Consider the following 144,179-nt stretch of genomic DNA (forward strand, 5'->3'; position numbering starts at 1 on the left):
AGGGTAGTGGGGAAATCCTTTTTTCTTTAAATATACGAGCGTATTGCAAAGGCACACAATACGTATCTGCTTCAGTATTGATTGTGAGCCTGTGTAATGAACTCGCATCCCAGAGTACTATCGAGCGACCAGACACTGGCTGATGTTGCTGTCCGTGGTTCTGAAAATGATCCGTCTGTTTGCTTCTAGCTGGAGGGGAATTAAGAGAAAACAACATGCTTATTTTGTAAGGCTCAGCAAGCGTTTTACTAATCTTGCATTACAAATTCAAATTGGGGCGTTGTGATAAATCAATGTATTATTAGTTTTTTTTTTTTACGGTAAATACTTAACGGTAATAATGACATGGCCATGGTCATCTCGAGGTATGGATTCGCTTGAGGTATATCAGGGATGATCTGTGCATTTATAAATTGCTTTGTTTAAAAAAAAATCAGCAAATTATCATCCTGATGGTTTTACATGTCTTTTCATCACGTATATTGCATGTCTGTTTTATTCTCAGTTGCAGTTTTAGATGAAGCTGATAATAGCTTGTCTAAGGCATGCGGTTAATAAGGTAACAAAAATCAATGCTTGGGGAAGGCAATGAAGGTAGCTGCAATGTTTTACATGGCAGACAACATAAAACAGTTATTATAAGCATGCAGCCTCGGTATTTACAATCACTGTAAAATAGCACGCCCATACAGTAACTTTCAATTAAGCTTAAAAATTGCAAGACTGGCTATTAAGCGGAACATCACTCTAAATAATTGCATCTCTTCATTATGTTTCTAAAACTGCGAAAGTTTATTTGGGGATATCGTAGCTAAAATAGTATTTCTGCAAATTACTTATTTGTCAAGAATAATATTGCGTTCATGTTGTTTTCATGATTTATTGGCAAGCGCACAACCGTGGATATCCTCTCATATAAATTAGCCTGTTATCTGCGACGCCTAATGTGGCTTTTGGCCAATTCGCGCATTCTGGCAGATCCTGCCGTTCTACAATTTACCCACCGATCGGCTTCATGTGAGCTGCACCTTTTCAGATAAGAGGACAGAGGCGTGAGAGAGGGACCTGCGGGTTATATCAACGCTGCAGACGATGAAGCGCGCAATGCATCATATTATGCACGATTATTTGCGAACGACGGAGCAGCTGCTGTTGATAATGGATGACGAAAAAGTACTGTTGCATTTCTTGCGGAAGATACATGTGTAATAGAACTCGAGTTCCACAAACACAAAATATGTGAGACGTGTGTTTATTACACATCGGTCTACAGGGTGTCTTGCTGTTCCCCCAAAAAACCAGTCGCTTAACTATGTCACACGCCGTACAAAAAGTTGCAACAAAAGCCGAAATTACCAATCTCGGTTCTTAAGGTGTTTAAGCCCGATGTGTTTCAGCTGCACTCTGCTGCACAAAGCAGCAATGCAGTTCCATCATCACGGGACGTTTTTTGGGAGGATCATACAGAATATCAATAAAACTCCTATAATGGCTTTTGATAGCCAATGACATTTGATCCCGCGTAAAGAGCTCAGCCCCGGGAATAAGTTCGACACACTGTGCAAGGTCAACTCAACGAAACAGTGTCGCCGACTTTGTCATCGTGGTGGAGTGCTGTCGTTACGCAATTGATGACGACGATGACGACGATCTGGAGCGGCACCCAGCGAAGCTTCGTGCCCGTGTCTCGTCGATGAGAAATGCGCTAAAATGTTTTCCTATTCACCCCGTGATTATTGTTGGTAATAATTGTTTGTATTCATACCCGTAGTGTTTAGTGCGGAATCGTATTTTACGCTTTGTTTTATTCTGCGAATAAGCCACGCGTTGTGAATAACTTGGTCACGAATACATCTAAATTTCTAACATTCAATTCCATTAAATAAGCTGTTCGCGGTTAACGAAAACAAACCACGCGCACATTTAATGACGTTAAATTTTAGGCTCTAAAAAAGCAAATTGTCCATTGTCTTCCACGTAATGGTAAACTCGACTTTAAAACAGTGATGCATGTCTATTGTGCATGCTCAACAAAGCAATTCAACTACAGAAGGCTGGGTAAATATAGGGTCTTCTGACTCAAAGGGTGTGATTCACGCGTTAGCGGAGGGCCATTTAATCCCGGCAGATTACTCCGTCTTGGTGGGGCGAATGGAAAACCACACAGACAAGAGCGCTCTCAAATGTGTGCAACGCTCAACATGTCCCCACTTCTTTAACTCATTTTAGGATGTGATTCTATGAAGGTAATAATTAAGGACGCAATATAGCAGTGACGCTATCAGAGAGGAGACAAACGCATTGCTTTACAGGCGGCAATGATGTGCTAATAATATGAACACGTCACAAATGATGATGTTCTTATCTTTAGGATATTCGTCCTATTCTAGGCCAAGACCAACAGGCAAGAGCATTTCAGTTTAATTTGATCTTAAACGCACACACAAATGGAACTCCGCACATTATATTGAAATGTCTGACGTTCATAAAATACACTTTCAAATTATTATACGCACACATGTATTATTAATTCTGCACAATTATTGTTTCAGTAATTCTCGAGCTGGGAGAACATTACGCTAAAATGCACAGTATGCAATTTTCTCGCAAGCAAGTTTAACTTAGAAGTGCACTGTCCTGGGGCACATAATATTAAATCTCGTGTTGTCCCATGTACAATATACGCAACTCGCATGGATATTTTTCAACTTCTTCACAGTGACTGTATTTGTTTAGTGCTGCTGATGCGTACTGGCTCTGATAGGCCGAGAGAAGCTCACGTCACTTTCCTTCAGATCTTTAAGCCCACTGAAGCATCACCTCTAAATGTACTTGTAATGTGTGCCATGTCGGCCGTATCTTTCGTCTATATTCCGAGGAAAAAGTCGGCTCTCTTACTTAACGAAATCGGTTACTATCAATCCTTTTTGCAAACGTTGCTGTCAGATGACACCAAATTCATATTTTACCTGTAATATTACCGCATTGTATAGCTTATTTTTGGTTAATTGTTTTCAACATTTTTCTTTTAACAAATGCCAAGCCCAGCTTTATCCACTGTATTCTGCACCTATTCATACTTTAATCACTTCGTATCTCCACTGCTGTAGCTCCTAACACACGAGTTGATCTCCTTCTCCACTGTGGACATCTCCCCGGGCACCGTTCTCTCCTTTGGCCGACCACTTCCTCATCAGCCTCAACCACCAGCCCATCATCTCCGTGTAATTCTAAGCACGCATCCATCCATCCATCCCTCCATTCTCTATGCACTTTTCAACTTTTGTTGAAACGTGTTTTTTTTTCCCTTTTCAAACAATGTCATAAGCTGCTAATATGCATACTCTTTGGTTCTTTCGGTAAAGTCACGTAGGTATAAAATAAAGTAATATAACTACGTGACTTTACCGAAAGTATCAAAGAGTATGGCTTCCTGCAGTCACGAAAGCTTCAAATCAAGAATGGTAATATGCACTAATCAAAAGCTTTATTCTCTGAACACATGACGAGATTGATCATGATTATTATGTTTAGCTTTTCAAATGCACTCCAACTTGCCTCTTGTCCTTGAATTACCATTTTGTTTCCACGCCAGCTTGTCTCTGCCTGAGGTATTCAGACTCTGATGGGGCCTCCCACCCCGCGGTTATGTTTCCTCCAACCGATATCTTAATTATTCTGGTAATCTACCCCAATTAACATTTGGGGTACCCCGTTAACATCCAGAAACACGTTAAACGGAGGAAACCGATGCGTTCCTATTTACCTTCGAAAACAATGTAAACGTTCACCTCCAAGATGTATACAGTACTGGACAGGGAAACACCTGTTATCCATCATCCTTTTAATCATGATTACTATAATCCGTGGAAGTCTGGGGAGCCACTATTCTTCCGCTTATCTGTGCAACCCCAAGGATTTGCAGATAAATTAGATGACAGATAATAAATACCGCTCTCCGCTCCTGTCCGCGATTGCAGATGCTGTGAGCAGCTATATATGTAAAAAAAAGAGGATCCATGCCGGCATTATGGTGGCTCTTTTGCAAAGGAAACCTGTCATGTGATGATTGGTATATGAGCTCAAGATCCCCCGGGTCCTGTTAAACAAATACTTGCACTGAACTGGCATTCTACTGCACGACTTAAACTGTAGAACGATGTCGGTGAATTAAATTCCATGTTTCATCATGCCATTTGAATATTTTTCGCTTTATATGGATTCAGTCGTGCAGATCCACTCCAACTCGACTTAAAACGAGACCCCTTCAGCTTTGTTTAGACCAGCCAGTGCATTAGTCCAACTCTGGGCGAATTTCAAAAAATCAAATGTATTGACTTTCTGACATTTTTTGGCATCATGTTTTAAGATTCCTGTCAACACAATCAAATGTCCTCAAGGCATCATATGCACTGCTTATGAGAGTGATCGATTCCGCAATGCCTTGTCAAATCAAATGGGTCATCAACCTTGCAAGTTGCACCCAATAACTACGTTAACTGCTGCAGTGCTTTATTGACCATTAGCGCAAGCTGGTGTTTTCAATTTCCACTCTCACTTCACGTGGTGATGAGTGTAATCAACATTTATTTTTCTCTCGCATTGTAAACCCTTTCAACGTTTTCTGCGAAGTTACGAGGGGGAAACAAAAGTTTGCACACTCACGCATCGAGTGGAAGATGTGCATAAATTAAGTAGCCTAATACAGAAGCACCGCTCCGTTTTAATTTACTGCAGACCATTACGGTATTATAGCCAAACGACTTTTGTTACGGGTGTTATTGAGCCATGAGGTACGGGATTTGTCATTGTAATGCGACAAAATGAAGGCTAAGGATTACCAGCTGTGTGCGGTGTTAATGTAGAAAATAACCCTTTTCAGATGTAATGGTGTCCTAGAGCAGGTGTCTGCAACATGCTCTATTGCCCTGCAGTTTGCAGCTGCCCGCATTAGCGTGACAATTTTTGCGGCACACTCAACGTGACATGCGCACGCACGATGATGAGGTATCATGATGAGTTCACGTCATCGTTCTCAACTTCAGCCATGACATATCCACTGCTGGATGAAGGTTCCCCGCCCCCCCCCCCCCCCCAGTTGTTGCAGTCTTGGGACACGCCACTCAGCTCCTGCACGACAAAAGCTTCTTTCATCGCTCCATCTCCGCGATGAACGTTCTCTCTCCGTCACGTTCCCTTTTTTTCTATGTCCTATACATTATATGATAACTCCTTATCTAGAAAAAACAATCTATGGGGGCCTGAGGATCCGAGATTATTTCCATTATCTGTGGATACCCAAGGTGAAGCAGTAATTGCTCGCCCTCACTACAACATGAGGAAGAGCGATTTTCTGCAATCCCGTGTTATTCTTATCACAGACGACTCCTCCCATAGCCAGGGAAATGGTTTTGGGCACGAGAAGGGCCCCCGTCGCCTTATTGATTTCACACGTGTCCACGAGAGTGGCGAGGTGAAATTAAAATCAAAAATATCATTCAGCCGTGGACGGGTGCGGGCAAATAGGGGTCCACGCTTTCCGGCCGTGATGTCACAACGCGCCTGATGAACCTTTTGGCTCGGATGGCAAGGTCAGATTGTCTCCTTTTTAGCGTTGTCAATCCTCTTTTGTCTTAACCCCCCCCCCCCCCCCCAATAACTTGGCCAGTGTGTTTCTATTTTAAGTGCAATGCTTTCAGAACACCATACAGCATTCGACTCCTTAAAAAAAAACGTGTCTGGCAAAAGCCTTAATTTAAATTCCAACAAGGGGGGGGCGTGGTGTGACAGCCCAACACCCTTCTGTAGTAGGTAAAATGTGCACAATAGGACATTGTGGGAAATAACGTCGTTCCCTGCCATAGGAATATGGAATTGCCACAACTGGCTCAGCGCTAACACCGCGAACAGAGTAAATGTTTTGTTGCTTCGCTGATTATTCTTTCTTGTGTCCGAAAAACAAACAATAGTCGACATTCCTTTCAGCTGTTTGTCAATCCTCTGTTGGATGAAGGCCTTCACCATGCTGTGTCAGCCATGGGGGTTGTTTGACCATACTTCACCATTCTGGTGAGTGAGGGTTTGTGAAGTGGGGGTCGCACCCAGGATTGGTTCAGACATCACTCCCCACTGATGTTAGCCGTGGCCAGTAATCAAACTCATCGTCACTGAGTTGTTCATGCACAAAACCGCTCACGACACCAACCACCGAATAAAAAAAGACAAAGATCCTCCGTATAGCCTTCACAGACTGTTGAGGCAAGTGCTGTTCGCGAGCACCTATTAAGGCCGGAACGGTACACGAGAGGGTGGGTGGCCAGCAACCACGCCCCATTACTACACACCGCACCAGGTACTCATTTGAGGCCGAGTCGACCTAGGAGCTGGTGCTGGCCGTGAGCGGGGAATCGAGAGCCCGGGTTCACCGACCGCCGACGCATTCATTATTTTGCCAGGGCTGCCAATTAACGGCAGAAAAATAAATGGTTTTAATAAACATTCGCAAAGGCTGGCCGCTTGGTTACTGTGGCTGGACATTGTGTGCGGAGCGGTGGTAGAATGCACGAGCAACAACAACAACAACAACCGCAGGGCAATGCTCGAGAAGAGAGAAAAAAACACATTCAAAAGGAGGGGGATGGATTGGCGGTGGTTGGTGGTGGTGGTGGAGGGGGTCGTGGAATGTGATGATTAAAATACGGAGGGGAAAAAAAACCACGTGAAGCAGTGTCACAGGGATTGTAGCAGCCCCCTCTGGCCGAAAGCTAATAACCAGACGAAATGCGCACTGAATACTGCGCGACGTGGCGTTATAAGCTGCGTGTACAAGTCGAATCCCTGGTATTTGAATGCAAGATACCTCCTCCTGCTGCTGTTGCTGCTGCTGTTGCTCGCTCGCTCGCTCGTCCCCTACCCATCCCACTTGACTCCTCCTTTCCTCCCGTCAGCCTTCCCTCTCCGCTTTTCATTCCAACGCCACACTGCACCCCCATCATCCCCGCCACCACAACCACCCCGCACGCTCCAAGCCGCCGCCGTCACCGCCACCGCTCCTCCATCCACACACCGAGCAAAACCCAACCTCGCCCCCACCTCCTCCCCCCCCCCGCCTCTACATCCCACCCACCCCACCACACTCTTCTCCCGCTCCGAGGTCCCAAACCCGGGGCCAAGCCAAAGCAAGCCCTCGGCCACAAACAGCGTCGCTTTAACGGAGGAAGATAAGGCTCACTGCCGTTCACGAAATCGCTGCTGGGATCTCTGTCGAGGGGGTCTCGGGGTTTGGGCGAAGGGGGAGGAAGTGGATATTTGCGAATTGAAAGTCCAGAAGCGCGAACTACGCAGCGATCAGCTGCAAACGACAGAAGAAGGCGGCGGCGGTCAGCTCGGTGAGAAGAGAAGTGCTGTTCAGATTGCATGTACTGTAATGACGGATCGAGGTGGCGCGCTCCTTAAATACCAATAACAATTGATGCAGCCCATGGCTCGCACAGACTCGCAGCAGAGGCGGGCTTTTACAATGGATAAACAAGACGCGGCGAGATAGAGATACGGGGCGTCGCTTCTTCAGCAGCACAGCTCTTGCCACACTGGTTTCTCATCCGGCGCGACACAACTCTGCCGCTATTGCGCGTGCGAGAAGAGAAGCGCGCCTTGCCCAGTTTTCTTTTCAAGTTCGAGCCGCTTCGGATGTACGCTGCGCGTGGACTCCGAGAAGCAGCGGCAAGGAGTGGTGGTGGTGCTGGTGGTGCTGGTGTTTGGTGGAGGAGGCGAGGAGAGAGTCAAGGACCGGTGGCGGTGTTGGCGAGAAGAGATTTTCCTGCGGTCCACTTCTTCGCCGCCTGAGAGGCAGCGGCAGGCACACTTAGGAGCGCCGTGATGAGCGCTACCGGAGTCGCTCCGGGCGCCGCGCAATGTGGTGCCGCGTTGCTGCGAATACATCTGCCCGTACTGCTGCTGCTGCTCCTGAACGGTAAGCATGGTGTGGTGGTGAGAGGAGTGGCGGACAAGCGGTAGCTGTCATGGTTGTATCGCACTGCGCTACGAACCCGGATTGACCCGAGCTCCAGGAGTCTCGCTCGCGGCTGTAACGTCAGCGGCGTGAGAGACTCAGAGTAGTGTCACCAGAGCATCCACTGCTACTTAGGTCGGCTCGGCCTTAAATGAGTACCTGGTGCGCCGTGCGTTAAACATCAGCGCTGGGGAGACAAAAAAGTGGCCGGACCTGGGTTCTGGTCACACCACCCAGCCTCGCGTGTCGTGCCGGCATTCATAGGTGCTCGCTAACAGCAATTGCCCCAACAGTCTGACAAGGCCACACGGGGGGATATTTGTCATTGGATGCCAAACTTTAGACATTAGAACTGATTGTTTTCACTAAAATTACCTCCCCTCGCCGTGTTGCGCTGTTGTGCAGTTAGATGCATCACCGCTTTTGTCGCCATTGGCTCCGCTGGAATTTTTAAAGAAAATTCAAATTTCACCAACGTCGATCCACTGCTGGATAAGGCTTCACCACATTGTGTCTGTCGGTCGTGTTGATTATTTTACGACTTGCTATACTTTACCCCGCTGATCAGTGGCCAGTGCGGGTTGATTTGGGGAGGGTGGTCCTATGAATCGAATTAAATACAACGTGGAAGAACCAACTGTGCCACCACGCCACTCCAGTGAAATATAGCGACATTTGTAAGGCGTTTATATATTTAAGTGGGCATTGTAAAATTCAAAGAGTCAATTCATGAAAGTATCTGAAACTGTTATCTCTTGGGGATGGGTGGGGAGATCAAGCCGGTTCAGATATCACCACCGACTTCATGGCATGCACGCCGTGGCCAGGAATCAAACTTTGGTCACCGCTCCATAATCCGCACTGAAATAAAAGTATTTTTAAAATATCAACCGACGAACAGTGAATCCGGGGTTATGTTTTATAAATCACGTGCAGCCGACAGTGCTGTCTGTGCTCGCAAGCCAGCATGATATGAATGCTCTGTAGATTTGTCAATTATACCGACGACGTAGCGGACTTGGCAAGTGAAATTAGATATGCTTACCAGGGACGTGTGTAGCAGTTGCATTACATAATCGTATTCATGGATGCTTGTTTGATTATCTCTTTTTTTTATTAGTCTCCACATCCAGCGAGGCACAAAGTCACATTTTACGCGTTTATATTAACACCCGCAGAACGCACACTGCGTTATCATGCAACGAATAAACAATTCATCCACTGAGCCGCGGGTGCCGCAATTCCATATGCATGTTTTAAATCAACGCTCAGCTGAGCAATCCACTCGAAACAAATCTTTAAATTGCGTGTGTTTTTTGCTTGAATACAACCGTAGAGGCTGTGCGACAGCGTCCCTAGGAGAACAATAATGATAATAGCTCCACGAAGACGCGTGCGGTTAAACGGATAACAGGTCCTGTTCCCAGCGGTAACTGCAGGCAGTTTCTTTTTTTTTAGGATTTACATTGGGGCGTCAGCGATTGACACTGGTGTTCTGCAACTATTGGTCGGGTTCTTTCACGCATTGGGACGCACGCGGTTGCGTTAGACTCCCTTATGCAAGATGATTTAATCTGGTTGCTCGCTCGCTCTCTCTCTCTTACCCCCCCCCCCCCGCTTAGCTGTTATATAGGGAGTCATTGCACGTGTCCCGGCAATGGTTACCTCGGCAAGTGTGGATGTATGCGTTGCTGGTGTCCCTTCGCCGAACACCGTACACATGCAATGGCTATTTGTTCCTGTCGGTAGGGGTAATACTGTATTCAATTTGTCTTAGCACGACAACAAAAATGTAATCGTTTTGGTTTTCTAAATAATCTATGAATAAATAGGTTAATGCCTGCAAGCCGAAGCAGGACCAAAAGAAATAGTTATTACAATTTTTTTATTACATGTTTCAGATTATGCATATCTTAAATTGAAGCACACTATATTTGCGAACATAACACTGGCATATTTTAACGTGTAGATTACAGTATCTTCTGTCCAACTTGATAAATATTAGTTCTGGTTCATCCACCTGTTAAAATTACTGGTCAGTCACATCAAAGCTATTCCTTGTTTTATGTTTTAATAAATGCCTCTCTGGATACGTTTTAATACACGCGATTATTTTGCATGCGGTCCACATTGCGGCGTGATATTGAGCACATATTTCATTACAACTGGAAACAGAATAATTAACGAGAACATTCATTGTAATGCGTGCATCTTTGAAATAAAAACACTCCGAGTCATCCAACCACTGCTATTCACTGTCAGAATGTTTTCTCTATGTTAAATTGTCTCTAAGTCCAGACAATACAATACCAACAAGTGAAAGAATAGGCATGGCCAATGCAGTGTATTCCATTTTGTTTGTTTAGTATATGATTAAAGTAATATGAAACCCACAATAAATACCGTAGATTTTATATTTTTGATAAAAGCAAATATTGTATAAGCAGAACTCTGCTTCTGCTCTGTCAACACAAACACGTTTGTGGTCTATTGGCTTTTCAGGCCAATATTTGTGATCAATACACACCTACTAGCTAGGTTTGGGTAGTTGGCCAACGACACAGGTTTTATTTATTTATTACATATACATGTTTGATCTTCTTGGTTCTTTCGGTAAAGTCACGTAGAAGGGAAATAATAAAAGAATAAAAATAAAACATAATAAAATAATTCTCACGACGTTTCGGCCACAACGCAAGCAGCCGTCCTCAGGTGAAGGACAGGTCTGTCGGAAAGACAGCGTTTGAATGAACGCCACGTGACTTTACCGAAAGAACCAAGAAGATGAATCCCTGCAGTCATGAAAGCTTTAAATCGAAAATTTTTTTTTTTACTTTAAACTCACAGCCAGGCACTCCTCTGTGGCTAGCACACTCTAGTGACGCCACTGCTGCACTGACGCGTTACACGTGTGGGCGTGACGTCAGCGACGTCCATAGAATGCCACTGACCGCATTAACCATCACTTCAAAGTCTGAATAAAGAGGCTTTAAATACACATTTGCACAGACTACGTCATATACTGTTGCGCTCATGCGAACTCCATGTATTCGCATAGTATACGTCATTTCAGATTGCATGTTTTTGTGATGAATGCACAGCAACCCGGGGAAGCGTGCTAACTTTGGGTTCAACGTTCCATTGGCATGTGGCTGGAACCATGAGGCTAATGTTTGCCCAACGTTCCATTGTTTACCGAGTTATTGCCACAGCATTCACAGACAAAATAATGGGTTGAATGTTTAATATGGGTTGCAGCAATTGACGTACATTTATTTTGGAGAGCAAGACTTGAATGTCCAGATACTGCATTTGAGATATATATTTTTTGCAGTGAAATGTCTCGTTGTAGTTTAGAGGTAAATGATCTGGTAAAAGTGAAGACTAATCAAGACGGTTTTTCATCGTGCTCTCTTTGGTGTACGTCACTGCACTTTGTATGTAAATGAGCACAACCTGCAATTAGAAATATAGAGTACCATATTCGACATTATTACTGTAATTATTTGCATCAGCCAACCTGCATTTTTCCCATTTCCTGTTTCATTTGATAATTTATAAAATACAGTACTCTCAACTGTGCAGTCATTCTCTGTGAATATGCCAGCTTCGGGGGCCATCGGCCACATATTTATTCGCTTATTGAATGGCTCAATCAATTGACCCGGTGGTAGCGTTTAGGTCAAGAAAGCACGGTGTAACAATGGCCCAATGTGACCTCCGGATTAAAGACCGATTGCGTGTTCTTAATACGAGGCGATCTGGCCATTGGATAGACATTGATGACACATTAGTAGTCTCAATGGAACTCTGATTATGTGTGAGGGATACAGTTCTTACCCTTGCCCGAATAAAGAATCATACTTCTGACAGATTAGGCTCAGCGCATAGCTTCCATTTGCATTATTCGTAAGCATGGTTTTTTTTTTCAATTGCAACAAAATCGTACGTACTCGTAAACAATTTTGCATGCAACGTTTCCCTCCAATGTTCTGCAATAAAACAATATAGATAGCAATTGAAAAAAATGAATGCCCTTCCTCGTATGCCAGTACTTCTCAAACGTCTTACCAACGCAGTTGTTGCTAAGGCATGTTTCACTTTGTGCATTCGTGTGTTACGTCGCAACAACGTGGTGCTTAACGTCCACTATGCATTCAAGATTCTTTTTTTCCCCTGCACGGTATCAATGCTGCCTGTGCCCTCACGGGTTGAGACCACTGCCTTGCACTGTTTTACTGCTACTGCTTTAATATAGAATGATCAATATCGCCGTTTACATGCACGCACATGCAACTGGCCGAAGAATCCAGATTGTATGAACAAGTACTATATATATAATGGGTATAGTACGACTACGGATATTACGGTGCACTCATGGGAATTATACGACTATACAATACATTATAAAAAACGAGTGGAATTCATTTGCATGCACTTCATGGGTTCCACATTACCCTTGCAGCTACTGGAGGTGCCATCACTCACTGCAATGTCAATACAATAGACGAGTTTCCCTGTGGCTTCATCTGCAGCACTCAAATGGTGCTGCCTGCCACGCGTGTTTTACTCGACGCTTACTACCCGAATTTCAAACAGGGAGGTTCGTAAGTTTCTAGGCCCCCTGCCTCTTCCTCTTTAGGCCGTACTCACACTAACTCCTTAGACATTATTCCTTCTGGAGCCCCCCCCCCCACCCACATTGTCTCTTTCCTATTTTAGCTCCGTAACTTTCCTTTTTTAGGCCACGCCTCTATGTTTCGCCCCACCCCCCTCACCCTTTCCACAGGATTTGTTTTGCTAGTGGCCGGGGGTTGCGGGAGGGGGTGAGCTGGGGGGCCGGGGTGGGAGTAGGTGGGGGACAGTGTGGGGGGTAAGCGTGGGGGCAGCTTCACGACATCTTTAAACACATCTCAGAGCAATGGAATCATAGATTCTTGAATTGAACTGTCGCCTCGTAATCACGACGATTCATCAACTCACCAGGGGGTGGGGGTGGATCGTTTCATCCCGAGTTGTAATTTTTTTTTACTTCAATAATAAATATGGGTTATAATCATTCTAGACCAAAGTATGTTTTCAAGTTTAAATAGCCTCCGTTAACCATATTAAAAATAGAATTTCAATTATGCAGATCATGCAATATAATCCAGTGAACTGGGAGGTGGAGTTGGTAGATGATGCAACTAGTGTCGCGTGAGTAGGAAAACCTTCCTGGCAGTCAGGACAGAGATAAGTAGCCATTCATCGGCAGTGCACTAAGTGCACCGTTGATGTTCTTCGTGCAGAAATTTAATGTCGTTTTCAGGCGCACCCCACACCCCCTCCACTCCTCAACAAATACTCAATAAAGATTTGGCATTTTAAGCAGGAACCCTCCAGAGTCTTCACATTCAGAGTCGTTTCCTGGATAAGGGACCTCTGCCATTGCATCGATTTCTGTCGATAATTTAAAAGAGGTAAAGGCGCAACCCTGTAATGAATTTCTCACACGTCTGCTGGCGTAACGGGCCTTTACTGGATGAAGCTGTAGTCCAGAGGGTGCTTTGGCCTACTCTCCCACGTTGAACAGACATTCCTGGGAAGAGGTGGGAGTTAGGCACGCTTTGTCTCACCGCGTATCGGCCAACTCCGGTGTGTGCATTTATGGCTGCTGGGTGAGCAGTGGCAGGGTTATGAATAAATGTGCAACGTTATTTCAACTTCAGCACCGCAAGATCGAACCGGCGACCTCGGCGTGACGTCACGGCAGTACCCCGCCTGGGATCCAGTTGCTGATATATACTCTTAGTTTTTCTTTTTGATACAGCAAATTTTTGATACAGCAAATCTGGCTGTGACGGTCCCACCTGATGACGGAGACTTGTGTTGCCTCCGAAACGTCGTGATTTATTATTATATTATTTTTATTCATTTTAATTTCATTTTTTAACCTACGTGACTTTACCGAAAAACACTAAGAGTATGAATCCTTGCAGTCACGAAAGCTTCAAATCTAGAAATAAAGTTGCTGATATATCAAAGCGCAGTGTCCGAAAATTGATCGCGGCCAAATTTGTTGACGCCGCCACATCGCGATGCCACAACTGACGCCCCCCCTCCCCCCCGAGACGTCCCCACCATCTGATTCCCGTCTCGCTAACCCAACCACTGTGTGCCAGACATTTGCCCTAACATCGCAATCTCCTCTCCCTGATTACATCTACAACACTTTCAACTTCGTGTTTGAAAACTTGCAAGTAACTTTCCCTGTCCCTCCGTACATCTCCTTGACGCGCACATGCATTTAAAGGCCAGAAGTTGTCTTTCGTCCCGTTCTTTTGTTAAAGTGCAGCTCTCCAACCCACACAGTAACACGGGCATTATTTCACATTTAACACCCGACTTTTAACACTGCAAGTTGAACTCGACTCCTCCGTCGTGGTTTATATATAGTCCATCAAAAACTAACTGCAAAAACAATACTTCTGAGAACATGTATATTGTTTCCTACAAATGCACATCGCCCTTCTGACGCCTGTGTCGAATGTGCGAAATCCCAAATCGATTTTTTTGGACAGCTCGTTTTTTAATGTGCCAGCACCGGTGCCTAAACATTGGCAATGACCGCAATTCCCTCAGCCGACGTCCGAACTGTCAAGGCGGTACCATCCAGTGCCATCCTCTGCCGTAGCAAAGAGCGGCGCCAATAGGGCTGTCCCAAAGAGGCAATAACCATATGCAGGTTTCAAAGGAACATTGGCATTTACGTGGGTTTTGGTGGTTGTGTCACGGAAATAAAGAAAGAAAAACGTGTTGATGTAAAAGTTGCCTAATTGCTTTCTTTTTATGCGTCCGTTCTTAAACATTTGGTGGGACCTCCCTTTCTTTTTTTAACCAACATATGATTCACGGCCATTGTGTTTACAGATGCCGAAGCAGATGTCTAATTATCATGAGAGTTTGGACAGGATTGAGCATCCAGCTGTTCGGGTGCCGTAACACCCTCTGCTTACCCTTAACTACTGCTTTTACTTTTTTTATACTTTACTGGGCCACCTCATTATCAGTTAGCATCTGAATACAAATGTATAAAAAAAAACACATCAAAATCATCAACTTACAGCGATGGTCAATGCACTGCTGGATACAAGCCTCCTCAAGCCACTCAACACCTCTCGTGATCTCTGTGTAGTAACGCTTATGACTCGTTCACACCGGAGTTGGAGGCACACTTGTTTATTTAACACCACACGTTGTGACATACACACTGAGGGGGTATCGGCCCCCTCACCCGTCTATCTGAGGACACACCTCTAGGCTAACCCTAGCCTGCCTCTGAGTCCTCCTCTAATGGGCTAGGGGAGGCTATCTTGGCCCGACACTGGTCAGTCGGGCCCGGTACCCAGAGTCCAGACCAGCACTGGCTCTGGCTCTGGTACCACGCCACTGGCTCGAGCCTGCGCGGTCCTGATAAGGACGGCGTGCCAGGGGGAGACCAGGGCTCTATCTAGGACGTCTTCCGTCTTCTCTTCTTAGCTAACACAACACTCCCGAGCCCTTCGATACATTCCCCTTTTATACCCAACCCCTCCCTGAGGGGTGGGGCCCCGGGGGATCATAATGACCGAATCGACCCCCCAGGGTGTCTGGCGCGGACGTCGCAGAGGGCACCTGCTCGTGCACACATGTAGCCCCGCCTACTGTGTTTGTTTACCATAGGCTGCCATGCATAACGGGCTCTCTCTCTAACACCCCTACATCACTCCCCCCCGCATAGCATGCAGCCGTCCCGGCTGCCAACATACAAAAATTTGACAATAAAGGTGCCTTCACCCCCTGACCGCGCGTGTGCCTCACTATTTTTGAACAATAACAGGAACCAGAACAAGAACGCAACAGCAAGATGAGAAAACAACCCGTCGCACCCCCCCCGAATAAATACGAATTCCGTAAAAAAAACAGCCTATATACAATCAGCAGGGAACCCACCACGCACACACAACACACGGTGAAGCCAACATATGTACATCCGAGGAGTGGGGAACACACCACCCACACAACATCCAATGAACACAACAGCTATGTACACATTTTCCGGCCTCACAACAGTTTGCGCATTTTAGCGCGCGTCCTTGCAGCGGGCCCCTCACACGGGGTAACCGCGCGTGGCGGACCATCAGGTGGCAATTGTCCGTCTTGGGGTGAGCATTCATCCGACTCCGCGTGACCCTCGGTATCCGCAGGAGGGGTGATTGGGCGTGAGCCCGTCACTCCTGATGCACCTGAAGGTGGCACAGCCGGCAAGGCATTAGGTGAGAGCGACGGAGACGGACCCAGCGAGTCGGCCGACCCCCCACATGCTTGGCCACGCGCGTGTGAAGTGTGATTGTGTACCGCAGAGAAGGGTTTTAACCTAGAGGGGTGCACGAACCATCGCCGCTTCCCCCACTTGATGCGCACGCACTGCGGTCGTAACACCTCCACCACTTCCACAGGGCCCCGCCACGGCCGCACCAGTTTAGAGGAGGTTGCCAGTGGCACCTGGGGGCAGTGCAGCCATGCCTTGTCCCCCGGCTTCCACTGCAGCATGTGCGCTCGACTCAATCTGAGGCGCTCATTCGCCTTCTGACGGAGGTCAGAGTTTTGCATTGCAGCATCCCGTGCCTCGGTCAATTTGTCCAGATTAAATTTAACGTGGTCAGCCAGATTAGTTTTTCCCTGCGGCACGGGGATCTGCAACTGGGCACGAACAGGCGGGTCTGGTTCTCGGCCGTACATGAGGTAAAAGGGAGAAAACCCCGTAGCTGCATGGGGTGCCATCCGGTACGCCGCCAAGACCCCCTGAATTTGTAGGTCCCAATCCGTTTGCGAGTCCGAAACTTGTTGTGATAACATGGACGTGATGGTGCGATGCAACCGTTCGACCATCCCGTCAGTTTGTGGGTGATATGGGGAGGTCCGAATTTTCTTTGTGCCCAGGAGATCACAGACTTGTCTGAGTAGTTTACCGGAAAAATTTCTGCCCTGGTCGGTCAGCAGCCTCTCCGGAGCACCTTTGTCCAGGACATAGCCCTGAACAAAGGCCTCCACGATGGCTGCTGCCGACTGGTTGGCCAGAGGCCAGGCCATAGGCCAGCGTGTAAAATACTCGACACCAGTCAACAAATATCTATTCCCCCTGGGGGTGGCGGGGAATGGTCCCAAAATGTCCAGAGCGACCAGCTCGTTTATCCTGGACACTTTGATCGATTGCAAGGGCGGGTTAGACTCCCGTGCCGGCGGTTTGCGTTGTGCACATCGAGGGCATGATCCCAACAAATCCCCAACATCCCTCGTCATGCCAGGCCAATAAAAATCAAGTTGCAGCAAGGCGAGAGTCTTTTGGGTCCCCAGGTGTAGGAGGCGCTCATGAGCGGCCCATACCACCCTGCCCCGCAACCCAGTAGGGACCACCAGCCGATGTCGACGCGACTTCCCGTCCCAATGCATCAGCAGGCCTTGGCACATTTCCCATGCGTCGGAACCACCTCTTTTTCCCCCCGCCGCACCGCCAACGCGACGTCGCCACCCGAGGAGGGACACATCCTCCATCTGGAGGCGCCCCCAGTCAATGACGGGCAACCCCAACAGGGAATCTTTGCCCTGTTGTTCGATCGAATTAGTAACTACTGTATCGTCGTCGTTGGCGGCCGCCAAAACAGGAACCGATGTGTCCCCTGGAGGTCTGCAACGTCCAGACCCCAGGAGGCATGCACACTCGGAGGTGGTTGGCAAGCGCGACAGAGCGTCCGCGTTGGTGTGGCGAATGCCCTTACGGTATGTGGTTTGGAAATCGTAATCCTGGAGGACCTCCAACCATCGGGACAATTGTCCCGATGGCTGTTGAACCCTCAGGGCGTACTGCAGTGCCGCATGATCTGTGCGGACGGTGAAATGCCGACCGTACAGATATGGGCGATACTGTTGGATGAAATGGACAATTGCCAACAGTTCCCTACGGGTGACACAATATCGTTGCTCCGCTGGAGACAACACCCGACTGCCGTACGCAACCACACGTTCCACGCCGTCAACCACCTGGGAGAGCACGCCCCCAATACCCGTGTTGCTCGCATCGGTGTCGAGCAAGAATGGTTTTGAAAAATCAGGGTAAATCAGGGGAGGAGCGTTTACCAAAGCGTCCCGAAGGGAGCAAAAAGCAGCTTCCTCCTCCTGACCCCAGCAGAACCGAACCCCTTTTGATGTTAAAGCGTGTAGGGGTTTTGCTATAGTCGCAAAATTAGCGACGAAGCGTCTATAATACGACGCAAACCCAATAAAACTCCTAACCTCTCCCACTGAGGTGGGAGTCGGCCAGGAGCTTACACACTGCGTTTTGGCGGGATCGGTAGAAATACCTGAGCGTCCCACGATGTGCCCCAAATAACGCACCGACTCGCGTAACAAATGGCATTTTTGGGGCTTAAATTTCAAATTAGCAGCCCGCATCTTTAGGAAAACCGCCCGCAACCTCTGGAGATGTTCATCAAAAGTTTTGCCAAAGACAATAACGTCATCCAAATAAATCAGGCACGACTCCCATTGCAATCCAGCCAAAACCAATTCCATCAACCGCTGGAAAGTTGCCAGCGCTGAGTGTAAGCCCATCGGCAACCGGTTGAATTGAAACAGGCCGTGCGGAGTACGGAAAGCAGTTTTAGGCTTTGAATCATCGTCCAGAGGAAGCTGCCAGAATCCCGAAAGTAAGTCCAATGTGGAGAAGAATCGCGCTCCCGCCAAGGCGTCAAGCGATTCGTCCATCCGTGGGAGCGGGTATGCGTCGGCAACCGTAATTTTATTAAGGCGCCGAAAGTCAACGCAAAACCGCAACGAACCGTCCTGCTTCTTAACCAGGACGATCGGCGCTCCCCAAGGGCTGTTGGAGGGAGAAATGATGTCGGCGGCTAGCATGTCATCAACAGCCGATTTGACATGGTCCTTTTCGGCGGGACTCAACCGAAAAGGATTCTGGCGTATTGGCGCGCTGTCACCCGTATCAATATGGTGACGCAGCAGATTAGTGCAGCCCAAATCGTATTTATCCCGACTGAAAACGTCGGAAAATTCCCTTAGTAGTGTCTTAAGACGTTGACGCTCTAAATTTGACAGGTCCGTCGATCCCGCACAAAGCGCCTCGAGCCACCCTTCATCGCTGTCCGAACGTGGTCGCGGTGCAGGGACAGCGCCGACATGACTCGCGACGGGTTCCTCACAGGGCACCGGCGTTGCGTGAGCAAGCACGGTCCCCTGTGGGACCACCACCGTCTGCGAGCCCACATTGAGGACCGCGATGAAGGGTTCTCCTTCCCCTCTCACTATGGTCTGGGCCGGGAGTAAATCAGGTCCACTGACCCCGGCCCTAGACGGTCCCAACAGAACCCCTTGAGCCCCAATGCCCTTAGCGAAGGGCCGCCGAAGTTTCAAAGGAATCAACATTTGCGCCCCCGGAGGAACGCGCACCGTTCTATCTACGAACGCCGGCACCGTCGCGAACGCCGTCCGGCTCGTAGCGGGGGATGGCAGAAACGCCATGCGTCGGCCCGATGGGAGCTCAATGCATCCCTGGTCGATTAATATCCTAATCGGCATTTTGGCCAGGAAGTCCGTCCCCAGCAGGCACGGAACCGCCAGCGAGGAGGAAACAAAAATCGGCCCAGACAATTTAATATCCCCGACACAAATTTGGGCACGAATTTGTCCGATGATGCCAAGTGAACCCCCGTTAGCAGCAAAGAATGGCACGTTAACAGGCATCAAAGGACGGCTTTGGGCAGGGAGAATGTTATAAATCAACTCCGAAATAATGGTCGCCGATGCTCCTGTATTGACCAGGATGCGCACCTCGACCCCATCGATGTGGCCCACAACGGCCGACGACCCTGACGACGCGGCTACAACCCGATGGGCCAACACGGACCACTGGCTGGGTTCAATCTGAGTACCCAGAGCGGTGCGTGTTGGTGCCATGGTACGCGATATTGGCCCCCCCTTCGCTGCGGTGTTTGAGTGTGTGACGGGCGTGTGCGTGGGCCAAGCATGAGGGGTGCCGCGACTCGCCGGATTATGATGGTGGAGCTTGTGACGAGGGCCGGCGTCCCGTTGAGGTGTCGTCCTGCGCTGCCCAGGAGAGCGGCACCCCGAGGCGACGTGGCCCCGGATGCCGCAGTTGTAACAGCGTGGAAGCGCTGGTGACGACGATGGATGTTGTAGACGGCTTGAACCGGCCCGGTCCTCCCGTACTCCCGCTCCATGCTGCCGTTGATGGTCGATGGCGCAAACCTCTTCCGCCGGGAGGGTGGCTGCAGCGACGGCACGCCCGCTCGCCGCCTTGCTGGCCTTCCGTCGTTGAGAGGACAGGTTTGCGTGGAGAAGACGGGCCGCTTGGAGGGAGCACATCTCTGCATCGTCCTGTGCGACAATGACGATGTCTAAGTCGTCCGCCAGCAAAAGTATCTTCTCTGTCACCATGGCGTCGACACCCTCGTCATCCATTCGTGGAAAGGCCTCCTTCGCCAGTGCCAGGAGGCTTGTGCGGTACGCCAGGGGCGACTCCTTCGTCCCCCGCTGGCGATCGTAAAAGAGATGGCGACAGTCCGATGGTGGACCATATACCGCCGACAGCACCTGCATCGCCTTCCGCAGCGTGGAGCGCCTCTCCTTCGAAGCCGATGTTAGAGTGGCGAGGGCGTCGCTGTCGAGAAGTGCTGGCAGCGCGCGGAGAGCCTCGGCGTCTGTCCACTGTGCCATCTCCTGGTGAGCGAGGAAGCGCCGCTGGAAGCCGCCCCAGTCGCCATCCTCGCCCACAAATTCCTTGAGTGGAGGTAGCCGCTGATGTAAGGCAGCGGCTGCAGAGGAAGAACGCACTCCCTCGTCCGCCTCACTCAAGTCAGCGTCGGCACGAACCAGCGATGGCATCGCCGGTCGCACCCGTGGTGACGTTCCGCCCGTTGGTGGTGACGCGGCAGGTACTGTACTCCCGCCGTTGGACGCGATGCTTAGAGCGGCCACGCCCTCAACAGCAGCTGCGGCGATGGCGGGAGTTTCAAAATGTTGCTCCGTGGAAATGGCGGGAAGGCGCTGTGATCGTCGGCTGCCGTTGCCCCGTGGCGGTCCCGCAGCCCCCAGCTGCGTGATGGTGTCGAGCATGGCGGCTGCGGCGTACAGCAGCTCGGTCAGCTTCGCGTGCGCCTCCCTCAGCCCCTCCATCGACGGCTCCCCTTCCTCCAGCTGCTGTGGCGTGGATGCGCCCAGCCCCGGCTGGTCGATGGCATCTTCAGCCGTCTCGGGCCCTCCGACTGCAGTGGTGTCTTCTGGCTCTGGTACCCCGACTCGAGTCGTCCGGCGTGTATCCATGTTCGTACTTTGTTTCACTTCTGACGCCAGATGTAGTAACGCTTATGACTCGTTCACACCGGAGTTGGAGGCACACTTGTTTATTTAACACCACACGTTGTGACATACACACTGAGGGGGTATCGGCCCCCTCACCCGTCTATCTGAGGACACACCTCTAGGCTAACCCTAGCCTGCCTCTGAGTCCTCCTCTAATGGGCTAGGGGAGGCTATCTTGGCCCGACACTGGTCAGTCGGGCCCGGTACCCAGAGTCCAGACCAGCACTGGCTCTGGCTCTGGTACCACGCCACTGGCTCGAGCCTGCGCGGTCCTGATAAGGACGGCGTGCCAGGGGGAGACCAGGGCTCTATCTAGGACGTCTTCCGTCTTCTCTTCTTAGCTAACACAACACTCCCGAGCCCTTCGATACATTCCCCTTTTATACCCAACCCCTCCCTGAGGGGTGGGGCCCCGGGGGATCATAATGACCGAATCGACCCCCCAGGGTGTCTGGCGCGGACGTCGCAGAGGGCACCTGCTCGTGCACACATGTAGCCCCGCCTACTGTGTTTGTTTACCATAGGCTGCCATGCATAACGGGCTCTCTCTCTAACACCCCTACATCTGCAACGTTATTATCCACGAGCCGATTTCATCGCTCCATCTACGTTGTAGACCTCGTCTCGGGCACGTTCCTTGCCTTGGCTGCAAACTTCACACTTATTCCTGACCAGCGGTCATCATCTCTTCTAACCTTTATTTTCCCGCACGAGTCCTTTTACCTTTCCAAACTGTTTTTTTTTTCTCATTTATTTCATATCATACGTAGGATAAAATTGTAATATCCACAAATTTAAATACATTTCAAGGCAATAGACAAGTGTTGTATCTCCTGTTGGTTATTTAGCAAATAATTCACTGCAATAGCCACAATATATTGTGGGAATTCTTTACAAATCGGCACAGCTCTGTATTTCAGCCTCATGCTTAATGGTTTTGCCTTCACTCTTGAGATAGCACAGTAATAAAAGCCATGCAATGTTGCCTTGCTTAAGCAGTAATTCCTCACAAATATTCATCTGAATGGCTTAGAGATTAACGAATTACATTTACTTCCTTTTAGAAACATACGAACTACAATACTGTACTGTATAGTTAATCTCATTCTGGAAGTTAAGATGATTTTTGCACATTTAAGCACAAGGCACTTTTTAAATGTCAATGATTACCATAGCCTCACATAAACACATTTTTAAGATATGGCCGATTAATAATTATACCATACATTAGGCAACGCTTCACATACCAATAGGGGTTTTCCCCTTTTTTATGGCAACAAAACTGACACCTTTTGCAAGGAATCGTGTCTACATTAACCGCAATACTTGCAGTCAAATGCAAACAAAAACACAATACTCTGATAATTTATGCATTGACTTTGAAACTGATTGGTCCACACCAGAGACAGCTTTCTTTGGAGCCTCGTCTCATATGGTGTTCGACCAGATGACGCCAAAAGGCGCACAGTTCAAGACAATGCACTACCAGAGTAATAAGGGCTCGCTTCACATGTTTTGAATGGAAGCCATGACATTCACAAAGGTTAATTTTTTTTTACACTATTGGAAAACAATATTTTTCTGCGTACACAAATATTTATTTTATGTAAGCAATGTCTAGAATGTATAGCAGAAATTAAATCTGGGGCCCAAAGAGAGAAATGAGATGGCGTACGTGGAAAACTGCTGCGGTTTAGAATTCTATCTTTGGATAGCATCTAATTGCACGACTTCGTTTAAAATGACTCGGAAAACAAGCGATTGAGGGGAGGATGAATGGCCTACATCCTCAGTGCAGGTTTTTATGTATTCTTAGGTTTTTTCGGTAAAGTCACGTAGGTAATAACATTAAAAAGTAAAATAAAAATAAAAAATCACGACGTTTCGGAGGCAACACAAGCTTTCGTCTTCAGGTGGTACCGTCACAGCCACGACAGCTGTATCAAGTAAATGAGAGATTGCAGGAGTTACCACTGCGTTTATATAATGGTTGGAGAAGGTGGTAACTCCTGCAATCTCTCATTTACTTGATTCAGCTGTCGTGGCTGTGACGGTACCACCTGAAGACGGAAGCTTGTGTTGCCTCCGAAACGTCGTGATTTTTATTTTATTTTACTTTTTAATGTTTTTACCTACGTGACTTTACCGAAAAAACCTAAGAATATGAATCATTGCAGTCACGAAAGCTTCAAATCTAGAATCAGGTTTTGATGGTTTAACCGTTGCTTTAAAAACAAATACATACATTGAACTGAAACAATGCCGTGTTAAAGTAATTTCAAAATTGATATCGCTTATATCCGTCAATGAGAATAATTGATGCTTATCAATGCGAAATATTATAAAATACACATTCATAATAGAGGTGTTTTGGGTTAGATCGCGTAAATATATAAATGTGCCGTTAAAACCCGCCACCACCCGACACAGTCAGCTAGTAAGGGTTGTCACGGAAACAGAACATGCCAATTCGTCGGTGTGTTGGAGAGCCAAGCCACAACATTTACAATCTGAGTACGACGTTTCGCCAGTAATTACAACTAGCTTCATCAGGCGACAGCCAGTTTAGTGGAGAAGTCTACTGTTCCGTTCCTTATATAGAGGCGTCGATGTGTTTACCACGTGCTCTTGCACAATGTGGGGGGGGGGGGGTTACTGAGTCAACGTACATTATGCATTATGCGAGCTCTTTGAACTTGTCCTTCCTGCCTATTGTGTGTATTAAAATAGCCTACCAACGGTTATCCCTATTGAAGTACGCTGCCCTTTGTAGGCATGCATTTAAGTAATGTATTATTTGATGATTTGCTGCCACGCAACACTAAGGCGGTAGCTACCCGAACGATTAAATTAATTTTTATTTATTTCAATTTCGAAAGATTCTCTAATTAGTCTTGGCCATTAATAGCTAGTTTTTGGACAGAACTTCAACATTATCAAAATCAATTGAGTGTCCTTGGGAGAATTTAATTTTTCTCTAATGTTATTTTAGTCTCGTGCTGATCATTCGTCCTGTTTGCCCAACATAACATTTACCACACGTGCAGTTAATCCTGTACACACCTTCTGTTGATAGCTTCGGTAATACATATTTTGTACCAGATATAAATTTCTGTATTTTATGTACCATGCCAAATCTGACTCGGATGTTTTGTTTTTCCAAACATCTGGCTATAAACTAGCCAGATGTTTTGAAAGGGCATGAGAGCTCACACTGGAGAAGCCTAATATACTGTGGTTATTAATATTCCATACATGTTTGCATAATGTTTTCATGTTTTGGGATATTTTGGCAAATAATTCTCACTAAAGTAATATAGCTATGATAACAATGTCATTACATTTTCAAGTGAAGCTTGAACAAGTCTCAAAATATATCCATATATTTTTTCAGGAGGTTCCTGCATTGATATATGTTCAGATTTCTTAATAAGGAGCATTCTCAAATGACACTGAGACATCCATACTTTTAAAAAATACATAAAATTGCAGTTGCTAATTTACAATTCAAGTGCTATTTAAGGGAAACTAAATTCACGAATGTTAGGTATCTGTCATGCTCGTATATTGCAAATTATAACCACATCGGCGTTGCTAATATGGTATGTTAAGACCATATTAGCAATAATCAGTGCGAAACAAATTGGCTCCGTTTGGCATATTAAGAGATGACAAGATTTGCATCTTGTCTATCGAGTACTGCATTTGACCCTCTCTGTTCAGCATTCCCCGACGCTTGGAAAATATTGACGATTGTCCGAGTGCAGTGAGAGATTTTAAAACAGCGCCAGTCTGACTCTTGCTATTAATAAGTGTGTGCATTTACAAAGAGGTTTGAATGAAATATTTCTCCTGGCATATATGGTTTCTTTATGATTGAAACACCAAGCGGGGGAGTGGCGGTGCGGTGTTATCATCGCACTACGCTTTGAATCCGATGACATGAGTTTGATTCAAGGTAATAGCTAACTCTAGAATTGAAGCGTTCGTGACTGCAAGGATTCATACTCTTAGTTACTTCGGTAAAGTCACGTAGGTAAAAAATGAAATTAAAATTAATACAAAATTAAATTATAAAATCACGACGTTTCGGAGGCAACACAAGTCTCCGTCATCAGGTGGGACCGTCACAGCCAGATTTGCTGCATCAAGTGAGGCAGGGATTCAAGATGCAAGCTCTTAAATACAAGTTAAGGGGGAGGAGAGGGGGGGGGGCTTATCAGAATGTGGTAGCCAATGAATGGAAAACTTGTATTAAGAGCTTGCATCTTGAATCCTTGCCTCACTTGATGCAGCAAATCTGGCTGTGACGGTACCACCTGATGACGGAGACTTGTGTTGCCTCCGAAACGTCGTGATTTTTTATTATTTTATTTTTAAAAAATTTTATTTCAATATTTTACCTACACGATGACTTTACCGAAAAAAGCTAAGAGTAATAGCTAGCGTCGGTGGTGCGTCACATTCTGAACTAGTTCAACCCCCCCCCGCACCTTCACCACCCCGCACTGATCATCCCCCACGATTGACACCGCATGGGGAGGGGGTGACCTTCATCCAGCTGCGGTTTTGGCAAAGGGCTGCAAACGATGGAATGTATCATCAATATTCTTAGGTTTTTTCGGTAAAGTCACGTAGGTAAAAAATTAATAAAAGTAAAATAAAATAAAAATCACGACGTTTCGGAGGCAACACAAGCTTCCGTCTTCAGGTGGAACCGTCACAGCCACGACAGCTGTATCAAGTAAATGAGAGATTACAAGAGCTACCACTCCGTATATATAATGGTTGAAGAGGGGAAGGGCCAAGTACGGCACACTTTTTATTAATATGGTAAGGTGAGGCTTAATTTTAATTTTTTACCTACGTGACTTTACCGAAAAAACCTAAGAATATGAATCCTTGCAGTCACGAAAGCTTCAAATCTAGAATGTATCATCAAAACAACACCAAAATTCCATTGCATTTTACTCGATTTGCAATTACATTTCTCACGCACGCCATGGACTAATGTGAGTGCGAGGCTGTTCGTTTGCACGGGCTCGGCCCATCACGTCACAAACTGCCAACGCGGCTTTCGTACAGCTGCCCGTTAATTGGGTAGATACGCACATCGGGGGGGGGGGGCTTAATTGGCGAGTGTGTGTTGATGGAAAATAATTCCTCGTCAAATTCTTGTTGAGAGCTCAGTATGAACCAACACTTACCCCATTGTGCATGCCATCGCAAAGCCCTGAGCAGGTGTAGAGCAAGAGTTAAAGCGCAAAAGTTTAGTCTTTCTTGAAGTTTGGCTAAACCCCACCCTGACATGGCTAACGTCCGAAGTAAACATCAGCTCGTGCGAAAAACACACTTTCCATATGGTTTAAAAAATTAACCCGTAAAATCAAAGTTTTTCACTATAAATCCTTTATATGCGTGGCATCGGTTTTATTTTATTATTCATTTCTGTTTTTCTTGAGTAAGAGTTTCATTTTTATCACATTGGTATTTTAAATTAAATATGACAATTTTTTTTTCCTAAAAAGTGGAAAATTTTTGAAAAAGTTTTTCACGAAAATAAGTTGTCACGCACAACGAGTCTGTGTGCAAAATGTCAGCTCGATTGGACCACGGGAAGTGGGTTAAAAAACGACCGAAAGATTTGCACGGTTGTAAGCGCGCAAGCAAGCAAGCAAGTGAACCTAATATAAAGGATTTAAAAAAAAATAGTTTGGAAACTTTTGAAGTGCTTCTATGGCAGCTTCCTGCTGGTTTTGCCCCCCCCCCCCGATAAAATTGAGTGGGGAGTCTGATGTCACCGACAAGTGATTACATCCCAAGCGCGTTTCATGTGCATCCATGCTGGCATCATTATCTATTGAACCACACATCTTAATCCCCAAACAGCAGTGGCATCAAATATATATTCTCCCTCCAGGTCCAACAAGAAAGTGGTTACAGACCACCTTCACATTGCCAACAAACTGGCCCATGCGAAACATCGTAGTAATAACATGTTATTATTTGGTTCTTTCGGTTAAGTCACGTCTAAAGATAAAATAATAAATTAAATTAAATAATAGAATACGACGTTTCGATTGCAACACAAGCAATCATCATCAGTTATAATGAAATAGCGACATAAAATCTAACCAGAAAACTATAGACAGACATATTAGCAGACAAATATCACCAAGATACATAGCGAGAGCAACACAGGTAACAGAGAGGGGTGATCGTCTCTGTGGGGTGGCCTTAAATAGACAGAGGGGGGGCGGAGGCAGAGCGAGGGAGGGGGGTTAGAGAAAAAATTAGCATATCAATGAGTGGTCAACAGACGTGGTGCTGCAAGTGCGATGACACGGCAAGCAAGCCTGAAAATCAGGAGAAAGACACACTAAAATTAATTAATAACATGTTGTTTAAAAAAAAAATTACGAAGCAAAAAACGTGACGTTTGCTTATTCATGAGCAGTAACTGCATTTGTCGCGTCCCTTTGGCAAGCCTTACAGGCAAGATCGTCACTACACAAGCAGCCAATTTGACAGCACACGCCATAATTCATCGAAAATGTTGTTGGAGGGTTTCACAAAGAAAGATTCGGCGAGATCATTTCCACTGCCCCAAACGGAAGATCGACTATCTACAGCTGTATCATAATAAGTACGGCGATTGAATGCGACTTCAAATTCCAATGTCGTGATGCTCGTAAATCAAGCAGGTACGTGTAAGTGGCATCAGCATATTTTCTGGCTATTTCAGACAAAGGTGTCGCTTGGATGATTGCCTCGGGAGTATTTGTGGGGTTCGCGCAGAAATACATGCGCGCTTATTCTGTGCGTTATGTCAGTGATGCGGTTGGAAGCAGAAAACAGTTTTCTAAATAGACACTTACTTCTTCAGAACTGCTATGAGATGTTAACTATCTCACCTGGTATGCAGGAGATTGTGGGTTCAAACCAGACCCTCGTGTCTGTATATTTGAAGTGTGCATGTTCTCCCCTCGGTCGCGTGGATTTTTCTCCGGGTCCTTCGGTTTTTCCCTCCACATTTAGAAACGATGTATGTTTACAGTATTTGGGTGCTATAAATATCCACGTGATAAGCCACTTCAATGAACTATCGTTTGTGACCAGGTCGTTTCTGAAAAAGAGCTATATGTCTCAGTGGGCCTTACCTGATAATATAAATAAATAAGTTGGTTTATTATGAGTAAATGTTTTCTAATGGTGAGTTGCAGAGATAAGCCACTGATTTATTTTTTGGGAACAGCAGCAAAACTGATTTTATTTGGAATAGTAACAAATGTAATTAATTGATGTCTGTATATGTAAAATTGCACATGTGTACATATTAAATATTGATGATACGTGCTATGCATTGTTACACGTTACCTGAAAAAATCCTTCTATTCGTTTTGACTGACATGCTTTTGTTCTTTGTGCACTTTTAATCTTATTCACAGGCTTATTAGAAGCTGCCAAAGTCTCTTCGGATTCCAGTCGAACGTCCACCAATTCCGTGTTTAACTATGAACTTTTAAATGCGGAGACCTCCTTCTTTCTTAAGCACACGAACGAAGACGTTGAGATCGACCCCACGACATTGCAAGTGCACGTCCAACCCTTCTTTGTCTTCAGTACCAGCATGCAGCCTATCTTCAACGTCACCTACGGACCTTTCTCTACCTGGAAGCCAGTACCTATGTCTATTCAGGGACTCAGAAACCCATCACAGCAGCAGAGTTTATCTGATCTGAATTCCAACTGGAAGCTCAAGTCCTTTCTCACGGAGAACATTATTTTCTCAAACAGGCCAATCATTCAGGTTTTATTTTGTCTTCTGGGGCGAGACTGGGATAAACACAGCGCTTCTGAAAAGATGCCGTGTGTTGACCTGCACGTTTTCTTTGGAGCCCAGGAGCTGAGGACATCCTGCCAGTTGAAAGGAAAGTTGGGAATGTGTTTAGGAGAGATCGATTTACCATCCAGCTGGTTTTTGCCAGATGATATGACCTCCAATGGAGATTCTCCCGAGTCGCTGCCAGTGGATTTGTACTACGCCCTGAGGAGCCCCGAGGAGTCTGGAAATTGTGCACCCGCGGGTAGCCAAGGGCTCACATATGTCCACGTTCTCGGCAAGGAAGAAACCCGGACAGATCTACAATGGGTTGGAAGTGTACAGCTGCTGCAACCTCCAAAGTCACCACCTCGCCATGAGGTCAGGTTGGATGACAATGTGGTGATCTACCTGCCAGCCAGATCTATCAGACATGGGGAGATTATACGCATTCCTGTGGGGCTCCTGAAAAATTCCAGCGTGGAACACTTTGCCCTAAGGTGAGCCACCTGTCTGTTTTCTACTCAGCTGATGGCTTAGGACCGTGAAAGCATTTGACAGCTTGTTCTGTCCCACGAGTGCGTCAATGCAGGCTGTAAAACGTTCAATGTGTTGATGTTCGGCTCGCCAAGCAAATATGGAAATGAACATGTCTTCTTCCCCTTGCTACTTGTCAATTCGTGTGCAAATCTACATCACTCGTTCAAAGCTTCTCACGGAGTAAATAATGATAATAAAGTACATATAGATTGTGACACTTTTTTATATAAATGGTTTTAAAGTGGAGTTTAGAGCTTGGGAAAATTTGATTTTAATAATACCTGCCTCTGCAGTAGAGATTGGTCAAATTACTTTAATGCCATGTAAAGTTTCACGAGTGTGTGGAAATTGTGTAGTTTTAAATATTTTTGTTGCATAAAATAAAATGCTTGTTACCATTGCATTATTAGAGTTAAACGGTTTTGTACGCTACCGTTGAAAATATGCATTGCTTCGTTGAGTGAATGTGAAAATACACTCGCACAATTAAACGGTTCAACATCATTTATAATAACATTTACAATGTTTCATTAATAAATAAAAATGCTCACTTTCAGAATAAAATGCAGTATTAATTGCTTCATGGATAAAAATCGATAAAAATTGAAAACACAATACTTATTTACAGGAAAAAAACATGGATCAATTTAGCCGTTGAAACAAATATAACTTATGATTAAAAATAAATGAAATGGAATGAGCTCATACAAACTGGATATTGACAGACAGTGTATAGGTGTAATGAAATTGCATTGTGCTTCAGCAAATCGATAGAATTCTAATTGTTAAGGCATTGCCTTAAACAAATGAAAATGCGAGATTTTCAGAAGATGCTCAACTTTTTTTACTCTTATCACTTAAGTAACAAACTTGATCTGATATGACAATCTAAACCGCGACGTTATTATCTCTAATTATGCATATGACAGATGTGGTGGCAAAACAACAACTGATTGTGTAAGAGAGAGATGAGGCGTGTCTGACTTTGAATGTTCATCTCAAACCAAGTCTTTGAAATATTGTCGTATCCGTTTTGATTAATCTTCACTGTCAGGTGCAGGTAAACCCAAACATTTAAGGCATGCATAATTACCACGACTACGAAATTAAATATTTTGCAGCTATTTGCCTGGCGGCTTTTATCAGGAAATGTGTATGTGGCCCTTTGATCAGTACCCACTTGAAAGTCAAAGGAAATGCGTAAAAAATGCCGAAGGTAGTTTTTCAGCCGTGGCTGTAAATAAGCTTGCATTGCACACTCACAGATGTTTACCCCTGCCATTCAAACAAATTACCCACCACCTACATTTTAATTATCATGGACATATTCACAATGTCTGCAGAAATGACATGTGCTGAGATACCCCCTGCATCGGCAAAATTACATTTTTAGCAGAAATATGGGAGAATCTAATTAAACTGGTATAGATGCCAAATATTATGGCCTCTCTATTATGTTGATTTGTATTCATGAAAGCTCTTATCCTTGTAATCTATAATACAAGGATGCAGCGCAATATGTATGTTGCACACAAGGTATGATTCATAGCACTCGCAGCTATATGAGCTAAAATGTGATGGGAATAATTATTTTACAAAGAACATCGGTTTTAATTGTTGACGTGATGTAAATACAAAACAGATCAAATACAGTCCGTGCAAAACAGGTGGTATTAGCCACCACATTGGGGTGCTGCCCTAATGTTTTAAAGCTAATTCTGTGAAATTGAATGCTATATTGGAAAAAAAAAAGTTTTGCTGGCTGGCCTGTCTGCTGGCGCGCGGGTGATGTCACTGCGCACATCTGCGTGATGATGTCACCCACATTCCACATTGTTGAGCAGGGTTGTTGCGTACTGACGTCACCCCCCTCCCGCCCATCCTCCACCCTACCGTGTATCCGGCTCAAACGTGCGGGCAGTGCTTGTAAATACCGCATTATTACTTCAACCGAAATTACATTGTTCTGCATGTTATACATAGGTGGCAATATCCTACTTCAAATAACGAATCTAATTGTATGCTTGAATTGTTTTTTTTTCGTAATCTATTTAGAAAGAAAACTTTTTTAAAATGTCTGCAATAAATCTGAAAAATTTACAGAGTGAGAAAGTTGTGAAACCAATACATAAAGAATGAATGTCATCAGTATTTCATGCATATTATGACCAGTCACATAAATAAGCCAAAACAATATTTAACGTATATTGTTGATGGAAATAAAAAAAAACATTTGATTTTTTGTGACTGCAAGGCATTTCAATGAGACATTGCCTTCAAATTATACTGCACTGTGATTCCACTGCTGCACGACAGCATATTTATTTTCGCGAAGAGTTCTAAACAGGAACATTTTTGGCCACTTATCAGTTCATAATACTCATCTATCCTCGGACAATGATCTACCTACTGCTGGGTGAAGGCCCCCATCAGTCGACGTCTGCAGATATTGAGCGTTCAGACGAGTTCAGGCGCCAGATAGATTGTTGTGCTGCACTTACTACAGGTATCCCTAGATTTACGAACGTTCGGTTTTACGAAATTTCGCGTTAACGACAATCGAAAAATTATGGACACTTTTCGATGAACGAAATCGAATTTCCGCGTGAACGAAATTGCACTACGGCACGCACCGTGAGATCAAACAACAACCACCCGGAGTCTGAGTCATCCATCCGCAACGATGTCACGGTTATCTCTACAGTGTAACAGTAATGTATCTACATCACCTTGCCAGGTATTCCAATACGCATATCTTTTTTTTGGTGAGCTCCCTGAAAAGGTTCATTATTTTTGTTTTAAGTTCATTGTTATTTAATCGTTTTAATACTTGTGTTCATTATTTTTATTTTGTTCTGAAAAGTGATATGGGTAAATATTTTTAGGTTAGGAGTAGAGTTGGAATGACTGTCCTAAATACATCAATTTTTTTGTATTACATTAATAGAAAAGCCTTTACAAAATGTAGTGGGTTTTTTTAACGTATGCCTTTCGTAAATCGAGGGATACCTAAATATATATTTAAAAAATTGCATATTCTTTTATAACGTATGTACTGAAATGATAAAGGTACTGCGTTGGAACAAACAATTCATATCATATCTATATTATCATGAACACGGTTTTACTTTTTTTGCTTTATATATTCCAAATGTTGCAACAGCCACCGTCAAAACGTTTAGTCGATCTTTGGTGCAGCCCTTAATTAGAGGCAAATTATTTGGCGATGCTGCTGTGTTGGCAGTTGGTGCACGAGCAAAATGAACACAAAAACACAACTAACACGAGCACAATTAACCAATATAGATCTCTCCATTTCAGGCAGTGTTATTGACAAATGTGTGTTTGTTTAAGCGATTTGTTTGCTGGGAGAAAAAAAACTGATCATGTAAATAACAACAAGTAGTAAAGTCATTACTTGCAGGCTTTTAGCAAAGTAGCAGGCCTTTAGGTGACCACAATGTTTTAACACGTTACTGCGAAACCAAGACAGGACGCTGCCATGATTTCGATTTAAAGCTTTCGTGACTGCAGGGATTCATCTTCTTGGTTCTTTCGGTAAGTCACGTAGAAGGGAAGTAATAAAATAATAAAAATAAAACATAAAATAATTCTCACGACGTTTCGGCTACAACGCAAGCGGCCGTCTTCAGGTGAAGAAACCTGAAGACGGCCGCTTGCGTTGTAGCCGAAATAATTCTCACGACGTTTCGGCTACAACGCAAGCGGCCGTCTTCAGGTTTCTTCACCTGAAGACGGCCGCTTGCGTTGTAGCCGAAACGTCGTGAGAATTATTTTATTATGTTTTATTTTTATTATTTTATTACTTCCCTTCTACGTGACTTTACCGAAAGAACCAAGAAGATGCTGCCATGGTTGAATGATTAGCACACTGGACTCGCAATACAGCTCGATTCGATATCCTGGCGTGGCAGTGGAAACAACGGGGCTCGTTTCTAAGACCCACCCCACCTCTGTCCACGCAACAGAATGAATGGGCACTCCGCAGTTGATCGGCAGGTTGCGTGTGGCCGGTTAAGTGTGGGTCCTGTCACCTCTTCCAAAATGTCTGGCTAGCGTGAAAGAGGGGAACAAGTGCCCTTTAGAGTGTCTCTCTCGAGAGAGAGAGTGGAGGCCCTTCTGCCAGCAGTAGCACAAGCAAACAAATACAGGGCTGCACCTTTATCTTTGCTCCTTAACGAATGCCGATTACAAAATAGTTATTGACGTTTCATCAACAGGCTTCAGTTAATAATTAATGGTGTCTTGTTAGTCAGAGCAATAAATGAAATGTCTTTTTATCATGACCATATTGGGGTTTTAGAAATTATCGACATAAACAATGCACAAAGATCGTACATATTAATAGTTTCTGTGAAACACTTTTCGAACTTTTCGAACGGGCATTTGTCTTCAGAAATTATTGCTTAGAAATTACAAGCGTAACGTTATATTTCAAGCCAGGCAATGAGATGACGTCACACAGCACGTGACGTGCGACGTCGTCAGACAGCATCACAAGGGGAAGGGGGCGTGGTCATCCGTGCGGGGGAGAGGTGTCGTCTCCATTTTAACGCTGGCTTTTGTGTTATCCCTTTAGCGCTGGCATTTGCCATCACGTGTCGGGGAACCACTTGATCGATATGGTCACTTTTCTGTAGGGAAAGTTCCTATTAGCGACAACTCTTCACAAGAATTGTTGGGTCAGCGCCCGTTACAGAGAGACAAATTGACAGAACTAACGCACTTAAGTTTTAAACTTTTGTTGGAATTGCTGTACGTGTGCATTTTCCAGAAATTAATACTGTATTGTGACGTAATGCATCTATTAGAAGAGGGTGCCTGTTGTTAATTATGAGATTTAATGCATACTTTCAGCAATACCAATGACCGGTAAGTTTACTAAATATGTAATTTGACTTCACATTGAAACTCAATGGCCCACTACGGTGTTGCACCATTGACCATGCATTGCCAGGTCCATATTTCTTTGTGACCGTAGCACATTGTCCACATTCATCATAGCGTACATTGTTTCAGCATTTGAAATGAGTTATCGTGACAATGTTTATACGCAGAGCGACAATTCTGTAAAAAAAAATTCATATTTTTTTATCTCTTTGTTTTGAGTCATGGCATGACATGCAATTGTGAAAATGCACTTTATACACCAATTAAAATCACACTGTGACATTTTTCGCTTTCATGTGTCTGGCCACTCATGGCGCTGGGTGTCACTTGTGGTGAACTCTCCCTCGACGTTGGTTACGCCTGGCTTGTGATGTTCATTTTCAAATCACTTTTAGTGTCACATGACACGCGGCTCTCTCGCCACGCTGGGAGCAGACAGGCACATACATTCCTCATCACCTCCTCTGATTGCTCAGACTATAACTTCACAGTTTATTGGCGTTAAGCCTTGAGTAATTCTTAACAGATGGTTCCCCAAATGGTTTTATTCTTATTAATTACTTATTCCATGAGCATTTGTGAGGCGGGGGGGAAAAATATAGCCCACAGTCCTCCCCACGCCGTGTCAGTCCCAAGATTGATATCACCATTCTTCCCCCATGCCGGTCAATACAAGATGGTGTAGGGAGGGGGTGGGCAGGGCCAGGTCAGATATAACTCGCCAGGGATGGCAGGCCGTGGTTGGGAATTGAACTCAGGTGACCTGGTTCCCAGTGCAATGCTCTAGCCACTGCACGACTATGATATATCCAGAGTTGCTGTCCTGGAATTAGACTGGCCCCTGCCATAGGAAGGTGGGACTTTCACCATTGGCAATAATCAATGAAAAAATTACATTATGTTTCCCGTAAATACTCTTCTATAGTGACCACTGTGAAACTTCAGACACAATATGTAGAAGATTGGTCTTTGCTAATTGAATAATAATCATAATCATGGCCTTTATTTACCTAGTAAAGCCTCACCAAGTCTCAAGACCTCTTGAGGAGAATCCAACACTGGCATTTTGTGCCAACACCATTAGTGAGTGTTTGGCATATGGGATAATACTCAAAGCTCTGCTCAGATAAGATTCCAGAATCCATCTCTGAGCTGCCATCTCCAGGCCACCTTGTAATCCTGGCCAACAACACCTCGTATTCCCTGGCAGTCTCCCACCCAATTACTGATGGGTACTCGTGTGCTATTTGGCTGGGTCGCAGTGTGGTGGAACATTTGATGCACAAGCAGAAGGTTGTGAGCTGCAATTCTAGTTGGGAGCTAAATCGGTCTATCATCCATATGGGGGTTGATAACAACATGTGCACCACTGTAGGATGCCAATGCTTGTTGTCCTGGGATGAGACTGGCCGGCCCCCACCACATAGAATGTGGAAGTTTCACCATTGGCTTAGGGGTCACTTTTGGAATTGAGAACCACGCGATGCTCCACAAATTAAAAAAGGCAATTGTGTATAAAGTTAATTCCATGTATGTATTTAATTAAAAATGTAAAGCCCTCTGCCAATCCACTGTTGGATGAATACCTCCCTGTGCCGTGTTTGTCATCGGGGTTGTTTGAGCATACTTCACTTGGCTGGTCAGTGCGGGGTTGGTAAAGTAGGAATTTAGAACCTTTTCTGATATTACTCGCTGCTGATGTTTGCTGTGGCCAAAGGAATAACGAAGTTCAACGGATTCGAAGCACGGAGCGCTAACCAAGCAATTTTGTGATCTTACTATAAACAGTATTTGCATTGGAAATGTTGCACTGTATGATATAAACAATGGAAATCCTTTCTCAGCATCTTCGTGGCCATCTGCTTGATGAGAGCCACAATTGCTGCATTGTCATACAGAAACCTAGCCTTGTGCTGGGCTACTCTGTGCAGATGCCCCAGAGGGTTTATATCCCGTCACATACAGCATGCCTTGTCTCATGGGAAATTTCCAAGCACGATTGCATAATCCGAGCAAACTTTGTATGACAGTTTACCGGGTTTCACTCCAAATGTGTGCACAGTTGTGTAGAAATTGCGTCGTTAATGTCCCCTGCCCCCCCCCAAAAAAAAGTGCAAGTATTTTAAGATGGGTTAGGATGCAAAGCAAACCTTCTGTAGTTATGACAGACTTGTTTTTTTATAATAGAGCAGTAGCAGACTAACGTACGCCTTTGTCTTCCACGTCATGTTTCTGCATGACGTCGTGTTGTTTTTGAATGCCTGGACAGCCTGCGGTTTATTACTGAGGGATAGATACTCCCCTTCTGTAGAACTCCTAGCTCTGGGTTAGGGTGTATATGGCAATAGCACTGCGTTGTTAATTGTCTACCCGTGGCAAACCTTTCAAAAGAGACTGTTGTATCAGCGGGTTCTCACGTGGGGAAATAACATTGTTAAATGTTAAAACAGCACAGGGTTTGACTTACGCCTTGGAATATTTTCCGGAAGGTCAGCGCCGAACTGCTCCGGCTGAAATGAACCTCTGGTAAAATTCAAATGTACACTGGTAGACGGAATTATAATGGATGAAAATTAGGATAAAGTTATAGAACATACTCCGCTTTCCTGTTTGACCATATCAGTCCTGATCATTATCATTTGACCCCTTCTGTCAGATGGCTAGCGATGATGATCCGAACTAATTTCCGCCGTGGTTTTCTTTCTTCAGCCAGTGTTACTGCTTCATTCAACCTCGATCATTCCTCTTCTAGATATTTGACCGCTGCATCTGTCCACCCTGGTTTTTCTCTATTCCCCTGCTCCTGTTTCCTTTCCACGTACGCTTGCGACACCGGGTACGGTTATCCCGTCTGGGCTCATTCTCGCAACGTGTCCAAAACCACTGCAGTCTCCTTGTCTGGGACTTTGTCATTTATCAGTCTCGGCAGTCTTGACATTCTTAGAATCCTCAGCCAGCCCATCTCGCCCTCGCCAATATATATTTTTTCATAGAGTTTCCTTGTCGTCCAGCACTCAGTCGTGGAATGATCATCCACTCACACACCATGACCTTGGTCCTATTCCATAGAAAGATCTTGGGATCTCTTCAGATCTTGTTCGGTCTGCCAAAGATCATAGTTGTCGGACAAATTCTCCTTTTTATTTGTCATTATTACAGTCCTAATATTTGATTAGATTGAATAAATTGAACAATTAAAGGATTATTATTCTTGTGTGTTCTTCCCACAAGCATATGATTGCTATATTTAGATGCAGGTAGAAATATATATTTATTTATTCCTTGATATGTAAAAATGGTGGCAACAGGATAACTACATTGCCCGGTATGCAGGAAGTCGTGGGTTCGATCCTGACTCTGATGCCTGTATATTTTGAGTTTACATATTATCCCTGTGGTCGTGTGGAATTTTCTCTTAGTCCTCCGGTTTTTCCCTCCACATATAGAGATATGCGTTTCGATTTGTGGCCAGGTCGCTACTGAACAGGTCGCTACTGAAAAAGAGCTATATAGCTCAGTAGGCCTTACCTGGTTAAAAAATAAAAATCTATAGTTTAAAAAAGTAAACCAAAAAGCTGGGTGCTTTTACTCAGAGCTGTGAAATGTACAAATGTACCACTGTAAAAGCATCTGTCAAAAGCATCTATCAATTTACCTATTATCTATTCGTATAAGCACGGTAAAAGTGGAGTGTCAGGCTAAAACATATAACACCACTTGCTCCCATTCCCCATCATTGTGGGCATAGGGAAGGGTTGGGCGGGGGGGCGTTGTAGAGCGAGTTGGGAGGGCAGCGCCAAAACAAACAAGCTCATTAATATTCATGAGTACGTGTGGCCACTCATACGTGAAGCCCAGATTTTATCATGAATAATCATGAAGAGGCCATGTAGCGGTGTTTGCTAGGGTTTTTTTTGTGATGGTATCAAAAATTGAGAACAGACAAACTGAATGTGTACATGAAACGACAGAAAGCAGCCTATGTTTGCTTTGTCGTTTAGTTTTATGTTATATTCTGTGGCCTGTTGAGAATGTTGAATTTTTTTAAATAAAAATTCCATTGATTATTCAAATTGCAATAGTTTTCTTTTTAATAACAACTTCATTTAATTAATCAAAAGTAAAGTGTATAATGTTCACCTAACTTCATTACCAAAATAAGATAAAATATCTGAACTTTCCCTCCACACCTTCACAACGTGTTAAATTTGCCAAGCAAATATATTAATCTGAAATTGCAGATCGTTTTTTGGTTACATTGATTTTACCGTAGTAATATCAGGTAACATTCCACGTATATTTATAGGTGCGCATACACACATAGGTGATAGAATATGTTTCTGCACTTTCATTTCCTTGAGGGGAAAAAAGTTGAAAAGGCATGTTTTTCAAATGGGGAAAAAACAGACGAGGAACCACTTAAACATCTTCCAAATTTGTTCACCTTTAATTGTCCCGCACCTCTGATTCGCACGGTTTGTCTAGAGACAGAAAAATTAACCCGTAAAAACAAAGTTTTTCACTATAAATATTTTATATGCGTGGCATCGGTTTTATTTTATTATTCATTTCTGTTTTTCTTGAGTAAGAGTTTCATGTTTATCACATTGGTATTTTAAATGAAATATGAAAAAAAAATCCTAAAAAGTGGAAAATTTTAGAAAAAAATTTCACGAAAATAAATTGTCACGCACAACGAGTCTGTGCAAAATGTCAGCTCGATTGAATCACGGGAAGTGGGTTAAAAACGACCGAAAGATTTGCACGGTCGTAAGCGCGCAAGCAAGCAAGCAAGTGAACTCAATATAAAGGATTTAAAAAGCAACGTTTCTAGCAGACAATGAGATACACTGTATGAACCGTCACGAAAAGTAAGTGGACTTGGGTAGGATACATCGCCAGACGGAATAATGATCGAGACTGTTGACGGAATAGCCTACTGTACATAGCTAACCGCGCTAATTGGAGACACGGGAAAAGGACAACAAACTGAACACAAAAAGCAATTCTAAAGAAATTAGTTTTCAATCTAGATTTTAAAGTGCATCGCTCCAGTGGCTTCCTAATATCGGAAGAGCATTCCAGACTGCGATGCGGTGAGCGTCTTTATTCGATGGCCAGCAGCCAGAAGCCGTTGAGAGGTTGACCGGAGTTCGCTTGATGGTGTATGCTCCTTGACGACGAGTGTCAGACAAACGAAGGAACCACCCCACGTACCAGAGAGCAGAGGTGGGACAAAGTCATTGTTATGCAAGTCCAAGTCGAGTCGCAAGTCATCAAATTCATGACTCGAGTCTGACTCGAGTCCAAGTCACATGACTCGAGTCAACATCTCATAGGTGGGACAAAGTCATTGTTATGCAAGTCCAAGTCGAGTCGCAAGTCATCAAATTCATGACTCGAGTCTGACTCGAGTCCAAGTCACATGACTCGAGTCCACACCTCTGCCAGAGAGTGACCATCGCAAAGATGGAGCAATGAGATTTGCACACGTGCAGGAGCGAGATGTATTTTCGCCAGCATCAGAAAGTGGAGGTATCATGGCTTTTAAAGGATTAATAATTGTATTTCGATTTAAAGCTTTCGTGACTGCAGGGATTCATCTTCTTGGTTCTTTCGGTAAAGTCACGTAGAAGGGAAGTAATAAAATAATTTATTATGTTTTATTTTTATTATTTTATTACTTCCCTTCTACGTGACTTTACCGAAAGAACCAAGAAGAATAATTGTATTCCCACAACAACCGTGTGAAGTAATCTCTCACAATACAATAGCCACTTCCACAGCCTCAGACAGACCGTCTCTAGTACCGCCCTCTTACCCTGAGGCTGCACTCATCTCAGGCCTACATAAGACCTTGAGTTTCAGTAGCTTTCTCTCTCTCACCTGAAGACGGTCGCTTGTGTCGCGATCGAAACGTCGTGATCTATTAATTTTCTATTTACGTGACTTTACCGAAAGAACCAAAGAGTATGGATTCCTGTAGTCACGAAAGCTTCAAATCAAGATGAATCTATGTTCATCATTACGTCGGCTCTGCCAATTACGTGAGGTGGATGTTGATGGCGATGTGGGCCTATGGAATGAGGACTGTAGTACTGCAGTATAAGTACATGAAACATCTCTCACCATGGGGGGTGCCACGGTGGTGATATGTGAACGACCTCGCCCGGTATGCAGCATATCGTGAGTTCGATCCCGTGGGTTCGATAACGACCCTGACCCCTGTATATTTCGAGTTTGCATGTTCTCCCTGTGGTCGCATGGATGTCACATTCGCATTGAGAATCAACATCACCTGTTTAGAGTATTTGGCTGCTTAAAATGTCCACAAATGAGCAATCATTTGTGTACAGGTCACTTCTGAAAATGAGCTATATAGTTAATTGGGCATTAGCTGGTAAAATAAAATAATAAGCTTTTAGTTTAATCCTATCTCTCAATCTCTACTGAATACATTTTCCTCCTTTATACGTGATATGTCTGTGTCCCATGGCTCTCAGCACGATAGTTCATCCAGTCCTCCTGCAAAACATTTGGACACCCCTGATCGAGATGCACATTGGAAAGTATTGAAAAAAGCATTCACATATTCTATCAAAACAAAGACCTGCATCTATTGGTAAACTCTTCGCTCAATACGAAATAATTCAGTCTCCATAAGTCGTTATGGAAGAAGGGTGAAGTTTAGTATGGCAATTACTGTAATGGATTACATTGTAGTGCAAATGTCAATACATTGAGTGGATACTAAAAATGTGATATTACATTACGCATGTTCATATCATCACGTATTAGAGGCTCACAGTAGCTACTGTAATTGCGAACTCCAGTTTGACAACTATTTTGCCGAGTTGAAAACAATTCCGGCCACGTTTCCAGCAATTGGAGTCAAATGGTGTTCAGTTTGCAGCATAGCACTTTAACGATGATTTGTGAATATTCTAGATTTGAAGCTTTCGTGACTGCAAGGAATCATCTTCTTAGGTTTTTTCGGTGAAGTCACGTAGAAAGTAAAATAAAATAAAAATAAAAACAAAAATCACGACGTTTCGGAGGCAACACAAGTCTCCGTCATCAGGTGGGACCGTCACAGCCAGATTAGCTGTATCAAGTGAGGCAATGATTCAAGATGTAATCCCTTAAAAGCGAGTTGAGGGGGGAGGGAGAGGGAGGGGGGAGCTCATCAGACTATGGTAGCCAATGAAAGGAACGTATCAGGAGGGAGGGGGGGCGAGGCCAAAAGGGTGGGCGATGGACGTGGAAGCGCTTGTGCCCAAGCGGCCAATTACTGCACACGCCAACACAATGGAGCGATTGTGCGCAAGCGGCCAGCCACTGCACCCGCCAATACAATGGGCAGAGAGGAGGAGGGGGAGGTCTAATACACATGATAGACAAAAGAACGAAAATGATGATGGGTACAAACTTAGGGGGAGCTCATCAGACTATGGTAGCCAATGAATGGAACGTATCGGGAGGGAGGGGGGGGCGGGGGGGGGGGCGAGGCCAAAAGGGTGGGCGACGGACGTGGAAGCGCTTGTGCGCAAGCGGCCAATTACTGCACACGCCAACACAATGGAGAGGGGGAGTGGGGGGTCTGATACACATGATAGACAAAAGAACGAAAATGCCCATGTTTATACCATGTTTATACCAATGCTGGCTGAACAATGAAGAGAGTACTGTTAACTAACTAAAATAGGGGGCTATACAATGTATCGTTAATTAACATGAAATATATATGAATATTAAAATGACTTAAATATATTTAGCAATGTGCACATGTACACATTGAAAGTAACCAGAAGCAGACATTGCCTACTAAATAATGGCTTTTGCATCATACTCCACAGGAGCAAATTATTTTGATGGTGATGATGGGGGATTATATATGTTAAGTGCTTAAGGACAAAATTTAAAGCAATTTAGAACTGTAGACTAACTCGAGGCCATGAGGTTAATGGATTTTTGGGTTCTAGTTATAAGCACGAACCTGGCTATATCCATGCATTAAATTCCACTTTATATACCTTTTAAAACATCGTTAGATATTTACATAAATCACTCACGTCAGTCAAAATCATCAATATGTATTAGACACTGCATTTGTGAATTGGTGCCATTGACAAAACGCGTTATTACAGTGAAAAATACATAGGATCTTTCAAGTAATTAATTTGCTGTACCCTAAAAAAGGCCACATTTTTTCAATTAAAAGCAAAACGCGGGCCCGTCACATCACGTTGTGATGCGTGCTCGAACCGTCGACATGAGCTCGAACCGGTTATGGAAAACAGGGGGCAGGGAGGGAGATACAGGTGGGGTGGGAGCAGGCCCCGCTAGAGGCCATCCATTTAGTACGTACGCATGGAGGGGGGGACGGGGGAGGGTAACCCAAATGCGTACGCTTGCGTATGGGGGAGTCTACTGACAATGTTCGTACGCATAGAAAACATGGGGGGGGGGGGGTGAAGCCTCGATAATAATTTGTCTACATTAGCCTTCAAATGAGCCACAGTTCAGTGTCTTCAGCTGTGAGACAACAAGTACTAGCGGGAGAAGTGGGACTGTGGGAGAGGTGTCACTTTGTGTGCCACCGTGCCCCTGACTGCAGCTGTCACGCAGCTCAGCAAAATAAGTGGCCAATGTACGCAACTTAATTCTTTAATGCAGCCGGCGGTGGACTATCTGTTTGCTTAAACACGTTAATATTAATCCTTGATCGTTTCTGCGTGGATTCGGGGGGGGGGGGGGGTGCGTCAAGGGGGGGGGGGGTGTAAAAAGTCCGCGTGCGTACAGGGAGGGTGGGGAGGGGTCAAGCTTTAACAGATTTTTGCGTACCTACTCAATGGATGGCCCCCTACCGCAGACATGGGACACATTTTAAGCCAGTTTTAAAGGTCAAGTTCAGCTGGACCTGCCCCCGGGGTTGCCGAGTTCCATCAAATAGTCCCCCCTGCACCAGCTGATGGCGGCGGCGAGGTGGAGTTTGAGGGGGCTGGGATGGTTGGGATTAGCGGGCCTCATTGAATAGTCCACGAGAAGCTACGCCCCCAGTCCACCCATCAAATTTAAACGTCCGGCTGCGTATTCACATCTCTTCTGTGTTATCTAGCCGACTGTCAACTTTCGATTGCTACAAGCCGCTCCCACTCTAAACCCAGATTGGCATCCCCTTAAGTGCACTTCCACCTTCTTTTTCCGATTTAAAGCTTTCGTGACTGCAGGGATTCATCTTCTTGGTTCTTTCGGTAATGTCACGTAGAAGGGAAGTAATAAAATAATACAAATAAAACATAATAAAATAATTCTCCTGGACGGCTGCTTGCGTTGTGGCCGAAACGTCGAATTATTGTATTATGTTTTATTTTTATTATTTTATTACTTCCCTTCTACGTGACTTTACCGAAAGAACCAAGAAGATTCCACCTTCTTGTTTACCCTATTCAAACAGAAACTCTGGTAAAGAACTTCCCTATATTGCTCAGTAAACGTTTCTCTCCCGAGCTACTGAACTACTTTCCGCTCCTCCACACGCAATATTATGACAATAGCCTTTTCCAGTGCTGTGGAAAGTAGTTCCCTTCCTCCTTGGAGCTTCTATTATCGCGCACAGCTCCACCAGCACCTGCCTGACTGCCTTCCTTATTGGCAATAGTCACCACACCACGCTGCAGAGTGCTTTACAAGGTTTCAGCGTCTTCACTGCTGTATCAACATCTTCTTACAGCCTTTAACTCCGCAGCATTATCCCACCGTTTCCAAATGACCTTTCATCATCCCACTGCGTTTGCTTTCTTTTCGACCCGGTTGCTGAACAACTCAGCCAAGCACTGCAGCACTCAGTTTCTGAACAATCTGCTGCTGCTATCCTTTGCTGGTTTCAAACTTTTATTCTCAGGACTCAAATTGACACTAATTATGCTAACTATACTCAACATCCCTCTCTCTTTACTACAATTTCTAATGTTTATGCCTGCCTTCACCGTGGTGGCGAGATGCCAATTTACTCGCCTGGTATGCAGGAGGTCATTAGTTCGATCACGACGCTGATGCTGTGTATGTGGAGTTTGGATGTTCTCTTCGAGGTCGCCTGGATTTTTCTCTGGTTTCCTCCGGGTTTTCCCTCGACATTTAGAAACATGCATTTAGAGTATTTCGCTGCGTTTAAATTCCCAAGTGATAAGCCACATCGTTGAGCAATCATTTGTGGTCAGATCGCTTCTAAAAAAGTTGCTATATAGCTCAGTGGGCCTTACCCTGGCAAAATAAAAATTGGTTCAGAAAATTAATCAGTCCTATCTCGAGCCATTATTTCTCTAATTGCTTGCCTATCCACAACTTTGCCTGCACCCTCTGCTGAGTTTCTTTAAATATCCATCTCAAGCATCTGTGTTTTTTTCTGCCCTTATCTATTGACTCTTTGGTTTGAACACGCGGCCAGGTTTATTTCTATCACTTATGCCACTGTCTCAATCACAGCCATTTAGCATCGTTCCCGTAAGGCAGGGGTGGGGAACATTTTTTCTGCCAAGGGCCATTTGGATATTTCTAACATCATTCGCGGGCCTTACAAAATTATCAACTAAAACATTTGTCGGTTTTATTTGGTCAAACATTTAATTAACTCACCCCTAATACGATGACTGGAACTGCTTCTCTTTGGCGAGGCGTGTGATGTTAGCTGGTAATGATGATGTTGCTACTCGCAACTGCTTTTCCAGGTGTGCTCCTAGATTTATTGAATTTCGAGTCCCGCCTGCGTTTGCCTTGGCTACACACCCACCTCCAATGCGTATCTTGAATTGTTGTTGGAATTTAGACTTCTTTAACTTTGATGCATCACAAAGTGTACATCTGCACGTCTTGCTCATTCGTACTTATACTCTTAGTTTTTTCTCGGTAAAGTCACGTAGGTAAAAAATTAAATTAAAATTAATAAAAATAAAATAATAAAAATCACGACGTTTCGGAGGCAATACAAGTCTCCGTCATCAGGTGGGACCGTCACAGCCAGATTTGCTGTATTAAGTGAGGCAGGGATTCCAAGATGCAAGTTCTTAAATACAAGTTAAGGGGGAGGAGGGGGGGAGCTTATCAGAATGTGGTAGCCAATGAATGGAACGTATTGGGAGGGGGGGCGGGGCTAAAAGAGAGCACGAGGTGTACGTAGACGTGGACATGTTTGTGCGCAAGCCCCTGTTGGTGCACATGATGACGTATTGAGACTTTTGCCCAGGTTGTGATTCTTATCCTGTATTCAATAGACCTGTACAAAAGTTATTCAGAACGGACTTACTGTGCTCTTGTCAAGTTGTCCTCTATCAGTGCTTCAATCATACCGTCAGCGAGTATCCACATCCAGCCACTACAAAGCTCAGGCACCCTGCTGCCATTATTGTTCTCACGTCATATTCCCCGAACCTGCTCAGCACATGTTCCCACTGAACTCTCATAATAGCAGGAGAACATTGCACTTGGATATTGTGTCCAGAACACACTGTTGATTATTATTATTATTATTAAATACAGTAAATAATCATTTCACAAAGATATTTCGTGATTAGGTTCACCTACCCACATCACAGTGCCAAAACCTCATCTTATCTGCACAACATGTACATATATAGATGGTGCGGTGTTCGCGCACGTGGCGTGTAATCTAGCACGTGGTCTCTAATCGAGCACGTGGTCTGTAATCTAACACGTGGTCTCTAATCGAGCACGTGGTCTGTAATCTAACACGTGGCGTGTAATCTAGCACGTGGTCTCTAATCTAGCACGTGGCGTGTAATCTAACACGTGGTCTCTAATCTAGCACGTGGCGTGTAATCGAGCACGTGACGTGTAATCGAGCACCGCGGAGGCAGAGAGAAGTTGGTGGATCCATGGCGCACACACACATTGTGAAACTCCCTTCCCGTGTGCGTCGAGGCACTACACCTTGTGGCTTTCCAGCAGAAGGCAGTACAGCGAGTAAGACTAAAGTCCATTCTCTTTTCATCTGTACAGAGATAATGTTACCCCCTGGTGAGCGTGCCGGGTTTTTTTCCGGTTGCTCCAGTTTCCTCTCGCACATAGAAATGCTCAGAAATTAGTTGAAAACATCTTAGGTGAAAAAAGAACCGTGCAGGACCCTTCATGAAAAATAGTGCTTGGACTCACTATGGCTTTCCTGAATAAACAAGTCATTATTATTATTGCTACTGGACTTGTTTTTGCTGAAGACACTGAACATGTTAATAATAGTGTATTTCTCCAGTTGGAAAATATCCATATATAAGTGCTGCTAAGAAATTGATTTTACAGCGTATCAAATGTTTTCTCCATAATAAACATGTAAATAACGGCCATTGATGGTTTATGTAAACACTGTCGTCACATTCGTGGATTTATTTTAGCAAGCAGCCGACAAAATGTCTAACATTTTATTGGCCAGGTTTCACATGGTCAATGTTACATATTATATGGTCATTGGATTATTTATGTGCTACACCATATTTGCTGCAAGATTATAGTGTGATGAGAAAAATATAAAAAATCTGGGAATGTTTAGCAAAGCAAATCTATTCATTTGCATTGAAAAGCCAAAGGTGCAGCCCTGCGAATTCTTGCTCATGCCGTTTCTTGGGGAAGGTCCTCCAACTCGAGGGAGCTCGAGAGAGGATGTCTGGAGGCTATTTTTGGGCCTACTCTATCGCGCAAGCCCGGGCATCTTGGAAGAGCTGAGAATGACCCACACTTTACCCCACCACGCGCAGCCTGCTAATCGACTAACCGTGGCATATCTATTTCTACTGCTGGGTGGACAGAGGTGGTTGAGGAATTTTAAGACGTTGAATCTGCAATGTGTTTCACCAAAAAATACCAATCCAGTACTGTGGTCAGCAATGCAGTTGTGTTCATTTAGAGTATCTAGTAAAGTGTTTAAGCAGTTTCATCTAAAAGGTCATAGTTGCAAAATTGAATTGGCGAAGCTCCCTCGGTTATTGGTTTATTTATAAATGTGCTTATTTATTTATTTACGCATTTATTTAATTACATTGTATTATATTGTTTTGATAGACAGCTGCAGGCTATTGGATTTCCAATGTAAGGCTGCGACTTAATGTATTTCAACTTTGATAAGCCCATGTTCAGCTTGATGCTGAGGGCAACATGGGTTAAAACCAGAATATAAATTTCCTTGGCCTCAGAATATTCCATCTAGTTTAAGCAAGGTTCCTATAGTGAGTACAATACAACATGGGCTCGCTCTGATTGATTTCCCCGTTTCCAACATAACGCAAATGACACTGAAGCTCAAACGATGCGATTGTTCTGGAATATAGGGGCTTTCGCAGAATCCAAAGAGACATTTCTTTAAAAGGATTTTCGTTCATTGCTTCGTCATTTCTATACATCAAAGGGCATTTGTAAGAACATGTTGAATCTAAGTGCACATGGCATATAAATCAGCAATGTAATTGCCATTGCTTATGGAGATATTTAATTTTCTAAATGCAGTAACAAAGTCAAGAAATTAAATCGCCTAACTGTAGACACTGGGCATAACTGTTATCTCTGTGTAAGATTGGGCTGCACAGCTAATAAGAATACAAATTGACATTTCTGCTAGAATTCTAAAAGGCAAGGAAATGCTGGACCTTGAAAATGTCACCATGAGACACTCACTGTGTTATGTTGCCGAAATAAAAACGATGCAGCGGCAACAGCCTCTCTTTGCAAAACAAATAGAGGATTGCACATAATCATGCTGCTGCATGCTTAATTGCCACGATGGTCTCGAGCATATGGTTATAATAGGATAACTGTACCATACCACTTCAACAGCTGCCGTTTCACGATGATTTTAGTTAACTAACCTTATACGGTGCAATGTTTAAAAGCCATTGAACAATTTCAGAAATGCAATTGATATGAGCTGCATTCATTCCCCCCCTCCCCCCATATTTTTTTATTTACATAGCGAGATGTTAACAGATAAACACCGCTTCAAAGCTTATTTAATAAAGGACATCACTGTAATACTTTTGATTTTCGAGCAAGTTGTGTGCAGAGATGCAAAACAATTGTCTGCGTGCACACATATATATTTTCTTGGTTTATTTGAGAGCACGTGCGTGATTTCATTGCCTTAACAATTGGACAGTTAAATGATACCAAACGTGATTATTTACAACGTCAAGCGAGGAATGGAGTATAGCAGCATATGAAGACTTAAATATTCAATTAAAATATTTCTGCCTGGAGTCTACAGAAAGGATTTAATTCTGCGCGAAGTGTTTGAAGTTGTTAACAAGCATGTTTTCCATGACTAATATAGTAACCCCAATAGACGTGACATCAATTAACTTCCACTTTGAGTTAATCCATGACTCCAGTACACTTAAATCTTGACTTAAAGCTTTCGTGACCGCAGGAATTCATATTTTTGGGGTCTTTCGGTAAAAGTCACGTAGATAGGTTCGAAGAAAATCAAAATAAAAACTACGACGTTTCGATCACAACACAAGCGAATGTCTTCTTGGTTCTTTCGGTAAAGTCACGTAGAATGGAAATAATAAAATAATACAAATTAAACATAATAAAATAATTCTCACGACGTTTTGGCCACAATGCAAGCAGCCGTCCTCAGGTGAAGAACAGTTCTGTCGAGACGACAGAGTCTGAATGACACACCCCAGGCTTGGAGCGTATATTTAAGCTGGGAGGGAGGAGGAAGAGCGCCTTGACAAAATAATTTGCATATCAAGAGGAATTTTAGCATATTTATGAGAAATGCAGATTTGCGATTAGTACTACTTGTGAAATGCGTAGAAACGAGGAGGAAAGCTTTGGCTCTCCCATTTCACATTAGAAGGTTGAATTTCTCGCGCCAACGTGGCCACCTACGGACGCGAACCTCTACGTCGCGGTGACTCTACGACCTGACATTAATATGCTAATTTCTCACATTAACATAACTAGCCCCGCCCACTTTGTTTATGCCTCAAGCACTACACCCTGTAAAACAGTCTGCATTCAGCGGATTTCCTCCTCTTTAATCCTGATGACGACCGCTTGTGTTCTGATCGAAACGTCGTAGTTTTTTGTTATTTTCTTTGAACCATCTACGTGGATTTTACCAAAAGACCCAAAGAATAACTAGTACACTTCTCAGTAAATTGTATTTCTTCAAAACAGAAAAAGTAATATCACCTCTGCCACCTTGAATGGCCTCTCTGGATTACCAACGCTTTAAATTAATCTTACTACCGTGCTTCATACATTTTATCGTGAGATGTACTTAAAAATGCAACTAATAAACGTTCACTTCGCAATTACTCTGCTCTCATGTTTATTTCTACTCATCCCCGTGTTTTCCAGGACTTAGTTTTATCCCGCTTTGTCCACATTGGCGACCTAGGAATTATTTCTGCCCACTGCATACAACGTCCAGGATATGTCTTGCTGTGGCTGTGGCTGCTCGTCACGTGCCTACTCCAGTCTAGTGGCAGCCCAAATTATATTCGATGAGAAATTAAGGCATGTTTGGTCCTGGCCTCTACGACAAAGGCAACGAATGTATTAGAACGTATTACCTAAAACTAAAGTTTGCTTTATTATTCAACAACCGTCTTGTTTTCTCTCACGACAGCACAGAATGGCAGGGCCAGTAATTCACATAATACTGGAAGCACAATTGTTCAATTTGACCCATTCTTAAGTGCATATGCCATTGTTCAACTCAATTATATGAATGCAAATGTACACGCTGTCGTATTGATATGAACGGAATGGATTTTTGTTGTCTGCAACGGTACAATTTGGACAAGTCAGCCAATGTGCAGTCAGTACACCATATTTATCATGTTGTTACATATGCTGACCATGACGCATGGCTTTGTGTTAGCAGGAAATATTCCAATGCTTGGGTATCTATCAATGTGTCAGTGCAGTCAGGTTTGACAGCTTAAAGTTGATCAAGTGAAGGCCGCCTCAATTCATTCAAAAGCACGTGACTGACAAGAGTTTTCTTTGTAAACTAATATGTTTGGGCACATTTAGAGCTTCCCTTTTCTGACAAATTGTGATGTATGCGTGTCTGGAAATTAAATGTTTGAATGCATGAATGTCAATTTTATGTTAATGTAACCTGCCAGATATTTAAAAAAAATACTTATTAATGATGCATCCCATAATCCATTATGCATTGTCTTTTCAGTATGCATGGCATTTGTCATAAAAACTGTACGTATTATAGACGAAACAATTATAAACTAAAATATTTTTGCAAATGAAAAATTACCTTCGGGAATAGAAAAAAAGACCCCAGTTTATATTCAGAGAGACAATGTCCCCTTATGAAGTGTGTGCAAGTAATTTTGATTATCGTTCGTGTAAATTATCGCGCTCGTAATTGCATGGTGAATGGGGAAGCACAGGTGACGGGACTTTTATTTTCAACGAAATTGAAGGAACTATATTTTTACGTTATCTAAAGCACGTGGTTTGCAAAATAATAGGGAACAATGTACCGAACACCATTTGCTCGCGTTCTGTTTATATTTTAGTGTTTTCTAGCTCACGTTCACAACCCATGTAGCGGCACTAAGTATTGTCGGCACACAGTCATGTTACAGATGAACAAACATATTAACTGGCAGCTTTTAGATACGCATGCATGTCGTTTGTTAGGGCATTGCATAAATGAACAAATAACAATGCAAACACCGAAGCTAACAATTTTATACACATGTCAGTGCGAATTGTAAACGTTCACGTATTTTGGCAAACAAAAAAATGAAGGTTGAGCTAAAGTCACAGTGACCATACCACGGGGAGGATGCAAAAGGAGCGGCTTCTATGGCAGCCGAAGGCGGTGTGTAGCCACTTCAAAGCTAAACAGCCCGCGGCCGTCTCATTATGTCCGTCACTCAGCCTGCCTGCAGGGAAATAAGGTGTCTACATACACGTGTGCCGAGCCACGTGTTTATTCCATGCTCCCCTTTGCTCCCCGACTCTACCCTCCTTTTCCTGATAGAATATGCCCATCTGTTTGGTACGTTTTTTTTATATTTCATACGCGGCACATTAAGACCCGCAATATCCTTCGTCAAGGAACAGTCTCTCGGTTTGTTCAACACATGTAAGTGTCTTCTGTAGCTGATGAGAACAGCCACTAAAGCTAGACAGGTTGGTGACAGGCTGCAAAGAAATTATAATGTTGTGTAAAACAAGTGTTTTAAGATTGCAATGCCAGCAAGAATTCTCAGCATGCTTTGAAATGTGTTGTTCATTATCTTTGTTTTAATTCCACTTTATATATTTGCATATTCTGTAGTATTTTTAGATTTCCAGTGTTCATGAATCACAATGTTGTTGACAAATTGCAGTTGTCTGTAAAAAAATCCCGAGACTGCCAACAGCCAAAATGTTCAACACAAAGTATACGTTTCAAGAATTCACTCTATGTATGCCTTCATAGTAAATATGATGCTGCCTCCATGTTATGTTTCACAAACAATGCAAAACATTTGCCCAACACGCAAACCTTGAAACAAGACATGTACGTTCATTTAACACGCAGCTTTCGCAGCTGCTTGTGCAGTGCTGCTCTGCCGGTTGGGGCGCCACAGTGCCGAGATGTTAATTACCTCGCCTGGGGTACAGGAAGTCGTGGGTTCGATACCGATCCTGACGCCTGCATATTGGGAGCTTGCATTTTCACTCTCCCCGTAGTCGCGCCGATTTGTCTCCGGGTCCTCCGGTTTTTCCCTCCACATTTAGAATCAACATGCGTTTGGATTATTTGACTGCTGTAAATGTCCACATGATAAGCCACTTTGTTGGGCTATCATTCGTATATATGGCTCAGCGGGCCTTACCTGATTGATGAAATAAAATAAAATATTAATAGTTGTATAGTTTATAGGTTGGGCCTGCTTGTTGAGGCTTCCTCCTCTTAAGCTCTCGCTACGGACGACTGCAGATACCTTCAGGAGTTGCATTCAACAGCTGCGTGGTGATAGCGTGACAGGAAATGCTCAACACACGCAGCCCGACTGGGAATAGTACACCTGGAATGTGTGTTGGTTTTATATGCTGCTGCTGCTTTGCGATAACGAAAGCTTTTTGGCTACTTTGGACTTGACTCCATTGTCCTTGCCTTGAATTTTAATTCTACGTCATCTCGATAGCAATTCGGTGGAATCAGAAAGAAGCACCAGCATTTTATTTCCTCTGTTGACATTGGCAAAGACAACTTGTTGCCGAAGTTTTGACACGGAGTGAGTAGTTATCGGACTGAACTATAAAACCGAACACCTGAGTTGTTTTACCGACTACAGTGCCTAGCAATCGTGGCAAAGTGATTTCTGAAACGGTCCTCCCCCCGAAGAAATCCAATTACTTTTGTCCGTCTCTTTACTTTTTCAATTGATCCTGGTGTACTTTAAACAACTGTTCTTGGTGTCCATATTGCGATGTCTGCTTCAGTTGTGTCCCATCAACAACTATAATTTGTTTCACAAAACTATTGTTTTGCTCATGCTATCTGGAGCCACTTTGCAAGCATAATGGTAACGTTGAGTTTTATAAAGTGTCGTCGGTCACACAAATTGCATCCCACAATTGCCAATTAACCACAGACAAGCTGGAAGGCAGCCAGTGGTGAGCCGGCATCAATGATTGCCCAAGCTCTGCAGTCCTCTATATATTAAGACATTTAAGTCAATTAATGAGCGTTTATACCATCATTTCCATTGTTACAATCATACTACTACTAATACTAATAAAACAGGCTCATATGAAAGTATGTATATGTACACATTTTCAGGATTATGACAGATACAAAATGTTGCCAGTATTTGGGGCAGAAGTCATTTTGCACAGTGCTATGCAAACTGGCACTTTTATCAGTACCCGGTGCACAAAATGTACAAAAGGCATAAATAACAACAGCAATAAACCCATTAGTTATGTAATAACGCATTGAGTCATACGTTAAAATATATTCCAATGCTGTTGATACATACATGGAATCATGAGGGTAGAAGAAGGTTATTAACTATTTATGTGAATGATATGCAAAACATTTGAGAATGTTACATTTAGGCTCACGGAGCAAACAGTGATGCACAAAGGAGATAGAATAAAACATTATAAATAATACAAACAAAATGGTAAATATTTATATTTTTAAATGTATTCCTGAATTTACAATCACTATCCCAAATAGAGAACAAATTCTAATTGCTCACAGGTAGAGGATCAAATAAAAAAAAGTCAAAGTAAACTCAATTATCTTCTTGGTTCTTTCGGTAAAGTCACGTAGAAGGGAAGTAATAAAATAATAAAAATAAAACATAATAAAATGAAATAATTCTCACGACGTTTCGGCTACAACGCAAGCAGCCATCTTCAGGTGAAGAAAGAAGATGGCTGCTTGCGTTGTAGCCGAAACGTCGTGAGAATTATTTCATTTTATTATGTTTTATTTTTATTATTTTATTACTTCCCTTCTACGTGACTTTACCGAAATAACCAAGAAGATGAATCCCTGCAGTCACGAAAGCTTTAAATCGAAATTTAAACTCAATTATTTTATTTTACCACCGAGATACATAGTTCCCTTTCAGAAGCAATTTGGCCACGAATGATAGCTCGACTTAATGGCACATCACGTGGAAATGCACTGCAGGCAAATACTCTAAATGCATATTTCTAAATGTGGGGGGAAGAAAATATGCAAACTCCAAATATACAGCAGGTGTCTGTGTCGGAATGGAACCCATGACCGCCTGTATAACAGGCGAGGTAGTTAATATCTCTCCACCATAACGCCGCTTGATGAGCATTGAGGCAGTGCTCATCTACCGTTCACATCTCTAAGTCACCGGTGGAAAATACACATTCTTTTTGGACAACCCCTGTTGACTACTCCACAATACGGTACCTAATTTTATCGCCCCCACGTGGGATGATGGGCTGAGTCAATGGCCAAACAGAATTTGACATTGCCTCAAGGTCATGGACGAGCACCTCGCGCGCCATCGCCCCTTTGTTGCGCAGGTAAAACACGACCCGGTTCTCATCAAAGCCCATGTCTGCGTTGCAGGGTGAAAGGCAAGAAAGGCGTGAACCTCCTGGAAATTCACCCCAGCAATCCAGAAGTATGGGCAGTCAACAAGGAGATCAACAGTGGAGCCAAGCACACAACGATCCTGGTGGAAGTCAGCAAGATGCCCTCTCCACCTGCGGCTAGGTTGGTCCCATCAAGCATTGCACTGTCATGAGGTTAATTCAAAACTGTGCACTAATGAATATCGTCGGACGCTATCGTCGTCAGCAGTGTATAACGGTAACGTAATTGACATTTGAGAACAGCTTCGCAGTGCCTTTACGACGCTGTCTTGAATGTATTCTTCCCTTTCAGAATTAACTTTTTTTTTGGCCTTTTTTCGTCTCAACTGTCACAGTCCTCGAGCTGGCGTACAAATTGGTACCGCGCGGGGTGATACACCGTCGGGAGGCATTCTTTGCTTTGTATGGCCAATTAAAGTGGGTGGCGCAGGAGTTGGAAAGCTGTGATTGGTGCCACGTGACTCGAATTTGCTTCCCGGCCACAGATATAGCAGAGGTCGCAAACGGGTTTTGATTCCTTACCCGTACCTGGCCGCACCAGGGTCGCAAACGGGTACCCGTACCCGAGTACCCGTACCCGGCCGGGTACGGGTAGGGTAGGGTACGGGTACGGCCGGGTACGGGTAGGGTACGGGTACGGCCGGGTATGGGTAGGGTACGGGTACGGCCGGGTACGGGTACCCGTTTGCAACCGATACCCGTACCCTACCCGTACCCGGCCGGGTACGGGTAGGGTACGGGTATCGGGTACCTGATTGCGACCTCTTGGATGAAGCCATGTTGCAGGTGCGGGTGGGTTGATTCTAGGAACTTGAATTGGGAGAAGAGACAAGACGTTGGGAAATGAGTGACAAACGGTTACTCACCAGTGACTCACGGTCTACCCGTACCCGTACCCAGCCGCACCAGGGTCGCAAACGGGTACCCGTACCCGGCCGGGTACGGGTAGCCAGGTATCGGGTAGGGTACGGGTATTGGGAACCCGATTGCGACCTCTGAGATTTAGTTGGTGGCAACTGAATATCAAAACCGGTTCATGCCCCCCCCCCAGCCTGATTACCACTAATTGTTTCGTTGACAAAGAAGTGGTACATCTGGGGTGGGCCCCCTGGTTTTTTTCACCGCTCGAGAAATATTTCAAGAAATTTGCCAGGTGCATTTGTTGTGAATTTCCAACATGCGAGTGATGAAAGTGCAGGCCGTCTTAGTGCAGATAAAATAGGTCGAGTGAAGGTTTCTCAGAAGTAGTTGCGTGTTATTACTAGCAAGATGTAATAATGCATTGCTCGTTAAAAGTTCAGATATCATTATTTTTATTCGGAATAAAATTGTGGGGAGAAAAAAACACAACGACATTTTTTTTAATGTAGAGATGGCAGTGGCTTCAGGAGGCATTTCTTTAACAGGAGATTGACCATGGCTAATCATGCTGTCGACGAATGTTCAAGCCAGGTTTCGAACCCGTATCTCTTGCGTATAAAGTCGGCCATCCTATACCGTACCCCCTCAGCAATGCATCCGTAATGGGGTCAAATAATGTACTTAAATAATCTATAATGTGCAAATTTGGGTGTGTTATACGAGGTGTCCTTATTTGTGGCATCCATTATTAAATAGTATATAATTAGACATCAGTTTGAGTTCGCTCAAAAAAAACTACACACACACACTTGGTAGTCTGTTCGTATGAATATCTTTTTTTTATTAATCTGGCGACACACATCATATTTAGATTTGAGAGTCCCAGGTGTTTGTTAGCATCTCTCAGCTGTGATTGTTTCACATACGCTGCTACGGCGCTGTTGAAGACCATTAAAGCTTTTTCGGTAAAGCTTGAGTACGTAACAAAACAACTCTGCAGATTCGTCAATAGCACTGCCTTAAAAAAGGTAGAATATATAATAGGTGATATTTTGGGCAATGATCCCTTCTCCTTAGCACATTAACACGATTTTTGTTCCTGGGTAGTAAGTGTTAATTGCTAATTGCGTATGCCTCAAAAGTATAGAAAATGGCTATAATTCCCCACAAACTTTGCTTTTGTGACCAGGACTTTACGTGAAGGAAAGACACAAATGCACACCACGTTTTCTCATTGAAAATAGGTACATTTCAAAATATCACTGTCCTGGTCGCAAAAGCAAAGTTTGTGGGGAATAATAGCCATTTTCTGTACTTTTGAGGCATAAGCAATTCGGAAATAACACTTACTAACCAGGGAACAAAATATAATAAATGTGTTCCACAGTGTTATTAATGGAGTGGATTATTCACTTTTCTTTTGTGTCCTAGTCACAAAAACAAAGTTTGTGAGGAATTATAGCCATTTTCTCTACTTTTGAGGCATAAGCAATTGGAAAATAACACTTACTGCCCAGGAACAAAACAAAAAATGTGTTACACTGTGATTTATCAGTGTGCTATGTTATCGACGAACTCGTTGAGTTTTTGTTTTGTTTCGTATTCAAGTGTTACTGGTAATCTTGAGTAATCTTCAACAACACAAAGCAGAAACGTCTGAAACGATCACGGCTGAGAAAAGTGTGCTTGTACGCCACCGCCAATGTAGCATCGCCAAACAATGTGTTGAGTATGTATAAGAAATACGTTATCGTTTCCACCATGCGAGTCAAACCGCTGTCTTATTATAAGTATTTAACAATGCACAAAACCTCATGAAAACCCGTAGATTATCTATTTCCAGGAAAAAAAGTATGTACCAAGATATATACGGATTTTACTGTTTAAAATGAAACATTTGACATAACATTATCAGCTTCTTCTTACCAACTGATCCGATATAACCCAATCAGAATGTGACCTGATATTCCAGATTTGAAGCTTTCGTGACTGCAAGGATTCATATTCTTAGGTTTTTTCGGTAAAGTCACGTAGGTAAAAAATTCAAATTAATAAAAGTAAAATAAAAATAAAATAAAAATCACGACGTTTCGGAGGCAACACAAGCTTCCGTCTTCATGGTCAACGGAATATCAGGTTCATATTTTTAGGTCACGTAGGTAAAAAATAAAAATCACGATGTTTCGGAGGCAACACAAGCTTGAAGACGGAAGCTTGTGTTGCCTCCGAAACATCGTGATTTTTATTTTTATTTTTTACCTACGTGACCTAAGAATATGAACCTGATATTCCGTTGACCGGGGAGCTGTAATTTAGAGGGATGAGAAACATTTCAGATAGCAAGCCTCTTGTGCAGGATGATCTGGGTAAAGAATCGACAAGAAAGAACGTCTGCATTGCTTCGTAGGAACAGCTCCAATGTCTCAAAATGTCCGCAACATGTCGGAACCAATCGTGCTCCAATTTTTGGGGGGAAAAATTACTTTTTCATCGTCTTCATTTGCACGTCTTGAAATGAATCATGAACATTCCGATTCACATATCAGTGTACTTCTGGATTCAGTAATCAAAATATTGCTTGATTTAGTCAGGATTGTTTCATACTAAACCAGTACTCTCAGTGGACGATTACTTTAAACTTCTAGAGTAAGATGTTAAAAGTGAGATGTTAAAAGTAACTGATGGACAAATCATATATAAAAGCATATAACCTAAAGAGATATTTTATTTTCACCTTTCGTTGCTATTTTTCCAATTACCATATATCCATTTTACTTTTACCAAACAGAGACATGCACATTACGAAAACCGACAGGTTTTTAATCCATCCTGCCAGTCTTGAAGCAAATTGCTTCGATGTCCTTTATATGTTGCTAAAGACAATTACAGTACCTTCGTGTTTCCAGTCGGAGATACAATTTAATCTACTGGCTAAGGAAGATAAATGTGATGCAGATGCAATTTCATTCCATCAAACAGAGGCAATGTACTTAAAGCATTTCTAACATTTTTTTATCTAACCTTTTGCACGAGACACGTAAGACCTGAGTCACATAATATATTTAAGCTGTTTTGCATTGGAATAATACAACATCGGTTGTAAATGCTAAAACATTGATGCAGGGATTTACATATAAATCAATCTTGAGCCATGCATGGGCTAATCTTTATGAGAATTCCGAACAGTAACAAAAATTACAGCGATATACTGAGGGATAAAAGTTCAATTACTTGGAATACGGACAAGTGTGACCAGGTAAGAGCTCATTGAGAATACAAGTCCTCCTTTAAAAGGAAATATGGGTTGAACACAGCCCAATAATCTCTCACATTAACATAGCCCAACCTTGGCACGCCCGCCGTGGAGGATGCTAAGCGATCTTACATTAACATGCACATTTTTACGTGGCAGCCCTTTGATTGGTGGAAAACCCACCACCGTCGCGGTCGCTGCCCACCACTGACATTAACATTGGCTGCTGACATTTGGGCTACGCCCATTTCAAACCTTTATAAATAGTTTACCTTAAGAAGCAGACCTCCATTTTTCTGATGACGACCGCTTGTGTTGCGATCGAAACGTCGTAGTTTTTTGTTATATTTTTTTAACCTATCTACGTGACTTTACCAAAAGACCCAAAGAATATGAATTCCTGCAGTCACGAAAGCTTTCATTATGTCTATACCTGTTTCGTGTAAATGGAAAAACAAAGGACTTTGTGTTGGCATATCCTTTTCACTTAACAAAAAAATCCATTTAACCAAAAATACGAGATGAGTATTGGTAGCAGTAAAAATTTAATTAATATTAAAGCTTTGATTCAACCGTTAATTTGGGGCAGAGTATATCTTAGATTATTATAGTGTCCTATAAACAAGTTTAATGGTACCCATTAAATGGTTGTGGGGATTGTTCACAATCGAATAGATGATATTCAGGCACAGATGTTTTAAACGTATGCCTCTGTAGTTTCGAGACAGCTGAGAATTAAAATGTGTTTCATCTTCATTTCTTCAAACATTCCGAAAATGGTTTTTTTTCACTTACCGTCAAAACTTTTGTGATTACGTGCAATAATTGTAATCAAATCCTTTTCCATTATACAACACATTATAGTCAAAGAAGATAAAGCACCCACAATATAGTTTTTTTGGGTTAGATCACGTACATATAAATGTGTTGTTAAACGCGCCACCACCCGACACAGCCAACTAGTAAGGGTTGTCACGTAAACAGAACGTGGCAATTCGTCACTAGTTCAGCACGCCGGTATGTTGGAGAGCAAGTCCACAACCTTTACAATCTTATTATGACGTTTCGCCAGTAATTACAACTAGCTTCATCAGGTGACAGCCAAAAGCATATGCAAATTACATAAAGCACTTGCAGATTCTAACCAAAAATATACACATGAAATATATGTGAAAAATTACAAACCATTTGAAGTGTGTTTCCATTAGATTCAAGCTGTTTTCTAATTTCCCTGATTGTCCATTAATGTTGCCTTTCATTTTATTTTTACCACAAAGAAGTTTAACAAAATCACCGCATAATTATAGGGGGAAAAACTGTATATATTGTGTTTTTAAAGCGGACTCTTGAGCAATGCCTCTTCTTCAGAACAGACACAGAGGGCAGAGATTGACAGGCGTATAGCCGGTGATCACACCTGACACTGGTGTCCTGCAGACACTGATGCATTTAAGAAAAAAAGTCGACGTAACCTCTACGGTTTGCCAAAATACATTTTAAAAAGGCGCCACACGAGGTTCAGAGGAACGGAATAGACGATAAATAACACATGTCGTTTTTTCACAATCCATGAGGTCCATGAAGGGGAGGCCATGTTGAGAATGTTCACGGGCAATGTTCACTGTCAATTTAAGTTGTCGCTGCGCCTATACCTATTATTGTCGAATCATCCAAAATGTGAACTCTATGATTGATCGCAGATGCAGACAACAACATATTGTCACACCTATTAACAAAGATTTAGCAATTATTGCTACTACAGGTAAGAATCATTTAAATAATTTTCTTGGTTACAAAGAAATAGTGACCAGTTTAGTGCATTCATATATTGTTGACCTGTTGAAGCAGAAGGGGTGGTGGCTATGGTGTAATGGATTGAACAATGACCTTGACATCCAGGTATCTGGTTTGATTCATTCTCCCGGTGCAGCAGTTGATACAATGGACACGTTTCCTAAATATGCCCCCACCCATTCACCTAGCCCAGGGGTCGGCAACCAAAATAACAAGAAGAGTCATTTCTTTCCAATTCGGTACAAAATTCAGTATTTCAAGAGCCGCAATGCATCTATGTACATACGTACATATCGTCAAGAAGCAGCCCGTAAAGAGCCGCATGCGGCTCCGGAGCCGTAGGTTGCCGACCCCTGACCTAGCCCCAGCAGTCGCACATGTGGTGTACACCAACACATGTGTACCGCACATGTGTACACCACACACCACAGTGTGGAGGAGTAGGCCAAATACCTTATAGAGGGGCTCTATAGAGCTCCGTCGAGCGGTGACCCTTATGCCAGCAGTGGTGTGAGCAAGCAGTTGCAGGGCTGCACCTCTATTTTAAAGAAAATAAAAATTAACCCGTAAAAACAAAGTTTTTCACTATAAATCCTTTATATGCGTGGCGGCTAGAGTCCACTCGTCCTCTGGCTTGAGATGGCTGCCACCTATGGGTCAGATGATTGCCTGCAACCATTAAGCAATTGGTAATTAAATATAATACATTTTTCCTAAAAAGTGTAAAATTTTGGAATTTTTTTTTCACGAAAATAAATTGTGCAAATTGTCAGCTCGATTGGATCACGGTAAGTGGGTTAAAAAACGACCGAAAGATTTGCACGGTCGTAAGTACGCAAGCAAGCAAGTAAACTTAATATAAAGGATTTAAAAACCACCACGAACTCTGTGCTCGGATGATGATCTGAGTTGGCAGCTCCAAAGACCTCATCACAGTGGAGTCGTTGTGCGTTTATCTGCACTGCAACGTGACTTGGGAATGGACATCAAGAAGATCACGAGCATTGGTATCTTTCAATATTAATGTGATTACCGATAGGCAGGCAGTAGGTCGCGACTTCTGAGATATGAATAACCGAGGACATATCAAGGGAAGAAACATATTTCACAACATCGAAAGAGGGGGGAGCTGCATGTAAATGCATCGTCTTTAGTGGTGCCATTATTAGGCAACTGACACAAACTGTAACGTTTAGTGTCCTTGGATGACTTTGCATACTCCTGGGAAAATCAGCACAAACGGCAACCGGAGGTAGATGCTTTCTGACATCGTATTAATAACTATACGTAGTGTCCATTATTTGTGCAGGGAAGTCTCACTAAGCACGAAGACTCGTTTTTCAGCAGGGATCTCACTTTTTCAGGATTATTGCAATGTCATTGTAGGGGGATTTTGCTTTACGTCTTTGTTTTATGTGTTTATGTTCACATCGTTAAAATGTAATTTGCTGTCATTCAATGATACATCCTGATGTTTGATTCATACGTAGACCACAACGGAAGAATAACATTCTCATTATTATTCACTCAAATTGAATTGCTTTATTGTTCCATCATGTGGGAAGGCAGCGTTGCTCTTCCATTATTTGTGGTAATCCCTCTTTAATTTAACAACATCATCTTTATTATGTATACCACACCTACATTACAATGCATCTGAAGGTGCCAGGACAACGGGGACATTTGAGATAATAACACATTCCTGCGGAGGGAGCTGGTAGGAACGTTGTGTTGCTCGGTCAATGGCCAGGGTCAACGGCGGCGTGGTATATTCCGCAAATATGGCCGACTTTGAGGGCGGGCACAAGCCGGCGTGAGTAGGTGAAACGTTGAGTTTTATAAGGGCATCACGGGGTGACCAGCCCCTCCCCACCCAGCCCCACCCCTCCCACCCCCCACCCAGCCCCACCCTACCCAGCCCCACCCTCCCCACCCAGCCCCTCCCCACCCTCCCCACCCAGCCCCTCCCCACCCTCCCCTCTCCACCCAGCCCCACCCCTCCCATTTTTGGATGCACGACGGACGGACACAATAATCCCCTGTGGGCTGGTGGAACCAGGTGGTTCCTACCAGTATAATTACCTAGTAAGGAAGTGAGTGCAGACCAAATACATCCTGGAAAAATAACAATACAGCATCCAGACAAGGTACACGGACTAACGAGAGTACAAAAATAATAAACGTTATTAAACGGACACTGAAGCTATTCTCTTTTACGGTTCACTTAATTTGAGGAAGTGGAAATAATGCCTCGAATTAATTTTTTTATTCATTTATTGTTGCCGCATTTGTAATGTTTGCGGTTAAGCTGCTACTCAGCTTTGGTGTCAAAAACACTAAACACCCGGTCAATGATGACTAATTTTGTCTATGGTTCTTTCATATTAAAAAGCTCTATCGCTAAAGTGTAATTAAATGCGTTAAATAAAAAAAATAAGAGTGTATAACAGTTTTTGTGTGTGTGTAAGATATCGTTCAATAACGTTCAGTAGGTTAAAAAAACACTCAATAATTAATGATGTAAAAAAGTGGTCGGAAATAAGATATGCATGAGCAAAAAAAAACATTCGCATTATACTGCTCTAATTCAAGACTTATCGTAACCCACAGAGGGAAATTTACCATTAGCTAATTCCTGAGTGTGTCGGTGTCCTCAACAAAGTAGTGTCTAAAGGAAGGTACACGGTGTGTTTAATAATTACCGTGCAATCCCCTATGGCTTCTTTTAAAATACCATTATAGTTTGCTAATTAGTTTGACAACACAGGGCTATAAACTGCTGTGCTCTGACATTGAACTGCTTTTAGAAATATTAAGTTTGTTAAGCCTGTTGAGAATGTCAATTATTTTTTATACTAATATAATTAAGTATTGTTTAAAAAAAAATCTCGTGTAAGATTTTAAAGCTAAGGGAAATGTATGGGATTGATACATTTCTTTACGTTAGAATATTACACAGTGAGGTGTTATACAATATAATATTGGATTGTACCTTTTTTAATTATGGTGTTTTTTATCACTTGCTTAATGTGCATGTTTAAAATAATACTATTATTGGTTTACAGAGCTGAAAGATATCCAGTTTGTCAATGGTATAGCTTTCAACAGATAGGAAAGCACATTGGCTAAGCATCAGGCTAATCTTATATACCTGTGTGTATTTAGCATGTGAATGGTCAACACATTTGCCAACCGATACATTATCGTGGACAGTTCCAGTAGTGTGTTCCAGACATCTTTTTTATTTATAAAAATGAAAGTCTGTCTGTCTCTGTGTTCTGAATACAAATTCACACCGCTAAAGCTATCGCCAGCAAACCTGGCAGGGTTACCTTTTGAACCCCCGCGGAAAATCTTAGCTACTTTCGTACCCCATGGTGGACACGTTATATTACATTAATTGCGGGCCCCACGGTGCAGCGAAATCTCAACAATAGCTATAACGCCACTGACCCCCTCCTTCTGAACAACAGCGATTGAGCCACTCTACGTTCGCAAAAGATAGCTGCAAGTACCCGGGCAACGCCGGGTATTTCCTGCTAGTTAGTAATACATATTGCTACCATCCAATGTTAGTGCCCCGAGGTGGCAGTTGCAGCCGCTGTGTTGAATTGATCTGTGCAGAGAACTGTTACGTCCAAACACATGTCTCGTGTTATCCTGGCTTCGGATTTTCCTCCCACGAGTCAAACACCTGTTCACGGAATTTGGGCACACATATCAATGCAGGAGCCTCCTTAAAGACAGTTTCATGATTCAGTGAGCGTTTCCTGGATTAACAAAGTGGAAACAAGGCAAAGGTGCAGCCCTGAAATGTATTGCTTGCACAACTGCCGGTGGAAGGGCCTCCACTAGAAGGAGCCCAGAGAGCCCCTCTAACTGGTATTTTGGCCTACTCTTCCATGTTGGCGTGACATCTTGGAAAATGGGGGAATACCCACACTTTACCCATGCGAACGTCCGATTTCTTGTAGTGTACCGTTCCGTTGGGGGGGGGGGGGGCAGGAGGTGGACAGAGAAACCTGCCCATTGTTTTAACTTCCGCACCAGGAGATCGAACCGACGGACCTCAGGATTTCAAGTCCAGTGTGCTAACCTAAGAGACACCATGGCAGAATCCTGAATAAAGTGTCGCATTATTCATATTGTTTCTGATCATTATTATTCAATGCAATGTAATATTGAACGGCATAGCACTGCTGTCAACCTCCCGTCGTCAAACATGCCGGTGTTACTTGCACGCCATTCTGTCCCGCCGATGCCCAGCGCCAGCGGAGAGACGAGCAGCACGGAGGTCCTGCAGCTGGAGTTCGAGCTGGAGAACATCACCAGCCAGACGGTGACGCGGCGCATCCTGTGGCACGTGGCCTACGATGGGCAGAGCGCGCCCTCGGAGCATGAGCGCATCACCAGTGAGCTGACTGTCAGCCAGCACGACATCGTAGGCTTGGTGGCCATAGCTCCGGTAAGAGGCATCTCTTTTGTTTTTTAAATTCTTTATATTAAGTTCGCGTGCTTGCTTGCTTGCTTGCGTGCTTGCTTGCGTGCTTGCTTGCTTGCTTAGGACCGTGCAAATCTTTCGGTCGTTTTTTAACCCACTTCCCGTGATCCAATCGAGCTGACATTTTCCACACAGACTCGTTGTGCCAGACAATTATTGTTCATGAAAAATTCCCAAAATTTTACACTTTTTAGGCAAAAAAAAATTATTTTACATATATTCAAATAGAACGCATTTATGGCTTTGGCTGAACGTCAGAGTGTAAGAGCCCAGAGCGTAACCCCTCCACAGGCCGTGGCGGAGTAGCGCAGTTGGTAGCGCCCTCGCTTCCCATGCCAAAGGTCGCGGGATCGATCCCCGCGTCCTCCACAGGCGAATATATTTTTTAATCCTTTATTAAATCCTTTATATTAAGTTCACTTGCTTGCTTGCACGCTTGCTTGCTTGCTTGCGCGCTTACGACCGTACAAATCTTTCGGTCGTTTTTTAACCCACTTCTCGTGATCCAATCGAGCTGACATTTTGCATGCAGACTCGTTGTGCGTGACAATTTATTTTCGTGAAAAAAATGTTCCAAAATTTTCCACTTTTAAGGAAAAGTCATTTTTCATATTTTATTTAAAATACCAATGTGATAAAAATGAAACTCTTACTCAAGAAAAACTGAAATGAATAATAAAATAAAACCGATGCCACGCATATGAAGGATTTATAGTGAAAAACTTTGTTTTTACGGGTTAATTTTTTTGGTATGAACCTTATCAGGAATAAAATATCGCAGGCACTTATTTATTTGCTTGTTTGAACTAGAATTAGTTAGAGACGTTGACGCTGGCTAAGAGCGCAACCCTTTTTCGGGCGCAAGGCCAATTGTGCTTACACCAGAAGGAGTTTGTTTGTATCAGAAGTAGCCCTCGGAACTTACCCCCCCACGAGTGTGCTGTAAGGATCTGTTGCTTGTACCAGAACTGTGCTTATATCAGGCGTGCTTATATTTATCTTCTGTAAAAATACAGCATGGGAGACCTGAAGCCTCGTTATGCTCTGCCGTACTCCACCCGTTCACCTCTTACATTCGGCACGATACGTGACGTGAGTTGGCCTGGTGTCTCCGAAAAGTCTGTGGCAATTCCACGCAATGATTTGTTTTCTCTCCAAACCTAGGTCAAATGTAATAGGTCTTACATCGGTCATCTTCAATACTATAGGTCTCCTGTTCCTTCTGGTCAATATGAGCCCAAAATGAAATCTGCGTGACACTAACCAGCTGACAGAATGACAGACAGTTGCAGTTCTTATGTATAAGGACTAATACGTTGAATGTAATTTTAATTGCAAGATTAAGAAATTAAAAAAGAAAACTTAACTGAAGGAGTAGCATCCATTCATGCACGGTTATCCGCATCCCTCTCCTGAACATGTATTTCTTTTACCTCCGCCATGCTGTTATATAATTTAATAGTAATTCAATAATTATTATATGTAGATAAAGACAGGGCACATACCACACGTGGCATGCACTCTCACGTCTTTGCAGAGCAATGGAAACAACAGACAGTCCTTTGTCAATCCAAGGTCCTCCACACCATGTAGATCACGGGGGCTGTTTGACCATTATTCACAATGCTGGCCAGTGTAAGGCGTACGTGCAACTTTCTGACCTGCCCCTACTGGACATCTATGGAAAAAAAGCTTCTTAGCTCATCGGATTTCTCCAGGATAAAATAAAGATAAAGATTCTGTACGTTGGGGGGGGGGGGGGCACTCTTCTTAGCCGTGGCCAGGAATTAAACTAAATTGATATTTATTGTTATTTTACAAGGTAAGTCCAACTAAGTCTAAGTTTATAGCTCTTTTTCAGAAGTGACCTGGCCACGAACGATAACTCAACGAAGTGGCTTATCATCACGTGGACATTTATAGCAGCCAAATGTTAAGGGAAAACCGGAGGACCCGGTGAAAAATCCACGTGACCACGGGGAAAACATGCAAACTCCAAATATACAGCAGGCATCAGGGTTGGGATCGAACCCACGACCTCCTGTATATCAGGCAAGGCAGATAACATCTCACATACCGAGAGCTCAGGTCGCCGGGTTCGTAGTGCAGTGCACGAAGCACTGTACATGCTATCATTACAGGAGCTCCTGGCCTCTTCGATATAAAGCAAATACGTTGAAGAAAAAAAAAAAAACTGTGCATTTTTTTTTTTAAATATGTTGATGAGTCTCCCTTGTGCCGTCCGGAGAAAATGCTCGCCGGACAGAATAGCCAGTATTGATTGGCTTAACGCTGGCCAGTTTGATTGAATGCCGTGTGAGCATCCGTAATTTAATTTACAGCAAAAACACACAATAAACATGTCACGTATCCCAATTCACTGGCAAGCGAATGGTACATTTGCTGGATATGTGATGCAGTTTAAAAACGCACGTGTATTTTTCCTACCGGAGCTTCCAACTTATGCAATATTAGTGTTTACACAAGAGTAAATAAAGGTCTTGTAAATTTAAAAGTATACGACGTCGCGTGTGCATGTATATTCACATTTCACAAATATCTGCGACCTTCGTGTGAAATTGTTCATAATAAATGGGATGCAATGATTTCAGACATAGGCTTTTAATAAGTGTAATCGTCTCTGAATAATATCAAAGCTGGTATGTTTTTAGTCTGCTGACTGTGACTTTATCCAAAGACAATAAAGTACAAATTGCCCAGGAAATCGGAATCTAATTGCTCATAATCTAATTGGCGATTACCATTTCAATGAACCATTAATACTTGTGTAGTGGGCTCAAACTGACTCGCAGACGTACTATTTGTCGGCAACACATTTATTTATCACCAACACTGGTGTAACACTATACAACCTATGGTGGTGGTGACCACCAGGCTAAGTACACTAGTCACACCGTAGCTAGCTACAACGGACCCGAGCACTGCTTGGGTCCAAGGTCCACGTGTTGGAGATTCTTCTGGATTCATATTCTTAGGTTTTTTTCGGTTAAGTCACGTAGGTAAAAAATTTAAATTGATAAAAGTAAAATAAAAATAAAATAAAAATCACGACGTTTCGGAGGCAACACAAGCTTCCGTCTTCAGGTGGGCGGAAGCTTGTGTTTCCACCTGAAGTCGGAAGCTTGTGTTGCCTCCGAAACGTCGTGATTTTTATTTTATTTTTATTTTACTTTTATTAATTTTAATTTTTTACCTACGTGACTTTACCGATAAAACCTAAGAATACGGTCATGTGTCCTCCGTGGTCAACCGGAGTGCCATGGCCCCTTGCAACCCCGTTCCGTGCGGGGGCGCTCTCGCCCTCTATCCTGTAGGGGCTGGCACTGCACACAGAGCGTGGTGCCATCGGTCACTATCAGTGCTCACCGAGCCCTGCTAGGGCCGTTACTGCATCCACATTCAAGTGGTGTCAGCGGTGTCGAGACATCGCGCGCCCGTGCCTCTCCCAGGCCGGCTTCACACAGTGACATCCAACGATGTCACTACGTCTGCAAGAAAGAATAATTCCCATATATGCACTAAATGACATTTCATAAAATAATGGAGAGTGTACAGCTCCTTAACAAATCCACCATTGGATGAAGGCCTCCCGATGCCTTGTCAGACATGGGAGTTGTTTGCGAGTTGGTGAAGGGTCTGGGGAGAGTAGGGGGTGATGGGGGGGGGCAGAATTAATTCACATATCACACACTACACCCGTGGCTGAGAATCGAACCCGGGTCACCGTGTCGAGAGTGGGGTGCACTAACCACTCCTCGCTAAAATGAATTGCCAATTTTTTAATAATATTTTAGAAAAAATAAATGCGGTGCAAACACGAGGAACTAATCAGGTTCAGTTTAAATTCATTAAAGAAAAAAAATTGCCTTGCATTTGGTTGGAATGTAATGTGTCAATGTAATGTGTGCAGGAAAGAATTCAGTGTGAAAATCAAATTGCACGGTGCATATTACCAAACTATATCCTATTGGCGTACTGTATTTCACTATTAAAATGCTAATAATGCCGGTAAATTTGGTGTTGATGAAAATAGGATGGTAAGAGCTGTGAGCGCTCACGTGTCACCTTAAAGCACACTAGCAGGTAAACAGTTAATGTGGGATATCAATGGGTAATCAATATATAAACACATTTATATATTTACGCGATCTAACCGAAAAAAAAACTCTATTTTATGGATGATATTGGTCGCGAAAGCCTACGTGTTAAACTAATAAAAAATGTTCTCCGATATGAATCCGGTAATATGTGCAATCCCCTCCCAAAAAAAGCAACCCCAAAGCAGGCAAAAAATAATTTGGGTGAACGTTGCAACTCCATTCCGAAGGGGTTAGCATATGGCCTCATCTTTATGCCATTGAAGATTGTATGAGACACATTGATGACTATAAAGGAATTTAATAAATTAGCATACATTACAGTTTTAATGATTCGCTGTTCCTCCCGTAGCCGTTCGATGAAGTGCCGCGATTCATGAACACAATTCAGTTCAATATATTTATATATATATATATGTTTTATATATATATGTTTAATATATATATGTTGGTGAATGTAGTGGCCTCTAGAGGATGCGGGGGACATTTGAACCTATTACATACAACTTATATGCACTGACTAATATAGATTCTTACACACACACATACACACGATTTGTACATGAGCTTAAATAATCTATCTTAATGGTTGAATTCATGGTTACACCCAAAGTATAGGTAAAGGTGCAGCCCTGCAATTACTTGCTCACACAAGAGCCTCCACTTGAAAGAGATCTAGAGAGCCCCTCTAGATGGATATTTCGCCTCCTCTTCCACGAAGGCAGTTGAAGTACCCACACTTTACTCCACTACTCATTACATGGTGAGTCATTTTGTATTTTTTTTATAAAAACAGTACGTTCGTGGGGGGGGGGAGGTAGACACTGAAAATTGCTTGTGCGGTGAATGTTTAAGTCAACACAAATAATCCCCACACCCCGCCACAGCCTGGATGAACCGAAGATGGAAATGACCCATGTGTTAAGGGACAGACAGCCAGAGGGATTGAGTCGTGTGTCTCCGAACATGTGCCGATATGTTAGGTTGTGTGTGGATGTCAGAGGTGCCCAATTGCGGCAATTACTCTGACTCTGCGACCTACCAATTCAGGCTGCTGCACAGATATGCATGTATCCATTTGAACACAAACAGGTGGTGGAAGGGGAGTTGTAGATTATCGAGTTTTTGGAATATCTATATATACATGAAAGGGAAATTTGTGAATATGTGTGTCTGTTCGAAATGTTTAGCATACTTCCCGACATGCAACAAACTTTAAATTTGGCACGTGAATAGTTTGCAGACTGTACACAATGGAAAAAGTATAAAAATAGACGTTTGTATTGTTTTTGGGAGGGGGGGCGCAATAATGGATTTAATATATTGCACGGCAAGTGAGCGGTGACGTCGCATCTGTGATGTCACCCGCATGCGGCAGCGTTACGCAGTGTGCCTGCTGAGGTCACGACCCGCCCCCCAAACCCTCCGCGTAGGCCGTGTATCCCACACAAATGCGTGGCTGGGGGGGGAGGGGGAAATAATGGATATAATATACTAGAACTAAACTATTAATTTCCGTGCGAAGAACGGGTACACCTTCTAGTGTATACCTATATTGATACGTCAATCATTTGTATACATTCTTCCTTTAAAAAAGGCATTCATGTGTGTGTATATGTTTTTTTCTCACTTGACTTTTGTCAGCTCCACATTGTAACAATTTGCCCACAAGGGACAACAGGGATTCCAATTCAGCGGAGGATCTAAAGCAGGTCAACCAAAATGAGAAAGCTATTGCGCGGCACTTTCACATGAATTGGTGTGCGTTTTAACTGCGCCATTGTTCGGTATAGACCACGCCGCCGTGCTACCCCTGACTGCTCCCTCTGCCGTAGTCGAGAGGAGCTTGAGTGCTTTGTTGATCCTGAGAACTCCAGGTGGGGTCACAGAAGTCGGACAGGTCCATGGGCAGATGCCAGACAAATAGCAGTGGCCCCTGGGATAACCAGACTCGTTAGCTTATTTCAACAATTTGTCGTAGAGAAGGTTATTCCGAAAAGAAACCTGCGGCCGGCGCAAGCCCTTCCGGTCATCTCGTCCCTGCCCTGCCACTGGAAGCTGCTTGTTGACCAAGAGGGGGTGCGACTGTTCGTTTACTTTAAGCAAATTATCGCGCGGCCTTCGACAATCTCACAATCCCCGCGGCGACAGAGAACTGGCGAGAGTGACAGGTGATGGATACCGCTGGGAGCCATGGCCGTGGACCTGCGCATTGGGAAGATCGAGACTTTGGTCAGCCCTACGTTGACCTGGGATGGCACCGCAGTTCGGCGGCACCTTCACTCGGCTGCCCTATTTAGCGACAGCGCATCCGACCTCAGTCTGAGGAGGGGGCTGAATTACCTGATCCAATCGACACCTCGCGAAGGGATTTCAGTGCGCGCGTCAGCTGTTAAGATGTTACTTGGCACGACGTGCTTGGCATGCCCGGCAACGGCACGGTGGACAGCGATGGTTTTCAGCAGGCAACTGACCACAGCAAATGGTACGGTGCCGTCAAAGTGGGTGTGCGGGATTCAGGAAGAAATCGCGTTGTGCGATCGAGAGATGCATTGCCAAAGAACGAAAATGGCATTTGTCCAATATCAGACTGACCAGGCGAATGGCTGTGTGTATCCAACACGGCCGGCACCGTCTCTCCAGTATTGATCTGCGTGGCCACGGGAAGACCCAGCAGAGCAACTGATAGGTGTCGACGTCATCCCAAAACTGGAGGGATAGGAGATGAAGCAGAAAGCATAGCAGCACTTTTAAAATTTCATTTGAAGTAGCGGTGGAACGATACATCAATCCATCTGTTAATATCCATTATTAAACTCATGGTGAGTGCATACCAACACGTGTGTCCGAATGGTTGTGTAAATAATACATGTCAACTTCTTGGTTTTTTCTGTAAAGTCACGTAGAAGGGAAGTAATAAAATAATAAAAATAAAACATAATAAAATAATTCTCACGACGTTTCGGCCACAACGCAAGCAGCCGTCCTCAGGTGAAGACCAGGTCTGTCAGGGAGACAGCGTCTGAATGAAACACCACCACGCTTTTATTCATTCTCCCCGACAGACCTGGTCTTCACCTGAGGACGGCTGCTTACGTTGTGGCCGAAACGTCGTGAGAATTATTTTATTATGTTTTATTTTTATTATTTTATTTCTTCCCTTCTACGTGACTTTACCGAAAGAACCAAGAAGATGAATCCCTGCAGTCACGAAAGCTTTAAATCGAAATTTAATACATGTCAAGTTCAAGATATGATCATGGCCAAAGCCGCTGCTGACCCCACCACAACTCACTAACTTAGCGATGCTATTCTAAGCATTTTTTTTTATTTCACCAGTTAAAGCCCAGTGAGCTATATAGCTTTTATTCAGAAGCGACCTGCCCACAAATGATAGCTTAACGAAGCGACTTATCAAGTGGAAGTTCATATTAGCCAAATACTCTAGACATACGTTTCTTATTGCGGAGGGTAAAAAACCGGAGGACTCTGGGAAAAAAATCCACGCGACCACGGGGAGAGAGACGTGCAAACTCCAAGTATAGAGCAGGCGTCAGGGTCGGGATCGAATCCGTGACCTCCTGCATGCCAGGCGAGGGAGTTAACACCTCGCCACCATGGCGCCCCCTACCCTCTATCAGATTCCACAGCTGTTGCACAGTAGACATGGGGCCTCCAGGATCTACTGTCCCCTTGGATGCTGGGCTCATGGAGACCATTCCAGTATCTGACTCGGCAATGGGCCCTCTCTCATTCTTGCATGTCCCACCCACCCACCCAGTGCAGCCATGTTTTTGCCTCATCATCAGTGCCGGATTAAGCTAGTGCGGGGCCTGTATCAAATGTTATAAATGGGCCCTAAATTAAAAAAAAACACTTAAATATTAAAACACAAATTTTAAACTTGCATAGTAAAGTATTTGTATTTTTTCATTTGCTATACAGTCAGATAATACGACAAATCGATAGCCTTAAACACCCAGAAGCACTGAACCAGAATTGATAGCTTGAAAGCATTTAGCGCGGGTCCCTTGAAAGTGTGGCGCCCGTAGCATATGCGACTTTTGCTACTAGGATAATTGCTCATCATGTCTCCACCACTTCCGGACCTCTGCAATGCCTTTTCCGCCTTGCCATAGTCTGTAGAGACACCTGTATTCAAATATCAACAACGTGCTTTCGAGCTCATTAGTTCAGGTCTAATTGTCTGATCCATACGGCAGTACAAACAGTGCTCCTGCCTCAAATACTGTTTTCATTTCACTCAGACCGAGACATAAGTCTGACTGAATAATATATGTACCTTGTATGTCATACAAAACAAGCCAATTTCCAAAATGTGTATACACAGTGGGAATATTTATTGTGTAGGGAGAGTCAGCCATAGACAGCACAGACCTCTGGCGGATTCCAGACTATGGGCACAGCAAACAGGAATGAGCACCCCCCCCCATCCCCACGAATATAAGTTCGGCTGGGAGCTTCGACAAAGAGTCTTGGTTACTGGGACAGAGAACGAACGCATGGAGGAGGGTAGAGTGAGATTAGAAGGGATATGGATTAATGTTGAAGACACATTGAGTCTGATCTTGAAATCGATGCAGCATTGCATTGGGAGCTGATGCGGGGATGTGGTCTTGTTTACGGGTGCGCGTGAGGAGTCTGGCAATGGGACGTTGGATCAGCGAAAGCGTGGAGATGAGGGATTTGGGGAGGCGTAGAGAAAGGAGAGTTGCAATGGTCGTTTCACTCAAGGTGCGACCATTTCACCGCAATGTTACACAGGCAAAGCTCGCATTCATATTGTGGCAATGCAACATGACAACCATAATATACAGGATGCATCGTATTGTATATTGTAGTTCAAAACTACTGAAGCAATGTTAGTAAACAGGAAACCAATGAGCCCTTTTGTTTCCTTTTGCACAATACCTGTCACTTGTGTGTGTGTGTGTGTGAGCACGTTTGCATGTGCGGAGCGGACGTGCGGGGACTGGTACTCTGTGCTACGAACCCAGCGATCCGAGTTTGATTCCCACTCATGGTCAACGCCAGTGACAATTATCCCAACTAATCCTGGACTTCCCCTAGGTCGACTCAGCCTCAAACGAATACCTGGTGCAGTGTGTGAATATCGCCACTGTGGGAGACAAAGGCGGCCGAGGCATGGTGCTGGCCACCCACCCTCTCGTGTACCGTGCCGACCTTCATAGGTGCTCGTTAACAGCACTTGCCCCAAAAGCCTGAGGAGGATATACGGGGGATCTTTGTATTTGCACACGTACACATGCAGTTAACAGCCTTGTTATGTTCGGTATGCCAAAGGAGATTGATTAATGGCTGACATGTCGCTTATCTCGCTTGGCTTCTTCTCCTGACGCACACAGATTTTGATTCACTTCCAGACTGCCAGCACAACACACTTAAGGGTGCTTTAGAATTAAGGAAATGCTGTGTCAAACCTTGAACTGCCCAGTGTTTAAAGTAACATGCATCTATAAATATTCAGGGATATTGGTATGCATCAGATAGATATATTTAAGTCTGCTTTGAAAACCAATCTCTTTAAGGTGGCCTTCCCCACTTAGTTTGCTCGCTTGCCCCTGGTTCTGTTTTTGTTTCCTGCTTTCCATGGATTGCACGTTGAGATCCTAGGATGGATTGCGCATTATAAATTTGAATTATTATTATTAATATCAAAGCAGCGGCACAGTGAGGCAGCAGCGCACTTCGCTATGAACCCAGCGACGTGAGTTTGACTCCCAGTCCCGGTTAACATCAGTGACGAGCGACATCGGAAATGGAGCCGGGACACCCCCCGTTCACCAACCTGCCACTGACTGGGATAGTAAAGTGTCGTCAAACAAACCCCAATCAACTCACACGGCATGGAGAGGCCTTCATCCAGCAGTGGATTGACAGTTGTGTGTATATTATTATTAATATCAAGGCCTACACGACTAGTCATGGGATATTAAGCAAGTTAATTCCATGTGAAATTCCACAAGCCACTTGGCAAGTTATATATATTTCAAGGGTCGACCTTGCCCAAGGCCTTTTCATAACTGAACATGTTACGTAATTTTCTTATATACAATTAGACGTTGACTGGGGCAAATATGTAAGAAGAAAAGTATGCGGTTTATTTCATGTTAGATGTTAATATGAGCAGTTAATGGGTATGAGTGGCGATTTTTCACTTCATTGAGCCTACGTGAAAATCATGAATTCTCACGGGGAAAAAAGACACTTCATCGTTGCTCACACGTTGGCTGTGAAGTGACTAAGTTGCGTCCCAATAAGTCCAATAATGAATGATCAAGTGCCTCTTTCATTTAATATATAGCCGTGTCTTGTCGCTCATTCATGCAAAAGTGCGTGGGCTTACTGCTTCAAGATAAAATTCATGTACTTGGATTGAATTTGAAAGCATTAGCCAGGCATTACAATGCAAAGTGACTCTGTTCATGCAAAGCAAACGTATATTATGCCATGTCCTCTAAAGTATAAATATTAGCACATTTCTGCTTCAGTGAACTAATTGGTGTGTACTGTGTGCTATATTGCCTGCTATTGGTGTGCTGCGGTGGCGATATGGTAACTACCTTGCCTGGTATACAGAAAGTCGTGGGTTCGATCACGAGCCCAACCCTGACGCCTGTATATTTGGAGTTTACATGTTCTCCCCGTGATCGCATGGGTTTTTCTCTGGGTCCTTCGCTTTTTCCCTCCACATTTAGAGACATGCGTTCAGAGTTTTTGGCTGCTATGCATTGCCACCTGATAAGCCACTTCGTCGAGTTATTATTTGTGGCCAGGTGGCTTCTGAAAAAGCGCCATTTAGCTCAGTGGGCCTTGCCTGGTCTAATGATAAATAGTTTACAGTTATTAGTTTCAAGACAGGAGGTGCAGAAACATGGTCATTCATGAAAAAAGTATTGAAACAGAAGTGAAAAGTGCACAAAGAATGGAGAGTGAGAGATGCGTTCTTGGGATTAGACCGAGAAACGGAACGAGAGTGCATGCCGAAGAGACGCGCGCAGGTTAATGAAATCGTTAAAACCGTGAATACAACCACGTGGGCCTGGGCCTGGCACGTCACAGCCACTGTAGAAGGATTGATGGCCCATGGTCAAGAATAATAATCGAGGGCCAACCAAGGAACAATGCGTCCGAGGAGAATGTCCACCGAGGGAGACAGAGTGATGAAATCAGTTTGCCGGGTAAAAAGCCAAAGATATTGTTTTCCTCTCAGGGGTGGTATTAATATAATTACGGTATCATCCTTTTTTTTCACTTAACTTGTTATTGCATCATATGCGTGTGTAGATTTTCCAGCAACACAAACGTGCAAAGCTAGCAAAGGCTAACATTGGCAGATAGCTGCATTTTTTTGTGCATTTGCAGTACAGTACTGTATTTTAATATGAATGTCTTTATCACGTGATAACACCACATACAGAAAAATATATTCTTTGTTTATGTAAATAATTTTTTTTTTAAAACATTGCATCTCAATACCACGATAAAAAGATGTCAAGATGCTGAAGGGAAATCATATAGACATGAAGATCAGATAGATACAAAAATAAAGAGTAAAATAAAATAGCCAATTGGGCAGATTGAGCAATGGTGAGATTCGTGACGCACACCAGCCGTCTCAATCAACCAGCCTAACGACACGAATTTGTGAACCTCCGTTTTCTTTCCGCATAGCATACATTCATCAAAGCTGTGCCCTTTCTATTGATGTGCTTAGTCACGGCTAGAATTGTAATGGACTGGCGGTCAAGTAATAGAACTCATCCAAGAACGTGTCCACTGAGGAGATGGAGCGATCAAATCGGCCCTCGTGCAGGTATTGGGTGGATTGTCTTAATCTTGATTTGAGGCTTTCGTGACTGCAGGAATCCATACTCTTTACGGTAAAGTCACGTAGGTCATGCTTTACCACCTGACAACAGACGCTTGTGTTGCGCCCGAAACGTCGTGATTTATTTTATTTTATACCTACGTGACTTTACCGAAAGAACCAAAGAGTATGGATTGTCTTACTTTGTAGAACTGTACCAAGAGAATGATGGCAATAATGTGGGAAGGCCTTCATTCAGCAGTGGATTGATCGCAGCTAATGATGATTCACAGCAGCATGTTAAGAGTGGATTGCCTCTGTGGTTCCCCATCAAATTAGCGTTCTCCCACTCCCCCAGTGCCACTGGTCTAGACCGTTCAGTGAGAACTAGGATTCCTTAATAGAGGTCGTTTTGGGTTAGATCGTGTAAATATAAATGTGTTGTTAAATCCGCCGCCACCCGACGCAGCCAACTAGTAAGATTCGTCACCTAAACAAAACATGCTCATTGGCTGCATCAGGTGGTGGTGGGTTTAACGACACATTTGTAATCTCGTGATCTACCCCAAAACACCTCTATTGTCGATAGCAATGGCTGCGAAAGCCCACGTGTTAAACGGGTGCTCCTACTTGCGGAATAAAGATGCGTTTATTAGACTGATACATTTAAACCTGCATTCGAACCAGGTCCTTAAAGGTTTCGACTTAGTGCTCTGACCTCTGAGTCACTTGGTCACCTCCTCAATTGGTGTTGAATGTGCAACTGCACTCGTTTCTTGGGTCATTGCAAATTTTGAGTGCTTCCAATCATTACCTCATCATTGTTTAAGAGTTTTCACATACATGTATTAATGGTTAAACTCCTTGTTTACATTTAGCTTTTGTTTATTCAGATCATTGCTCATGTTTATGCATAACGCTGTCTGTTTTGGCACATATTATTCAACGTATAATATTACTTTGATATTCTATTCCAACAGTTATTGTATTGCAATGTTTTTCACTGCTGTATCTAATTTTCATGTTTCGTTTATCACTTGAAAAATCTCAATGGGCCCAATAGACTCTCGACTTGGGTTATGAATATTTTGTGCATGCGCTTAACCGCAGACAACATTTGCATTTGTCACAAGCCAGCAAAATAAATGTCATTCCTCTTATCAAGTTGATATTTCTTTAATTATAATCTGCAAGCATCGCACACCTGGATTCCATTATGCCCACGATTGCCAATATAATTTGGTCCACCTGCAATTCACTTTGCATAATTGCGGGTTACGTTTGTGTACTGCTCTAGCTTAGAAATGTTCATTTAAAAAAAGTGTAAGTACGTATGTTGAACTTCTTTCGCACCGTACCTAGCCAACCGTGCTAATTGGAGGTGTCAAGAGTGACAAAACAATTGTTTGTGTGCTCCACTAGCAATCATTATTTTGTATCGTCCTTACGTGAGCACAGTATTTTTGTGCATTTAAACATGATCCACATATTATTATTTTTTTCCATAGAAAAATCTCACGGTAGCCTCTGCGCAGACGAATCCACCCTGGACTAGGCCTCACCATTAATATTCTCATCACCAAGGTGTGGCGTATCAAACAATACCACTGGACAAGGAGTTGTGGGGGCCGACGTCCACCCCACCGCCCTCGCTAGGCAGGTGGAGCGCGACGTCTGCCCCTTCCGCTGCCTCCTCCACCACGTCGGTCAGCTCCCGCCGGCCGAGTGATCGGGCACACCATGCGAGCACCCTCTCTGAGGGACATAGCTGTACTGCTGGCTCACCGTCGCACGGAGTTAACCCCCCGCACCCGCGCACACCACAGCCAACGCTAACGCAACAGACAACGGCACGCTAGTGCCCACACCTTCGAGCGATTACCTCAACGAGCCTCCGTGCACACCGCAGCTATCGTTAACACAGGGGCGCGACACCGCTCACACCTGCGGGCAATTATCTCCGAATGCGCGCGCACACCACAGCTAACACTGACACAGCACACAGCGGCTCGTGCCCATGCCAGCAAGCGATTACCTCAATGCGCACTCGTGCTGCGGCTCCGCGCGTTTCCCGCCCCCCCCGCAGCCGCTCAACACATAAATCACAGACACCACACCGATGCTCTCTGCTAACTTTTATTCACGGCGCAAACTCCGCACTGCCCGGAGGGAATATTCTGCGAACAGAGCCTAGCCTACTACTACCCAAGTCTCCAAATACTCACACGCCCTATCACGTACCTCGCGGCTGTACTCACGGCGTCGCAAGGATGCTGTGAGAGTCGGAGGGACGAAGACGAAAGAGAACTTTACCTATCGCTGCCTCGTAGCGGCACTCGCTGGTGTCTCACGGATGCTGCGAGCGGCTTGAGAAGGCAGGACAGCAGGGAGTCCATCTTGGCGGCCAAGAAGTTGAAGATGACATCTCCTCTGAACGGTTCCAGGCTCCCCTTTTTATGCCCCCTGACTTCAAAAAGTCCAGGGTTACGTTATCCCGCGCGGCCAATCGTGCCCCTACCTATGATTCTCGCTCGTTTTCCTTCCCTTACATGGAGTGTTGTGATGGTTACTTCTGTGACCTATTGTCTATCCACCCGTACTCATTCATTTCTGACTCATCTTGTTTAATCTGGAAGGACGTCCAGCTGGCGAATACACACCCTGCTAGTGTGTGTTCGGTCTGGGGCCGAGGGAGGTCATGGCGCTGAGATCCCCTGACCTCATGTTCTGCTCTGTTCCCTTAATATTTCACCCCAGCCCCCTCCCTGATGTCGTGCATGACTCATTGCGGCTGGCCCGGTGAACCTTTGTGCGCCCATACAATTTTAAGCCAACCACAATGTGACTTGTCCAGCGAGGGTCGGCCAATCTCCTGGCACCGGGAAACCGCGGGACTTTCCTTCTAGGGACCCTTCGGATGAAAACCCATTGTGCCATGCAATCCCCCGCCAGGACACTACGTGTTTGCGCTGCGGGTGTGTGCTCAGTGTGGGGGCCAGGTGGGAGTAGCGGCACTTGCAGAGTTGTTCCGAGGCCGTGGCACCACAGAGTCATTAATTAAATAAAGAATATGCAAAAATAACCACTTGACTTTTAAGCAATTCCAGTTATCGGAAAGGCAGTGAACCCCATGTGACAAAAAATAGTGTTGTAGCTGACAAACCACATTCTCATCGGTACGGGATGTATCATGGTATTCATGAAAATAGCCTCAGGGATTAAAAATTTTAAACACATTGGCCTTTGAAAAGGTAAAAGTGCAGCCCTGAATTTGCTTCATCACATCACTGCTGGTGGAAGGGCCTCCATTAGTGGGAGCTGTAGAGAGCCTGCTAGTGGGTTTATTTGAGGTAATTTTTATTTTACCAGGTAAGGCTCAATGAGCTACAGAGCTTTTTCAGAAGTGACCTGACCACAAACGATTGTGGCTCATCACGTGGAAATGTATTGCAGCGAAATACTCTAAAAGCACGTTTCCAAATGCGGAGGAAAAAAACCTGGAGAACCCGGAGAAAAATCCACATGACTACGGGGAGAATATGCAAACTCCAAATATACAGGCGTCAGGGTAGGGATCGAACCCACGATCTCCTGCATACCAGGCGAGGTAGTTAACATCTCGCCACCACGGTGTTTGGAACCTGAGCAACAGGGAGGGGAACGTGAAGGGTGATCACTACTTTTAATCGTTACAAAAATATAGTTTAATTTTCGTATCATAATTACACAGTGGTGTGCAATTGTATATCTCGTGTTTACCTAGATCGTTAATGGCAAAGGGCGAAAGAAAAATTGAGGGTCAAAACATTAATTTGTTTTCGTTTAGTGCAGTAACATTTTCAAGCACACGAAGCTATAATTTGCATGAATTAAAATGAATCCATCCGTGGATCCTTATGTATTTGCATAATTGCTCAAATTGCAGACCGTCCGGTTTGTATTCCAAGGTGCCAATGCTGTACCACATTGTTTCCTTACAACGCACTTTGAAGTTCATTGACATTTTCGCACGTGTGAAAATGCATGCATTCGCTATTTTGTTCTGTGCCAACCTTGTTGCATCGCTTAGAATCGCTTTGAGGTGATTGAATGCTACATGGAGCTTATTCCCACTGTGTGGCGATCCATTTTCTTGCAAACAATTTTCTCAGTTGAACAATCACAGCGGGGTCCATCAGTCACTCCAAGGAAATTGAGATGGGATTGGCATAATATCACAATATCAGAAATTACTCTTGCAATGGACAATTACACATTGGAAACCAATAATCTATTCGGTTTAGCATGTGACCATCCACATTCACCGCAACAAGGATTTTGTTACGTACCGGTGTAGTGAAGTATGGTTAAGTAACCGCACGGCCGGGGAAAGCCATCGTGCAGTGACTATATTGACAGAAAGGGCTGCACATATACACGATTTCTCCAGGTTAATGAAGAGCTCTTGAACGTGTGAAACAATGATGAGAAAAAAATATTTGTACAGAGATTACAAAAACACGCTTTTCATCGTTCCTTCAACTCACAAAGGGCCTAACGCTTACACAATTACATCTTAAATATCTGCCCAGGGATTATTTTTTTTATTGTTGGTTGTCTCTGATGTGTGATTCGGTGAGAAATTTGGGCAAAATCTTTTTTCTATTTCGTTCTTATGTGAAGAAGTCTCCCGTACTCTCCGGAAATAGTTTGTATCGATCCGTCCTTGCCGCTTCACCAAACAAGCTGTGCCGAATCCCTGCGTGTATTATCCACTTCGCTGCAGGTGGCTAGCGTGCTGTTCTTCAACAATGACTACATTTATTTACCAGAAAATTTGCTGATGGAGCTTTATCGCTGGCACTCTAAGGCGAAGCTGTCAAGAGACATAATTGTTTTCCATCGATGCCTTAAACCTTCAGCTTAAAAACAGGAGAAAATGAAGAAAAAAACACCCACAGTTATGCCTGACAAATGCAAGCTGCCGCTAGATCCGATATTTTTGGTACGAAATTCCCATGCTTTGGATGCACTCTCTTATGCTGTTTTTTTTTTAAGTAAAGCTACAGCTCTGCAATTACCTGCTAAAGCACTCATGTAAAGTCGTTCACGAGGGGGGGGGGGTGGGGGGACTCACGGGAGCCACGGTAGAATAATTTTTCATAGGGGGGGGGAATGCACGCATTTTTTTTTACTTTTCTGAATGTTTACTGAAATAAATTAAGACGTGTTCTCGTAGCATTTTAATTAAATTCTCTCAGGGAATAGTTACCAATTTGAGTTGCGTAACATACTGTGATTTAAATCCCTATTTTTCGCAGTTACTTTTGTGCAACCACAAAAAAATCACATTGTGGTCAGACTAAACAAGTATTATTAAGGTTTTTTTAGTTAAAATCTGAAAACTTTAGTTTTATTGCACGTAAATGTATTTGTTAATTACGGATCCGTATGACATTCCACGTTTTACCGATGTTACTTGTATCACTAAAAAGGGATTTTAGGCTCGTGAAATATCTAAGCATGGAATTCAATTTATTGTTAGGAAATCATGAATTTACTGGGCAGTGAAAGGCCTTTTCATATTTCTGGATTGGGGGAGCATATGGTATTTTCTGACCATGACATAGGGTGACGCAATAAACGAGATTTTCAATCTCCCTTTGCTCTTCAGTACACCTGCATATTGCACTTTCACAAAAACACGTTTTATCTCAACATCAGAGTGGCATATATGGGACATGGATATATTGGCCCTATGACAAATCGTAAGATGTTAATTTGTGAGAGTAATGTTACCGTCTCTTTAATGCCCATCAACAAAAGTTGAAACAATTAATGGGCATGCATTCTTCCCATTAAACATTAAGCAGTCTATCAGACAATCGTGATTGCAATCAATGGGTTTCACCTTTTAAATGTGACCCTATCAAGGACTCTGCGAATCTGCCACGATCTGGAAACAAACGAGTGCTTCTCCGAGGGCAGGCTTTAAATGGAGCTTATACTGAAATGAGGATGAACATTGCTTTAGCTCAAATGAATATCGACCATGCAATCCATTTGCTGTCCGTTGATACCCCTAGCATGGGAAGCGTGCAGCTATCATTACTCTTGCCTTGACAAGGTTTGCCCAGAGCTAAGGCAGTTACATTAAAACACCCCCAGAGAATGAATGCACTGATGTAAAAAAATAGAGTGCTTTATACACAACAGCCCAAAAGTGAAAGCGACCAAAAGGTTCGGGGTCATTTATGTTGGTAAATAACAGAGACGGTGCTTTCTTACATTTCAATAGGACTGATCAAATCATGCAGAGTTATTTAAAATGAGCAATTACAGTAATCCCTCGCCACTTCGCGGTTCAAGTTTCGCGGCCTCAGTGCATCGCGGATTTTTCGAACTGATTTAAAGGCCTCATTATACCTGTGCAGTAACACCATCATCATCATCATCATTCATCATCACATTCATCGAACTGCACAGGTTTGTCATCGTCGTCATTGTCATCGTCATTATCATCGTCGTCGTCGTCATTACTGGAGTCAAGTCTCAAGATACTACTGTCATTGGTGAGTGTAGAACACCATAATACGTATCGTATGAGAGAGAGAGAGAGTGAATGTATAATATTAAGGTTGTATAATTAAATTGATTTAAGTAAAATATATACGTATAAAGTATAAATATACATATTTTAAACATTCTGGTACCCACACACACAAATACGGAAATTCCTAGGGGGCCAATCCTACTTCGCGGATTTTCACCTATCACGAGGGGCTCCGGTCCCCATTAACCGCGATAAACGAGGGATCACTGTACTTCGTATCCCACCCGACTCCCGTTGTTTCCTGTTTACGATTAGCACGGTTGGCTACGTATGGTGCGAAATAAGTTTTTTTGTTACTCTTTGATTCTTTCGTTAAAGTCCACCTGAGGACGATTTCTTGCGTGGCGATCGAAACGTCGTGATCTATTATTTTTTCTACCCACGTGACTTTACCGAAATAACCAAAGAGTATGGATTCCTACAGTCACGAAAGCTTCAAATCGTGATTGAAGTTTTTTTGTTGATCCATTCATATAACGTTCAAATGTTGGATATCGCATAATTTATCACACAAGCCTGAAGAGTTTATGCTATGAATCGGAATTAAATGCGTTGGTGATTGCCGCTTCACTGTTTGGCGGCACAGTGACCAAGTCCACTCCACCATGAACCTGCTCTAACTTAATTTCAATTCACAGGCATGGGTAAAATTGTGAGTAATATCTGAACCAGTCCTGCCACCCCCACACCCACCATCCTCCCTTCCCGCGCCTCCCCCCTCCGCCCCAACTCAACTCCTGCAGCAACCTGCTGAATGCACGTTGAACTTCTTTCGTACCGTACGTAGCCAACCGTGCCAATCCGAGGTGCGCGGGGAAGAACAACAAACTAAACACCAAAAAATTCAGTTCTACAGAAATTCGTTTTCAATCTATATTTAAAAGTGCAAAGCTCCAGTGGCTTCCTAATATCGGAAGGAAGAGCGTTCCAGACGGCCACAGAAGTGTATCTGAAAGCGCGCGATGCAGCGACCGTCTTTGTTCGATGGCCAGCCAACATGTTCACGCGATAAATGGCAATTTCGAGGTCTGCTAGCCGCGAGAGGGCTTCCTGTTACCTTGTTTTCATGTTACCTTAAACACAACTTATACCGTCATCTCAGCGAATTGGATGTCGTTAATTCGAATGCAGATCTGATCAGTGGAGCAGCTTGCACTGATTAGCATGTATGGACGTGTGATCAAACAATCCAATTGACCAACAACAGCTGTGAATTATAATATACATTTTAATATACAGATCGCATTCAGGATTAAAAGAAACAATTGTATTGTCACCTACTTATTTTCTTAATGAAATTGATAACACCTTTATTTAGACATTCGTAAAGTTTTGCTTGAAGGACAGTCCAACTCCTAATATTGCATTAACGTGGGTTTAATTGTAAATTCCAAATTTATGCTTGCGGCAGGGGCGGTTTCTTCATTAGGGCGATTGGGCGACGCACCACCAATGTCATTCAACCACAGTCACGCTAGCCGTCACTGTGCCTCTGGATATAGTCCAATCAGCGTCATGTCACGTTCTGTGGAGTACCGCCTCTTTTTGGGCGATTTCCCTCCGGCTGAGAATCGCCCCGAGTGGCCCCATAGACTTACATTCAAAGATGTTTTTTTTCGAAGGGCGGGCGCTGCAATGCATTCTCTATGGCTTCCGGGAGGGCTCGCACTAACGTGCTTACGTCATCATACGTAAGCACGTTTCATCCAACAATATAATTTGTCGCCACCACGTGGAATCTTTAATAAAAGAAACTTGAGTGGATTGTATTAATAGTGAGTATAGAAACAAACAAGATGTATTGTAAGAGTCACTTTATTTTTCATTAATATTAAAGAAGTGAAGTTGCCTTTACATGCTTAAGCTGTTAATTTATCCATTGCATGGGTGGACCTTATCCTTATCAATCATCCAGACATTAGCCCCCCCTGAGAGATTTTGCAGGAGCCGCCACTGGGTTGCGGAAATATTTAATGACGCATCCATAACTCCCGCCTGCTGCCATGCACCTGAGTATCACCTGCTTATTAAAATCGGCTGCACTTAAATCACACCTCGTATTTTGTTATGCTCTCAAATCGCACAATATGTTATTAGCCTGCTCATTGCCTCATTGAGTTTACAAGCTCCACGACTGATTCACGCGTGCTGCTTTATTGATGTGGTTTTTACAATCACCTGGAGGATTATGAAATCCCGAGTTTTTCTTCTTCTTCTTCTTCTCACACAGAAAACAATGCCACAGTCAAGGCTTTCGCGTTAATCATGAAATAATCATCCACCGAATTCGTTCTCGCCGATTTATACTGATATAAGGGGTGTGCCGGGGGGCGTGGAGCGGTGGCACAGAGTTAGCGCGCTGCGCTATGAACCCGGCGACCTGAATTGTATTCTTGGCCGCGGATAACGTCAGTGCTGACTGATATCTGAACTTGTTCTGGGTCGATTCCCCCCCTCTTCACCAATCCGCGTGGTGAAGTATGGTCAAAAAACCCCTATGACTGATGCAGCGTGGGAAGGCCTTCATTTAGCAGTGGATTGACAAAGATGCGTGCTTTACATTGTTTTTCATTATCATTGTAAATTAAGGGTGTCAAAGCTATGGTTTGGCAAAGAGCTTCACAGCATAGGTACGTGTGTACGCAATCTATAGCTGTACAAATATTCCTTTGTTCCCCAGAGGTTTCGTAAAAATTGCCCTCTGGCCTCAATGCAAACAAAACATCTAAGTGATTCCACATGTTGCCCATGGGTAACGCATTGGAACACCATTGTTCTGAGAAACAATAAATACTCCCAAAATACCGATGATCACGGATATAAAATACTTCATATAGACTAATCTTACATTCGGATGCCATACATTGTATCAGAACATCAAAATTCTGCACAAGAACCAAGGATAAAAGAAAAAATATATATTTCTCGGCAGTCAAGGGCAACGAATTATGAAGACAGGGACACTGGCGAGTCACAACAATTGACAGCAAATTCAAGAACGGCAGTTGAATTCACTTATTATTTATAGTTGAATGTACGAGACAATTGGGAGAGAAAAACAAGTTATTGTGCGCATGTGCTGTGATTTGGAGCCATCAGCAACTTAAAAAAAGGAATGCTGCCATGGTTCAATAGTGAGTACATTAAGACTTGCGATTCAAAGGTCGTTAATTTGATTAGATCTCCGGGTGCGGCAGTCGAAACATGGGTAAGTTTATTAAATCTCCCAGCGTCGCCCGGGCCTCTGTCCAGCCAGAAGTATGAATGGATACACCACAGCGAATCGATTGGCAGGTGGCATAAAGTGAGGTAATTCAGACCTCCTCCAAGACATCTGGGCAACGTGAAAGAATCGGCCAAAACACCCCGGCTCTGTTGGGTTCCATCTAGTGCAGGCCCTTCTGCCAGGAGTGGACTGAACAAGCAATTGGAGGGTTGTAAACTCTACCTTTTTTTTACCTCTTACTCAAAAAAAAGACTGAACACATGGAGAATGCGAGCGGTGTAGGCTGGCAAAAGAAAGGTGTTGCAGACAGAAGCTGCAGCTGAGTGAGCAGCCTCCCACTGAACTGCATATGTTGTAGATGGTTTCTGAAATGGTGCACTCACAATGGGAATACGTTGAGATGGATTCCTGAAGGAATACTCGTGCAGCGAATGTATCTGTTGATGATGTCATGGATGGCTGCCCGAGTGGCTTCACCTATTCCTGCTCAAACGAGCCCACCGTGGTTTAACCATAGCCTTACCCCAGTTTTCCCAACCTCTTTCCTCATGTACGCTAATCGAATTTGGTAATTCAATTTAATTTGATAATGGAATGTAGCATACCAGCGTGACTAAAGAAAAACACCAAGCTCATACGAAAATAAGTAATGTTTTCAATCAGTGCATAAGATCCGCATCGGAAACTTGGATGCCGACAAAGAAACGTTTACAAAAGCGAAGAGTATGCGGAGAACCATTGAGGATTTCATGGTGGGAATTACACGGAGAGACAAGAAAGAGGGGCACATGGATGTGAGAGCAAATGCAATTAGAGGCATGAAAAGTAAGTGGACTTTGGCAAGACAAATTGCTGTAAGGGATAACGGCTGACGGATGAGATCAGTAATGGAATGGCAGCCAAAGGCGTGACCACGGCCAAGAGGATGACCACTGTTGAGATGGATTTTGATTGAAACGAGATGGATTGTGGCATCGCGAGAACATGACTGATTCCTATGATGTGGAGAAGTCTTAATCCGTCAGTGCATAGACAATAGCTCATGATGATGATGTTAAAAGTGGCTGGTCATTAGAATGATGAAAGTGTCTTGTCTACCATCTAATTTTTTCCCCATACTGCACATGTAATTAATCATCTCAAATTAATAGGAATATATTACACTTGGAATGTAATCTTCCTGAATGAATGCTAAATATGAACTAAAATTAATCAAGTACCCCAGACAGAGTAAAAAAAAAATTGACCACATACTAGGCCCGTGTAGCAGCCGCACATACTGAATGACCCTTGCCAAAAGTTCGAAGACAATAACGTTCTGCACGGAGAATGTACAGTATTTGGGTGGCCCCATATAGACTGCTCTGAGGAAATTCCATTAGAGAGATGCATGTTGGGATTAATTCTATTTGTGCTTCATTAAGCTCACGCTCGGAATCCAAATCTTGTTTGTTAATGACAGGTACCCTGTTATATGGCCCTGAGGAGATGCTTGCGCTGGCTTTAATGTGTGCGTATCTGATTACTTAGTGCCCCTTTTATTGACAGTTATAACGGGTTTTTTTATTTAATTGTCTAATTTGTTGGGTAACAGCCCATCTTAAATAACCGTGGTTTCGTTGTTTATTTTGTATTTTTAATTACCCTGTTATTTATTGCACACGCTGACGATTTACATTCAAAGGGTACATATTTACATAAAGCATTTGAAATTCAACCGAACAATTGTGATGCATATGCCTACGGATTGTGAAACAACGTATGCGAGCATTTATTTAGTTATGATACTATATATTTAGAGATCGTTAAAATAAATGTTTGGACAGGGACGGTAGTCATTAGGGTTGTTGGTCAAAGTGAAATCGTTGTCATTCCCTATACATGTCAAAGCAAAAGCACACGTACACCACATCCATTGTTATCATGGTGCTTATAATGAGGTTATTAAAAATAAGGTAAATATGCAGCCTGGACAATTGCCTGCTCACGCCACTGCTGGCAGAAGGGCCTCCACTAGCGGAAGCTCTACATGGCTCCTCTGGAGGCTATCTTGTCCCCACTCGCTCATGCTCGCTCGACATCTTTGGAAGAGGTCCGACTACCCACACTTTACTCCACCGCATGCGACCTTCCGATCGGCTAACCACGGTTGGATCCATTTATAGTGCCGGGTGGACAGGAGCGTTGAGATTTTATTGTTTCAACCGCCGCACCAGGAGAACGAATTGAACTGGCGGCTTCTGGATTGCGAGCCCGGTGCAGTCATTTAAAGATTGAGGTTCGATATTCTGGTGGAGACTTCACAGGTGGAGGAGCTGCTCCCATTCTAACGTTTTGTCCATATTGGATCATCGTTGCGAGGCTTATCGTGACCCCCACCTTGTGGACGGACGAACACACCAGTAGGCAGAGCTAAATGCATTAAAGCTCAGTTAATAACGGTTCGTCGCAACAGTGGTGCCATTATCCTGTACACAAGTTTGGTTCGTATTGGACTGTCGTTACGAGGGTTATCGCCGCTGCCAAGTTACAGGCGGACAGACGGATAGACAGACATACACACGCGGAGGGTCAGACCAGACGGAGCTCGTGCATGGACAACCTTCGTTGTAGAGCGTCGATGGTGACGACGGCGGCGGCGGCGTGCGTGTGACGCGTGAACGACCCGGGCTCCCCGCAGGCGGAGGAGCTGCTCAACACGGCGGTGCTGACGGGCCGCACCGTGGCGCTGCCGCTGCGAGTGCTCGTCGTGGAGGAGAGCGGCCTCGTGACCGACGTCTCCGAGGAGGCGCAGTGCTACTCGCTCGACGAGGACGTGCTCAAGGTGAGTACGGTGATAGTGGCGCGAGCCGCTCGTTGCGATGGTTCGCTGTTCGAAGCCAGCGGGCGCCCCTGGTTGTGAACCACAACGTGCACGCCGCTGCCTGCCTCGCAGCAGGTGCTAAAAGATCCCGTGACGTGGATCAAAAATGAGTAGGCCATGTGTGTGTGTGTCCAAAAACGTGTTGTTGTTGTTGCAATGTTTTCCCTGGTTTTATGCCAAATGTGCTGTCAATGTTCGCAACACGAGATGATGTATCCATGCAGATCTCTCACAGCGCATGGGCCACGGAAGCGGGATACCACAGAGCTACCTCTGAGATCCCTTCTTCAAGTGACCTCTGGTGCACACAGTTGAGGGCAGCACTTGCCCACCCACTCTGAGTATGAGAGTGACTTTGGTCCCATGACAGTGAAACTGATATTTCATTCTCACAGTTCGAATTGAGCCAATTAAGTGCGGAACCAAATTTCATGGGATGTGTCCTTCATTGGAATGTTAGGTCACTGCCAGCCATATCTCCCACTGCCTCCAACTTGTGCATAGAAAGGCAACCCGTATACACAGGCACCTATCCCATGTGCACAGACACTCCTGCAATGTACCCAGACACTCTTTCTTTGTACATAGGCACTCCATTGTCCACGCTGCTGCTTTTGGTTTATAAGATAAAAGTGTAATTGCTGAAAAACGAGCTAACAAAATATGAATGGATAAAAACAAACTGCATGTGATTGATGATATGCACACATCTTTCAAAAGTCAACAACAGTATAATGATGAATTAAACAAACAATGTAATTCAGCCAGCTGCTGATAGCGATCATAAAGCAAACAAACCCACCACTGAACAATTTTTCCTGCTCTCCATGTCAGACTTAGAAAAAAAAATTATTGGTGTGCATTGCCTATCTGTGTACTCCTGTTTACAGGAGTCCATGTTTTTTTTGCAGCAAAAATGACGAAACATTTCTCAATAAATCAACAGCAGCACGACTGTTGTTGCACGATGCGTGCATCTTACATGTCTTGGCTGACTTGTGTAAAATCGGTGCCGCTCCGTGTACACACACGGTGATGCTGTCAATTTTGCAAGTCGAGCATTGGTAGAGCAAAGAGACCAGCCAATTTAATTGCTTGTGAACGGTGGCGCTATTTGAATTCATCGCCGTGAATGTAATCCCATTGCTCTCCAATGTTTTTTCCGGAGGTGGAAACCCCAAAAAACACGTCGGAGAGCTGTGCAGCATGGGGTGCGAACGGCCACGGAGTAGCATAATCCAATTCGTGTTCGCACCAGCCACGCCACGCGTCCATATGTTCCACCTCCTGATCTCTAGTACTCCAAACTGGCCCTTTATATCCCCTTTGTTTGCCCAATTCCACTCACCTTGCATCACCCGCATGGGTTATATTTTCATGTCAAGGGGTTTAAGTCCATGAATAGTCCCCCCTCGCCCGGCAGATGTTGATTGCTGCCAGTGCTATTGCATTTCAATAATACTGCAGTGGCACTAAACATTTATAGCCCTTGACTGCAGCTGTTTTGAATTAACTCAGCCTTCAATCCCTCTGGAATTTGGAAAATAAATGCCACTATGGGGAACTTCAAGCAGTGGTCATCCCGCGGATGGACTAGATCCTACCATAAGAACGTGGAATTGCCACCACTTGCTCACATTTAAGTAGAAAGACATTTTGACGTGCCTCCTTTTTAATTACACCATGTTAGCGTCGCTCCTGGACGGACATGGATGGCCAGATTAGGTGTTGATCACAACAATCCATCATGTGCCTTGCTGCCCTTATTAGGCACTCAATAGTACTTATTCCATTAGTCTGCAAGGATAAATGGCAAATATTCGTGTGTATTTGTCGTCGTGAGGGAAATGGTGGTGAGTGTTACGGTGAGTGCTCTCCGCTGCTCTGCTGCTGGTGACCTGAATTTACATCTTTGGCTATGCACAATGGTAGTGACGAGGATATCTAAGACTAAAATGAATTCCTGAACACACGGTTCCTTTGTCCGCCACTTTGCCATGATATCCCTTAAAACTAACCAAGGGAGATCTTTGTTGACAATTGGATGATGTATTAATCGTAAGAAAATAAGCCGACTTAAAATAATGTTGCCAACTTTTTACACAGGAAAGCCTCACTGGGTCTCAGGATATATCTGTGTTCAGTAGGGTTCTGACATTGGAATGTTGGGTTAATACCATTCATGCTAAAACAAATACTCCAAGAAGGCCCGTGTGGCCTATGGGTCGTGTAAAAAAAAAAGATTAATTGTTTTACGTGGAGACACAAATATGGGTCAGAGGCGTCTTGTCTGTTTATTAATTTCTTCCATGAACGGGTGTTTGTCTTTGGGAATAAACCAAATGAGCCGGATAAATGGGATGCATACAAAAGGTGTGCCTCTCCTTCTGCTGTCATATGGTGGGGAGTTTATCAGCAACACTTACATCGTTCTGCGAAGGTTGGCGAGTGAGTGAGTGAGCCATTGGACGGCTTCGGGAGTAGGCTGGTGGATATCTTAAACGCTGCTGCCAGCAAATGAACGAAATGGACAGTGGCGTCACTATGTTGTCCATGGTTTCAGATTGGGTGACCTTAGCTGCACCCCGTGGGCAGTTGCTATTTGTCCCTTGATGTAGGAAATAGCCGTTACTGCGGTATAGATTTTTTTTGTAATCATGGTCGCGCCCTTTCTCTCTCTCTCTCCATGTATATGTATGCATACGCTGCATAAAATATGTAAAAAAATTTTTTGCATCGCATTAAATTAACACTTCACTGGACATGCATTAGCCTCGTTAGGCTGCTGCTGCTGCAGAGTAAGGTTTTTAGAAGTTAATAAAATTACACAGCATGACTGGTTGTATGTGTAATTTTTTATCTAAAACAACAATTCTCGATTTGCATTTGTAAGTAAATATAGAAGAAATCATTGTACGACTTTAAAGAAAATGCCGAAAAATAGTTGCTCCCTCTGGGAATGTTTCTTAAATTACTACAGTTGTAAGAACTATGCTATGCAATTTGAGCTCGTCACCAAACATTGTTGAGAGGCAACAGACATCATTAGCAACTGTTACTATTCTGGAATGCTGTAATGACAACCGTGGCTTACAAACAATGGGACAATCACTATTTATATTCTCTTTGGTTCTGTTGCTATGCAATTTGTATTAATCGGGGGGGGGGGGGGGTTGACAGTAATTTGTATTCGAAGCAGAAATTAATGGCATCCTTTGGGTCAAGTTTCATAATACCCAGGTCACATTAATATGCGCATCACCACAATGCCCTACTGTTAGCCAAGGTCTTTAGTTTTGTTTGTATCCAAATACATAATCTATTTACAGAAATCATTACGTGCATCACGCGTCATTTTAGCTCTGACATCTGTATCTCATTATGAACCTCTGCAGGTCGATGAGGAAAAGTGTCCTCTATCTGCTAGCTAATTTGGATCTAATGGGCAGGGATTGCTTGGGTCTTGGTCTGGCCATTGACTCATCATTGACTCATCAGCGGGGAAGCCTTGAAGTTTTGCTTATCAGCGGGAAAGCCTCATCAATGGCGAGAAGTCTCGAGTCTGTGCTGTGTTGACCCTTGGAGAGCTGTGAATACAACCACAGATTACCCAGCCTCACGGATAATATACATGCATACATCCACGCACAAAGAGTGAAGAGGTAAGGAGGTGAACGGGGGTGTGCAGGATGAGTTCAGATTTCACTCACCACTGATGTTAGTCGTGACTTTGAATAGAACTCAGGTCGCTGGGTTCACAGCACAGCACACGAACCACTGCTCGGCTGTCCACGCACTCATTAGGGTGGCGAAGTTCGGTTAAGCAAACCCGCACAATTAACATGTCATGGGAAAGGCTTCATCCAGCCGTTGGTTATTATTTGGTTCTTTCGGTTAAGTCACGTCTAAAGATAAAATAATAAATTAAGCATACGACGTTTCGATTGCAACACAAGCAATCATCATCAGGTATATTGATGATTGCTTGTGTTGCAATCGAAACGTCGTATGCTTAATTTATTATTTTATCTTTAGACGTGACTTAACCAAAAGAACCAAATAATAATTCCTGCAGTCACGAAAGTTCTAAAATTAAGATTCAGCCGTTGGTTGACAAAGAGTTAATTCAGACGCTGTCGCCTCGACAGACCTGGTTTTCACCTGAGGACGGCTGCTTGCGTTGTGGCCGAAACGTCGTGAGAATTATTTTATTATGTTTTATTTTTATTATTTTATTACTTCCCTTCTACGTGGTGACTTTACCGAAAGAACCAAGAAGATGGATCCCTGCAGTCACGAAAGCTTTAAATCGAAATTTGACAAAGAGTTGATCACGTGTATTATCATTGAAGAAGAAAAAAAGAGCCGAGGCGATTTCCTGCTCAAATAAGTATTGAGGCGGTGCTTTATCGATTCTTTATATTCCTGAGCCAGTGGTAGAATTTTCAATTCGCATGGTAGGAGTGTGCCTATCAATAGGACAGCCCACTGGTGACATCCCCAAAAAATTGGTATTCATTTTGTTGACTCCAGACGGATGATGGACTGAGTCAACACCTGGCCAGGATTTGAACTTGAATTACCATTATTATTATTTACGGTATACAGTACAGCACATGTGCTGTAATACAATTCAGTACATAACCGTATGGGATGCATTTTTGTAACAGAGCCAACGCCTATGTGTGACAGCCTGACATTTTGCTCTTAGTATTTTCACGATATATGAATACTATTAAAAAACATTTAATTCATGCTATCCACGCAGGTGACTGGGTATATAATTGAAAAGTGCAAAAACATTCATTTCATCAGCTACCAAAACGTGTTTTACGTTTAAGTAAAATCTGCAAATAACCAAAAATATTATGTGTAATTTTTATTGAAAAATTGCAACAACAAAAAAAAGAAAACATGCCTCTTGGAATGAACAACTTAATTTCTGTGACAGATGACATTAAAATGTACCTGGGCAACAGGCCTCTTCCCTCAAGGCAAATGCTCTGCAGGCAGATCAATATCAAGATGTGCATTGCACGATTCCGAGAGTATGGTTTGAATTTACTTTGAAATGGGTATATGACTTGGGTAGTGACTTTGCACTGGGTACTTTAATTTTGAACGATACTGTTGAGACAGCGGAAAATAATGGGATCAGCTGTGTTAAGCGTCTTATTGGGTCTTTAGATGAATGGCTAAATTGCCAACGCACTCTGTGACACGACTTTATGAAAGTGTATGCAAATTTTTCTACATTAGGCCACATTACAGGCTCAGTCAAGTGTTTTTGGAAAGATACGATCAGCTCTGTCAATGACCCGAGGCTTATTAATTGTTTTGCCAACCCAGAATGCAATTTAGATAATGAATGAACTAGATTTGCTGAGGAAGGCCTTACATTAAAATAGCACAAACCAATTAAATGTCAGATACAAATACAAAGTGTGTGAATATTACAAAAAAGCCAATTTTCAACTAACCTGAGTGATGCATGCTCAATTTGCAATTCACACCTCATATGACTACATTTTTACATTGTGCAGGACATGGATCTTCCAATGAATCATAATGCAATGTTACCATTCATGATACTGAAAAATAATAATTTGGCTTTATAATATATATTTTTTCCACGAAATATTAGTAACTCACACCACAGAATGGTTACGACCTTCCATAATTCATTCAATACAATCAATTTCGGCGGTTTTATTGGTATTCCAGAAAATATAACAACTGCCTTGCAGTGCTAAGAAGATTACAGCACTAACATTTCTGTCAAATACGTTGATTCAGTCTTTTTTTTCCCCTCTGTGCAGAGGATCACAAATATTGATTGTTTCGTAATTTTCCCACGATGCTGTGCAGGTGTCAGCAGGCTGCGAGTACGCGTACGTCAACGGCAAGGAGAGACAGGGCTCCACGCGGGCTCGCGTTCACGTCAGCTACGAGCACATGCGCGCCTCCCTGGATCTGACCGTCTGGATGCCCAAGCTGCCCCTGCAAATACAGATCTCTGACAACGTACTCAACCCCATCAATGGATGGCAGACACTCGGACCCTCAACAGGAAGGTAAAGTGCCTCCGATTCCCCGGCACCTCCGATTAGCACGGTTGGCTACGTACGGTGACCCCTGTGACGTTCACGGAATGGGGAAGCCTTTATTCAGCGGTGGAATAAAGAGTGTCCTAAATATTTTTGGTTCGGAAATTGAGAGAGTGGTAGCAGGATGGATACTCTTAGTTCTTTCGGTAAAGTCACGTAGGTAAAAAATGAAATTAAAATTAATAAAAATAATAAAATCACGACGTTTCGGAGGCAACAATTTAAATTTAATTTTTTACCTACGTGACTTTACCGAAAGAACTTAGAGTATGAATCCTTGCAGTCACGAAAGCTTAAAATCTAGAAGCAGGATGGATGTTTAAATCTGGTGACCCGAACTTAAATTCCCAGCGACAGATAACATCGGTGGTGAGTGACATCTGAACCAGTTCCGCTTCCAATGGATCCAGATGGTGCACCCCTTATATTTAGTGATGTAAACGAAGACAGAGTCTGAATGACAGAGTCTGAAAGACAGAGTCTGAATGACTCTGTCTTCTCGACAGACCTGTTCTCCACCTGAGGACGGCTGCTTGCGTTGTGGCCGAAACGTCGTGAGAATTATTTTATTATGTTTATTTTTATTATTTTATTATTTCCATTCTACGTGACTTTACCGAAAGAACCAAGAAGATATTGCACCGTTGTTCCAGATTGTGCAACAAAATAATGAATTCTTTGGATCCGTGTTTGTGGTGTCATTTTAACTCAATAAAAAATGGCTGCCAGAGCCTCTGCCGATCTTCCAGATAATGTAGATAAGGGAACAAGTGAAGTGCACCTTGTCAAGCCACTTGTTATATTTGTATCATAAACTACTAGGGGTGCACTGTTTGGGTGAACTGGGAGCGGAACTGCTACAGATATTTGCTCCCAGATGCCCCTGTGGCTGAGAGGCTGTGTAAAACCTTGTGTTGTTTAATTTTTTAACGTGGAGGCAGAGATATGCGAAGGAGGCATATTTCTCGATTTAAAGCTTTCGTGACTGCAGGGATTCATCTTCTTGGTTCTTTCGGTAAAGTCACGTAGAAGGGAAGTAATAAAATAATAAAAATAAAACATAATAAAATAAAATAATTATGTTTTATTTTTATTATTTTATTACTTCCCTTATACGTGACTTTACCGAAAGAACCAAGAAGATGAGGCATATTTCCTCCTATTTATGAATTGGTTTTATGTCTACAGAATTGCACAGCACTCCCGTGAACACAATCTGTGGGAAAGCTCCGCTTTCCCATTGTTCTCGATCCGTTGTTCTGCCCTCTCCCCACTTTAATCAACCTGCAGATGACCCAACGTGGAGGGAGGATGGCCAAATTAGTCCTCATTCCTGTCGGCACTCCTCCAGCAGTGGTTCGACAAAACGGGCTGTCCATGTGCAACGCGTTTATTGTACAACGTGTACAGCTCTTGATAAACCAAATTCAGAGAGAGGTGGACAATCATGATATTTAAATTGTAGCATGATTTAAGTACAGTTAGTGTGTGTGTGGGTGTGGTATTTGTTCCTTCCACTTAGTTGTTTTAATTTGACCATGCACACAATTGCACGAGAGTAGCGTTCATTGTTGATGCAATCCTATCGGCACTCTCCATGTGTGTTCCGCGTGAGTTATGTACTCGCACATGGGGGTAAAGCGTGATGTGAAATGCTCCACTGAATTGCCAAATGGGTCCTTGCTCTTTATGGGTGCCTCCACTGTCACTACTAAAAAGCCCTGCACCGTGCAACACGCGCAAGTGTTTCCCATTATTATTGGTCGTCTGATTAACAAATGGAATGTAACGTGTTTAGTATAACTTTTGGGATGTCCACTGCCCATCTGTTGTCGCAACACGCCGGAGTGGATTATTTCGTATATTGGCATTGGATGTTAGCACAAGTTCCATAATTTCCATAATTAGCCATGGACCGCGTTGCCTTTGGCCACAAGGCAATCATAGTTGTTTGAGCTATTTGCGTCCGTCTTGAAAACTCACCTTTTTAAACTGGCTTAGCGCCCACTACTTCTGGCTAATATACCCTGCAGGTTATGTTTCTCTTCCTGCTTTCCATGCACAGCACATCGGTATCCATGGCTGAAACGTGCCTGACAAATGTCAATCGTCATTAGTTAATACCCAAAAAACTAAATTATACTGTCGATCTTGGCATAGACAAATTAACCCTTCCCATTAAAGTTTTCAAAGCCATACAATTACAATGGCGCATATTCGACATTAATGTACTTAAAAGGCTTAGCAATATATCTAAATTTCCTGGAAATAATATACTAAACAATGGAATAGTATACTGAGTCATCGTGTCCATTTATTCACTACCTGAGAATGATTTACGACTAAAATACGTTTCTATTGGCTATACTTTATAGTGGTCGGTTGCCTAAAAAGTGTGTACTCAGAAGCAATTAACCAAATTGTAAGCACCACTGCCAACTTCATTGGCCTATACTCTAGAATTCATTGGCCTAATTGAACCAGTTGCTTACTCTACTGTATATCTATGACTTTTCTAAAACGTGCACTGTACATTACACACATTTAGGGTAACAGTTTACAGGCAATATGGTTGCCTGTAATACAGGAAATAGGATTGCCCTATATATCCGTTTCCCTATTATCTGCTACTCCTATTATAATTGACGTCATCACATCTACCCCTCTATTAAAGGAACGAAAACAGGAGGATTTCTCCACAAATCTGGCTGCCGCCTGATGATGCCGGTTGTGATTATTGGCGAAACGTCGTACTCAGATTGTAAATGTTGTGGCTTGGCTCTCCAACACACCGGTGTGCTGTACTAGTGACGAAATGGTCACGTTCTGTTTACGTGACAACCCTTACTAGTTGGCTGTGTCGGGTGGTGGCGGGTTTAACGACACATTTTATATTTACACGATATAATAAAAAAAAACCTGTTATGGATGATATTGGTCGTGAAAGCCTACGTGTTAACCGCGTATCCTTAGATACGTAAATGATTGCTACATGTAACTGTGATGCCATTACAAGTACAAACGTATAACGTGTACATTTTAAAGATTTATAACACAGAGGTGAGGTTAAATTTTTTTTCCAACTCATGTATGAAATGCTACACTCTTACAGAGTGCTACAAATGTAGCTGTTGCTCTACATTCTCTCGTGCAAAGTTGACATTTTAATTCAATAAATAATTAAATTCAATACATTAGCGAGCTCCTAACCTTACTCTTGAAGTAACCTTTAAAATGCACATAAAAAAAAATAACTCTTACCAAACACATTGGAAATCTTGTTAAAAAAAAAACGTATTTAATAACATGAAATAGTAATTAAATCAACTCGATTGCCTCAATGCTTACTTCCCGTGATCACAAATTGATTAACATCCACGCAGGAAACCTCCGGACAAGAATTGCCTCCCGCAGTACCAACACGCGGTGCTGCGCGTGTACACGCGGTTCTTCTCCGACGCCCCCGAGGAGGGCAGTCGAGTCGCCTACCTCGCGGGTCCCGGCTGGACGCTCGACGTGACCGCGCTGGTCCGGGAGAACGTCATCGTGAAGGACCAGAAAGTGGCCAGCATCGGCGAAGGCGACGTTCTCATCGGAACGGCGCCCGGTTCTACCGTGCTGCAGGTGAGACGCCAACATTCCCCGACGCTCCCGACAACATTCCCTTCCGGTGCTGTCATAGTGGCGGCCCCCACGGTTTAGGTTAGGTTTCATGCTGGCACGGGCAAAACCCATTGGGCAATAAACGCTCATCTTCGATGGGGACCCGGTCACACCATAGAAACCCAATTCTAGATTTGAAGTTTTCGTGACTGCAAGGGTCCATACTGTTTGGTTTTTTCGGTAAAGTCACGTAGGTAAAAAATAAAATAAATTAAATCACGACGTTTCGGAGGCAACACAAGCTTCCGTCTTCAGGTGGCACCGTCACAGCAAAATTACTGTATCACTTGATACAGTAATTTTGCTGTGACGAAAAAACCAAAGAGTATACCATAGAAACCCGTTTGCAGCAGCAGCAGCAACAACAACAACAACACCCCAGAACAAAACAAAACAAGACAACCCACTCGATACTGCGTCCGCAGAGTGACAGCTGCACCGACCAGTGCGCGTACCAACGAGAAGCCGAGGTCAAACCGGTGATCGAACGTCACACGACGCTGGTGCGCGCTTTAAAGACGCGTTTATGTTTGTGCCATAGAATGGGCGACACATTTCCCCCCCCCCCTCCCCCCCCCCCCCACGTTATTTTGCCCAAACGCCTCACGCACGCAGATGGTTGCACTGCAGCTCGTTGGGGTCACTATGCGGTTGTGGTGCACACAACTCTCCAATGTGCGTGTATCACACCGCGTGCTGACAACTTCTCCATCCAGTTCCCGAAGTAGATCCCAGCACGTGGCTCGAAACGTCGGGCATCAGTGCGAGCGGAATGCGCTGTACAACCCAAGAACACATCGGAGAGCTCTCGTGGCACAACTGCGATAACCTAGCATGACTTTATGAGTAGCTCATCTGATTCTGTACCGCAGTTAATATCGTGAAGGGTTTTCAATGGACGCATGTGGAGTAAGGGAGCGCACTTGCTCATGAATTTCAAAGTGCTGCACTGTGTGTATTTCACTCGTGATATTGCTCGGCAAGCAGAGCTCTACGGAGTGTGCCCTTGTGTGACAGGTATCCTAAGCTTGTGGCTTATCTGTATAGAGATAATAAAGATTGCATGAGATTTCCCGAAAGGGAGACCTTAATAGGCGTCTGTAATGGCAAAATTACCCCCAATAAAAATAGTATTCCCAGAGGCAAACTGGGGCAGTCTTGTAAACAAGCTTTATGAAAACTTAATGAAGGCCCTGGTATAAATATGCATGAAGCATATAAGCATTTTCTTATGTAAATCAACACTGCTACTTACTATATCGTACTGGAAGTGTATGATTAGGCTATTGTGTTCATATACCGAATTGTTAAGCCAATTCTCACAGTTGGTGTCAACATCGCTAATTCTCCATAACCTCCAGCTTCCCCACTGCTAACCAGTCGGAACTATGTTTTCTAAAATTAAAGTTACAGTTCTATGCTTTGTGAACGCAATACAAAACTCACATATGCAAAACTATAGGGTACACGATAGCAAAGCAAATCGGTTATCTAAAACGATGTCATTTCTGTATGCCATTCTACCGATTAGCAGTGATTTAAGCTTCCACTTAATCTAACTCGGTCAAACACATTTATTCCAGTCATTCGAGATAACCTTTGTCTTGTCAAGTACAAATGACCATTGTGCTCATTTCAGTTTAGTCCTCACGGGCTCCTAATGGCCGCACGGACCCCTAATGGCCACACGGACCAATTACAAACCATCCGATGCGAGGAGAATTGTGCAACATCCCTTTCTTAATCATCGATCCCCCATTGATTCCAAAACCCCATCCCCCAGGTGCTGTCCCCGCTGTCAGACTCGATCCTGGGGGAGCGCGCGGTGACGGTGAGCGAGGAGAAGGTCTCCGTGAGCGGGCTGCACGTGACGTTGCTCTCGGGCCTCTCCCTGTCGCTGCGGCCCAGCAGCAGCGAGCCGGGCGTCGTCGTCGCCAGCACCACGGGGCTCAGCATCTTTACGGCCAGCAAGCAGGTACGAGCCGCAGTGGGGTTGTGGTGGTGCAGCCTGACCCACCTAATGGGGGGGGGAGTGGAGGGGGTGGTGATGTCAGGGTCTAACTCCGGTGGAGGCTCTTCCTCCAGCAGTGGCAGGAGCAAACGTTTTTTTGCAGATCTGTACGTACGTACGTTGAACTTCTTTCGCGCCGTACGAAGCCAACCGTGCTCGTTGGCGGTGCGAGGGGAAGAACAACGAAGCGGGGGAGAGGACAACATCTCTGTCGCACCTTTACCCCTTCATGCAGCTAAAATGAAGTTGTTTGCGAGGAGATTTGCACCGAGTGTTTACTGTTATCATCATCGTCAACTGCGGCCATAGGCCTGCCACTGCTGCATGAAGGCCTACCACTGCTGATCCAATGATGTAAATTGATCCATTGGAGATTTTGGAGTCGAGCGGCGGGCATGATGGTTATTGCACCGCTTTAGGAACGTGTTTTCCTGCGTTAGATTCCCGTCCACGGTCAAGATCGGTAGTGAGCGATGCCTGTGACTGTTTTGGGCATTATTACCCCTCCCTTCACTAACCTGCACTGACCAGCGAGGTGAAGTGTGTTGCACAACCCCCATGATCGACGTGGCATGGAGAGGCCTTCATCTAGCGTAGCATTGACAAAGGTCCTTATATCATTGTATATAGAATGTTTTTTTCCTTATAGAAGTGAGTGTTGATTTAGAAGGTGTGTTATCTAGCAATAATTATATTATCAAGCAATTGATGTGCATGAGATCTGCAATGACACCTTGGCAATTTAAATAATCTAACACTCGGTAAGAAAACATCCTAACTCTTAACATAATCTGTTTTGAAGAGTTTTTCTGTGTTACAAATAGTTTTTTTAGTTCGTACCTAATGACTAAAGAGTCTTATTTTTTTAGTGTTGTCCAAGTACCTGGTGACATGCTACAATATTAAGACGTGTAAATCGAAAACACCAGCTTTTGGCTCAATGGACTGGACCTAAATATAAAATTTACATTTTGAGCTTTTTACATTTAACCATACCGAGAAGAATCTAAAATATCATTGTGCTATTAAAAAAACTATTATGGTTTCGTATGCATCCTAAAGGGGCTTTATGATGATTAAAAGCCAACATTTAACACCTCGTAAATGTTACTGCAAAATGTAATTTTAAATTTCATAAGAGTTATCAAAAATATTTTTATAAACTACCGTCACACAATTTAACTGTGTTAATTTCTTTCACGCGATCCTTTGACTGCCGCTTCTTTCAACCCCTTTGCAGAAAGGAACGCTGCGTGCTTGGATACAATTCAGTGATGGCACCACATCGCCTCTCCACTTTTACCAGCCCAAGGATTACAACATCGTCGTTAGCACATTGCAGAAACATATCCTGTCCATTGACGTGAATCCCCACTCACCGATGCCAATGATAACAGCGGAAGGCGAGGGTAATGGGAGGATAAAAGTGGAACTAAAAAATGCGCACGTGTGCCAGAATTCCGTGGAGCCAAGTACATTGATAACATCTGCAATATTTGTACCGGTCAACTTTATCGATCTGGGAGGCCAGCCGTTGGAAAATGACGCACAACCTAGCACCTCATCCAACACTGACATTGGAAGGACACACCCTGGCCAGGGGGACAATGGTAACGATGGATCTCAGGACAGAAGAGGCTCTGAAGACAATGAGAGACCTGCGGACAACCGAAACGTCCCTGACACGAGTCCTTCGGGAAACAAAGACCTCGAGGAACAGCTGTCACAAAAGCCCCGTCGCCTATCTGACCTGCAAATAGGAATGTACACTTTGTTGAGTGTATTCTGCCTGGCCATACTGATGTTCCTGGTGAACTGCTTGTTCTACGCAGTACAGTACAGGAAAAGGCACACGCGGAGGGGTCAGCAGGAGGAGATGGCCCATTCTCACGAGTGGGTCTCCCTCAAAAATTCAAGCAGCACAATCAGTGCAAGGGCCTTAGACGCCAAGGAGCCGTATCCTGCCACCGTCAATCACATCGTCGACGACGGAGGCTTCGGGAGTGGCAGCAGCCCAAAGATTTACATCCAAACGCATCGACACAGGCACGCACTCGAAGCGCCTCCGCAGTCAGAAGAGTCGCACCGCAAGTTCGATCTGTCCACGTCGCCCACGTCGCAGAGGAAAAAGGTGACATTTGCCACCTTCACGACGTCCAGCCCGTGCGAAATCCCCCGGCACCACAGCTGCAGTGGACTTGTCGGCGAAAATGAGGCGATCACGTCCTTTATATCCAACGCAGAAATAATGGGAGAAGTAAAAACAGTGACAGATTTTGCACAGAGAAGAGAATGAACAATACGGCAGTGCTACTGATTGAAGAAACAACCTATAAATATATATGTGTATATATATATGATTTCCGTAGCACTGTTCTATGACTGTCCCAGCATAATTTTCTTTCTATTGCATACTGTACCTGTTAGCTGGCAATCTAATGGTGTCTGTAAATGTTTGTATACTTTGGAGAAAACAGTCTTTTATAAATGCAAATACACAATTATCATTAGAATTGTTGTGGAGAATGTCAGTAATGAAATGGATGAGCGGACAATATGTTTCCCTACATATCCGTCTCTCTATAGAAGATGTCACGTTATTTTTCTGCACAGTCCGTCGGCCCCACGGGCTTACTAGTAGTGCATAATTTTAGCAGCACTGAATCAATGTTACTGAATCAATGCTGCTGGAATTATGTACTCCCAGAAGGCCGTGAGGCTGATTGGTTGTGTAAAAAAATAAAACGTGCATTTTTTACGTGGAGATAGAGATATATAAAGGAGACATACTGTCTAATTAAAAGTGCAAGGCTTTGGTAAATAATTAGAGCTAGTGTATGCAATTTACGAGGCCATGCTTGTGTGCATATCCATGGTTTAATGGTCATTTGTTACTCTTATTAGCTAAAAAAAAATGTTTTAATCGTAAAATAAAAACTCGATATTTATTGGTTTCTAAACATTTGTCAAGCAACGTCAAACGGGACGTACACATTTTGACAGCTGTCGTTTTTAAAGCACTCTGTTCTTGATTAATGGTATATTTCTCCTATTTAAACACTGATAACACAGTCACTCAAATAGTGTGCTCTACAATTTGCTTTAAAACAATGTTTTTTTTTTACAACCATTTCAAATAACACAATGGATAGGCACATCATTGTAAGATAATTAATTATAAGTTCATATATAACTGAATTAGCTGAAACGTGCAAATCTATAAAAACTAAAATCTGGATGAAACAAATATACAAAAACAAACACACAATTTGGTGTTGGCTTTGGTGGGGCGCTACACGTAGCTTTAATACGGAAATATGTAGGTTGTGTCTCTGGATTACAAAAGTGGATAACAGCAACAGCGATTACATTCATGAATGACCCACTTCTTGTGAAATGAGACGGGATCATGCAGAAAGTAGAGTTCGGAGCTTTTTCTGTGAAGTTAAACTGCTCTCGTTAGATGCACGAATTCATGTTCTGCCCACTCCAATTTCCTTTCACTTGCAAAACGACTCGAAGGTCCAATGGCCTAAGCAGTTTTTTCTTTAAAACAGACATGAAGATTAGCCAGGATTTCCTCAGTAAAGATAAAAAAAAACTCTCTCTATATATGTAAATCTGGAATATGTAGCACGTACAGCATTCTTCTTTTTTACATCTTAGACATTATATTATTGGTTCTTTCGGTAAAGTCACATCGAAGAATATGAATCCCTGCAGTCACGAAAGCTTTCAATCTAAATCTTAGACATTACTGTATATATGCTGGTGCAGAGCAGAAACACAAGACAATTTTTTTTGTAATGTTATAAGTTTCGAGATATGTTTAAGTGGTTATTTAAAAATGGTGTGTTGCAACATTTTCCGTCGTCATACATTGCATGTCTGATACTCTCCCAATTATAAGGCGCATATTTTTCCCCTGTATTTTTTTTACCAAAAGTTGCAAGTGAATCAGAAAATCCAGTAGGTGTATGCGTGTGTGTTTGTATGTGTGTACAGGATCAGATTTGTTTGTAAAACTTTATTAACACCGAGCACAAAGTCTGGGTGCATTTTACTTTCAAGTGAGTGTGTCTTGTAATCCGGATAATATGTTAGTTCCACTACAAAATTACAATTATGAGATTTTAGCAATATTGATAATTATATAATATGCCTGTTTCATTATATTATTTTCTTCAATAAAATAATTTGAACCGCTACACTTTCATTCAAACGCATCACCAGATATCCTTCTAGACCGCTATATGTTAAAATGAAAGAAACACCGACATTTTTGGCACAAAATTTATATTTTCTGTGACGTTAACAGTATTTTTGTTCTTGTTATTTTAGCGTGTTGTGCTACGATGTGATACGATTTTTTTATCTATATAAGTATGTTAATGCCTTACAAACACTGTCCCACAATGCTCAATAATGGTGCCTTGTCATAGGCATGAAAACATGTAGACTGTAAATACCTAAACTTACACCGGATTAGAAATTAACAGTGATGTGTTGACATATGAAGCTTTTGCAGTGTTTGAGATAGTATTTTGAAATGTAGAATTGGTACTGACACAAAAAAAGCTCTAATTAACCATTATGAGTGGGGCTTTGTTTTAATTGGCATTATACTGAAGATATCGGACCTTATTCATGGTGTGGCAATAAGTAATTTTCCACCAAAATTCGGTGGTAAATTCGCCAACTGTGTGAAAAATTGCAGAGATATGGCCACCGACATTTTTGGATATTTGCTGACGAATTTTCAGTCGAAAATACCTTATCGGCAAATGAATAAGTAAACTTAATTTTATGCAAACTCGTGTACGTAATATCCACACAAATAAATCAATATTTGTTTGTGTGATGTAAAACTGACCGGAGTGATATGTTTTGAACCATCACAGGTTTAATCAGAGACCCAAGTTTAATAAAATTAGGAAATCTAGGGATTTTTTTCTTCTTTTATTATTACCCAGTAAAGGCTTATCTAAACCAAAAAAACAGCCTGCTATATTTTTCATAGAGTAGTGTAAATTGTGTTAGCATTTATATATCAATATAACTTTTCATTTAAAATACCATGACAATCTTTGAGAGGAAATGTTGGTTTATTTTTATATGGATATAACACTACTTAATCAAGGAGCATGAAGAGTTTTTAATACATTGGCTAATCGTGACTGAAAATGCCACCCAGGCTATTTCAGTTCAACACTTAAATTGTAAACCTTTGAATTGGCTGTTCATTTCAGCTTTGAGCGAAAAGTCAGGCAAGCATCATTGCTGAAATAAACAATCTTTCTTGAACATAGGTGACGGCTGAATTATACTGCATTCGTGAAAGTTGAGAAATAAGTGCACTTTTACTTTAATTTGTCGTTAAATTAAGTTCACGTCTGCTTTATTTCGTTTTCTCTCTCTCTCTCTCTTTCATGAGGCCAACAATTTAGAGGCACTTACAGATTGCCAGCCAGCACTTTTCCAACTTTAAACTAAGTTTTCTCTTGATGTCTTTGAAAGTATCATTGTAGCTGTGATGGTGGCAGTGGGAATTTAATAGCACATCGACATCACAAAACGAGACCAAAGGCCTCAACAAATATCAGTCAGAAACATGATACGGTGTATACACACACAACATTATAAATACTATTGGGTTGCCTTTTGTGCAGTCTTGTATAATAATGGCATTGTTTAAAACAATGGTAAAAATAGGATTCTTATTCACATGCCTATTGTACAAATGAAAGCCACTTTTGGCATACTTGATCTTACACACAGATGCGTGTAATTTTTTTGGTCATGTGTATGCTAGATTCTCATAGTATCCAGTTCAACAACACAGGTCTGTGCTGTTATCGATTATAGTTACAGAGGTGTACGTTGCTGTACAGGTATACCATTGTTACATGTATTGTATTATAAAACTTCACGTGTCATAGAAAGCTGTTGAACTGGCAAATACGCTGCTTTAAAAATGCATGTTCAATTTTTAATATTTTTTTCCTGTTTCCATAAGTATTGTAAGTAATCATCAAAGGTACCATTAAAGTGGACATATAGATGCAAACTTGCTGTTAATATGAAGACCATTTACTGCAAACAATGCTGTAAAATTTTGTCACAATAAAGTTTGTTTTTTAAATAAACAAATTGTTCACGATCAAAATCAATTCATGGCAGATCACCATTTTGTCGATGAGCAAAGGTGAAGGTACAGGGCTGTTACTGTTTGCTCAAAACCACTAGCGGTCGAAGGTTCTCCATGAGAGTGAGCTCTAGAAATCCCCTCAAACAGAAGAGGGTATTTTGTTCTATTCTTCCACGCTAATGAGTAATGGTCAGGGATTAATTCATGTGTTGGTGGAAAGGCAGTTTCTACTGACATTTGGTGGGAAAATGGTCACATTACCACTATTTGCAGATTTAGCAGCCCCCCACCCCCCCCCCCACAGAAATGTTGCTGAACTGTCTTTTCACTAGGTACAGGCTGTCTTTCTGGGTGAAATGGTTTCCATAGGCGTGCAATATCTTCACATCAAGGGGACCCAGTGTCAAGCTACAAATCGCAACTGCATACAATTATCCAACGTAGTAGCTCTCTCAAGCTCGATTGCACCCTATTTCATTCAAGATGCTTGACACCAATGGTCTATGGAAACAGCTAATTAAAGCTTGTTTACACAGGCTGACAAACACTCGGTAATAATGTTGTGGGTTTACTCGCCAACACACCGGTGTGCTGAACTAGTAGCTAATTAACACGTCTTCTTTACATGACAAGCCTTACTAATTGGCTGTGCCGGGGTGGTGGCGGGTTTAACGACACATTTATGTTTACGCTATCTCACCCAACAAACCTCTATTATGGATAATGTTGGTCGCGAAAGCTCACGTGTTAAACCAATATGGTTTTGTTGGGGTTTTCAGGCCCAGCCCGCAAAACTTACTGGTACAGGAGTTATTGTATTTGCACAATGAAACACGGTACAACTTTAATTAAATGTTTACACTTTAGAAATTGCATGATGCGTCGAACGGTGCTATTATCACAGCAATTATGTCTGAAATGTCGTAAATAAACATTTATTATTTTTCTATCTACGTTACTTTACCGAAATACCAAAAGAGTATAAATATATAGTGTAGTATCTCGGTCTTGTATATGAAATAACATTGAACAGCATCCCCTACCCCTCAACTTAGAATTTCTCAGACCCGGCACGACCACTACATATTCTTAGGTTTTTTTCGGTAAAGTCACGTAGGTAAAAAATTCACGTCGTGATTTTTATTTTATTTTAATTTTACTTTTATTAATTTTAATTTTACATTTTTACCTACGTGACTTTACCGAAAAAAACTAAGAATATGAATTCTTGCAGTCACGAAAGCTTCAAATCTAGAACGACCACTACATTTTTATTACAACGTTTCCCTTCCTCGTCATTCTAGTATTTGTGTAATGCGTTCAGGAGCGAAATGCCAATGTCGAGGTCTGCTCGCCATGCGAGGGCTTCAGCAGAGAGTTGGCGTAGTTTTGCTATTCCTTCTCCATTCAAGGAGTGCAGACTCGCAATGGTTTTACTACATGGTTAATAGTTTGGGTTGTATGGCCACAATCACACTGACCTCCATCACACCCCTCATTAAATCCAATGTATAAATCAGATACGTGCTAGACTCTATAGCGCCTTCATCATCTTTTATCTATCCAGGTGACAGTATAACAATGAGAGCAATTCTTACATATGTTGTACGATTTAGTGATTATATTTAACATGCGCAGGTAATTGTGCTCAATGTATAGTTGTTGTAAAATGAATTTGTGTATAGCATGTGTCCAGTTTTGAATTCATATTAATTTAATCAGCTCGGCAACAGCAATCAAATTAAAGTGCATTATTAAAGTTCTCATGAAATTTAATAATATCTGCTATAAAAATTGTGTCATTTTGGTAACAGAATATAATTTGCCTCGACTTGCTTTTGAGATCACGTCATGGACATGACCAAAATTAATTACTACAGATTAAGCGTTTGCTTTTTAATTGGAAGAGTATGCATTCGAATATTCAAATAATCCAAATTATGGCTCGTGCAACAGAATATTGGTTATTAAAATGTGTGAAAATGCATAAAATCGCGTTTTGAGAATATAATACGATGTTGACATCTCTTCTTATTTCTGCATGCACGAACGACAACAGATCAGGTATTACTTTTAGTGGCCCTAAGCAAGTGGTGGAAATTATACATTCTTCTGACAGAAGCAAGTCTGTCCATCGGGCTGCATTGAACCAAGTCGGATGATGATCCCAGCGTACAAAACATGAATAGGTCGACCGCAAGCTGTACCCGACATGGTGCACGCGGCGTTAAAGAAACCTCTATCAGAAAGCGTCTCATTGTTCAGTGGCTTTTTGAAATTCAATGCCGCTGTTTAAATGACGTGATGTCATGTATTGCATTCCGCTTGAAGTAATATGTCAATCAACTTACCACGGTGTAGCCATTTCGCTACTGGATTCATATAGAGTCGCCTGAGACTACTAACATAACGTGCGTTCAGACATTTTGTAGTAGATGCAGTGTGCTACCCTCCATATTACTACACTGGCTCCACATGGCACAACCGAAAATGGCTAAGACATCGTGTATATCATAGACCGTGGCCTCTATTAAAGCGTCCCAACATTTCTCACGAACCTTGCCGTCGCCCAACAGTGATGGGACATTTACGATTGTTTTACTGCCGCAATAACAATTGAAGAAGAGCACGAGTATCATTTCATGCTTGATAAGAAAAAAAGAGAACGTGCTATCTTATTATCATCATTTTTATTGCCGTGTTAACCCCCAAGAGCACGGTTGTGGAAACCTCGTTGCTAATTAAGCCTTCAGAGATTAAGGAAACTCACCAGTTACCATATTTATTTTTTCGTTTTTCCTATTTTTACGCGATGTATTTGGCAACAAGAGATTCTGTCCCTCTGTGAATGTGTAAGTAAAGTGAGTCGTGTTGTTATTAGGCAAAGATGCAGCAGCCCTTGCCGTTGCTTGCGCAAATACACTCCTGGTTCCAGAGGTCTCCAATGACGGGAGGTCGTGAGAGCCCCACGCTGGCCGAGATGTCTTGGTCGGAGGACACTTTACCCCGCCACACGTGACGTATTGATTGACTGCGTTGCCACTAATCGCCTCTCAAAGAAGAAGGTTGACCTCGTTAGGTGATTAACTGTATGATGCAATGCCGTTTCTTTGTTTTAAAACATACCTTTAATTATTATTTTTATACACCTAACTTAAACCTCAAAGGTATATTATTTGGAAATAAAACACAATTCATTTTTTTTTTACAAACGCATCCCCACGGCCTCTCCAACTTCCATAGCTACAATAACAACAACAATAATACAAATGCATTTCACACGAAATAATAATCATTATTATAATTCGTTCAGTAATTAATGTTGCTGAAATTATGCACTCCCAAAAGGCCGTGTGGCTGATGAGATGTCTAAAAAAAAATACGTTTATATATTTTCAATGTATATAGCCTCGAAATGCAACTGCGGGGACGAAAGTGAAGCGAGAGCATGCGGCTGAATGAAGGGGGAGACACATGGGAGAGAGAGAGAGGGCAGAGTGCATCGCCCTGACACAGCCCAGCGGCCAATGAGGCCAAGTCCAAGGGGATGAAAGTAAATGGGGACCCCGAGTCAACAATTCCCAGGGGTAACGATGGGAATGCAACACCAATGAACACCAGGAAAAGCCAGGGGAAGTCAGGGCAGCAAGGGCAGCACCAATGAGTCCCAGGGCAGTCTTTGGGGACCAGGGTATTTCACCAATGAGTCCCAGAACTCCGGTCATCCTTGCAGGAGCGTGCTTTTGGTGAACCATCGAACAAAGATGGTGACTGCATCGTGCACTTTCAGATGCGCTTCTGCGGCCGTCTGGAATGCTCTTCCTTCTGATTTTAGGAGGCTACTGAAGCTTTACACTTTTAAATCTAAATTCAAACTCGTTTCTTTAGAACCGCTTTGTGTTTAGCTTGTTGTCTTTCCCCCACACCTCTAATCAGCATGGTTGGCTACGTATAGCGCGGAAGAAACTCAACGTACATGCATACAGAACTGCCTGAGGTACAAAAACCTTGACATATCACAGAGCAATATATCTCACATTACCAGAAGAGTGGATAAATGCGTTTCAATAAGTGGTGTATTATAACGTAACTGACAACAACTGGGACGTTTAATGTTTCGAGGACGATTTGCAGATTTGTCAGTACAGCTACCCCAAAATAATGACAATCCTAGGCAAAATCAAGACACAGGTGGCAATCCTAGGCCCAAACTTTCTGACAGTGTGCAATCATGATACATAATGTCCATTTGTAATAAAGGACTCTTCCACTGTGTCTGTCTCCGTTGTCCTTTATTTGGGTTCTTACAACTTCGCCCCGCACGGCCCTCGCTCAGAGCCTTCTCCACCTCCCGCTCGGCAGCCCTTCTGCTGCCGTCGCTCACGTAGCCTTTTCTCCTGGCTCCCGATGCAGCTCCGCTGCTGGCTTTCCTCTCAGCCTCTCCGCCCTTATGCAGTCTCTCGGCTGCTCTCTCTGCAGCCCCACCACTGCTCTCCGTCTCCCCCGTGCCCGGACACCGCTGGCCAACGGTGCCGAGTCCCGTCCTGTGGTGATCACGCCACTCTGCACTCCCTGCCCTGCGTGGCCTCCTCCCGTCTTTATTCTCACACTCTCCCCCCCGTCTCTTCCGGTTCCCGCCCTTAAGAGCTTTTTTCCCTTCTCCCCCACGTGACCTCACTCCTCCCCCCGTTACGTCATATCCGCGAGGCCGTTTACGCCCGCATTACACATTTATACAAGGAAGCCTCACTGTGCACGAATATACATTTTCAGCAGGCATGAATATAAATGTGTCGTTAAACCCGCCACCACCCGACACAGCCGATTAGCAAAGTTTGTCAATGGAAACAAAGCATGCCAATTCGTTACTAGTCCAGCACACCGGTGTGTTGGAGAGTTATTGTAAATGTCGTGGGTTTACTCTTCAACGCACAAACCGGTGTGCTGAACTAGTAACAAATTGGCCCGTTTCATGCACGTGACAAACCTCACTAATCGACTGTGTCGGTCGGTGGTGGGTTTAACGACACGTTTACATTTACGCGATCTAAACCAACACATAAAAACCATCTATTTTGAATGCTCGTGCACTCCACCAAAGCGATTCTGTCAGACTGCATCAGGGAGTTTGCAGAGGAGCCCCTGGTAACACACACGAACCCCGGGGGCAGACGAGAGGCGATGCTGCGGGAGTGAGGAAGCGGAAAGGAGGGCATGCAGAGATCGAGGGACAACGGAGAGGTTAGCCCCAAGGCGATGCAGGAAAACTAAATTAACAAGGCAGGGGAAGAGGAGGGGGGGATAAATAACAAACCCACGAAGGAAATCGAACACGAGGGAGGCAGAGAGGTGGGGACCAGATAAAGTTTGAGTTGGGGCAGTGGCAACATTGTAAGCCAGGGCACAGCCATCTCAAATCCAAAGAAAGGTCAGAGAGTGGGAGACGGATACATCTGGAAGGCAGCTATATTCCCACTATGCATACATATTGATCCAGAATGAGAAAGCAGGTGGAGTGACGATACGTTGGTAAGCACACTGCGCTGCACGGTGAACCACCAGTGTCCCGAGTTTAATTCCTGACCACTGCTAAACATCGGTGGCGAGTGATGCCTGTATTAGACCAACCCCCACCCCCCCCACTGCTTCAACCAAAAGTATATTGACAAAGGGTTGTGAACTATTGGAGTTTAATAAACACATATTGGGATCTTATCAGTTTTAGTTGTAACGCAACCTAAAACCGTGCTTATTAGTCAACTTGCAAACACGGCAGATCATTAATGAACGTAAATTGGCAATTGAAAAAAAATAGTTTAAGAATAAACTTGTTCTATTTTAGTGTTGTTTATGACCTCATGTGTGGAAAAACGGACTTTGACGAGCCAGACTTTTGTGCAACGAAAATATTGATTTCAATTACAGGCACCTATAGAGCTTCACCGGGGAGCTGCTATTAATTGTTTTTCCTTCGAACTTGATGTGCAGGTAATAGCCACAGCCCTCTCCCCTTTCAGCTGCCTATTATTTGTCGTGAATTTACAGTTATTGATTGCTCACCACCGCATGGCTTTCTATTTTGCAGCGGTGGAAAGAACAGTCATATCGGAAAAGAGTTCAAGTTAAAATTACATTATATTCAGTTAGATGTCAAAGTTTTATATTTTCAATTGTCATGTCATAGTGACACTCTCATAATCCTTTGGTACAATCATGGCCTTTTGTAATTAACCATCACGAACAATTTGAACACAAAGTTCAAAGTTAATTTATTAGGTATAGCCCTGTGAGCCATTCGGCTCTTGAATTGGGTGCAACCGCAACAAACAAAAAACAAAAACATGAACAAGAAAACATCTTAAAGTGACTATGTGCAAACAGAAAATCCAAGAAAAGACAGCAAAATAGTGCAGAAAAATCACCGTAAACCAATCCTGTGCAAATATCCCAGTGGGATGCAAGTCAAACAACAACAACCACAAGACAACTTGGATGAAGGCCATCAGTCTAACTCTGTACTACAACAAACAAAATGGCCAAACCAAAAAACTTTTCGAAAATCACCAAAATAACACACTCTCTCTTCCCATCAGACTATCCCCCTTCACTCTCTTCTATTGGCACTGCCCTCAGCTCCTATCTCCTTCCTCTTCCGCCACTCGAACCCAGCCCCACCGAACGCCCCTAAACCCCTCCCCAGCCAAATCCCCCCGCTCCCTCCACTCTCGTCACTACGCCACCCCCATCCATTATTTTTTTTGCCATGTCGTACCGTCGTCGGTAAGCGTTGTCAAGCGCCTTGGCGAAAGGCGATTTATAAATCCTGGACAGAATGATTGCTCAAGCTAATCAACTATTCATGCTCGTAACAACCAAATGAAGCGAGCGCACAGACGTTTCTACCTGCAATTTTCTTTCATCTTAAGCAGGCAACAACATTAAATAGAGCGCAACGTTTCACTGTGCCGCGTGCTCCATTCCTGACGTGTGATGTCACTATGTGGCAGCACGTTCCCCACTCTGCCCCTTACCAATGAGCAAGGGCACATCCATAAATAATACGGAACTTGCAGGCAGAATTTAAACATTAAAGATTGCTCTCTTGCACCACCCCGACTCACCTGCTCCCCTGGCCTTCTGCTTTGTAATATCATCATCAGCCATGATCAATTCACGGCTAGATGAAGGGCTCTAAAGAAAACATCGCCATCTTTTACAATCCCACAATGTAACAATCCATCGACCTCCGACACACACAAGCTGATGCCATCACTCCACCTTCACGTCCTCCTGGGGAAGTTCCTTCCCTTGGCTGTCCCATCGTTATGATTAATGACCACGAGCTATCATCCCTTCGAGGCATGTGTCCTGCTGAAACCCACTTCCAGTCAAGACGACGTCTCTCACCTGCATCGTCTCGAATCCATCTCTTTTCTGCCTCTCTATGTTATTCTTTGCAACTCTCGGCACGCTTCCACCACATCGCTTCGCCCGTCCTGCACATCGTCAATTGCTGGTCCCTGGGCACGACTCAACCTCGTCGAAGGCAGGCCTCAACCCAGTGGACATGCAACGTGGGGTCAACGTTGGCACTCGATGGAACCGTTGGCTCAACGTTGGCTCAACGTCGCTTCGGCAGTCCATGTTTACTGGGAATGACCTTGGTGCCTCTTGACCTCGTGGGTGTTGAACCTCAATGGCTTCGGCTTCCCTCGACACAGTGTTTTGAGATGTGGTTGTATTTACGTACTTAAAAAAAACATGTTCCTGAAAGTATTATTGAAAGAATCATCATCGTAATCGTGATTTATTCTTGGCAGACGTGGTGCCAACATTAGCAGTAACTGACAAAGATGTCAGCAATGACAACCATCTGTTATCTATCACTATCATAATCAGTCATTAATCATCATAATCATCATCCATCTCCACTACGTTGTGAGAAAAAACACCGGAATGAAAGAACAGATGTCGGCGCCTCTTTGCAGCCTTGCTGGAATCTGCTGCTGCAAGGTCTGCAGTTCTTTGCTCACTCTTCCTCGTGTCAACGGAACCCACGAGTAACGGGAGGGTCAATCGAGAGATACCAGGAGTCAGAGTCGAGAGACATTTCACCGTATTCGCTACCCAGGTCCCCCCCAAAAAAATGCGCAACGGAGAGGTGAAAAAGTTTTCTCTGCAACACTGAGCACTCGCAGCAATTTAAACGGCATGCTGATAAAGTGGGGGAAAAGGGCCTCGTGCATTGTCGGGGAATTTTCACAGCCGTGGTGTAACCGCTGAGTTAAAAAAAAATACACAAAAGGATTTCCACTGAGAGGAGATTGGGATCTCTAACCTCACGCTGAGCCACTGTGCCGTGTGCTCTGTTGAGGCCACCCCTGCCTGCGTAATTCCGTGGCCAGCGAGCGCCGATCAAAAGGCACTGATTTATAGAAAAACATGCGAGCCAATGGATTGGACATGTTTTGCTTCTTGGAAATGAGAGAGAGAAAAACAAACAAGAGATCTATTTGGGCTAATATTTCGAATGTTCATTTCAAACATTAAGTGATTTAGTAGCACGCCTGACTGCATTCGCTAATAATTCGACTGCTCATAGGGGTGGAGTGCCGGCGCAATTAGCGATCCCTGCGACAGAGGCCCAAGATGCTCAAAAGTGAATCATACATCGGATGTATTAAATTGTAAGAATCTAAGGTGACTGAAAGCAATTATCCGTAGGATACCATGTGAGGCACACATCACTGGGGAACAAATGATAGTCGCAATCTGGAATTGAATCATAATTCTGCACCATGACATTCATCCAATCATCCAACACACACAATTGAAGGCTAAATGTAAAAAAAATTAGGCACCGGAGTTTAGATGCCATGAAAACTATGTAAGTTGCACATTATTTAAAGCTTTCGTGACTGCAGGGATTCATCTTCTTGGTTCTTTCGGTAAAGTCACGTAGAATTCCAGACGACCGTCATTCAAAACAACATTTGTTATTTTCAGCATATTGATGTATCGAAGGTGACCGCTTAAAGGTCCGCGTTACCGTGAGTTGCTCACGCCACCGCTGGCTTAATGGTCTCCACTAAAAATAGTTCGAGAGAGAGCCCCTTTTGACCGATCCTTCCATCAGCTTTCGCGACCAATATTATTCCGAATAATGTTTTTTGGGTTAGATCGCGTTATTTATAAATGTGTCGTAACCCTCCACCACCCGACACGGCCCACGTTTGCAAAGGATGAGTAATTCACTACTTTAGCCCACCGGTATGTTGAAGAGTAAATCAACATCATTTAAAATGTTGACAAATAATTCACTACTTTAGCCCACCGGTGTGTTGAAGAGTGAATCAACATCATTTAAAATGTTGACAAATAATTCACTACTTTAGCCCACCGGTGTGTTGAAGAGTAAATCAACATCATTTAAATGTTGACAAATAATTCACTACTTTAGCCCACCGGTGTGTTGAAGAGTGAATCAACATCATTTAAAATTTTGACAAATAATTCACTACTTTAGCCCACCGGTGTGTTGAAGAGTAAATCAACATCATTTAAAATGTTGACAAATAATTCACTACTTTAGCCCACCGGTGTGTTGAAGAGTGAATCAACATCATTTAAAATTTTGACAAATAATTCACTACTTTAGCCCACCGGTGTGTTGAAGAGTAAATCAACATCATTTAAAATGTTGACAAATAATTCACTACTTTAGCCCACCGGTGTGTTGAAGAGTAAATCAACATCATTTAAAATTTTGACAAATAATTCACTACTTTAGCCCACCGGTGTGTTGAAGAGTGAATCAACATCATTTAAAATTTGAGTACGACGTTTCGCTGGTAATTACATCCAGCTTCATCGGGCAATTTGCCAGAATGGTGAGGCTCTCCTCTTGCTCCCGGTCTTAAATAGAGCAGCAGCAGCAGCAGGGTGACGTCCATGTTGGCCAGTACATCTTGGATAGAGGCGGGCACTCGGCACGCTTTCTATTTACTGTGGCTGCGCTCAGAGCACCCGAACTGTAACCCACCATACACAACCTGCCAATCAGCTGTGACATACCCCTTCAAGACTTCTGAGTTGGGTGTTTCAGAACCTCAACAGCTGTCTCAACCGCTGCAAATACTTTTTCGATTTAAAGCTTTCGTGACTGCAGGGATTCATCTTCTTGGTTTTTTCGGTAAAGTCACGTAGAAGGGAAATAATAAAATCATAAAAATATAACATAATAAAATAATTATCACGACGTTTCGGCTACAACGCAAGCAGCCGTCTTCAGGTGAAGAATGAGACTGCCAAGCTAGGAGCTTATATATAACAAAAGAATGTGCATATCAAGATATGCACATTCTTTTGTTAAGGCGCTCTTCTTCCACCTCCAACCCAGCTTATATATAAGCTCCTAGCTTGGCAGTGTCTCATTCTTCACCTGAAGACGGCTGCTTGCGTTGTAGCCGAAACGTCGTGAGAATTATTTTATTATGTTTTATTTGTATTATTTATTACTTCCCTTCTACGTGACTTTACCGAAAAAACCAAGAAGACGCTGCAAATACATTATGTATGTTGATTAAGTGTGAATAACTAAACCGATGACAGATGTCCATTGTAAGATACATGACTACATCAACCTCGCCCCTCTGGTCTTTGCACCGGATTTGCTCACAAGTGACGACATCACATTAACCCCCCATGTTTAAGACCGAAGCAGGAGGATTTCTACACAGCTCTGGCTGTCGCCTGATGAGGTTGGTTGTAATTACTGGCGAAACGTCATACTAGAATTGTAACTGTTGTGGGTTTGCTCTCCAACACACCGGTGTACTGAGCTAGTAACTAATTGGCAAGTTTTGTTTACTAATTGGCTGTGTCGGGTGGTGGCGGGTTTAACGACACATTCATATTTACGTGATCTAACACACAACAAAAAACTTGTATTGTGGAAGTGCTACCCTATGAGATTGCAAGTCCAATGCACTGGCCGTCACACCATTGCAGGATCCCCACACCGAGATGTAATGCATGCATACTAATGCACTTGCATAGCATCTTACTTGTGTGTTTTCATCACAAAATACCTTCAACATGCCAAAAGTTGAATTGGCATTGCTTTCTCAGATTACCTCTCTTCTGGTGCGGAATCGGCAAACTTTTTTTACGAGGTTTTCTGACATTAGGCATCCAACTTAAAATAAAAACGCAGCCCATGTGTGGTTACTGATATGAATAAGGAATATTGCAGTTAAGCTGCAATTACAGTTCAGTCCAGATAAATGTTGGCCCCTGTTCCAGATGGGCTGTCTTTAGTGATTCCATCAGTTCTAATTTCTGTTTGTAATAACTTTTTTCAGCTGATACATTGACCGCAAGAGCTTAAGACGCAGTTGCGTTGTGCTTATTTGCAAATTTACTTAGACGGTCTTGGTTATATTTACTCGCGAAATAATTAAATTATGCAGCCGAAAGACTTGAGCTCTATGCTATTAACAACGTGCGGCTATAGCAAGGCAAATGTGCATTGTAGAATAGTTCAAAAAGAATTAGGTGAAGGTTACAAGAGGTATCTTTCATAAATGAGATATCTTTTGAGTCCAGCACACGAATAAAAATGGGGCGATGTTTCACCAACTACTCTGAATATTGCATTGAAATAAAGCATGACAACCAACGAATATTGATTTAAATATGTGTTATGACAAATATCTCCTAAGCGGTGGTAATACGAAGCAAAGAATTAACAGAGAGATATTGTACTGGTGGGAACCACCTGGTTCCACCAGCCCGCAGGGGATTATTGTGTCCGTCCGTCGTGCATCCAAAAATGGGAGGGGTGGGGCTGGGTGGAGAGGGGAGGGGAGGGTGGGGAGGGGCTGGTGGGGAGGGTCTGGGTGGGGAGGGGAGGGGCTGGGTGGGGAGGGTGGGGCTGGGTGGGGGGGCTGGGTGGGGAGGGGCTTATATAAAACTCAACGTTTAACCTACTCACGCCGGCTTGTGCCCGCCCTCACAGTCGGCCATATTTGCGGAATACACCACGCCGCCGTTGACCCTGGCCATTGACCGAGCAACCCAACGTTCCTACCAGCTCCCTCCGCAGGAATGTGTTCCAGTAGGGGCGGGTCAGCGAGTTACAACAACAAACAGTACAAAAAAACAACCCCATAGGAATGGCAAAATATAGAAAATGTAACAAAAAAATGAACGTCACGAAAAATCTATGAATAAAGGATATACACACAAATGGCATGACCGCATACATTGCTGCTGATTTGTCAACACCTTAATGCAAGCTTGGGCAAGGCAGCAAAACAACAACCAAAACAGTCCCAGTCCACGGCAAGACAACACACAGTCCCTCATTAAAATGGCACATCAAAATTTAACTCGTGATAATACACGGCCATGTGCAGGATTCCCCGAAGATACAGACATGCCTACTGGATACATGGGTTTTCGATGCGTTTGGATTATTTGCATACACTATACAGTAACGTATGCATCATGTTATAGTTATATATAAATCTTCCACGATGCGGAGGGAGAGAAAAAACACAAACCTAACATTTTAATTATGGCCTTTAATCACGAGAATATCAGACCAATCCTCTTGATTGCCATGATTACATCCACGCTAAGAGGCTCTGTGATACGTCATGGATTTTTACATTTGATCACCGCAATTGTCTTAATGATAAAGAGTTGACATTGTCCTCAAGAAATGTTATGAAAGTGTATTTTAATTTGGAGTGGAAAGACGCTTTGATTGAGCAATTAATATCGATTCTCAATCTGACAAACCATGCATGTGAAAGAATCAATATTGTTTCGTTCCTATTTGTTCTAGGCAATGGACCCTACAGGCACTCATGAACCAAACAGGCACCCATGATTGCTTCATTCACAATTTCGTTTAAAAAAATGTCAACAACGACGAGCAGAGGATAACCCAGACCTGCGATACACAGCATCCTGACGACCTACATAAACTATTAAAACTATTATTTTTTATTATACCAGGTAAGGCCCAGTGAGATATATAGCTTTTTCAGAAGCGACCTGGCCACAAATAATAGCCCGACGAAGTGGCTTCTCGTGTGGAAATGTATAGCAGCCAAATACTCTGAACGTGTGTTGATTCGAAATGTGGAGGGGAAAACCAGTCGACCCAGGGAAAAATCCACACAATCACAGGAAGAACACGCAAACTCCAAATATACAGGCATCATGGTCGGGATCGAACCCACGACCTTCTGTATACCAGGCGAGGTAGTTAACATCTAGTTCACATAACTAGGAGCTGTTATGATCAAGAAAACGGCAGGATGGCGATAGAAAATAAATTTGAAGAAGGATACAATGTATAACAATTAGAATTGAGTATAATTGGTATTTGTGCCATCCTTAGAGCATAGTGATATCGCAAAGGCGCTATTTTGTTTCACAGACGCAGTCTGCAGTAGTTTCACAGTAAGGGGCAATATTTTGCCGCTTTGTTATCCCAATTGAGTTATTTGCAAGTAATTATTTAAAACTGGAAAATGTGTGAACCCATGGCGCAGGCACGAAATGGCCAAACTATTTTCGAATGATGTCACGGAATCTTTATTGCCCACTGTGAAGTAAATGTTGCGTATTTATTGGGTTACTGCACCTGGAGTAGTAACCAGGGCGGCTTGCCGGATTAGAACTGCAATCCTCTGCTACAAAGTGACAAACGCACTACCGCTGGGCCATCTCACCACCCAAAATGAAAGAGGATTGGAAAGAGAAGAGTAAGGGAAAATAAAAATAATTCGGTGAGACTGTCAAGTCCGAAGTCAGTCAACAATAGGAGACAATTAGCGATCCCTGCGACAGAGGCCCAAGATGCTCAAAAGTGAATCATACATCATATGTATTAAATTGTAAGAATATAAGGTGACTCAAAGCAATTATCCGTAGGATACCATGTGAGGCACACATTACTAGGGGACAAATGATAGTCGCAATCTGGAATTGAATCATAATTCTGCACCATGACATTCATACAATCATCCAACACCCACAATTCAAGGCTAAATGTAAAAAAAATTAGGCACCGGAGTTTAGATGCCATGAAAACTATGTAAGTTGCACATTATTTAAAGCTTTCGTGACTGCAGGGATTCATCTTCTTGGTTCTTTCGGTAAAGTCACGTAGAAGGGAAATAATAAAATAATATAAAAAAACATAATAAAATCATTCTCACAACGTTTCGGCCACAACGCAAGCAGCCGTCCTCAGGTGTTATGTTTTTTTTTTATTTCCCTTCTACGTGACTTTACCGAAAGAACTAAGAAGAAGTTGCACATGCTATAATATTTCACATCGCAAAAATCGTGAGATGTGTCGACTGCTTGCGCCTTTATCTAGTGATGGATTGCCCAAGACTGATTGATGATGATGTGACCATTGGTTGAAATACAAATAAATAATAAGTTAATATGAAGATGACAACATTGTCTTATGAACCAGTGGCTTTTATAAACCAATACGTATCTTCAGGGCTTAATTTACACACGGAAGAAATCAAGCCCTGAAGAGGTACATTTGTCGGGGAAAGAGATGGGGGCATGCATCTTCTCCGCCTCTTGCCTCGACTCTGAGGATACTTCAGGCAAGGGGATCAAAATCACGAGGTGGCATCATTGATTCTTCTTGTGTGCCACATTGCGCAATGAGCTCATGATGCTTGCATCTCTTAGCTCTGCCTATGGGCAAACTGCGGCATTTCACACATCTAACTGTGCTCTCTCGGTCAGATTGCTGGCAAAATTCTCCTTTAACGGGGATGAGATTGAAAGGACTTGTTTCAGGGATCTAGTTCTTACAATGGTGGTGAGGCTTGCTTTTTAAATAACGCAGAGAGTGATTTGCAGGCATTTGTTGGTTTTGAACAGTCTTAACCCATTGTCAGTCTACAGCCATTATCCATCCATGCTTAAGGCCACGGTAGATGAAGTGTTCAAGAGGTTTGTGGAAGCTCAGCGAGGGCTCTCTGGATGATTGTGAAGGTATTGAGCGCTGAGCAATAAGATATCCCCTCAATTGCGGCTCTGATGGCTCCGTGAGATTTACAGGTAACTTTAAACACGTCCTGTGATTATCGATCTGAGCACTGTGGCAACTTGTTCTGAAAAGTTTCTCAAGTAAATTTTTTTTGTTCTGCTGCCTATTTCACCTGGCGAGCAGTGGTCGAGTGGTTGGGGCGCTGTGTGATTTAACCGCGGCAACCCACCGTTGATTCCTGGCAATGGCGACACACACGAACAGCAAGTGATGTAAAAAAACGGGACATGCGCCACCACCACCTCCTTCACCAACCCGCACTGACCAGTGTGGGGAAGTAAAGTTAAATAACACCATGACCGAGAAGATTGCGGGAAGGCCTGCAGCCATTAGTGGATTGGGTGTCGTGGTGGCGAGATCTTAAACTGCCTCGCCTGGTATACAGGAGGTCGTGGGTGCGATTCCGACCCTAACGCCTGCTGCTGTATATTTGTAGTTTGTATGTTCTCCCCGTGGTCACGTGGATTTTTTTCTGGGTCCTCCAGTTCCCCCCCCCCCCCCCCGCATTTAGAAACGTGTTTCGAGTATTCGGCTGCTATACATTTCCACGTGATGATATACAATTTCGTTGAGCTATCATTTGTGGCCAGGTCGATTCTGAAAAAGAGCTATATCACTCAGTGGGCCTTACCCGGTAAAATAAAATAGTTATAGTAGAGGGGCTTGCATAAGGTTGTGGGTTCGATCCCGACCCTGATGCCTGTGTATTTGGAGCTTGCGTCTCTATCTCTCTCTCCCCCCGTGGCCGCGTGGGTTTTTCTCAAGGTCCTCCGGTTTTTTCCTCCAAAGTTAGAATCAACATAACGCGTTGAGAGTATTTTGCTGCTATGAATCCCACGCGATATGCCACTTCGTTGAGCTATAATTTGTGATAGCCAGGTCGTTTATGGAAAAGAGCTATACAGCTCAGTGGGACTTACCCAGTAAAACAAAAAAGCAATAGTTTGATAAAGTTTCAAATGTTTGCATTTTCCGCACTTCACTGTGAATCTAGTCACTTGCGTTTACCGAGTTCAGTTTACCAGCCATGGCCAACATCAGCGCGAGTAATTTTGCAAATCCTAAACTTCGCAACATTCCAACGGTCCGTGCCCCCCCCCCCCCCGGGTTAGTAAGATATAGGCTTTAATAGAAGAACCTTCTTTTATATTATTGCATGGAAACAGTTGGTGAAGTACATATTGGGGAAACATTCATCCAGGAATGGACCGACAATGGCTGATGATGACAATGCATCTCTTTTAGATTTGCCCATATATTCTTGTCAGACTGTCACTCTAATCAAGACATTGTTTAAAACCTCTTATTTTCAGGCTCAATTACATAGATTGCATGTGGTCAGGGCGTGGACCTTTTATCTGTAGAAAACAAAATTCGGGTGGACACAGAGTGAGCATTTTGTACATTTTAAGGTGCTGGAAGGCATTGAAGCGGAGAATTGGTTTGTAGGTAAACGACAGTATGTCAGAAACCTATTTTTAAGGATTGCTCTTGGCAGGGTGGTGTAAAGTGCACTCTCCTAGATCAATGGCAGTTCCGTGGGCCTGTATCGCTTTGTGTCATCCTGCAGATTTGCAAGGCATTTGTAAAGTATTATTGTTACGTTGTGTTGGCTTTGCACAACGCCAGGTTTGGCAGGGATGTCCTAGCAGCTGCTGTTAGACTCATTACCTGGTTGTTTATTATCGGCTCGAGTCTCTTCATTTTGTCCCACATTCCCTGTTTTGACTGTTCTTGGTTCGTCATTTATAGACTGGAGTGGAGCGTGTAGAAGTTTGCCACTTAAAATGTGGGTATTTGTTGCTATTGCAGACTGGTAACGCTCGGTAGTGCCTACAACGTTTACATTAAACAAGGAGATTAATTTATTACGGAATATTTTCTGGGGCCGACAACTGCCCACCCCCCGACCACACCCACCTTTCTAAGCATAGGTGAAAGGGGCGCCACGGTGGCGAGATGTTAACTATCTCGCCTAATATGTCAGAGGTCATGGGTTCAATCCCGACATTGATGCCCGCTGTATATTTTGGAATTTGTGTGTTCTCTCTCAACGTGGTCGGTCCAACCGATGTTTCCCTCCACATTTAGAATCAACGTCCATATAGAATATGTGGCCGCTATACATTTCCACATTAGCCACTTCGTTGAGCTATCATTTGTGGCCAGGTTGCTTCTGAAAAAGAGCTACAGTAAATAGCTCAGTGGGCCTTACCTGGTAAAATAAAAAGTGTATAGTTTTTATCGTTTATAGTTTTAATCAATGAAGCATTGCATGCCAAAAATTTTGTGATTTTACAGTTTCATGTTAAGTGCTGGATTTTATGTGTCAAGGCCGTAATTATAATATATATTGGGGGGTGGGGGGACATCCACCCCCCAATATTCAAATATGCTCAAAATGTCCCCCCCAAATATATTGCTATAAAATATATTTCTGTTCATATGAATGTGGTTATGGTTGTACTTTATAAATCCCTAATCTCTGCCATTACCTACAATGAAACAATACAAGGTAAAAAAAGAAAAAAACAGAGCAATGTAATACAATACACGATTAGACATTATTGTTAAAAATAAAAAAAGTCAATCCCACGTGTTAGTGATTTTTTTTTTTAGGCAGGAAATTAGTTTTCAAATTTAGATTTTTTTTCTGAGGGGGGACCCCCAGACCCCCTAGAATATTTGGTCCCCCCCAATGTTGACTCCATGGCTATGGCCTTGGTATGTATATATATACAGTATATGTTTTCCATACTGAGGAGGCTCATGAAGGGACTCTGTTGGGCAGTTGGAGGCAGTCGCTCTCCAACAACAACAACAATGGAGGCCAGTAAGTGACTCTCAGAACAAACGAGCAGAGCGCCGGGCGGCTAAAACGTACAAAGTTGGCACATTAGGGAGCAGAGATGGTGCATCTGTCAGTCGTCTCAGTCGGTCAATCTATCACACCCTGGGTCTGTCCTGTGACCTCCTGCCCAGGGAGCCTTCCACACTTCACGTGACCTCAACGTGCACCAAGCCTGGCACGAGCACCGCGGTGACGTCACCGCCACTTAGTGGCGAATGGCGGTCGCTCTTGTTCTGCCTTCCATTTACCATTACACTTGGCCCATGGGACATTAAGTATCACATCATGGTTCGTAATAAAATACAATTTGGACACCTTAAACTCGGGATATATTTTCCACCAAGGTGTTTGCTACTTAGTGTCTGCAATTTTATGATTTATATTCCGAAACTTTTTTTAAACAAAACTTCCACATTGGGTCATTCTTGTAATATAGCGCACGGATGAATACATAAAATCAATAACATCAAATAGATACATATATATGAATATCACCCGTATATTAACCGATGCATACCTATAATATAAACATTATTGTGTCGTTACAGTCAACTTAAATTCATAGGTGCTGCATTTAAAAGTTTAGATTTTGAAAATTATTTTAGTTTTTTTAAAGACTTGTTCCACTGTTGGTTGTTTAAAGCCATTGTATTTAGCAGCAAAGCTTTACTTGTGGAAGCTGCTTCAAATGGCTTTAAGAAATGTCACAGCTGTTATGGCCTCAAAGGATTTAATTTGGTTTCACATTAGTGCAACCATCTGCTCTAAAAGGTAGAGAAATGACCATAACAATCATGTTGCCTTACACAGTGAGTGCATAAGGGTTTCCGTTGTATAAACATTTTCTTTTTGATAAACTCATTGTGGGCATACATTCAAACCATATAAATTCCCAAATGTTTTAAGACGTAAAATGTTTGTCAAATTACATTGCTTTGTGTGGGCCAATTACTCTTCATTTGTTCATCCACCCAAATATAGTGAAAATATAATAAAGAAAATAACTTTTAGAATCTAACCCCAATACCTTGACGAAAAATAACAGTGCAATATTTAACACTGCAAAATAATCAATGTGCAGGAATATTTGCTATGCAAAAAAACCCAATCTGTTTAACATAATATAACAAAAAAATACATGAGCACAAATGGTAGTAGTTTCCACCATTTTTACGTCTGCACGTTATCGTGAATTTATGGCACAACTGAACGCAGTTTGATGACATTACAGTGGTGATTATTTGTTGCGCCAATGATTACATTATCCAACAGTGTTTGGCTTTGCAGCTTGCGTCTTTCTCTCCAGGTGCTTCTCGTGGTGGCAGGGATTCAATTTGGGAGATACGTGAATGGAGGGCTCCTTGCGCCGACAGTGTCCATTCCAATAACGTGTAACGTGTAAAGCTTCAGCTGCTATAGCCACACAGTATTACTGGCTTAACACTTGGTTATTTATATTACTTTGAAGCATTGGCCTCCAACATAGCGCAACGCTGTTTTATATTCCACAAACAACAAAGCAATGTACATCATGGAGAGAAATCACAGTGGCAAGTGTGTACCCACTTCACGGGTTTCACCAAAATTAACTGGTGATAACACTACTCATCATCGGTATTGAGAAATAAATCTCTCTCTTTCTCTCTGTCCCCATATTGTACGGCCAAACGGACACCACGTTTTAAAATGTCAAGACATCATTCAGCACCGAGTGCATTTGGTAAAGCTTTTCGCCCTGAAGTAAAAGTAAGTGGACTGCGGAGTCAAGGATTATCTTCACGTAGTAATCATACATTTTATTTATAATCACGATTTTATCATTGTTTTTTTTTAAGCAATAAAAGCTGTAATGTCTTTAGTCCGACTTTGGGCAGTTGTCCGCATTTCAATTTTTGCGCAATATTGGGAGGAATTGTTCTAGACAGTTTTGGTAGCAAAGCACATAGTGCAATTCCACATGAAGTTGTTGGTCAAATTGTTAAACACTTTCTCTTGCATTGAACGTGATTGAACTGACAATGTAGCTAGTACTGTGAAACATTTAAATGTTGACATTTGATGTCAAGATATTTCTATGGGGGGGGGGGGGGTTGATAATATGTACACAAAATTAAAAATTAAGAAATATCGGATTTGCAAAACCAAATGTATGTTCACTTTTTATTTTAAAAAAAAGCAATCCAATCATATTTTCAGATGACTCATTCATATCGTTCAAGGATGATAAATGATCATCCCCCCACTTGGCACAATATTACATCGGCATTTCATTTCTCCAAACACAATGTGAATTGTGAATGTATGTCCTTCAATGGCTAAAAAAATATTGAGTGTAGTTTACATGCTCATCAGTAATCTAATTGTGGTAATATATGCTCTCTACTTAATTAGGCAATAGCTAAATTTGCGAGGGCTTGGCATTGTTGGAGGATATCTCTGAAAACAAGCTATATACCTGGTGATTGAAAGTCAATTCGTTTTATAGCAAATGAGAATGTACAAAGGAAAGCCTTTACTGACGATGGATCCCACGTAATAAAGCGACTTGTTGGTGAAGTATTAGAATATCAGCTTGCATTAATGGTTTGTTTATCTCGCATGGCACTGGTTAATTGCATATCACCGAGCAGAGCCGTAATCCACAACGGTCAGAAAAAGCCACTTCATTTTTATCACCTCTAGCTTGACTATAATTGCCTATATTTTTAAAAGCTGGTGCCACTCTATGGGGTTTTGAGCCGAGTTGAAGAGAGGAAAAAGCACAAACAGCATGCAAGTCTTTGAAAGGAAATTATATATTAATTAGATCTCGTTTGATGGTAAGCGCGTAGATGAAATTGAAATGCATTGAAGATTGACCCACCAGTGCACCAGTTTCCAATAGTGACAACATTTATATGAATAAAAAGAATGTACGAAGACAGTGTATAACAAATTTTACCGACAAATTATTATTCATTGTTATACTTATTTACCTCACTGTGATTTAAAACCTCACCGAATCTGGTGATTGATTTTTTTTTATTATTATTTTTCAGGAGGCTCCTGCAAAGTTTCAGAGCAGTAAGGTGGGTGATGATTGCCACGTGTGTATATTATAATGGTGTAATTTGTGGGTTAAGTTAACAAATATTGGCAAACTTGGACCATGCAATGGCCTTACTCTTGCAAATAAAGTAACGGGATATTCAACGTCCAATGTGAAGCAGACGGTACATCTCCATAAATATAAAAGGCAAAGTTGTGAATATGTGTGTCTGTTCAAAATTTTTAGCGTACTTCCCGACATGCAACAAACTTGAAATTTGCCATGTGGGTACTTTCCAGACTGTACACCATGCAAAAATAAAAAAAAATAAAACTTTTTTAGGGGGGGGGGGGGCTCAATAATGCATATATTTTTGCACGGCAAGTGAGCTGTGACGTCAAATCTGTCACGTGACCCGCCCATGTGGAAGCGTAACGCATTGTCGTGTAGTGGTTAGCGCCGCCGTGCTACGAACCCGGCGACCCGAGTTCGATTCCCGCTCACGGCCACCACCGGTGACGATTATTTTAACCGGTCCTGGGCCTCCCCTAGGTCGACTCAGCCTCAAACGAGTAACTGGTGTGGTGTGTGAACATCGCCACTGGGGAGACAAAGGCGGCCGGGCGTGTGGAATCCAAGTCCTTGGCGAAGCAGGGTAGTAAAGCTGGTCTATATATATTTTGCTTAATGCACTCATGGCAGCCGCTGGCACCGAACTGTGGACATCTGCAACAAGCGGTAAATTTGCTATCGCAAGGCAACACCAGCGCCTGAAAATGCTACATTGGTCAATGACGATATTCAATTATGAACTAATTAGATTTTTTCAAGAGTTTTTTATAATTACATTTCTGAATTGCCTTTTCATTCAACTAAATTGGATAGGTTATGTGCTCCACAAAAGTGTTTCAGAATCTTATTCGTAAGTTGAGGAAGGAGTTTAATTAAAATTATTATATTTATCACTACTCTGCAACTTTCTCTGTGAATGGCAAAATTAAGTTATGTAACCACTTCCCGTCGTTCATCGGAGTAATTTGTTACGACTTTCTCCATTGATACTAACGTCGTTGATATATTCACGATGTATTTGCCGCATTATATACGTATACTAGCTTTACTACCCGGCTTCGCCCGGGACTTGGATTCTTGTCTTGGATTAATACGCGGCCTACGCGGATGGAGGGGGGGTGATGTCAGCAGGCACACTGCGGAACGCTGCCGCATGCGGGTGACATCACAGGTGTGACATCACCGCTCACTTGCCTTGCAAAATATATGCATTATTGCGCCCCCCGCTCCCCCCCCAAAAAACAAAAGTAAATTTTTATACGTTTTGCATTGTGTACAGTCTGGAAGCTACCCACATGCCAAATTTCAAGTTTGTTGCATGTTGGGAAGTATACTAAACATTTCGAACAGACACACATTCACAAATTTCCCTTTTATACTCTTTGGTTCTTTCAGTAAAGTCACGTAGGTATAAAATAAAATAAATCACGACGTTTCGGGCGCAACACAATCGTCCGTCATCAGGTGTGAAAGCATGAAACGACACACATATTCACACATTTCCCTTTTATATATATAGATAATCGTCATTCATACCTGTTTACCATCATTACATGTTTTCACATCTCCTTTTCTTCAACATGCATGTTGATAACATGTCCCCTATCTTCTATTACCAACCACATTTAGTTAATTACAGTGGCCAGTTCTAAATCCATTTCATCACAATGCCACTCTAGGGATGAGAGAACAAGTTTTTATCTTCTGAACTAGACGTTCGATATTAACTGGCTTGTTCTTGCCAGTAATACCCTGCTTCATCTCTTGGGTAACGTTGAATTGGGATCAACGTTGGCCCAACGTTCCATATTTACTGGGATGTGACCACTTCCTGTGTTAAACGTGCCGAGTGCTAGAGACATCTTCTGACAATATAGAGTTTGTCTCTTTGGGCTCCTCTCATGTCCATTTTCGAGACTGCTTGTGTGTGTTTTTTTAAAGGTGTTCATGATCTTCACATCCCTCCTGGCTGACTGCATATATAGATGTTCTCCTCTCTTGCTCCTCGCTGATAATGCATCGTTGTGGTCATGAAATCATATTTTGAACCAAACCACACTCGTGATTCTGCTGTGCCAGTGTCTCAAGCATCCCTGGGGTAATACGGAATATTAACACAGCTCAGCAATAAGACCATATTTATTAACCCCCGTTCCGTGAATTAGACTGAATTCCATTGATTAGCAATACTTACCAGCTTTCTTTTGTATTCGATTCAAATATCTTTGACGTTTTATTTTTATTTTCCAAATCACACACCTTGATTAAGCCAGATATTTTAAGCCATACAGTGTGGCACGTCAACTTAAATCCTATGGCATTTCCAGCTTCATTTCATATTTCTATTGAACGCTTAATCTTAACGGTGGCTTAGAGGAGCATTGCATTCATTTCATATTACACATCACCAAATTTCTCAACAAATGACACGTAATTGAACGTGCTGTTTTTTTAAGCGAAACAATTACGAATTGGAAATGCACCATTGCTACTTCAGTAGATGTAATGTTGTTGAACATTTTCACAGCTGGCTTGTGTTTTATATTGCAACAGCTGCAACTTTAGGACAGCAATGTGATGTATCGCCTTAAAGATGGGGTTTCTGTTATGTTTCACTGTTGGGGACACCATTTGAATATGCATATATAGATATGAACATCATTTATTGCATATTCAAATATTTTGTAAGGGTTACATTGTAACATATATATTAGGGTTTCGCTCGTGTTTTTGTTTTGTTTGATCATTACATTTTGGGTAATGTATTTTAGATTAACGTTTCTACCAAAACAGCTTAAAAAACAATCGTCGAAGAGTAAATGCATTTCCGTTGCAGGAGTAATATCCTATAAAGCTAGTCCATTCACTATGGGCACCGCGGGGCATGAACAAGTAATTTGTACATAAGATGCAATTCAAAAAGTACCGTATGTTTACCAATGTGTTAAACAATCGCATGTTCATCAATGAAAAGGACAAGTTCCATAATGTAGCAATGCATTATGGGTACACACGACGGTGAGTTGAAGAGTCGCTCCCATCTGGTGAGGTCAAGGGTGAATACTCCCACCTCCTCTGAGATGCTTTGGTCAGCATGGAAGAATAAACCAAAATATCCTCTTAAGGGACTATAGAGCTCTACCTCTCTCTAATGGGGGCTTTTCCACCAGTATGAACATGCGTGAGCAATTGCACAACTGTACCTTTACCTTACGAGAGTTTTCCAGAGAGAGTGTGTGGCTTGGGAGTACTCGGAGGATCCCTACACAGTCAGTTACAGTCAAATAACACGGATAGGTCAGCAGCCTACTTCGTGCCTTAGCACCAACGGCATACCTTGTTGCCCGGTAATGTTAACTGAAATGTCATTGCTTACACAATCTGCCAAACACTGCCTCATCTGCACTGGAATGTAGGCATCTGCCACTTCGCCCAGTACAAATGAGCAGATGTGTCTGATTTGAATTAGTCAATTATATGCTCTCGATCATTAAATCAAAGTGTCGTGAACGCTTATGCAGTACCATGGGTTTGGAGCCAGATATCAATTAACTCGCTTTACTAAAGCGAGTGTTAAACTCGCTTTACTTACACTGTGACCGAAATTATTGGGGGTGGGGAGAGATGAATCTGACAACCGTTGACTAAATCCCCCAAGATGCCCATGTTTAAACCAACTGGTCTGTAGTATTGAACTGGGAGGCAAAAAAAAGCTATGAAACATGTTTGAAAAAAGAAAGATGGTAAAATAAGGAAAAGATTAGGAGGGGTAGTACGCTTGAGAATAATTTATCAAGACAGCCCTATTAATCTCAATCCATGCCGGACAATATATTAGACCTGGCTACCTGGATGATATATAGAGATGGCACTGCAAGCACAAGTAATTAAATTAGGCATCTCGAAAATAAATATATGCAATTTTGTTAAACCTTAAAAGATAAATTGAATATGTTGCATACAATTTTTCTGCCATGTGTATGGATACCAGATACCAATGTTATTATTGGAAGAGTCGCATGTGTGTACAGTGATACAATAATCTATCCTCCGTGTTACATTTCTGGGGAGAATGGCTAAATTAGTCTACATCGGCAGTTTGTACCATTAACATAGCATCACCATCAGCCAGTCTATTCACTGCTGGATGAAGAGCTTCCCCATGCTGCCACCATCTCTCATGCCTAGAGATGCCACAATCCATCTCACTCCCCCACAACAGCCGGTTTCTTCGCTCTGTCTCTACGCTTGTCATCCTCTCGGTTGTGTTCTGTCCTTTGGCTGCCATTCTGTCACAAGTCTCTTCTACCCAAGGCCACTTACTTTGCGGTTCCAATTCAGCAAAATGTATTCTCACATATGTAGTGACTGTGAATGTGTTGGCATTATGTGTAGCCCACGTACTGGGCGTAGATACCACCCCTAGCGTGGCTTGGGTGAGCGCTGGTCAGCGTGGAGGCACCACGTACAGTGTGTGGTGCGGGCTCCCGGTGAGGGAGCGAGAGAGAGTGTCAGCCAGCCAGGGTTACGTTGGAGCATGATACGCTGGTTGACCTGCCGACACGTGACCGGATGATATTGGAGGGGGGCCACCGGTGGACGGCGGCCGCTGGATGGTCACGTGGTATAAAAGAGCTCTCGGGAGCCTTCAGGAAAGAGCTCGAGAGATCTAGAAGGTGGGCGGGGCGAGGGGCAGAGCCAGCCCCAGCCCAGGCCGTTATAACAGGGCCCCGTGAGGGGCGAGGGGTTCTTCGTGTTGCTGGTGAAGAAGATCCACGTCGGGTAAAAGTTGTCTCTAGCCACGCGGTCCGGGACCCAGCTTGTGGTCCGGGCCGGGATAGCGAGCCGTGTCTAGTTCTGCCATAGCGTGGCTAGATGGGCATTCAACACCCAAGTGTAGGTTGTGTTATTTATGTTGAGTTGGTGAAATAAATAGTGTTGCTCCTAAGACAGCATCTGCAACTCAGTTAGACTCACTACACATTTAACGAACGTTAAATTAAAGTAAACATTAATATGCATGTACCATCAAGGGAAGCAAATGTAGTGCAATGGTGAGGGCAGTGGAATTGCAATCCGAAGGTCACAGGTTCGATTCAAATTCCTGGTGTGGTAGTTGAAGCAATGAAAAACCAACCTTCTTACATTTGTGCCCCCCCCACACCACACTCGATTGGCAGGGTCAAGTGTGGATACTCTTCCAAGATGTCTGGCTAACATAGAAGAGTAGGCCAAAATATACCGTAGAGGGACTTTGCAGAGCTCTCTCTATCGAAGTCCCTTCTGTCAGCAGTGGCATGAGCAAGAAATTGCAGGGATGCACCTTTACTGTATTGAAATATAGAGCACAAAATAAATTGTATGAAAATAGTAATACCTACAATTCTAGAAACCAGATTTTATTTTGGCAGCTCAGAACCATTGTGCTTAACTGTTGGCTATTGAGGCATTTCTCCCAAACAACCCTATGCATATCCCAGTGTTCTTGTCCTAGTGTTGCAATAAATACTCGAAAATTCCATCCATTCTGTCATGTTCACAGAGGGTGTAATTGTATGTCTAGCAGCATTATCTAATTCCTACAGCTTGACTTTAGCAAAAACACATGGCAGAAGTGGTAGTTTATACCTCCCTTGGCACGACTGTTAAGAATTCAGACTGCATTTCGCTGAAGTGGCCACGTGCTCATGCAGACACACTTGCATCTGTTGGATCAGGGGTCGGCAATCAAAATAACAAGAATAGAGATTTTTTTTTCTAATTCGGTAAAAAAATTATTAATATTTCAAGAGCCACCAATGCATGCAATGTGAATAACGTCGTTATGACGCAGTCCTTAAAGAGCCGTACGCGCGGCTTCGCAGCCGCGGGTTGCCCCCCCCCCCACCCTGTTAGATCAAGAAATACACATCAATTAGAAATGCTACTGCTGTGATCACTGTACAATTGTAAACAAATGTTTCACGTGCTAATGCCTCAAGATTAATTTGTGTACTTTGTCGAAATGTTTACAGGTGCTTGTCTGTTTTTTTACAATCACCTTTAGGCAATGGTCACAGCTTTAATAGATACAAAGAAAGTTTTACGGTAGCTGTATTTCACAGAATCAGTTTTGAAACTCGATATAACAATGCAAGCATCCAACTCACAACATTTAAAAAAAATCTGTTTCTTAAATATCTGAAACGAAATGCAAATGTATCCATCTCGATCAAAAGTGTCGTGTGTCCCTCTTACCACACAAGGTGTGCAAATTGGGCTTAACACGTAATCAAGTGAATTTGTTTAATACAAGTGTAGTGGATTCAACCGAGGCACAGACGTACTCTTGGAGGCAACACATTTATGTAACGCCAACACACGGGGTAACTGCCCCTTAACAGAATAACAAGCTATGGTGGTGACCACCAGGCTAGCTACACTAATCACAACGTAACTGGTGTAGTTAGCCGGGTGGTGACCACCAGGCTAACTACACTAATCACAACGTAACGAGCTACTACGGACTGGACCACAGCTCGTGTCCAGGTCCACGTGTTGGAGACTCGGTAGAACGTAGACGAAGGCTTCTTCAGGATGAACAACAACGCCGATCCCTCTGGGGGACCCGGGTTATATCCTCTGCGGAGTGGCTGGCTCCTCCCTTGGCCACGCCCACTTTCCAGAACCCTCCAGCAGGAGCTGGACCCTGACCACGTGACCACCCCTAGCCCCCACTTGGGGCCCCTTTGTAGACTTGACCGGTCACGTGTCGTCTCGGGTCAACTGGAGTGCCGTGGCCTTTAGTAACCCCTTTCCTACAGCCGGCACTTCCACACCCTATCCTGTAGGGGCTGGCACTGCACGCCAAGCGTGGTGTCATCCGGCGCTGTCACTCAGTGCTGACGGGGCCCCTATAGGGCCGGTACTACAACCACACCGCCGTGGTGTCTGCGATGTCGTTACACCACACGCCGTGCCTCTCGAGGGCCGGCACTGCACGTTGACATCACGCGATGTCACTACACAAGCAATATTACATTGGATCCTGTAAATATAATCAAAATAAGTTTGTCATTATGCCCCCTCAAAAATAATGTCACAACGGACACCTTGGTGCATTGCAGATGTGTACTGGTGTACAAAATTGCTCGCTCGTAATGCATGCAGGATGATTTTTTATAAACGTATATATATCTCAGCTTGTTTTGAATATATTAAGAAGAGCGAGACAGGGAAGAATAAGAATTGTAAAAATGAAAAAATGTTCCCTTGCGACTAAAATACATTTTATTCCACATTCGGACACAACCGAAGCTCATTTATAAAATAAAATCCATGGGGGTTTTCTTATAAGTAACATGGCTAATAAAGCACTGTGTATTATTGCATTAGGTTGTAAATGTGTATCCATAAATCTTGTGTATAAGACATTTTTTTCCTCACCAAGGGAGGCCCCCTGCCCAGCCTGACTACAACTATATAAAAGGTCGCGCCACATCGCATTTCCATAAAAACATGGGGGTTGTCTTCACGCTGGGCAGTGCGGGTTGGTGCAGGGGGTGGGGAGGTTAATTCCCTGAATCGATTCAGTCAACGCTCACTACCTATGTGAGCCTTCGCCAGGAATCAAAACTTGGGTTGGTCAGATTCATAGCCCAGGGCCTGAAGTCCCGTGACCCATGATCCCACTCCCGCGTGCAAGCGCAGTGTTTTATTCATCGTGGGATGTAAATACAACCGTCCTTAACCAAATGGTATTCGTCCACCTCAATTAACTGGCATTATTTTTTCACTGGTGTGCGAGGAAAGATAAGAGGACAACATATTCGCCTATAACACTCGCCTTAAAAATTTGAAAACGCATGCAAGTGACAGGCGTTGTTTTGGGCAATCTCTCTTCTTCCGGCTCTGCTATTAAGGAGAGCCATTGGATAAATTGCCTACCTATTATATTAGCCCAAAGGGCCCTACCAACTGAAATAAAGTTTGAAAAAATACATATATACGCAAGTTATCCCTCTTAAGGGGAGCGTTATTGATGAGTTGAAGTTTCTATATTTCCACTGCCCTAAAGTGTTTAATGTTGGTCCAGAGCACATACGGGAGACAGTGATTTGTAAATTGTTCATGGATCCTACCGTGTGAGTACAATGCCAGTGTGTCGTACACCCTTCACCCAACAACCAGAACAATGCAAGTTGGCACCTGAACAAACACCAATTGCTCTTGCTGAAGAGAAATCCAGAACCATTTAACAATCAGATGACGTTTACTCGTGATTACGACCGGCATCGTTAGATTGCCAGATGTTAACTCCTGTCGTCAACGCCTATGTATTTTAATCTTGATTTGAAGCTTTCGTAACTGCAGGAATCCATACTCTATGGTTATTTCGGTAAAGTCACGTAGATAGAAAATTTTATGTATTTTATTTCTTAAAAAAACGTTCCAAGTTGACCATGCTATCCTTAAAATTGGCACTCATTCATTGAGAGCATGTGCTCATTAATTAAAGCTGCTTATTACACTCTTATCACCTAATATGAGGCAATATTATGTGTTAATTAGCAGAACTGTTCCGTTTCTGCACGCAAATACACCAAACATTCAGTCTCTCGGCGTATTAGCTTCCCAGACCAAGATTGTCAAGCAGCATCTGTTTAAACAAAGCAAACTCTGGACTGGTTTCCAAATTCTGGGTCTAATCAGCAGTCAGGCTTGCTAAACAAATGCCGCTGGGTTACCAATATCTCCAGTGTAACACGTAGGCGTTAGTTTACGTGACAAACCTCACAACTCGCTGTGTCGGGCGGTGGCTGGCTTAACGATACATTTATATTTACGCGATCTAACCACAAAACCTCGATTACCAAGATCGTGTTGGCAAGAGCGCTGCACTGAAACGATGGGACCCCCGTTCATCGCAACACGCAATACCGTAACACAAACCCATTATGCGTTTGCTGTTGCGCATTGGGGGAGAGAACCGAGACCAGATGGTTGGGGAGACTGTCAGAACAGTTTGGAGTTCGCGTGTCTACTGTACATCAGCAGCAGCAGAATCTGGCAGAGGGTATAAAGCATTGGCAATGAGGTATATGGTCGTAGCATCAACGGCTTTGGTCAATGGTGACATCGTGATCTTGGGCAGTATATGCAAGACTCCGTGATGGGAAAAAAAATGATGACGTGACAGCTACACGGTACAGTCATTTTACGAGCACCGTTTCTTACGTACGCATCTGACACATCGGAGCCCGTGTGTCTTAGGTGGAGAAATGTTAAGCTAGTCATGCGAGTGAGCCAGTGCCTTGTGCTGACACTGATTACGCACAACGCTGCAGCAAAGGTCAACCCCCTTCCCCCCCTCCCCACCACCACCCCCAGGGTGGGGAGTCCAAACAGTCATGGTGGAAAATGCAGGCTTTTAATTGTGTTTAGTTAGAATTTTCACTCTTCTGCCTGCGCTGACAATACAGCGTTGATAAGTTCATCTATTAATTTATGTTTAGGGGGGGGGGGGGCAATTAACATTAGGGTCATTCGTATATTTAAAATGAATCCGAGAAGAATTGTTCGGCAAAATTGCTTTCAATAACCGCACGGCTAAGAAGATAGGACTGTTGACCGCAGCACGCGAACGTTATGCAATGGTTTGTGTGGTGTGGTCGATGGTTAAAATTCTCATTGAGAGATGCGTTTTGATTGTTTTCATTTCAGTGCGACATTGTTTTTCTTTTTTGTTGCATACAGTACGTACAAGTGACACTAAGTAACATCAATGCACAAGTGGGATTCGATAATGCGTGCATTTAAATGGCTGCGACGTCAATTTCTCAGGTGAAATGGAAAAAGGAAGGCACATGATTACGTATTAGTTATATCACGTGTTTATGAAGCTGTGTAATTATTTGCACTTTTATTATTTTTGACTACCTCGATGTGTAATGTATAAAGAAGCCGAGTCATCAATTAATCACTTAACCTACTTGCATAGCTGCCAGCCTTCGCTCTAACAATTTAAAGATGCCATGATTTTGTTTCTGTCATGTTAAATATATATATATTTTTCCAGGCGGTATTAAGAGAGCTGACATTTGGACATTAGTCATTGACCTGCAATGCTCGGAGGTAAAAAAAGTACTTGAGGTCTGTCTGGTTTTGTTGCTTCGGGTGAGACATGAGCAAATGAGATTTAGATTAAGATCGCAGAAAAGGTTATGACATGCATATATACGTTCAGGTGTGACCTATAGCTGAAATGAGTAATATATGCCGAGCACATCAAACAATGTAAGCAAATACATGGAAATTCCTTTACAATCCGACCTTGAGAAATCAATCGTCGAGTTTGTCTTCTCTCACATCACCTGGAGCGTCCTGTTTTTTTTTTCAAGTTTATAAGTGGACCACAATCTCCACTCCCCCAGTATTTCACGATACAAGTCAGGCAATATGAAACGTGTTAGCATGTGCACTGTGAGTATGAAAATGTATTACTATGGGATTTAAATTGCGTTGCTGATATTCTTGTTAGTGTGGGCTCGATATAATTACTAATTTAGCCTTTATTGGAAGCAAATGTAAAATGTGCTTGGTTTAAATACGGTTTGGACATAAGACCTGATCCAGTTTGTAAATTTGATCATTGTCATAATCGATCATCCACCATCCGAAAACCATCCATCACCATGAATCTTACATCAGCAATTGTTCATCGTCACCACTGACCATCCATCTCTTTTCATGGTGTAGTAGTATAAGTGAGTTATTTCATTGATGTATTTCCTTACGCACAACGAGAATTTAAACATTAGTGAGCAAATTGCATCACAGGACGGTTCTGACGAACTCTATTAGCAACATCGTTGGCTGCTGCTAACTGCTACATTGCTTTTAATGATCTTGTGCAGCGAATCCTTAATTTATCTCATATAATCCTATTTCAGAAATGTGAAACGTCTATAGTTATAACTAAAAGTGCTTCACTTTGAGACATCTCCTTTACCAGTGGCAAAATATAGTAGTAGGTTTTTACCCTTTAAACTGGTACAAAACTGACACCTTTATACAAGGCATCATGTTTGCAATAACCGCAACACAAGCAGTCTTGTGTCAGTTTTGTACCAGTTTAAAGGGGAAAACCCTACTACTATATTTTGCCACTAGTAAAGGAGATGTCTCAAAGTGTAAATGCTTACCCCGAGCTCTCAATACTCTGATAGTGCACTGTTTTTGAGTTGTACGCCTTTTGGCGTGATCTGGTCCAACACCAATGGAGACTAGGCTCTAAAGAAAGCTGTCTCGGGTGTGGACCAATCAAATTCAAGGACAGTGCATATCATTACCATTATAAGAGTTGTTTCTTTTTGTTTGCATTTTGATTGCTTGTGTTGCGGTTATTGCAAACATGATGCCTTGTATAAAGGTGTCAGTTTTGTACCAGTTTAAAGGGTAAAAACCTATTACTAAAAGTGCTTCAGTTTGGAAAACCGTGGAGGTGGCCAGTTGGCTCAGGGTTTCAGAACACTGAACGGCCACCATAGAAAGATTCCTTGCGTGAACTCTGGCAGTCGCTGAAGATTAAACCAGTTTCTCATAACCACGGTAATGAGCTGCTGGTCTCAGGCTAGCCGCTAATGGCTGAATATCAAAACCATCATTAAATGCGATTTTTCTTTCGGACATCCAGTGGCACCAGGGACTTGTAAGTGGCACCCCCTCAAGGCCTCCGTTCATAACTGGATAAATCCACCCTAATTCCTATTCTCTAGTGTATTATTTTTGTAAACATTAATTCCTATTTAGAGTTCTTTTGATCTTTAAGCCAACATATTTGGTAGTATTTGAACAAAAACTTATAACATTTCAGATTGACTGGTATGGCATTCATCTATAATATTGTTACATTGTAGCCAAAAAAAAGAAAGTACTTTTAAAGAAGATAACCAAATTTAAATCACCATTAAAGGAGCGAACCATATTTCACCACTCTGGTTATTGTGGGTTGGGGAAGTGGGAGATTATATATGTTTAGAATATAGCATAGTACAACAAACGAATTTGCTGCACTTCCCTTAGCTAACAATGTAGCCTTGGAACAGCTTACAACACCTGATCTATGTGTAATAACAGCCATAGAGGGTTCACGTGGGGATTGGCTTGCCGGTCCTGCTTGTAGCCAATAAGGGTTGAGATAGGGAGCATGGCCCGGGCGTGATCACGGCATGTCATCAGGAGTGATTGGCCTAGCCATTCGGGGCCCCAGCTAATGGGGAGCCGGATGAGGGGCGTGGTCCCGGGATTGACAGGGAACCATCGAGAATGGTCGAAGCTGTCCATGAACGATTGGCTGGGGGAACCACGTGACGAAGGGATTAAGAGCGAGTGAGAGAGAACGATCGAGAGCAGACTGGAGACTGATAAGAGCAGGGTCACGTGCGGACGGGGGCTGGGGTTGCCACGTGCGCGGTGGGGACTTAGTGCGAAGTCTGTCCTCTCTCCGTTGTCTGCCAGCAACGGAGAGTGAGTGAGTAAAGTGTATTGTGGAGTGGAAATAAAAAGGACTGATTCCGAAGCCGTCTCAAGAAGGATTATTACATATGCATAGTGATCACCCTTCCAAGCACTATCTCGGCTCAAACCTGCTCAGCTTAAGACATCTGATGAGATCGGTTGCATTCTGGGTGATTTGGTGACAGGCATGATATGTATAATCGTGTTATATAGTACTGATTTGTATTTTGCCCATTTAAGAATATATGAGTGTTCTACATAAACAGTATTAGGGTTGTTAAAAGCAACCTCGCGTAAGATAATGTTCACTTTAAAGAGAAATAAAACCGCAACAAACAACAATTAAGCGATCGTCTCATCACTTCTAACAACACATCAGATTATTATCTTTTTTTAAACCTCAAGTATTCAGAGGAATCGGTAATCATCAGACTCGCTTGACTTTCAAAAGTACCGTAACCCTGAACAAGATCAGCTTGAAGACGTTTCCTTCCAACAACGTCACGAGCGAGGGCTGGCTGGCTTTAGTGAAATGGCAAAAGTACGTAAAAAAATGTAAGGGCCGGGAAATGATAGACACGGCCAAGAACAGCTTTAATGGATGGAAATCTCGGGTTGCAAATTATATAGAAGGCGGGGAAAAAAATACGGCCATTTCATAGTTCTTGTATCGAACGGAATAAATAACAGAAAAATTTACACCAAGTCCTGACCGCAGGCGAGACAACAGCTATGTTGCATTCCACGTCTTCGCGTATTGTAACGGCGATGTTGAGATTGTCCGCTTCCCACGTCGGTTCAGTGAAAACTGGTGTTGTTGTAAATAATGATATAAGGAACTGATAGTGTTGAGTGTCATTAATAACTAATTGCTCGAGTCTTATTTAATTAATTACTAGAATACAGTGTATATATGGATTGATGTTGCTATTGCTATATTGAAAATACATTTGTACGAGTCGGTCAAAATTAAGACTTTAAATCCCTTTCCCCATATGTTTGATGACTGTTATTTATGCATTTGCTTTTGGTTTTCTCAACTGCCCTTTCACAATTATGGGCTGTTTCGTGTGTGATGGATAAACATTTGCATATCAGCATTAAATCCTTCATCCGAGAATTGGTGGCCTAAATCTATTGACCTCGTGTTCGGGCAGCTTGCACGTTTCGTTACGTAAGCAAGTAATGTGTTGCTGCAGCTGAATCTGTCCATACAAATGGCGAGTGTTCATGATACACGCACTTAATACTCGTGCAGTACACACATTTATTCATTATGTTATTTGCACAGTGTGTGCGTAAGATCGTAAATTTTCGCTAACGAAGGAAAGCTTTGCCGCTATGTTACTGCCTCGCCGATACCTAACGGGCATTGTTGCACCATCTTAAGGGTGCAGACCGAGAATAGAACACGTTGCTGATTGAATAACATTTTATGGAGGATCCCTGCAGACTCGAGCAGTTCTTGGAGGGGGCCCAGGAACACGTGATTAAAGCTCTCAGTTTGTGGTGGTAGTTATTGTTGACGACAGGTACGTTTGATTTAATATATTCATGAGCACTCTGTGTGTATGTTGAACTTCTTTTGCACCATACGTAGCTATAAAGAAAAACATTTATTTTCGATTTAAAGCTTTCGTGACTGCAGGGATTCATCTTCTTGGTTCTTTCGGTAAAGTCACGTAGAATGGAAATAATAAAATAATAAAAATAAAACATAATAAAATAATTATCACGACTCTGTCTTCTCGACAGACCTGTTCTCCACCTGAGGACGGCTGCTTGCGTTGTGGCCGAAACGTCGTGAGAATTATTTAATTATGTTTTATTTTTATCATTTTATTATTTCCATTCTACGTGACGAAGACAGACTCTGTCTTCTCGACAGACCTGTTCTCCACCTGAGGACGGCTGATTGCGTTGTGGCCGAAACGTCGTGAGAATTATTTAATTATGTTTTATTTTTATTATTTTATTATTTCCATTCTACGTGACTTTATCGAAAGAACCAAGAAGAAAACTATTTTCATTCTAAATTTAAAAGTGCATAGCTCCAGTCGCTTCCTAATATCGGATGGAAGCACATTCCAGATGTCTGAAGAAGCGCATCTGAAAGCGCGCAATGCAGCGGCCGTCTTTGTTCGATGGTTAGCCAAAAGCCACTGCGAGGATGACCGGAGTTTGCATGACGGTTTATGCTCCTTGACGACATCAAACGTGTTGGCAATGCCACGACTCAATAATAGTGGTCGAATGTGTCGTAGAGCCCGGATATGAAAATTGCAGAGACCCGACTATATTTTTGCACGTGATGATCAAACGGCACATTCTGGTCGAGTAGGATGCTGGGCCTCTTTTGACGAGTAAAAAACTGAAACCCTGGAGTCTGCGATCGCCGCACCTGATCCTCTCACTGATGTTTTCGCCCGAGCTCGAGTGCCAGCCAGCAGAACCTACGATTTTTCCTGGAGGCAATTTTATTTCATTTGAGAAAATACCGCTTTTTAGAGTAAAGAGAAATTAGGAATACATGCATGTCTCGGCCATGAAGCTCAAGTAGCTATTTATGACATGCCTCTGGTCGTAGCTTTTTATGATTGCCTCTGTTGGAGATTCAACCAAAAATAAATGCAAATGAATAAGCAGCATGTGGTACTGAAGGTGAAACCTGCAGGAAGTCGATTTTTTTTAAACAACCCTTTGTCTATCCACTCATGGTATAAGGCCTCCTTACACACCATGTCAGTCATGGGGGGGTCATTTTACAAAACCTCACCACCCTGGACAGTGTAGCTTGGCGAAGGGGGCGTTAAGGCT

The 144,179-nt window shown here is 43.2% G+C and overlaps 1 protein-coding gene across 1 annotated transcript; it reads left to right on the forward strand.

Annotated features, from left to right (window-relative positions):
• Nucleotides 1-28,856: 28,856 nt before the first annotated feature.
• On the forward strand, nucleotides 28,857-107,812 carry LOC144719646 (transmembrane protein 132C-like; the record flags this gene model as incomplete). The annotated part of the gene is made up of 8 exons (XM_078595783.1): nucleotides 28,857-29,746; nucleotides 54,802-54,948; nucleotides 65,002-65,200; nucleotides 89,705-89,848; nucleotides 95,756-95,961; nucleotides 99,378-99,618; nucleotides 101,441-101,632; nucleotides 102,909-107,812. Coding segments are annotated over 8 exons (3,075 nt in total), but the record flags the coding sequence as incomplete, so codon positions are not given.
• Between the last annotated feature and the right edge of the window lie 36,367 nt (nucleotides 107,813-144,179).

This window comes from Lampetra planeri, chromosome 6, assembly GCF_965212315.1.
Source record: "Lampetra planeri chromosome 6, kcLamPlan1.2.h2, whole genome shotgun sequence".
Classification (NCBI taxonomy): domain Eukaryota; kingdom Metazoa; phylum Chordata; class Hyperoartia; order Petromyzontiformes; family Petromyzontidae; genus Lampetra; species Lampetra planeri.